Source organism: Myotis yumanensis, unplaced genomic scaffold (assembly GCF_028538775.1).
Source record: "Myotis yumanensis isolate MYYU_CA2020_CCGP unplaced genomic scaffold, mMyoYum1.0.hap1 SCAF_4, whole genome shotgun sequence".
In the NCBI taxonomy this organism is placed as follows: domain Eukaryota; kingdom Metazoa; phylum Chordata; class Mammalia; order Chiroptera; family Vespertilionidae; genus Myotis; species Myotis yumanensis.
In genome coordinates, this window is record NW_027223755.1 from 42,435,808 (window position 1) to 42,548,200 (window position 112,393).

The 112,393-nt window shown below is 37.3% G+C and overlaps 1 protein-coding gene across 1 annotated transcript; it reads right to left on the reverse strand.

The window, feature by feature from the left end:
* Positions 1-21,340: 21,340 nt before the first annotated feature.
* HOMER1 (homer scaffold protein 1) lies at positions 21,341-112,101 on the reverse strand. The gene is made up of 9 exons (XM_070412242.1): positions 111,268-112,101; positions 76,477-76,633; positions 71,470-71,601; positions 67,664-67,756; positions 61,961-62,100; positions 31,939-32,095; positions 31,120-31,230; positions 29,963-30,043; positions 21,341-24,810 (listed from the first exon to the last, which is right to left on the reverse strand). Exons 1-9 carry the CDS (start codon positions 111,270-111,272, stop codon positions 24,622-24,624), a joined length of 1,065 nt encoding a protein of 354 aa, XP_070268343.1. The 5' UTR covers positions 111,273-112,101; the 3' UTR covers positions 21,341-24,621.
* Between the last annotated feature and the right edge of the window lie 292 nt (positions 112,102-112,393).

Sequence of the window (112,393 nt, forward strand, 5' to 3'; positions counted from 1 at the left end):
GGCTTTATGCTTAAACATAGGACGAGCTTAACTGGGTCCCAGCACATACTCTTACCCAACACTGGCTTGATGAAGCACACACACAGGTCTAAGGAAGGCGTCCTTCAATAGACTGAGGTCACAGATGCTGCGAAGCCCTACTTTTTCCCCAAGTCATTTTTAAAATGATAGGCTGAACAGGATAAACTTTGGGGCTTTCCAGCTTCAGGGTTCTGTATTAAGAAGTGAGAAATTTCTCCCAGGAAGGGCCTTACTTCCATGTATTCTCTCTACAGATATATCAGCAGCTAACCAAAGGGTTTTGATTACTAGATAGTTTTTCCATAAAATGGACATGAGAGGAACGTTAGCCAGATAGAATATCACCTTCTGCCTCTTGAATTAAACTTAGATACATTAATACACTCTCAACAGTACTTCAGAAGACTCCTAGTATCTAGTTCACTCTTGTGAAAATCATGGTGCTATTGGCTTGGGACTGGTTTACTGGGTGGACTTCTCTATGGGGTTAGTCATCTTTCCTATGACATGTGAAAACCTGAAAATCTAGGCCTGACTGGAATTCCTTACTCCTGTGTGGCCTTGTTGCTTATCCTGACCTTGCTGAGTTTTTATAAGCTGGTTGAAACGTGATGAATTTGCTACAGGAAGCCCTTTGGGAGAGGCTTAAAAAATCTTTGGTGCAGCCCTAGCTGGTTTGGCTCAATGGATACAGTGTCAGCCTGCAGACTGAATGGTCCCAGGTTCCATTCCAGTCAAGGGCACATGCCCGGGTTGTGGACTCAATCCCCAGTAGGGGGCGTGTAGGAGGCAGCTGGTCAATGATTCTCTCTCATTGATATTTCTCCCTTCTCCCTTCAGTATCAATGAAATCAATAACAATATATTTTTTTAAAAATCTTTGGTGCAAAAATCCCTACATTCCATCACATTCGGACAGCTACTGATGGATAATGACGTTTAACCATATTTCCCCAGCACTATGTCCCTCTGCCCAGGGATACCCTTTCCACAAAGACCCCACAACTTTATTGCACACCAGAAACTTTGTTCTCCTTCACTGTTATTAGCATTTTCTCCAGATCTCTCCACTAATAATTGTAGTCATTCACAAGTGTTCTTGCTCATCTTTCTCCAAACCTGTTTGTCAACTGCTTAACTTCTAATAGGCTGATGACCTATTATTCTCCTGCTGAGTTCCTACAGATCCATCCTCCAATCACAGCAGCCTCCTCCTCTCACCTGCCTCCTCCATTTGCTCCTGGTGATTGCTGCGACTAACTCCATACACTCAGGCCATCAAGCTGCTTTCTGATCTCAGGTTCTTCCCTGTCACTAATTCCATAGGCCAGGCCCTGCTGTACATTCAGTAGAGTCCAGGACTTCCTGCCTCCATGCTGCCCAAGGAAAACGTGCTACGAGGCTTTCTGTGGGAGACAGGTCTCTTCCAAGCCTTGTCCCCAGGACCTCAATTCCACATGCTCATCTCATATGTCTTTCCCCTGGCACACGTGTGTGTCTAAAATGCTTCTCCTTATCTCAACACCATCAAAAGTCTATCCATTGAGTGTTAATTTGGAAAGCAGGTGGGCAATGTACTTGAAAGCAGGTGAACAATGTATCAGTAGTTCATGTGCAATTTTGTGTGTCAAAATTGTTAGTCAGAACATTGAAAGAAAGGGAATAAGAAAGTTAAGATGTGAAAGGAAAAATTATAGAATCTGATTTAATCTTCACAGTTATACAAAGATTAACCATTTGAGGTACAAGTAAAGGGGTTAGGCCCGGCCGACATGGCTCAGTGGTTGCACGTCAACCTGTGAACCAGGTCACTGGTTTGATTCCTGGTCAGGGCACATGCCCAGGTTGTTTGCTCAATCCCCCATGTGGGATGTGCAGGAGGCAGCCAATCAATGATTCTCATCATTGATGTTTCTATCTCTCCCCCTCTCCTTTCCTCTCTGAAATCAATAAAAATATATTTTTTTAAAAAAGAAAAGGGAAGGGGGTTAGATATTGTCCACGTTGACAACTCTAAGTGGCAGAGAGCTTTGCTTTAAAATCCTTCCATTACTCCCCATAGCCTCTTCACCTTCACTAATAGCTCTATGAGGTCCAACTGGTGCAGTGGTTCTCAACCTTCTGGCCCTTTTAAAACAGTTCCTCATGTTGTGACCCAACCATAAAATTATTTTCGTTGCTACTTCATAACTGTAATGTTGCTACTGTTATGAATCCTAATATAAATACCTGATATGCAGGATGGTCTTAGGTGACCCCTGTGAAAGAGTTGTTTGACCGCCAAAGGGGTCGTGACCCACAGGTTGAGAACCGCTGAACTAGTGCTCAGTGAGTGCTTTCTAATCAGTCTCACTCTCTCCCATGTCTTTAAATGACCTCTGTGTCATAACAATGCCCAATTTGATTTTTAAATTTTTTTTTCCAGCTTATACCTCTTCTCAGAACACTAGATCTCTTTTGTGTTCTGCTGCCTGGTGATCTCATCATTGGGATGCCTCATACCTATCTCAGATAGAACATATACAAAACGGTTCCCTTGATCCAATCCTTCCCAGCTTTACGCATCTTTACAGTTAATCCAATTCCGCAGCTTAGAACCTGGAAGTTATCCTTGCTGCCTTGCTCACCCTCACCCTCCACATCCAATCTTCATCTAGTCCTAGCAAGCTGAATTCCAGTTTACCTCTGACATATCCACTGCTTTCTCTGTCTCTTACTGCCCTCTGACCCAGAGCACCTTCATCACAGCTAGACTATCACACTGGTCGCTTAACTGACCTTTTTACTGCCACTCTTGTCTCCTTCCAACTTACTCTGCACCCACAGTTAAAGTAGTGGGATCATGTCTCTCTCCCTTGCATAAAGCCCTCCAGTTGCTTTCCATTGACTTAGGTTAAAAATCCCAAATCTGAATAGGCAGTTCATAAAAGAAATTCAAATGACCAATGTGCATACCGAAAAACAACAGTCTACCTCATTTGTAACAAGGAGAACATAATTTAACCAAAATAAGATACCATTACACTTTGAAGAATGGTTAAAATTGAAACGATGGACAGTTTTGAGTATTATCAAGGATTTTGAAGAAAACAGGAACTTTCATACACTAGTAGTGGTAGTATAAATGGTATAACTATTTTGGAAAATTGCTAGGCATTAGCTACAAAAGTTGGATGTATGCTTACCCTGCGACCTAGTTCAAATATGTATATACTTGAACCAGGAGACATCTGCAAGAATGCTTATAGCAGCATTCTTCATATTAGCCAACAACCAGAATACATAAATGTCCATGCACTAATAGACAGACAACTGTGGTATATTCCTAAAATGTGGTGTGTCATACAATGGAGTGCTGTAGAACACTAGAAATTAATATAGCTGCACAGTTCAGATGAGTCTCATAAAGTCGAGCAAAAGAAGCCAAAAAGAATACTATATGTTTCCAGTCATATAAAGTAAAAACAACAACAACAACAAAAAAAAAACAGCCAAAACCAAACTGTAGTGTATAGGCTATTAGTTAAGCAGTAAAACTTCTTTAAAAGCAAAGGTGTGGTTACCATAAAAATCATATGGGCTCATTTGAGGGAAAGGAGAACTTTGTGACTAAGATTCTGTGGGTCTGTCAAGCTATTGGTTGACCAGGGCGGTGATTAGATGGGGGTCCACTTTACAATAACTCGGTAAGCTTTACATTTGTTCCTGTATTTTTCTGAATAAGCAGTACATTTCATAATAAAAAAGGTTTTAAAACCCTAATATAGTGTTCTATTATAATTCTGTAAATTGCTTCTAGAATTCAAGTTGCCAAATACGTTTTATACACAAAATACTTTGCACACTTGCTCTACAAAACAATGAGGACAATGAGAAAACCAGCTCATCTCAGACTTCTCCACAGAGTTCTATGCTCCTTTTCATCGGCTGTGTGTGTACATGTGTGTGCATGTGCATTAAACTCCTCTAGGTGTTTGTTCTACTATTTAGGTTTCTTGTGAGGAAGTAGGTAGGAAAATCTTTTAAAATTTCATCAAATAAAAATATGCTACAGACAATAGGGTACTGAAGGCCTGGGGCGGAGGCGGGCTGGAGGGGGTCAATGGGGGATGAAGGGGGACATATGTAATACTTTCAACAATAAAGATTTTTAAAAAAAGATGTTACAACATAACAGTCCTAGTGGTTAAGAGCAGGGACTCTTGATATGCCTACTAGCTGTGAATGTGGACAAATTCTGTGTGCTTCCGTTTGTTCATCTGCAATATGTATGGTTTCTACTTCATAATGTTGGGTATGGGCTAAATGAATACATAAATGTTAGCTATTATTCTGAGGATAGAATACCAAAGTTCTTGACACACACACACACACACACACAAATTTCAGTAATTTGGAAGCAGGAACATCTGAATCTAGAGTAGCCGCTCCTGGACAGTCTGAAAAGGCAGCAATAATCATATACATTTCCTGTTGTAATAGAACAATTTCATTCACATGTCACAAAATGAATATTCTGCAATAAGCAACATTTTAAATTAACAGAAAACCTTTGTTGGCTCTTTGTAGGAAGAATTGGGTGCAACGGAAAAATGCAGGATTTCTATTTTCTGACTCACTTTATGTGGAGATGGGATCTTAAAGAATCTAAAAAGTAATCCAAAAATATAAATGTCAATGAACTTGCAGTTAAATATGGTGGCTTCAAACATCGATACTTCTTTCTAAAGTCCTAACATGGCAGTAAAGGAATTAAAACAGAAGAGGAGAAAACTATGGACAAGAAATGTCAGTGTTTGGAAGATGCCTGGGCCTTTAGCGGAGGGAGCTGACCTGAGTCTGCAGCAAGAAGCAAGCCAAGCCCCAAGGGGCCTCGCATTTGGAGGCACACTGTTCTTTGAAGGGTGGGGATGAGGTGTGAGTGTGAAAGGAGAGGTGGAAAGTCTCAAACAGAAGCAACTGACCTCACCCCATCTCCAGGCCCTCCTTTCCCACTGCAAGATGCTAGAGGTTCATTCTCTGGGTAAAACGAGCCAGAGATCTGGACTCGCATAGCAGGGTACAGAGGAGGGCAGATACTGCTGAACACCTGAGGATTAAGTTAAAATCCTTCAGAATCATGGAACTTCAGCTAGGCATCTCTAGCCCCCAGATAAGTCTGGAAGATGCTTCTGTAGAAATTAAAACCCCCAGAGAAAAGGCCATCATGAATGTGTGAGGAGAAATGGAGATTTACCAGATTGTAAAGTTAGTCTCCCACCCAATCATCCTATCCCCAAAGATACTAGTCAACCAGCCCCGCCTTCCTGCCCTCAGGGCTCTCAGGATCTCACGGTAGAATATGAACAGACTACTTAGAATCACAGTTTCAGAAAGTCTCCGCCTGATGGACAGACTAAAACAAACTAAAGAAGGTAACTCAGAAAACAAGACAATTAGGAGAAAAACATTAAAATTACTTTTGTCAGAAAAATAAGGTGAAATACTGCACTCATGATACAAGAATGTGTTGCAACAAAAAGGAATAGTCTGAAAACAAGGAGTGACACTTAGAAATGAGAACTGTGGCAGCTGAAGAAGACATAGAAGTAATAAATGATGATGGAAAAAATAAAATACATTTTGAAAAATTCAACTCTTAGAGCTGAATAAACCACTAAGGAGATGAACAGTAGAAAAGAGGATTGATTTGGCTCATCCAACATCTGATTGATGCCAGGAAGAAGAGAGAAGTGGAGGGGAGAACATTATTAAACAATACAAGAAACTTACTGTTCTTTTTGCCACAAATTGAGTTGCATTTCCTTTCATGTGCAATAGGAGTCTGGGAGGGACCTCTGAGGAGTGTCCCAGTCAGATAGGAACTCAAAAACGCTCCCTGGAACGGGTGACCTGAGGTACTGGGCACCTTGAAGACAGTTTTTGGCGGAGCAGTGGGGGCAGAGTCAGAGTGGAGAGGCCTGCAGAGCAAAAGGAAAATTGGGAAGAGATAATTCGTGAGTACACAATACTTTCAAAAAATTTTCCAGTGAAAAAGAAATCAACCAATAGCTCTAAGGATTAAGGGTGGGAATATTTTATAGGTAAGAAACACTAAGGCATGCTTGTGTGCTGAGGTACTGATACAAAATAGATAAAAAGTAAAAGTGACTTGAAATAACAATTGTATTATTGTTTCTTAGGTAAATAAGACCACATTTATAATTAATAAAGAGAAAATGGGGAAGAAGATTATCCAATTCAGGCATCCCAAACATCTTTGACCTCAATGATGGGAATGATTTAAATTCAAAGGAATAGAGGAGGTATATGGTTTTTCCCAAGTACCCACCTCAATTCTCCATGGTTATATAATGTACATGAAAATAGCCGTTAGAGCTATTCTGGTCATTAATGGATTTTCTAGAAAAAGTTTCTCCCACAGTATTTTCACTCCTTGTGTCACTAGTACACTGATTTGACTAGTCCACATTTAAGGTGGTACTTTTATTATCCACTTGTTCAACAAGTAATTTAACATTCCACAGGATCTACTACATACAGACAATGTGCCCTTGTGGATACACCAGTATCTGTAATTCTAGGGCATGGAAATAGGTTGCAAAGAAAAGCAAGTCTCAGCACTCACAGTGCTCAGTAGCGGACACAAGTGTTAGACCCACCTACCAGTCCCCCAATGTCTGAAACCCACCATAGCCATCAGGACAAGACCAAGTGGCACAGAAACAATCCCGATGGGAAGGGTAGGGCCTCGCCCCTGTCCATCCTCCAGGACATGCCATGGTTTGGTAGTCCAGGGGACCCCTCATGGAAGCAGAAAAGCAGCTTCAGCTTTGAGTGGTTCTAACAACCTGAAGTCACCTTCCTTAAGTTATTGTCCTAGTTACTCTGCCAGGCAATCCAACGGGCCAGGACCACTGCTAAGTTACACAGCTGTCATCTTTGTCTCCCCAAAACCACTGGTGCCAACTTCACAGTGCTGTCCGGCCACCCGTAGGAGAGAACATCACAAGCCAGGGAGCCGCTCCTGCTCAGGTGGATGTGAGATGACAAAGTGTGGTGTGAAAGTGCAAGAGCAGTGTTGGCTGAGAGTGAGCGGAGCTCCCGGCAAGACCTAATTTACTCCCTGGCAATGGCTGCTTTGCTGGAAGAGTCTGATTCTACTTCAGTCAAGAATTTGCTGTTATGAATGTTCTCTCTGTATAAAGTATCTGTTATTTCAATAGCCATCAAGGGAATGTAGACGAAGAGCGAAAGGAACAGTAATGACCAGGAAGCATTTCTGAGTCACAGAGAACGTTCCTATGCAAGAAGAAATAATTTTATTCTATTTTTGCAAATGCAAATAAGAATGGAAATTTAACATGGTCATTTTCACCATGGAATAGATTTTGTCAGTGCTGCCAAGTTCTACAATAATCCTAAATGCCTCTCATTCATTCCCGTGCTGAGGGTTGGTCCTTACATCTCCTCACAGCAGGTCAGAACTGAGAACTGCTGCCTTTCTCTCAGCTAGATTCCAACCATTTTACAGCTTTAAATTTTAAGAGCAGCAGGCTAAGAGCTTGGATTTAGGATCTGGCTTTAAGCATCTAGCGGTCTTAGGCTGCATTTTTTTCTAGAGAATTATGAGTGAGTGCCATGAAACGGAGAGACACCTGGAGGGTGGTGAGTTTTCGTTCTGCTCTGGCTGTGTGAGCTTAGGCTACTCATTTACCTTCTCTGGGCCTCAGTTTCCTCCTTTGAGAAGCTGGACAGGAGAATCTCTGAGGTCCCTTCCAATTCTCACATCCTGTGGTTCTATAATTGATGTCCACCAAAACGGGTCACTCTAGGTGGCCTATGAAAGAAGAAAGTGCCCTACAGCTTTCTAGTTTCTGAATAGAATATTCAAAAGGTAGAATGGAATCTACCCCTGAGCAGACACATGCCACCTCAGGCAGAGGGAAGGAAGAAATCTCTTTCAAGGAGCCCGACATGCCAAAAAGAGCTGCCTGCCACCACGCACTTGCCTTTGTTGCTGAACCAGCTCTCTCTCAGGAATCCACACAGGACTGGGGGGACAGCCAGGAAAGCCCAGCCAGCCTGGTTCCCTACTTAGGCCCCAAAGCAGTCCTTTGTTCTGAGGTTTACCAAAAACCAGAAGATAAATTATTTTCCTACAAATTCACACAAACCCAGAAACTAAAGCGCTTTCTAGAATACTTGGGCCCTGGCTGGGTAGTTAAGTTGGTTAGAGCATCATCCCAATACGCCAATGTTGTGGGTTTGATCCCAGTCAGGGCACATACAAGCATCAACCAATGAATGCATAAATAAGTGGAACAACAAATTATGTTTCTTCTCTCTCTCTCTCTCTCTCTCTCTCTCTCTCTCTCTCTCTCTCCCTTCCTCCCTCCCTCCCTCCCTCCCTCCCTTCCTCTCTCTCATTCAAATCAACTTAAAAAAAAAATAGTTCTCTGGTTCACCAACCTTTTTTTGGTATCATAGCCTCACAAAACTTGTCTGCTGCCCATTGTGTATTTTCTTCAAGCTTCAAATTTTACAGTCAAGAGCTTACAAACATTTTCCTTAGTAGCTTTGAGAAATTATTTACATATACTTTGTGTACAATTTGATAAATGTTGACAGTTTTGCACATGTGTGAAACTGCCATCACTCAAGTCACAGAACATTTCACCACCAAAAACTAACTCCCTTGTACCTTTTTGTGGTCCATAGACAACCACTGACCTGCTTTTTGTCACTACAATAGATTACTTTACCTTCTCTAGAATTTTACATAAGTGGCATCATACAGCATGTATTCTTGTGTCTGGCTTCTTCCATTCAATATCATGAAATTCATTCCTATTGCATGTATCAGTAGTTTGTTCCTTCTGGTTGCTTAGTAGTAGTCCATTGTATGGATGGTGTTACATTTATTCATTCATCTGTTAATGTGCATTTGAGTTATTTCCAGTTTGGGGCTATTGTGAGGACATGTTATTATTTCTTTTGAGTAAAGGAGTAGAATGTCTGGATCATATGGTAGGTGTGTGTTTAAAGAAAGTTCACAAAATGTCCAAACAGTAAATGACCACCAGGCACACCTTTGCCCTCAGATGAGAGAAGCCTTTGTTTCTTTAGAGGCACTGAATAAGTTATAGACCATTTCTCCCATTTGCAGAGGAGGAAATTGTGGCCTGGGGAGATGAAAATACCTCCACAAAAGAGCTGCAGGCATGTTAAAGGTGTTGGCAGGTCCCGTGTGTGAAGAGCCCTGCACGGCAAACGAGTATGTCAAGTGCTTCATGGAAGGACAAGAGGAGCTGCCCAACTCAGGGGCCCAGCTCACCTATGGACTGTCCTGGTCAGGAATAATCTAATCCTCACATCTGGTGGCGTACCTTCTCTACCTAGAATCCAGTGGGGAAAAATAGTTTTAGCATGACTTCTGACAAAGCCCTAGAAGCCCCTGGAACTTACCAGGCATGGGTGAAGACAGCCACTTCTCCAAGGCCAGCGTTGCCCACTCAGAGCTGGGCCACACCGCTATGGGCACACTTTACACCTTTGATAAATGCACAGCCACTAGTAATGAGCTTGGCTTGAATTCATTTAGGAGGAATCCAGTGTGGAAATATTTGTTCATGTTTTCATTCTTGTTTGCAATAAAAATGGAATAAAATCATTAAATGACCACATTGCTTCCTTAATCCAAAACATAAGCCTAACAAAATTCTGATTAAAAACAATAAATTCCATTGGCTCTCAATTGTCAATAGTATGCAGGATTCTTGGAGGGATATTTGTAAAACTATCTTAGCAATAACAGCAAATCTTATTTCAGATAGGATGGGATTTTAAGTGTTGCAGTCAAGCAGGCGTGGGGGTAAGGGGGAGAGATCAACCAAAGGACTTGTATGCATGCATATAAGCATAACCAATGGACACAGACACCAGGGGGGTGAGGGCATGAGCAGGAAGGGGGAGTGGGGGGGATAAGGACACATAGGTAATACCTTAATTAATAAAGAAAAAAAAGACCAAAAAAAGAAAATGCATATTTAAAGGGAAAAAATATGTTACTTGAAGGCACATAACCATAACTGAACAGCAAATAAAATTAGTTTCATTTCTCTCAGAAAAAAACAACTTTGAGAGTTTGTGATATGAAAAGAATATATTATTAAGCCCTTCTCTGTATGACTTTTTCTTGACACACCCAGAGAAAAAAAAATTGGAATGAAATTCAAAAATTCTTTGAACCAAATAACAAAGAGGAACAACTGGCAGCTTGCTGAAAAGCATTATATTTATCGCATTTACAAATGTGACAATTGTTTTCAAAGGCGGCCCAGGTTCTGCAGAGAAAACAAAAGCCCCCGTCATCATTGAAGTTGGTTTTATAGCCTGAAGATTAAGTTGCATCTCAAAAGCGTTTCTGTGGTTTTCATGCTTCAAACATGCTGCAGGTTTTTAAGGAACCCGTAAGTACTCTGGCTCTAGAGACACTGCCCGCTCCAGTGGGCAGCAACAACTGTCTTGGTACTCAGACAAGGTGGGACCAAAATCTTCATTTTGTTTTTTATTTTTATATTTAGAACAGCAAGTGGAAGGGAGTTCTTAACTGGAGAGTGTGTATGGCGAAGGCTAAGAAGATTCTTTACTGACACCCCTTTATTTGGTTCTGACTCCAAGAACCCCAGAATCTTCCCCGAGTAGGCCCACTAACTGCTATCAGCGTTATTGTTTAGCTTCCAAAAGGCGTCGCTGAGGTTCCTGGGTCCACATGAGCTAGCCTAACCTGGCACAAGAAGGACTGTATTAAGAGCACAGTTCAGAACTCCTCGAATCATACCCCCATTAAGTAAGATGTAGGCCTCTCAGGAATCAGGGCATTAGGTGGAGATGGGAGTACTGCATACAATCCTGTTTTTTCACCCCAAAAGTTATAGCACAGTCTTGGGATCAGATAATAATCCAGGCAACAGGAAGGACTGAATGAATGATCGTCAGCAATTCAGGAACCTTCCCCAGGTCCCCTAGAGGCTCCACCCAGCTCCAATCTTGCTACAGCCTCTTGAATAAGCAGTCAACTCCACTTTTTTCTAAATCTTTCTATGTCATTGCTGAGGGTGGGAAAGAAAACTATGCCTCTTAGAGAAAAATAGGAGCTTTCTGAGTTCAAACTGGATTCCATCCTTTGCTGGTTACATGGCATTGGGTGACCACTGGTGTCCAGCCTCTGGGTTCATCTGTGCAGTGGAGCCACCCATCACCTCGCTGGGCTGTGGTTAGGACCAAATGACGTAACATGGAGAGTGCCCAGCACATGATACCAAGTGAATAATATTTGCTTTCTCCCTCTTATAGCTACTGCTCTTTCAAATAGAATGAAATGATTAAAACTAGAATTAGAGTTTCAAGACGTCTTGGTTTGAGGAACAAATCATCAGCCAAAAGAAGGGATTGGACCTTTTCTCTTTGTTGAGACCCAAGCTAATATTTAGCGGGCAGTGGCTGAGGACCTAGGCTACATTCAGCCATCATAAACATTATTCACAGGAGAGTGTCATCCAACTTTCAGTTCAGGTTGCCCAGGGCCAACTTGGGAATTAAAGCAATGGGAATCGCTAACTTCACTCTAACCTGGCACATGGGGCTTAATGACTAATATATCAGCCAACGGAGGAGAAGGAAGATCTCCCGGGGTGTTTTGCACTCTCTGAAGGAGGCTGCGTCCGGCCTGGGCAGCAATCTTTGGCAGGGCTTGCTCTTGACAGAGTGTCTATCAATAGCTCAGTCTTTACTCTGGAGGGAAGCCTTGTATCTTCCTGGCTGGTGATGGTAAAAGTACATCATGGCACCTAACAAAATCTGCTAGTCCAAAAGATGTGACGAATGAAAGGATGCTCAAAGTTCTGAACCAAGCCCAACGCGGGGAATGTGTGGTAGTTCTGCCAGTTCTTGCTCATGATAATTCAACAGTCCAAGCAAGAAGCTTGTTATCAGTTCTGACATGGGACTTGGAAAAGAAAAAATTTATGCTAACACTTATAAGATTAGTAACCATACTTCTGACCAACATGGCCATAATTGATAAAGCTAACAGGCTAAAGAGGAACGCTTTCCTTAAATGGCCTTATAGCATTAACACTCAGATGTTTAATTTTTGTTATTGTTGTTGATATGTAGATTAGCTATTAGGAAAAAACTTCTCTGAAATAGTCACGAGAATGAACTTTGTAGCTACTCAGAGATATGGTTTTAAAACACTGAAAAATTATGAGGACATGTCCTTTAGTTTTTAATTAGCTATTCTACTTTTTTTACCAAACACAAAATATATTTGAGATAGTTTATTATAAAAATGTAAGAACCATCAGACCAATATAACAAGACCAAACTACTGATAAGAAAAAATAGGAGCAAGGAACAAATAAGGACCAAAAGGAAGAAAAAAAGAAACTATAAGAACTCTCTGAGGAACACTTTAGGCTTTAAGCCCCAAGCCTGGTCTTAGCTTCCTAGCAGCCAGGGTGATGAGGGAATGATGGATTTATGTAGTTCGTATTGCCCAGAGATAAGAAGCATTGGCCCAAAAGAAAAAATTTGTTTAGTCTTAGTCTTCGAAAACAATTTTTGAGAGACCTTTTCTTAAAAAGGGAATTGGGTAGTACAATAAAAAGAAAATTCCTATAGTACATTACCGTAACATGCAGAAGAGAATGCCCAGTGTATGTGATTGTATTAAGAGCACAGTTCAGAACTTCTCGCATCGTTCCCCTGTTAGGTATGAAGTAGGCCTTGCAGGAACATTATGGAGATAAGTAAGGCTACCCCATGTTAACATCAATTAGGTCCTGGGAGTCCGAATACCAGCAGCCTAGCAGCCCCAGGCAATCAGAATGTGGCCTCACATTTGGATGTGAAGCAGATCATTTCCTGGTTAATAGAAGATATAACAAAGAATTTTAGTTTGTAAGCCTGAACTATCCTTGGTATGGATCCTACTGATTTAGTATAAAATTAAGTGAGTTATCAATTTGATTATCTGGTGTCACCTGCTAGCTCTTCTCTAGTTCATTTTGGACCCTTCGACCTCCATTTCTCCCTGCAAACCCCTTTCAATGTCAGGGCTCCTAGGGCTTTGGTCCTGTTGTCTTCACCCTGTCTGATTTCATCTCATGGCTTCACCAACAGCCTATTTTCTGGTAACTTCCAAATCCATTTCTCTAGCCAACACTTCCTTCCCAATCTTCAGGACTCATAAGACTTCTGGAGAAGAACCTCCAACTCAACAAACAAAACTTACCTTTCTTCAGACCAAATCTGGAAACCTAGAAGTCCTCCAGCTACCAAGGCCTACGAAGTCTATTGGTGGTGGGTACATTTTTGCAGGCCACAGTTTGGGTGTGCAAAGGTTATAATTTCATTCTTCTCAATTTTGTTCTAAAACATATTCTGCATCAGAAACATTGATTTTGTCAGTTCAAGATAAACTCAGCCATTTAGGGTTTCCTGCCTCCTCTCTGGGGTTACAACTAGGTTTCATATAGCATCAGGGTACTTGGAGAGCTGGGAGAGTGGTGGGTTCTGGTTCCTTGTCCACCTCTATCAGTGCTGGCATTTGCTTCCACAACTAGGTTACCTCTGGCCCTGGCCACTGGCACCTTTCTGCACCAACATCCACTGAGCTGCCCATCTGATTTGGTCTTTGGTCCCAAGTGACTCTGTCCTAATTTACTGGCTCCTTCGTCAATTACTTCTGCGCCTGCTGGAGAGGGTCAGGCAGGGAAACATTGCAGATGCCTCCCTGTGCCACTCTGGGGTCCCAAGAAACTTGCTGGGGACTCCCTTAGCTTAGACACACCATGTCACCATTTCTCCTCAGCATCTGCTGCATCACCCTGGCCCAGGGGATACCTGGAAACTGAGGCCTGGGTGTCTTCTGCTATTCAATTCTCAATCCTGTGGGGTTCACCTATTTGTCCCTGACTTAAGGCTGGTGTGTCAGAGGGAGGGGGCAGTGCTCAGGGTTCCTTCTTAGTAACACTACCCTCTCGTCTTGTTTCCTTCATTTCCTCTTGCTTATCACACAAGAGTTGTTGTTTTAATCTGATTTGAGAGGAGAAATTCAAAAGTAGAGAATTGACTTTCTCATTACTGCACTAACAACCCAGTCCTGAGGGCCAGGGAATAGAATGCTTTGGCTGTTGTCTGAATTGGGGGTAAGGGGAAGGGAAAGGATTAATAAATGCCAGGAAAGAAACAGATTAAAAATTTTAAAATATCATCCCATCATATACCTCCTGAATATCTCTCATAATTAGTTCAGCTGTTTTCGCATCATTTTCCGTTTTTGTTTTGTTTTGTCTCTTACTTGGACTGCTACAATGAAAAAATAAGTTATCTAGAATCCTGAATCTTTTCTTGCAGAACCTTCCTTAGTTCAATCTCCACCCCCGCCCCAAAATTTTCTAAATTATAATTAATTGGTATATAATATGTAGAAGTTTAAGGTATACAATGTGCCACATATATAATTATTACCACAATAAAGTTAGTTAACACCTCCATTGACTCGAAGAGTCAAATTCATTCTTGATTCTGTGGCCAGTGATTTGCTTTTTCTAAAATGTAAATCCAATCATGTTACTTCCCTCCTCCAAGGTTCCAGAGACTTTCCACTGCCTTTAGGACGTCAGAACTGCTAAGGACATGAAACAAGGTCTCAGTCTGGAATCTGTCCACCTCATCTGCTCTGGTGCCCCAAGCTAAGCCACTGACGGTTCCATCAGGAGTTAGACTGAATTTGAGTGTATGGCTCTGTGCTCTTGTGATGCACCCTTTCCCCTCGGCTGGCTCTCTGGCCATCAGCAGAATCTTCTAAGTAGACATCTACTTAGTTTTACATCTCAGCTCAGATGTCACCTCCTCAACGGCCACTGATGGACTAACCCCTTCCTCTGTGTGGTCACTGGAAGCTATGACTCCTTTTAGCATAACACTGTCTTACTGCACATATTGAACACATGCTTTCTTCACTAGACTGTGTTCCTTGCGAGAAAGGACTATGTCTTAGATCTTTGCATTCCCAGTGTCTAGTGATATTGTGGGTGCTCACAAAATGTTTCAACTGGCAGGGGAAGACTACACTTTGGGTTTGTCTCACATACCCCTGTTGGTTCCCTGGTCATCCCGATGGCACTATCCAACAGCTGGTGGACCAAGTCACTAAGCAAGGTTAAAATTTACTTAGGGCAGCCCCTCTTTTCTAGACAGTAAGCATATTCTTTTGTTCAACACACTTATTCAACATTTTTTGTCCAAAGCATGTGCTAGGTGTTGCTTGTAGTTTCATTTATAAATATTTCCCTCAGGATCAGTTAAAACATTTTTTGAAATTTTCAGGGAAACTTAAACATCCAGAGTTTATCCTGATTTGGATTATAAGAGGCAGTGTGGGGCACTTGGTAACTGCGTATTAATCAATCCTAAACACCCCTAATATTTAATAAGTAGCTTCAAGTTCAGGAAGAAGGTGGTGGTGTAAAAGAAAAAATGAAAATATGCAAATGCTTAAACTGTGACATATCCATAAAGCGTAACCCTGAAGGAGTTAAAAAGGACGACATAGGTCTATTCGTACCAACTTGGCCATACCTTCCAAAGAAATTATGTAAAAAGTAGCAATTGTAGAACAAGACACGCCATATAAAATTTATACACTCCCTGCCCCTTCAAACAACTAAAAATATCTATCAACAAATACATTTTGTATATAAACGCATATAAAATGCTGAAAGGATACATATTAACTAGGTTATAGTAGCAATTTCTAGAAATGAAACGGATGTTAAGAGTGACTTTTGCTTTATCTGTACTGTTAAAAAACATTTGCAAAAAAGAAATCATGTAAGAACCACGTGCATAATTAAGTTTTTTCCCTAAAAAAGCAGAGTAGTGAGTTAAATATTCAAAGACAATACTATTGTAAAATGGAGAACGCTTTTTCTCATTAAGTGATAGATTGTTAAATATTGTGAGTTTAAACTTTTGTACCTGTACCTGCCTTTTTATAAAAGGCCTGCCGTTCCTAGTTGGGACACGATGGAGTGGATTAGCAGGCAGAGGACCTGTGTTCTATTCCTTGTTCTGCCTCTTACTGGGCCAATCACTTAATCTTGCTGAGTCTATGAAATCTCTAAAATGGGATGACAAATACAGTTAAGTCACGACATTGCTGTGACCTTGTGAGATGGCCATGCACCATGGACTGTGACGGTCTATGTTTACACTATTATATATAACGGGATTGTAATGCACAGAATGTACTCTAGATAAAGGCTCTGCTAAAGGAGACCAAGATTAATCACTAAGTAGAAAAATATGTACAAAGGTGGTTTAAAAATCAGTTTATTTGACAATTCACAAGTGATTTGTACGTTTTATGGATTATTTGGAGCCAAATTTGAAAACCAGTAGCTCCGTTTCTTCCTGGAATGTCTGACATGCTCTAATTCACCTAGGGAGTGCAAGTCATGTCTACTCGAGGAATTCAAGCTCATTTTAATTTTAACTTAAACTAGACATAAAAATCAAATAACAAATACAAGGAGTATTTTCTTGCTGTTGTTTGAGCTTATTTCTACCAGAGATAATTTGTATACAGTTACCTGTTTATGAATCAATATAAAAAAACGAGTAAGACAACAGAAATGTTAACCCTAAACTTTCTATGGCAATGAGAATACAAAATCACCTGGTTCTCGGGGTGAATTCAGTATCAAAGTAACACATTGGAAAAGGCACATGCAATACACTTAAGCCTCTAGAACTTGACTTTGAGGAGAGGCAGGTGAGCCACAGAAAGATAGTAAGTTCTACTAGGAAAGTATTAATTCTTCTTGTCTGTTGTCCCCCCACCCCCACAACCTTTTAGAAATGACAGCAACATGGAAGCTATTAACAGGAAAAAAAGGTAACATTTAATCAACAAGTCAATAAGAAAAATAAAGTCATTTTCATAAACATTTGAAACTGGGCTTATAGAAGACAGCAGTTACCACATGTAGACCCCACCTATGTATTTTGTTTCAGTTGCAAAGTATTGAGAAACCCTGGATTCACACTAAGAAATAGTAGCACTTCTTTAATAGCTCACCTCAAAATGCCAGGATGCTCTTCAATTTATCAGAGATGGCCTTATTCTGCATCTGCACAAAAATAGTTAACCTGGTACTGATGTTTGCTGGATTTCAATGTTTTAAAATGTTATAAATGGTGTACTGGAGTTTGTTGGTTTTGATTTTTTAAGTTAATATATATTTTAAAATTAAACTTTATTGAAGGATCTCAATAGAAAACAGTTTGAGTATCATTGCCTCAGACATGAGTTTATTTACTAGTATTATTGTGTGAAATCTGCCTGGTTTTCTGACACTCCACTCTAGGCTTCCATGAATCCCCACACTTTGGTTGTCCACTCTTCCCTCTTGGCTGTTCCTTCTGTTTCCTTGACAAGCTCTTGTCCTGTCCTGCACCTGGCCCACAGTGACATGGTCATCTTATTCTCCCCATTTCTTATGCCCTCAACTACCATTACCTATGCCGGCAACTCCCAAATACCTATCTCCCAAATAGATAGCTCATATTTCTCTTCTAAGCTCCATTTAGACTTAGATCTCAGTTGGATGTTCTATAGACATCTTAAACTCAAAACAGAACTCATCATTCATCATCCTTTGTCTCACCTCCTCTCTTGAATTTGCTCTCTCAATAAATGGGATTGTTCATCTGGTTGTCCAACTCAAGAGATCTAGGAATCACCCGCATCCTTCTTTTTCCTTGTCATCTACATTAGCCAATCAGCCCTACTAATTCCACCTTCTAAATACTCTCTGAATCCATTCCACCTTCTCCATTCCCACTGCCACTGCCATGATGGGGGATTTATTGTACTTCACGCAATACCTAGACTTATAAAACATGTTTTTGTTACATCACTTTTTTACAGGAAATCCTTAAATATCTTTGCATTTCCTTCAGAATAAAACCCACAATTTCATACAACTTAAAGTCCTTCCTGTTCTTCCCTTTGCCTACTTCTCCATTATACTCTGCAATTCTCTTTCACTTTTTCTGCTAGTTAGCTCCTACTCCTACATCAAGGCTCAGACAGGTACCATCTCTTCTGGAAAAGACTTCTCCACTCCTCTTGCCTCTGGGCTCCCTCATGTGAGTGCTCTCCTTTTCCCAGCACTTTACACTGTAAAGTACATGTGTCCTGCACTAAATTGAGCGTCTCTCTTGTTTTGATTCCAAAATAGAATAACAGGTGGGACATAACAGGTGCTCAATAAATTTTTTAGTTGCAAGAGTAAGAAGCATGACTTAGAGGCCGATGATCACTTACAGGTCTATTAACAAAGCACTAACCCCACAACTGGGACTTCCCAGTGAGACGACACCTTGCTCTATGAATCTTTTCAATTAACCCAATTCAAACCCAATCCTTTTGGTTCCTCAAAAAGTTAAAGATAGAATTAACACATTATCCTCCAACCCCACTCCTAGGTGGAAATGAAAATAGGGACTCAAACAAACACTTGTACATGAATGTTCATTGCAGAATTACTCACAATAGCCAAAAGGTAAAAATGACCCACATGTCAATTGACAGATGAATGGATAAAGCAAACATTGTCTATCTATACAATGGAATATTATTCAGCATTCAAAAGAATAAAATTCTGATATATGCCACAATATGGATGAGCCTTGAAAGCATTTTACTAAATGAAAAAACCAGACACAAAAAGACAAATATTGTATGATTCTACTTATGTGAGGCATATTACCATCCAATGAGTTACTTCTGTGGCTGATCCAATGGCTTGATCAACCTGGAGAGGCCTCAACTGCTGTGGAACCAGAACCGACCACAAACTAACTCAGTACTGACTGCTGACCTGCTATTCAGTGGAGGGGGGCGAGTTGTGCAGGTTTACAACATGTTTCACGAGGGAACTTGAGAGATGAACTGCCTTTCCAAGGCCTTTAGAAATAGTTTGATACCTAAGTTTTATAGACTGAATTCTGCATATAAAACTACTTTCCTTATATTATCTGAAGTGCTTAAATTTTAAAAATTGGGACTAAAACGTGACAGCTGCAAACAAAATATGACTTACAACTGAATGACAATAAGCATTGTCAAAATCAAAGGAAGCTAAAGGAAGAAGTTCAAGGAGTATGAACATAAAATATATAATTAAGTGCCCTAACAGGGATATTCTAGAGAGGCAAGGAAGGCAAGCTAGAGGGAAAGATTATACCAGAAATAATGAGCCTAGATTTCCACTTTCTTTAACTGGTGTACTGGATGGCCATCCCGATGATGGAGGGAACACTGGATGGCCAGCCAGATGACTTCAGGTGCAATCATTTGAGCCTCTTCCCTGCCTTCCTCCACCCCCTTCCAAAGGAACACCCCTGGATGGGCCCCCTCTATGTAGAAATGAAATGTCAAACAGTTAGTACAGTGCTTGTCGTATAGCAGATCGTCAACAAACACTCCTTTATGTTCCATTTCATACTGAAGTTGTCAGGAAAGCATTCACTTCAAGTACATGTGCTTTCTGGCCATGTTTTCTGAAACAGTCATTCTGCTTAAGGTATAACAATTAAATAGGTCATAGACAGAGGTCATAGATATATGACTGACTACATATATGCACATATAACACAGATAAAATCATGAATGTTGCTAGAAAAACTACCAACAAAAGACATTTTTCTATGCTACAAAAATGGGCTTAATTTTGCATTTATTAGGCACCCATTATCACCTTAATTTGGTGTTATTAAAAGAAAGCAGAGTAATATGTCTGTCCCTGGGTAGATCGGATGTGAAAATAACTGACAAAAGTAGGTCAGAATCCCACAGAATGGTGAGTTTGAATGTTGTCATATTAGGTTATAAATCCTGACAAGACAAATTTCAAGGTCTCTGAAAGCCTTTGAAATTCATGAGGGCAATCCCAACTCATTTATTTAAAAGCAGCAGCAGGTAGAAAATAGCACTTTTATGTGTCTCTGGCTATCCTGCCGTCCCTTAGAGAAAAACTGGTCATCATGCTCCTACTCTTCTTGCTGGCTCTGACCTCCCCCTCTTCCCACCCTGATGTACTCCTGGTATCCTCTGGAATGGGTCCTTGAAAGGAAAGAAGTGTCCTCAAAGAGACCAGCAATTCCATTAGAAGTCTATTGGGAGCTGTGGCCTTTCCCCTATTCTATCTAGTCCAGATGTAATTTCTCTCCCTGTGCCACCTGTTTTTGGTAAAAATGACTTACGTTTCTTTTTCATCTAGTGTACAAAGCAGAAATCATAAGGCAGTGAGTGCTGACTGAGTTTTTGAGGTTTTTTTTTTTCTTGGATAAAATTGGTAGCTATTTTATGAGGCAATATATAAACAAAAAAATGAAAAACATTTGCCTTGGCCGATTAGCTCAGTAGTTAGAGCATCGGCCTGCAGACCAAACAGCCCCCTGGTTTGATTCCCGGTCAAGGGCAAATACTTTGGTTGCAGGTTCCCAGCCTTGGTAGGGGCAAGTGTAGGAGGCAGCCAATCGGTGTGTCTCTCGTGTCAATATTTCTCTCTTCCTCCTCTTTCCTCCCTTACACTCTCTTTAGAAACCAATGAAAAATATGTCCTCAGGTGAGGGTTAAATAAATACATCATGTCTTTAATTCAATTAACTATGTTTCTATTTGTGTGACATCTACATATCAGATTCCCATAGAGAAAAACTGTCATAAAAATGTAAGGTCCAATTTAATGTGAATATGAGGAACATCTGCACAATTAGAGTAAGGTAAATGATGCATCTGTTGCCATTCTAAAAAGATACTTTTCTAATAATTTTCAAAATATTCTTACATAAAAATCATCTTAACAAATTATGGTATAATAGGGTACTTGAGAAAATTTTTTAAATATGTCATTTTCAACTACTACTTATCTGGAAGTTTTCTTCTTCAAGTTTTATATAATTTACTTCATGAATGATAAAAGAACAATGCTAAATATCCAGAAGACAAAAATTCATTGAAGACTATTTTATAACTTCAAGCACAGAATTTCAGGATGTTAAAATCATTTGATGTAAAATAAACAAAAGAATTTATTGAAAAACAAACAAACGCTGCCACCTAACAAATGTTCCCCCTGCCTGCCTCCCACTCCAGAACGGACAGAAATCAGGTGCGCAGGAGAGAGCAGGCGAGCTGCGTACTCCAGAGTTAAATGAAAACATGGAAGACTGTAGCACACTTGTTAAAGAATGAATTTAATTTGAACAAGGAATTTAATTCTTTAACAAACAAATGACTTTAAAAAGGTGGTACTGGTTTAATTTTGAGTGTCCCTTTTTCAAGTTCCACTTGGAGAAAAAAAAAGTGTAAGTTTTTTTCTCTACTGTAATTGCTTCCCAACAGTTCAATGACAGCAAAACATTAAATCTATGATGGTGCTGGAGTTCTTCTGTAAGGGCAGGTATGCACCTTCATGAACTTTGTAAAATCTGCAGTAAGGGAGAGAAAAGAGAGAGAGGGCAAGGGAGGAAGGGCGGAGGGAGAGGGGGGAGAGGGAGGAGGGAGAGAGAGAGAGAGAGAGAGAGACCAAAACTAATTTCCCAGGCAGGAAAATACTTACAAAACCTTTTATGTCAAAGTTAGGGTTTCACAACAGATCACACTAATGTAAAATCCAATAGCACCTGTAAGATTTAAGTAAATGCTGCCATCACTTGAACGCTTTTTAAAAAGTATCTGTAAAAGACTGAGGGGGGAAAAAGATAAAGTACATTCTCCAGAGAACAACAAATGTATTTCAAAATAAAAACTGTATTTTTGTCTTTCTTTTTCTTCAGTGTTTTTTTTGTACAAGAATTCAGTTTTCATATAATAACTTATACACAACGGGATCAACCTCGGCTCTCCTTTCTGTGTCACTTCGAGTCCACATGTTCAGGCTACAGTCCCCAACATTACTTTCTGACAAATATATTACCACAGTTTGATCTAAATATAGATACATTACATAATATTTGTCTCTGGGAAAATCAAATTTTAATATGCAAACTTTTATTTCTATAATACAGAAATGGAGAAAACTACAGTAGGCAAACAACCTAATTATGACTTGAAAATGATGACTCTAGATACTCTCCTACCATAAATCAATGTTTAAAATAGTCTTAAGATTTTTATTTATATGTGCACTTGTGTCCACCTTGTCCCATATACTGTACACGTCTAATGACAATCTGGGAATTTAAAGGTGCAGCCCTCAAGAAATTGTTAGATCACTTTAAAAAAAATTAGGCTCTATTGGACAAGGAAAAAACTCAGAAAATTTCCAATTTTAAATTTCATATAGTAGGAAAATATTAAAAATAATTTTCTGTATATACATATGGGTATATGTATATATTGAGTTACACACATCTCACATATCAATACAACTCAAGTAGAGACATTTTGATGAGTTATTTTCCCACTATATAATAACTATGTCAAAATTTAAAAATATCTTATTACATCATTAAAATAATTCACTTACCATTTCAACAGCTTACACTGTTTATTTATTTTTAACTCTTCATATCTACATTCCCTGATCCCTAGAGTTAAATCCCCTATTTAAGTCAAAATCTGGTGCTCTTTGTTACTCAGAAACTGATAGATAAAATCACATCTACTTCAAAATTCTATCAATTAAATAAAATTTTATTACCTGATTTGTCAGAGAAATATCTCAGCTCTGAGCTTGTGTACCTACATTACCTTCCCTGTAATACATAGGTGAGGAAAATACCCTAAAATAGATGGAGGTAACTCACATGATGTCATAGCACATATAATAAATGATGATTAAGTGTCTGATAAAAACTTTTCAGAGACATCTGAAAACTCACTTTAGAAACTAACTTTAGAAACAAACCATTTATTTTTCACTCTAATATAAATTAATATGTATGTATTTGCATACATACACATACATATATAAAACAAAATTGCCTATGCTGAGTAGCTGTTTGTGAGTGAAAAAATGGTTACAAATTGATTAATTAGCTTAATTTTGTTCTTAACAATTCAATCCTTTGGGGGTACAAACCAAAAGTCAGTGCACTTTGTAGACTCCTCAGAGTCAGATTCCCAAGCATACACTTTAAAAAAGAACCCTCCTCAACATCGCAGGCATTGTACAGCAAGAATACATGGACTCTGATGCAACTCCTACTCCATATGCAGACTAAACAGCACGTGCCTTACTTTTAAAATAGCTTCTTAAAAGAAATATATAAAGAAATGCATCTTTGCTAAAAGTCTTTTAAAATTACATCAAAACAACATTAAAACCTGTTCACTGAGAAGAGCCTATTGAATTGAATTCCTGTGTTGAAATGCCTAGTTAACAGTTCAGAATATTGCCTTGTGAGGTTTGACTAGAGAGATGGTTGGCGTGAAGATCCAGACAGAGTACACGGCTCAATCCCAATAGTCCTCTGATCAGCTGTTTGATGGAAATGGATCCCTTTAAAATAGCTATACACCTGAAAATGATCTATAATAAACAGTTCCCCAATAACCATAATTATTTGTAAATTGAAATGCGTTGATCATTCAGAAAAGATTTCTTGCAAAATATATAAATAAAGGTAACTGCATATTCTGTAAATATACTTAACATTGCTAGACCAGACCGTCAGTGACGGGCTGCTGCATTTCAGTACTGTGTCAAATTTATTAGAAATTTAAAAAGAAAAATTTCTGAGGGACTCAGCTGCCTTCGTTAGTTGGCTTTAAAATGTGTAATAAAATGGGAGACAGTATCTTCTCATAAATACATGGAATCAATATGGAAAAGTAAACTATACAGTGACAAGGTTAGAGAACACCAGAGTGTAGCAGAGTGGTCACTAGAGTGAAATATCTTCCCGCGTAAAAAAGGGGAAGAGCTCTATACACCCCGTCACAGCAAGCATGTTTCAATTAAAGATGCAGCTCTCTCTCACTCCTGGCAAGAATTAACTGGTAATGACACTGCTTCTCAACAGTGCAAAAATATCCTGAGAAATTATTCAGATTATAACAAAAGACAGGGCTTTCGTCACTAAGTTTTTTTGCACAAAACACAGCTTTAGATATCATAAATAAATTAAGTTAAAAAGCAGATAGCCTTCACTGTGTTGAACACAAAAGGGGGATGTGACCCAGACATTGTTAATTCTCCCATTGGCTAATATCAGGAAAAAGAAGAAAAGGATTGCATTAAGTGTCTATTTATAATTTTCTAGTTAACTATGGCCAATAATATACATGGAGGTAATTTGTAGTTCAAGTGTTTCATCTCTTTTTTCCCCAACTAGCTAAAAGCTGGATTCTAAAATTTACACTGAAATATACAATTCCAATTTTCAAAAAAATCCTCCTCCCGGAGGAGTGGTATTTAAATTTTTTGTGCAATCTTGATGCAGAGCCCAAACAGTCCTATGAAGGGAGACAGTGTATTTTTTTAATCAATTGGCACTGAAATTTCACTTTCCTTAGCTGCATTCTAGAAGCTTGGCCAAGTTATCTCGTAACTCTGTTAGTTCAAATATTTTCCCATCGAGAATGTCTAAGAGCGTCTTCAGGTTATTACGGAAAGCTTCTTGTTCGCTCTGACTTTTCTCCAGACGTTGCTCTAAGTCAGACAGTTGTCCCTCCAGGTCTTTGTTCCGAATTTCTACTTCCTTTAGAAACAAAAGTGTGACATACATACACGTCAGTTCATGATTTAGAAAACGATACGACTTTTGTTATTACCAATATTGTGGTCGCTATGAATCTCAGGTTAACACAATTTTAGGAGAGATTTCAGACTTCACCATCTGAGAAATCCATGCGGTTTCACTGACGGGTTTGTGCATGAATCCACCTACCCATCTAACAAAAATGTCCTCTGACTGCTTACTTTGTGCCAGGCAAGCCCCTGGGTACTTCAAATACCAAGACAGTACTGAAGACCCACTTAGAGAATTACCTGCATCTCATTTCTATTTCTGCTACCATGCTGTTCCTAATGCACAACTGTTAGCAATCTCTGGTGAAAGCAGGCAGAGAAAAAGAGGGAAGTTAATGTTTTCTCCTTACTGGCAATTCTGGAGAAAGACTGAGAGAAGAAAATGATTCCCTAAAATTAAGTTTTAGGATCCTCTGAATATGTTAATTATTCTCTGTTTTGCCACAGGAGCGAATGAATGCATGTGGTAGAAAATATAGTTCAATTGCTAAAAATGATAGTGAAGATATATAATAACTACATATAAGAATTATAAAGCTAATAATTCCAACATACTGGAAAACAAGGAAAGAAAAATAATCACAAAAAAGGAAGTTCATGGCAACAAAAATAATTTTTAACACATTAAATTCTGGCATACTTAGAAATTTTTACTGCTCTAAAAATGTTTCTAAATGTGACAAATATAGTAAACAATTCTATAAAATAAAATAACATAACATGAAGTTTGATTTAATTTCAGTAAAAGATAAAATTGAGAAAAAAAGCATAAAATCAACTATTATACTTTAAATAAGCATATGAGTTGCAGATAAGCAATGAATTGAAAGTTACAGCAGTCCCCTTATCTGAGAGGGGACACATTCTAAGATCCCCAGTGGATGCCTGAAACTGCAGAGTACCAAACCCTATATAGACTGTATTTTTCCCTACACATACATATCTATGATAACATTGAACTTATAAATTAGGTACAGTAAAATATTAACAATAAAATGGAATAATTATAATAACATACTGTAGTAAAAGTTATGTGAATGTGGTCTCTCTCTCAAAATATCTGATAACTGAGACAGCTACTAAGTGACGCATAGGTGGGTAGCCTTTTCAATACGGATACGCTGGACAAAGAGATGTTATGTCCTGGGGTGGGACAGAGCAGGACGGCTGAAGATTTTATCATGATGCTCAAAATGGTGTGCAATTTAAAACTTATAAATTGTTTATTTCTGGAATTTTCCATTTAATATTTTCAGACTGCAGTTGACCGCAAGTAACTGTTTTTTGTGCAATCTTGATAAAAAACAAAAAACCCTAGGTAAAGAGGGGACTACTGTATATAGCCTTTCTAGAAAGCTCACTTTACATCTGAGAGGACTGAGGTGACTGACACAATTTACATTCACGTATGCAAATTCTATGGAGTAATAAAAACATTTTGGTGTTAGTAACACAATATGAATCAGCCTCAGAAACTATATTTCAAAAACGTTAGTACATCATTTAAGTATAAATCTCTAAAAAATTCTGTCAAGTCTAAAGGATAGGGGGGGAAATTTTTAAATTACTGCAAGACAATTTGGTAAATAAAAAGAACAGTATGTGAAGCAGATCTGTATGCATGAGGACAAACACTGGGAATTAATGTACTAATAGGAAATAGGAACTACTTCAGGGCTTTGGGATTATGGGTACTTTTTTCCGAAATTTGTCTTATGATACCTGTTAAACTTTTGAGAAAAATAACTGAGAAATGGCTTGAATACATAAGAGAGTAACAGTTGATTTAGGATTCCGAACATGTAGAAATGTTCATGGGCTTTGACAGAAATAACTAAGATCAAGGCTTAAGCCAGGATGCCACAGATGCGTTGCAGCAGCCTGGGAAAATATAAAAAAGGAATTATGCAGTTATAATCACTTATAAATGACGAATTTAAAGAATCCCAACCTAATCTTAAGGTATTTACTGTGAGATGTTTACCAGGTACGTTTCTAATCTCTTTCCCTTGAATAATCCACAAGATGAAGATAAGTAAACTGAGCGCAGAATCTAAAATCAATAAAATGTTTATAAATTCAGAAGCCCTGGAGGCTCTAAACTATGAGGGAGAAAATAGACCCTGGGATCAAATCTAAAAATGCCACTCATGACTGCACAGCGTGCTCTCTTGCCTGCTTAAACAATAAGCTTAAGAGTAGAATGTTTCCAACTATAAAAATAGACGAAATGTCATTCACTAGAAAACACCCACTTCACCAGGCACCACCCAGTTTGCCCTCTAAAGCCTTCCTTTAAAATGAAAGGCTTCCTTGTTCTCTTTGCCAATCAAGGAAACATCCAAACATTTTCAATGGAAGCAAGCAAAACACAAAATTCTCTCAACTATTAAAACGGTATTGTTCTCTCTCAAAGGAGTCTCACACTCTAAGCCATTTTTCTGATTGGAGGAATTTTACTAGGCAGATAACAAAAGGGATCCAATACAATGCTGACGGTGCTGGTCTATTCTGAGGCAGAGAATGTGATCCTAGGGCAAGAATAGACAACCAGTGGACGGGGCCAACAGGAGCCCATTAGAGCCCTGGATGGTGGCACTTCTCATTCTTTCACCTCCTGTACATATTTTCCAATCCTCTTTTTTCTTTCTGTATTGTCCCTCCTAACTCATTCTTCTGTTTATTATCATTCTTGTCCTACTATTTTCCCCTTCTCCTTTACTGATATGTAAGCATGTTACCGGACACCCAGAGGCCTGGTTCAGTCCTTATAAAGAAAGCACTGCAGCCGTAACTGGTTTGGCTCAGTGGATAGAGTGCCGGCCTGCGGACTGAAAGGTCCCAGGTTCGATTCTGGTCAAGGGCATGTACCTTGGTTGCAGGCACATCCCCAGTAGGGGGTGTGCAGGAGGCAGCTGATCGATATTTCTCTCTCATCGATGTTTCTAACTCTCTATCTCTCTCCTTTCCTCTGTGTGAAAAATCAATAAAATATATTTTTAAAAAAAGAGAGAGAAAGCACTGCAGGCTAGAAATTTGCTAACTCCCTTTCCAGTGCTTTACAGTCAATAACTAAAAGTATCAATCCTAGTTGGCAGAAGGTCAAGCTCTGTATTTGTTAGTTTGATAAGTACTTTTGATATTCAGTGAAATAATAGGTAAAAATTGATATTCACAATTCCAGGTGCCAACTGTAATTATTCAATTACTGATCAATCAATGATGAAATACATTTAGCAATTTAATATGAATAAATTACCTCTTAGTTTCTCGGGATAATGTAAATGTACATATAACTAAAAATTTTTTTTAAAGAATTCTTAGGAATGATTGGACACTTGCTGCCTGAAGCAGTGTGGTCATGAAGAAAGAAGAGAAATTTTGAAATCAAAACAAATCTAGGCCTCACTCCTTTCTAGCTAGATGCTTGACTGAACTTGCTAACACCTCTGAGCTGCTGCCTCCTCTTTGGAAGTGGGATACAACACCTGTTACTGTGAGAATCAGAGCCAATGTATATAAGTGCTTAGCATACGCCTGAATTATAGCCAATATTGAAAAAATGGTAGCCAAAGTTGAAACAGGCAACAAAACTAGGCTGCATTTCCCCCATATTTTCCCAGCCCTGATTGCAGGCTTCATATTTTAGTTCTACACCAGGATGTCTCAACCTTGGCATAGTGACATTTTGGACTGGATGACTCCATGTTCTGCAGCATCCTTGGCTTTGACCTATGAGCTAGCAGTAGCACCACCCTACTTGTGAACATAAAAAATGTCTCCACGCATTGTTAAATGTCCCCTGGGGAACAAAACTGTACCCAGTTGAAAACCACTGATTTACACAGATGATTAAAATGTAGAAACATTTTGTAGAGCAAATCAAAACAAGTGACCTCATTTTTTCCCAGGCCACTGAAAATCAGTGATAGGAGGGGGAAAGGGAAATATTTCATTTCATGTAAAGAACCTGTTTTCTTTATGAAGGCTCTCTACTGTCAGAGAATGTGACTGTCTCCATTTACATACAGGTTGAACAAGTTAGCCTATGCAAGCCTCTGTTTCTTCATTGACTCACAGAGAATAAATACATAACATAAGTGAAGTGCTTAGTGCAGTGTGTCCAGTACATAGTAAATATTCAATTAACTGCTGGTCATTCTGATTATAATCTAGGTACTCTTTCCAATCCTGGGCTTTCAGGTCCCACTTATCACCTCTTATCCAAAATTCCTCACTCTATACATGCATTTATTTCTACTGCAAACCATAAAGTGGTCCTAACCCCTCTTGAGGTAGTCATGGGGGTTTAATCAAAGTTTCTGAGTTTTCAGGAGGAGACTGTGGTAATGAGTTTAAAAAAATCCTCCTAACGATGGTTCGCTACCACTGACACCTAATAGGTGTATATAAATTGGAAGCATAGTATTCATGTAGAAAAAAGTGAGTAAAATTAATTAGACTGAAAAAATAAGAAGAGCACTGACTGGGTTTCCACAACTCCTGCTTTAATTCATATATTAATTCAATGTAAAAAATGAGCAGAATTTCTAAACTGAATGAAAACCATTTGAGAAGTTTTCTTTAAACTCAAAGTATTTTTAGGTTAAAAGTCAAAATTTCTTTTTTTTTTTTTAATATATTTTATTGATTTTTTACAGAGAGGAAGGGAGAGGGAAAGAGAGTCAGAAACATCGATGAGAGAGAAACATCGACAAGCTGCCTCCTGCACACCCTCCACTGGGGATGTGCTTGCAACCAAGGTACATGCCCTTGACCGGAATCGAACCTGGGACCCTTGAGTCCGCAGGCTGATGCTCTATCCACTGAGCCAAACCCGTCAGGGCTAAAAGTCCAAATTTCTAAAATAATTTACTAAAGATAATTTACAAATGACTGCCTATGATGACTATAAGCTACCTAAATGAAATTATCAACTACTTTTTGAAAAAATATAAGCTTAGGCATGAATCAGAAGTCCTGGAAAAGAAAAATGACCAAGAATCTACAAAATGGAGTTTCAGAAAAAAAGTCATTACTATGTGACAGAATGACTGATGCCTCCCTATGCAGACATGAATAAACATTTTATTAGAGCTTACCTGCAGTTTCTGAGTCAGAGAGTCCCTCTGTTCTTGGAGTTCTCTGGCATTATCAATTTCTTGTTTTAATCTTTCTATTTCCTAGAAAATGTAGAGCAATGTCTTTAACAACAACATTTAAGTGATATCAAGGAAAAGAGAAGGCACCATTTCCCCCTGAAATTACTGTCCTAGTTCTTTAAGACAATGATTTAAAGAACATTGACTTTAAATTCCTTAAAAAAGGTGAAAGGATTAAAAAAAAAGAAATTAACTCATAGACAGACAACAGTATGGTGATTACCAGAGGGAAACAGAGATGGGGGGAGGTAGGAGAGAGTAAAGGAGGGACAAATGTATGGAAAGAGACTTGATTTGGGATGGTGAACCATATACAGATGATATGTAATAGAATTGTATCCCTGAAACCTATATAATTGTATTAACTAATGGCACCCCAGTAACTTCAATAAAAAAATAAAGAGCATTCCTTTATACTGACTTTTAGAGAGGTGAATTCAACTTTAAATATATTTTTTTATTTATTTCAGAGAGGAAGGGAGAGGGACAGAGAGATAGAATTATTGATCGGCTGCCTCCTGCATGCCTTACACTGGGGATTGAGCCTGCAACCTGGGCACATGCCCCGACTGGGAATCGAACTGTAACCTCCTGGTTCATAGGTCGATGCTCAACCTCTGAGTCACTCCGGCCAGGCTGAATTCATCTTTATAGGCATGTTGTCTTGTGCAGAATAATCTTAAGAAGCAAGCAACAAGTCTAACGATGGCTTTGGTGTATACCACTGCTCAGAAACAGTCTGAACATTTTAAGGTTGTTTCAAGTTTTGAATTCTTCCCTGGGATATTAAATCGAACTGAAAACCAGAGAAAGCAACAGCTTATAAAATATAACTTCTAATAGTTTCCTGTTGGTCATATGGATACAACTCTCAGACAGAGAGTTGCATAATTGGTATGCAACAAGCAGTATCTCAGTCTGATTGCCTCACCGTAGTTCATAACAACAGAAACAAGGATGGAGAAAATATGAACAAGGTTAATATCACTCAAGAAAATTTCACGCTAATAAAACCCACACAGCCTTACCTTATTCCATCAAGTACATAGACTCTAATATTTTAGCTAGATTACAGATGAGCAAAAAGTAGAAAGTACCTCTTCCTTTTCTTTCAGTGTTTCTTCCAGTTCTTGTATTGTCTGATTTAATTCTGTCTTATGGGTATGCACTGCATTTGCTTGACTACTAACACATTCAAGCTCAGTCACCTAAAATTAAATGAGAACTCAGGTTAAATTATGTGAAAATTTCAAAGAGTTTATTACTGAAGAGATAACAGGCCCTTAATAGGTGAATAATGAATTTTGAATCAATATATGAAAATTAATTTTGAGCAATATTAAGATGGAAGAATAAATAGAAAAGATTCTTTAAAGATGTGGATTTAGGACAAAAAAGAGCAAAGGAAATAACTATTTACATGGGTTGGTCAGGAAAAGGACAGGAAAACTTAAGTGATTAATGATAGTAGAAAATTCCTTTAAAAACTTCTCATAACATTCAAAATCAGATATAGTCATCTGCCCTCCCTGTAGCTTTCAAATTTAATTGAAATTTGGCCTTGCAGAAGTGAGAAATTTTTCTAATACGTTCCCAAAATGTAAGAGAATCTGGAAGAAAAAATATGCTTAAAATACAACTTAAATATTTGATACTAGAATGTCTACATATTAATAGTTTCTCTTATGGCAAAAGATAGTTCTTCGGTCAATAGGTTGACTGAGAGCCCAAACACAACATAACTTTTAATGAACACTTGCTATTTTTTGAGAGAACGGATACAATACAACCCATATATGCTCTGAGAACCAATGAAAATCTCCAAACGATGTCCCTGCGCTGAATCTACATGTAAATTTCCTCTGATCAAGGAAATCTGCTGGCCATAAATTCCATGGACAGCAGCCTGTACTTGCCCGCTTGTGCAGACGTTCTGCTTCCTCTTGATATGCAGCAAGTTGCTGTTTCCATTGTTTCACATTGGCAGTAGACTCCAACAGGGCTGCAGTGAGTTTGGCATTATTTCCTTTGAGGGTAGCCAGTTCAGCCTCCCAATGTTTGCTGATTGCTGAACTGAAATAAAAACACATAAAACAACTCTATCCATTATACTGAATATTATTACATTGAAAGGACAGAAGTACTCAGGTCAATCATTTAGTTCATAGTTCATGAATGTTTCAAAGACAATCCAAGAAGAATAAAAATACAAGTATTTCACTGAAATGCTCCTAGTAAAGAAAACTAGCAAATGAGGAAATATAAAAAGTGCCAAAGTAGTAGGCTTAATGTGGAAAAGTTCTACTCACTATGACAGATAAAGATATCTATAGAAGAGTCTCCACCCATTCTTTCTTTTTTTAAAAAAAATTTATTTTTATTGATTTCAGAGAGGAAAGAAGAGGGAGAGAAAGAGAAATATCAACGATGAGAGAGAATCATCAGTTGGCTGCCTCCTGCATGCCCCCTACTGGGGACCAGCCCAAAACCTGGGCATGTGCCCTGACTACTAACACACCAGCTGGGCTCTACCCATTCTCTTTTGAAGAATAAACATTATATCCTGAAAAATATCTATAAAGAAAACCTAATGTACTATATTTTTAAGAGCATCATAGCCTGAAGTACAATTTTATTCCTTCATATAAAACATATGAGGATGCCCTAGCCAATTTGGCTCAGTGGATAGAGCGTCAGCCTGTGGACTGAAGGGTCCCAGGTTCGACTCTGGTCAAGGGCACATGCCCCAGTTGCGGGCTCAATCCCCAGTGGGAGGCATGAAGGAGGCAGCCGATTGATGATTCTCTCTCATCATTGATATATCTCTCTCCCTTCCTCTCTAAAGTCAATAAAAATATATTAAAAGAACAACAACAACCCCCCCCCCCCCCAAAAAAAAAAATATGAGGATGCTTCAATGTTTTAATAAGGTTTGGGACATGTAATAGAGTATTCAAAATATTGGTGATTTATTTCATCTTGTTCAGAATTTTTAAATGTCCTAAATATTTTTTTAAAATGCTGAAATAAAAAGATTTCAGGTCATATGACAGACTAGACCTAGAAACTAATGATTTAATTTCTGATAGAATTCCCCTGTCATTGATAGAACAGAACTTAAAGCAATCACCTTTCCCCCCATTTAATGTTCTACTTGATAAGTTACCCATAGTATTTTAATCAAGACAATTTTCTATTACAAAGACAATTCTACTAGTTAGGAAGATCCCTTTTTTAATAATTCCTTTCTTACACTTTATAATGAAGAAAGTATTGCCTCCTTTCTCATTATTGAACATTTTGTTCCTATTAGTGAAGTTCTACTAACCTCATTCCATTAACTAACTAGTAATGATAATAGCTTTCCTTAATCCACATTTGATGTTTGATGTTATTTGCATCACAAAACAAATATTTTGATGGACTGATATTTTATAACATTAATATATTAGATAAAAGATAGCATAATTTCTACCATCAAGATTCCTAAAGCTCATCATGAATAATTAGACATATCAGCATTATGAGATCATTTCTGTGAAATTCTTGCCAAAAACTCATAACTCTCATCCCAATTATGAGAAAACATCCTATAAACCCAAAGTGGGAGACATTCTACAAATTAACTGATTGGTGCTCTTCAAAAGTGTCAAGAAGAGATAAGACTGGAAAAAAATGGAGAAGACTAAGAAGAAATAAGTAAATGCAATGTGAGATCCTGGTTAGGTCCTAGAACATAAAAAGGGACATTGGTGAAAATTGGTATCTGCAGTTTAGTTAGAAGTATTGTATCAATGTCAATTTCCTGGTTTTGAGAATTATGATTATGAAAGATTTTAACATTAATGAAATCTAAGTGAGAGGCATACGGGAAATCTCTCTACAGTTTTACAACTTTCATATGTCTAAAATTAATTTAAAATAGAAAACTAAAAATGTTTCTAAAGGGTCCTGAAAATTTTTCATCAAAACATGAAAGAACAGAATCAAACAATTAGTTAAGCTATTAATTTAACAACCCATTTTTCTCCTTAAAAAGAAAGTTCTTTCTGATTCTTCTTTTGTGGAATGATTTTCCAGATTCAGATTTTCTGAGCAAAGTGTACATTTATTCACCTTCTCTAACTGAATTATAGATTTTTTTTAAAACCACCTACCAATTGTTCCACTACAGAGATGAGTTTTATTTAAATGGGTTTTTCAAAACTCATAAAATTGTACAGAAGGGAAAGTTTTACTATTTATAAATTATACTTCAATTAAAACTTTATTATCACACTGCCAAAAGAAAAAATAAAAGCTTTCTAAGCACTCCTAGATATTCTTCCTGTGACTGTAGCATTACAAATAATAAGAGTTGGAAAGTCTTCTTAGATGGGTAGAATGGTCTCTAAGCTGCTCCATTCATGTCTGTATTTATTGGCATGGGAAGAGACTGAGTGGGCAGGAAACAGAACAGCTGTGATATAAAGAGAGTCCAAAATAAAAAGGAAGGAGGTGAGGGCATCTGGAGATGTTGATAAAAAGGAGATTGGAGAAGTAGGATTATAGAGGCAGAGATACTCAAGGGAAAGGAATAGACAGCTGTAATTAAAATTAGTTTGGGGTCTGGCCAGTGTGGCTCAAGGGTTGAGTGTTGACCTCTGAACCAGGAGGTCATGGTTCCATTCCTGGTCAGGGCACATGCTTTCCAACAGGGGGCATGCAGGAGGCAACCCATCAATGATTCTCTCTCATCACTTATGTTTCTATCTCTCTTTCCCTTCCTCTCTGAAACACACACACACACACACACACACACACACACACACACACACACTTAAAAATTGGCTTGGGTAAGGAAAAAACTGAAATGATGCCTCTGGAACAGGATAGAAAAAGATGAACATATAAAGTCTTGATATACCATAATTTCTTTACTTCATAGCCATGAACATGTCTTGAGTCTCTAATGTATTAAGTAGTGAGATTTGGCCACAGATAGTAAGTTCAATGAATTCCCACTAACTCTTTTCTTCCTTTACTCTGCAGAGTTCCAAAATACTGCTGATTGCACTTAAGAAAATAAATATTGAGGCAAATTATTTTATCAAATACTTGCATGCATATTGCACAAGACTACAATAACAATCTAAGACCTAATAGTCCTGAAATGAGTAGTACTAGAGACCAGTTCAATGCTAAGTTTGTGTGTTTCTGCATTTTCATATACTTGGTTCCAACGTTAATAAAGATATGTTCTTAAGGCCATTTTGTAATATCAACCAAAAACTGCATCTTTGTTGGTAAATTTGAATCTTTCAGGACATTCTTGCTTCTTCTACTTTAGGAGTGGCTTCATTAATAATCCATCTTTCTAGAGCACAATGTGAAATACAATTTAGAAAATAAAATCTTTTTTATTCTTTTAATTTGCCCTGTTTTCTCTGGAGAGCTTCCTCGTATATTCTTTTCACCATCCAGTATATATTAGAATACCCTATATAATATCAACTTACAATGAATTCCAAAGAGTATCCTGCAGGAGTTCTACATGTGAGCTATTTGTTATCTCAGATGTGTTCAGCTCTAATATATAATTTTAAATACTTGGCACACTTTTGCAATTTTGAGAAACAATGTTCCTTTCTTCTATCTACAACTCCTCCCCCTTTAGACTCATATTTACCAGTAATTAATACATTGGGATTAATTCTGATACCAAAACTTTAAGTTAGCATCTTACATTTCAGAAATATTGTTTAAAAAATTGAGGTTCTCTGACAGCTAACTTGGTCTTTTTTTACAGGTACACTTTTGACAGTTTCACACTGAATAAACTGCTCACAAAGAAACACCTAAATTGTTCATCTGGAGACACCAGTGAGTCAGAAGAGATTTCGAAATACCACTATGACCTCATGTCTGAGTGCTGGAATAAGGACAAAATAATTCTTTATTCCCATGACTGGTAAAGTTTCCCTTCAAACATGACCGGCTAGTTTCCTGCTGGCACTTCCGATCTAGAAGTCAGGGAAGGAGTTCAGAACATTCCAAAAACATCATTTGAAAGGTTCCTTAAGCTGGAATTTTACCATTTTCCTTTATCTAAAGTCAAAGTTCTACAAGAAAGCAGTCAACTTAATTAAATTAGTTATACTTCAAAAGTATCATCTAACAAATAGGTAATCTATCTAACAAAATAAGAGTCTAGTGCATGAGCAACACACTTATTTAACCTGCGGAGTAAACCCTGTGAGTCCACGGTCAGCAATAGGATTTAAGAAAACTGCCTCTCCTCCATGCCTGCAGGGGCCAGGATCCACCATCAGTCTCTCGAAGGGCAGCGCCTTGCATGTGCTTCTTAAGCATGTTAATTACGTAGAATTGTGAAAAATACCCAGATAAGATTTTAAAAGAGGATTTAAAAATAGACTGCAACAGGCTCACTTTTCGACATTATTCTCAGTGTGAATGGTGAGGTCACTCCCTAACTATGCAAATAAGACTGACTCAAGCCCTTCACAATCCTGACTGGTCTCAGGATTGGCCTAGTGGTCTCTCTTCACTGCCCGTCCATACCTGTGAAGGCAAAAGCAGCCAACATGGATGTCAATGCACCTGTGCGCCACTTTCTGGGCCACGTGCTCTCATGTCGGCGTGTTGGCGCCAACCTAGTTCCATTTAGAAACTAATGCTTCCTTCAATAATTTAGGGTCCAAATTTGTTTCTTAATACAATTTAAGTTATCCTTTTAAATGAAAACGAAGTAAGTTTGCACTGTTTATAATCAGGTGGTGTTGTTTTCATCAAAAGGACTTCAGTGAGTAGGGATTTAAGGTCCTGCCATGCAGAGAGCCTCGTATATGAAAGGCTTTTTCTACTAGATGTAGCTGAAAGCTCTAATTTGCCTAAATGCTTAATAGGGTGTCTCTCAAAGCCTCCTGTAATTGTGGCAACTCCTTTGGTTACTTCCTTATCCTCGAGGTCCTTTAATCGGGTGTTCCCAGTGTTCTGTTCCTTATCGTCCTGTTGGTACCTGCTTCTTCTGACCCATGCTTTCAACGTATGCCTGGGTAATCCCCCGAGTCTGACATTCCAGCTCAAATTCCTTCCCTGCCTCACAATCCATCATCTTTGCACATAGCCTGCCATCCAGAAACTAATGGCTACAGGTAAACAGATAAAGATATATTTGCTGATACTTTTAAAGACAGTCCCTGTAGTAAACTGGAAATAACTTGGTCATATTCTGGAAAACATAGCGTTCAGAATTTTAGAATTAAGCATTAAAGCTTTTAACAAACTGGCTTGGAAGAAAATCTCAGACAAGAGGGAGGTAGTTTTTAAAGAAACACTGTATCACCAGTTATTGATATCCATGATACTGGGTTGAAAAACATGGACATAAACTATAATAAACAATGAACCAGAAGAGTTAGACTCTGAATATTATCAAATTATAGGGACATCTTAAACCACTTATCTTACATATATTACCCATGTACAAAAGTAGTTACAGAGACACATTGCCACCAAAAGCCAAATAAAGAGTTATAGTCAGTTTAATTGACAATATTTTCTTGGTAGCATGTCAAATAATGGTGTCTTATCATCAAAGCATCTGAACTTAGATAAAATGCAGAATTTTACTTATTTCTGATAAAGAAAATGAAACACCATTGACTTTTTGGAGGAAGTTATAAAATTAATCTGAAACAAATTACTTCAAAATGTAATAATGCATGTGTTTATCAGTCTATAAGTAGAAATTTCTAAGTTGTGAAGAATATTGTTAAATGTACACATTAAACAAGAACCATTGTGAAACAGTGGTTAAAAGTATAGGTTCATTCAGGTACAACTACAACTGGTAGAATGTTATATGTCCATTATATGCCAACTTTTAATTAAAGCATAGACTCAGAAGTCTGTTGACTTGGTTCAAACTGTGGCTCCAGCCATTTGCTAGTTATGGGACCCTAGGCATGTTATCTAACCTCATGAGGTCTGTTTCCCCATCTGTAAAATTAGGATTAATATTAACTATCCTCATTGGGTGACTCTGAGGAATAAACAGCCCATATAAAAGTACCCTTGAAGAAAGCACATAATACACACTCAATTGTTAGTATCTTCCAAATGCACAAGCAATAAAGAATCTTGAAAGAATCTTTAGTGAGCTATGAAAAAGCTAAAAAGATTTAATATTCAATATTTTAAGGGAGATATTTTTGATTAATGATGTACACAACTTAAATCAAATGTAATTTAAATCATATCCACATCAGGTGTGCACTTAATAAATTCTGTCGTTTTCCTTAGGTACTACAGATGTATTATCTATATACACTGAGTGGCCATATTATTATGACTGGCCAGATTATTATGACCACCTCATCAGTACAATGAAGTGAATTAGTTATGCAAATAATAATAATAATAAAACCTTGAGAGTATTTGCTTAGGAAGTTTTCAATATTCAGTATTTTTGGAAGTGTCAATGAAGTACTGATGGGGTGGTCATAATAATCTGGCCACTCAGTGTATATAAAATCCTAATATGCAAATAGACCAAACGGTAGAACAACCGAACAATTGTTCGCCATGATGTGCGCTGACCAGCAGGGGGCGCATGCAAACCATGGCGGGCATCGGCCACAGTAGGATGGTGGCGCAGATGAGCGGAGGCGCCAGACCAAGGCAGGCCGCCGGTCGCTGTCATTGGGGTGAGCCTCTGGTGGTAACTGAAAATTCTTTGCTCCCGCGCACCACCTTCCTGCCGGCCCGCTTGCACTCACTGCTGGTGCTGGCTCCAATCACTTCATGCCATCAGCGGGTGCGAACGGGGCCAGTGCCATCAGAGCGTGGGAGTGGCAGTGGTGGGAACGGGGCTGCTGGCAAACAGGGGCCTGGGGGTCATGGTGGAAGGGGCAGGGGTGCAGAGGATGAGCCAAGACCTGCCCCTGTGCCCACCACAGCCTTGTGGCCCAAAGTTCCTTTCAAGATGCACAAATTCGTGCAGAGTGCCCCTAGTTTATAATAAGTTTACACCTTTGGTGTAGGCCTCAGAATAAATTTAACCAGTTAATGGAGTGAGAAAATAAATGAACAGAAATGATTCTCATAAAGTGGTGAGGTTGATTTCTGATTGTGAGCGAAGAGAAGGGAAGGTGAAATCTGGATCTAAACGACATTACGTTTACCACATAAAAACATTCTGCACTTCAGGCAGTTTCCCATTTGATTTTAGAGGGCACAAAAAGTCTAGTTTTACCTCCATTTTTTATTCACTAAAATGGAGGTACCCACAAACTCACTAAAAAGAGGCCCTTAGAAACTATTCCCCGGCTGCCATCACTGCTCCCAGCAGTAACAGAAGCATCTCTACATGCTAGAGTAGCTCTCACAGGAGACGGCTGGGTATTCCAACATCCCCTAACATCCACCAACTGCCTGCCTGGCACAGTGCCTTCTGTGGTCTTTGCCATGTGCCTTAAAGTAGCAGTCAGTCTCCAAGGAAAGGCGATAAAAGATGAAGAAACCACAGGAGGTCCCAATTTCACTTCTACTTTTTACTCTCACTGCAGGTGCCCCCTACCCACGATGATCTAAAACGTATAAAGAGATTTCCTTTTAAAATTTAAAGTAGCCTATTCTAAGGTAGGAGGTGTGGGTACCAACTTGTTGCTCAAAAGATATTTACTTGTGAAAGGCTCAAGCTACTTTACAGGCATTTTAAATATTTTAATGTTAACCATACTTTCCCTGCATCAGGGTTGGGTATAGAATCTAAGGAAAGGGAGTAAAAAGCTATTCAGTGCTAGTTCATAAGTGATAAAAAATTTATTCAAGGTAATATTGTGTGTTATGCATCTACTACCTTCATACAAGTCAATATTTGTGTTGTTTTCCCTTTTATAAAAAACTAGTCAGTAACTAAAAACTTTCTTTGGCCATATATTCAGAGCATGATGTTAGATTATCCTATTGGAGAAAAGTCTTTGGGAAAATAGCCTACATAAGTGAAGAATTATGTTTCTCTAATCTCTTATAAGTATACATCTATCCTGTGCAAAGAGTGAGATCAATTAATTTTAAGACTGTCCTGTATTTATAGGATAACAGTATTATAAGCATTATACTGTATTCAAGACAGAAATGAATATCTTTATCTGTCCATCCATAATTTGATTTAATTTTGGAAGCTAAGGTGCCTCTGTTTCAAAGTAGGTCACTTAACGAAAATCCATCCTAAAAATTGATTAGCACAATATTTAGTATTATTGGGGAAAACATTATAAATAAAATAATAGAATTCACTCTCAATACTGACAGAATATAAAATGCTATCAACAGAGATTTTGATAAAGCTAAAATTGGATGGAAATATATGAATAATTTTACAGTAAAATCTGTTTTCCAATTTCCTGTCATGAAAATTTTCCATTCTTTTAGAAACCAGTTGTAATCAATAATTTGATTGATCAGTTTGATACTCAGAATTTTGTTTAAATTTGTTTTTAAAGAGAAGGCCAGAGTCAAAAGACATACCTTCAAATTATTTAAATGTTTAGAATGAACAATATTCTACTTGCAACAATTACTGTCCGTTAGTTGTGGCGATCATCATCACCCCCTTCATTTATTTAATGTATACATGATCTTCGTAAGAAATATGCAAAAGTAAGGGCCTGATCAAAATGAACTCTAAGGAGGGGGAGGTGCAAAGTGAATACAGCTCAGCATTAAAAATAGCTTAGTCCACTACTGATGGAAGCCAAACTCTGTTACAACTCTGAGGACCAACCAAGGTGATGAAGACTGGCTGTACTCCAACTCCAGGTTAGTTCAGCAAGAGTCACCACTTACGCTACAGAATATGACACAACTGAAATCTATCAGCAGGTTATTCGCTTTGTGTTTTTTTCTGGTAATGCTGGAAGACTTGAGCATGGCCATCCCATAAACTTCCGTTCCCTTGGTCTAACACCCTCTTTTGTAATCTGTGACTTTGAAAGAGTTTTTCTCTTTGTGAAGCTACCACATACGATATCAAGACCAGTAACGTGGGCTTCATTTATACCGAGCTTAAGCAACTGAATTAACTGTCCCAGACTATTAAACCCAAATGCTGCACTGGAGGGGACTTCCTGTCTTCCATACAATAGCAACAAAGCTAGGACTTGAACCAAGATGCCTGCCTTAAGGTTTTTTCCAACTAAACTATAATGTCTTTTTTCATATGGGCTTGCAATGACTGACGACTTTTTCCCTCACCTTACAACTAGTTAATAATCTCCATGATTAGACTGATTTATAGAAAACTAATAGATCATGTTTACTGCAACATTATTCATTATAGCCAATATATAGAAACAAGCTAAGTGTCTGTCAACAGATGAATGGGTAAAGATGGAATATGATTCATAAACAATGGAATATGATTCAGCCATGAGCAAGAACATCCTGCCACTGGTGACAACACGGATGGGCATTGAGGGCATTACGCTAAGTGAAATAAGTCAGACAGAGAAAGACAAATACTGTATGCAATCACTTATGTGTGGAGTCTAAAAAAGCCAGGTGCAGAGAAACTGAGACTACAAGGGCAATTACTAGGGGTGAGAGGGTTGGGGAAAAGGAATCGAGATGTTGGTCAAAGAGTACACACTTTTAGCTATTAGGTGAATAAGGTCTGGGGATCTAATGTATAGCACAGTGATTATAGTTAACAATACTTGAAAGTTGCTAAGAGAGTAGATCTTAAATGTTCTGACCACACAGAAGAAATGGTAATTATGTGACCTGATCTAGGTGTTGATTAAGGCTATGGTGATAATCATTTTATAATATTTAAGTGTACCAAATCAACACATTTTACACCTTAAACTTACAGAATATTCTATACCAATTATATCTCAGTAAAGCTGGGGAAAAAGACAGGTGAAACTATATATATATATATGGCTAATATGCAAAGTGTCCCCTTGGGAGTTCGACCGGGAGACCAGGAGTTCGATTGCTCGCTATTACGTGTGCTGACCACCAGGGGGCAGTGTGGAACATGGCAGGCAGGCGACCAGCTGCAGTGGGGCGCTGAGGGAGCGAGGGAAGGAGGAGGCAGGGAGGCAGAGAGGCGGAGAACTTGATCAGCCCTGATTGGCGGCCAGGCCTAGGGACCCTACCTGTGCACGATTTCGTGCACTAGGCCTCTAGAATGTAAATATAGATCTGGAAAGCTAAAGCTAGTTTCCATGCTCAGTTTCTTCAAGAATTATATTAAAATGACATGATCTATGGCAACCACTTTCATAAGCAATTTAAAAATGTTAATTTCTTAAGATAGTTAAATTAATTTTTCATATGCATTTGTTGTAAAAGGGAATAGAGAAATTTAAAAGAAAAACATTTTAGATTCCATTTACTGATACCACTTAACACTATATTCTAAAATGATCAAACAGATAGTGCCAGTGATATTCTAGATTTATAACACAGTCATAAGTATCTCTTCTTTAATATTTTTAGCAATTGAGAACCATATGACAAATTCTATAAAATTTGGGCATTTATATATTTTGGCTCTTGGGTTCTATTTGGAGAAGATAGACAAAATTAAGGAAGTTTAAGTTCATTTTGTTATCAATGGATTAAGATGTGCATTGTTAGGCTCTGCCCAGTAGCTCAATTGATTTGAACATCACTATGATATACCAAAGTTGTGGGTTCAATCCCCAGTCAGGGCACATATAAGAATCAACTAATGGACAGAACCGGTTTGGCTCAGTGGATAGAGCGTCGGCCTGCGGACTCAAGGGTCCCAGGTTCGATTCCGGTCAAGGGCATGTACCTTGGTTGTGGGCACATCCCCAGTGGGGGGCGTGCAGGAGGCAGCTGATCAATGTTTCTCTCTCATCGATGTTTCTGGCTCTCTATCTCTCTCCCTTTCTCTCTGTAAAAAATCAATAAAATATATTTAAAAAAAAAAAAAAAAGAATCAACTAATGGATGCATAAATAATAATCAGAAATCAATGCCCCCCCACTTTCTCTCTCTCTCTCTCTCTCTCTCTCAAATCAGTAAATAATTTTTTAAAAGACTTGCATTTCTAATACATTAAGTAATGTGACACTAGTATTTTGATGGTTATTAGAAATTTATGTAATTTCTGAACTTAATTCAGCAATGAATGATAAATTAATAGTATTTATTGCCTTTTATGTGTTTAGTATTTGGGGGCATATGTACATGACATTTTTCTCATCCTCAAAGGAATTTCTACCTTAACTGTAAAAAAAAATCTGACATATAAGAAACAGTGGACCAGTCACATGATTCACAAATATTTATTATCACCTACTATGTATCAAGTACTCTACCAGACAATGTGAATTCAAGGATGAAATAAATATGGCTATTGCTCAAAAGCCATACAAAGTAGAGGATAGAAATATCTTTAACCTTTCTTATTCCCTTGCTCTCAAAGCTACACAATGAACAGTTCTCTCATTTCTTCCATCCTTATTTTTCTCTGTAGATTTTTTCACTGTCACTACCATGACCTCAGATGAAGACACTAAACACCTAATTGTGTCAAGGCCAAAGCAGATGCTCCTCCCTCTGTCTGGACCGCTCCTTCCCCACTCTCCCGGGGCTGCTTCTATTCTCAAGGATGAGTGATGTGTGACTCCTCAAGGCCTACTCTTCTATCCAGCCATACCACTGTCCCACTACCTGCCCTCTCCCTCTCTTTTTGATCTCTACTTTCATGACACTATTCATAACAGTAATTATACAGGTATTTGTTTAATTAGTTTTTTTGTTCCCCACTTAAGTTTAAACGCCATGAGAACAGAGATGTTTTTCTTGTTTGCTGATGTACCCATAATGCCTGACACTTAAATATGTCAAAAGAATGTAAAAGGAAGTATGGGGCTCTTTGGGGCTTCTGAAGCACCCCAGGAATCACTACCTCTCATCATCACAGATCACTGTCATACTGCTTATGTAGTCTACAATCTCACAAAGCTCCTCGAGGGCAATCTTACTCATTTTTTCCCAAACAGACATGCCAGATGAATGACTTTGAATAAATGAGTATTAAGATGGACCTACATGTGGATAATTGCCAGTAACAGCTGGTCATGCCGAGTTAGACCACTGATTGCTTTTGTGTGTGGCTCATGGAGATGTTACATATACAACTTGTTAGTTAAATGACTTCCAAGCCATATGATTATACACAGACATATGCATACATATAAAAACACTCCACAAGGATAATTGTGCTTCCTGTTCTCTAGACATGGTTTTCAGTTTAACATCTGGTTGAAATCATTGGTTTACGGTTTTAAACTCTTTACCTTCAAATAAAATTTAGCACCTACTTTTTGAACCATTCAGGGCCTATTAACCATCTTTTTGCAAAATACTTGTGAAGCTATTTGAAAGTTTCAACTTGCTGCTCCCAAGGAATGACTTTTGCTGAGGCCCCCTCTAGAGGCCGCTAAGCTGCCTTAGCTTACATGCACATCTGAGAACTCTTAGGACAAGTGTTCTAGATGTTTGCTCATGCCATGATGGTCTGGAAACATTAAAGTTAGCTCTAAGCAGAAATAAAACCATTAGCTAGCTACTTAGAAAATACCCAGATTGTATTCTTAAGCCAAGAAAGCATAGTATAAGTTTACTCACACAAATTACTCAACCTAAGATCCCCTAATAGTTTTCCTTTGCTTGCAGCTATATAATAAAAAATACTAGGACTACACATACACAAGTGTACACACTGAACTCTGTTAAGATATTTGCCAAAAAAGGATATTTGACAATGTAAATAACTATAAAATCAACATGACCATGTTGACTTAACCTAAATACATAATACATTCTTAAATGAATTAAATGCCTACAGACCTAATACTTATTCATGAACTTTAACTGCACATTTAAAGATTCATAACCTATTTTTGTGCCAAATAATAAATGAATTTTGTTAGCTATCATTTCTTTCAAGTTTGGTCTCCATACAGAGACTTAAAATTTTCTTTATGATAAATTAGGGGAAGATACAAGCAGAGAATCAAAGGATTAGAGTCAAATTCTAATTCTGGTATCTATAGATTTTTGAAAGATTCCCTAATCTCCTTTCACCTCAGATTTTCGCCCTGAGAAATAGGGAAATTATATCTGTTCTGCTTCTCATAAGACAATTATAAAACAAAATGAGTAGAGATAAAACAATAAAAAATTATAAAAACATAGGTTTAGGTATAAACCCATCTACACCTAATCTTTAATGGTTGACTTCCATGTACACCATGCCACCTAATCTTTAGATGTACTAAGGACAGTGCACCTAGCCAAGCATTCAGAATTCTAAACTGAAATGAATGGACAGTTATAAGATGATCTCTAGAGGGGAAAGAAATGAAAAAGAACAAAAATGCTATTTCTCTCAGTCAGTATCACTGAACTTTAGTGAGTTAAAGGCAAGGAGTATCCTTCCCTGGTCTTACAGGGCATAATGCTTCCTTCCTATAATTAGTCTACAATTGGTGTTAGACTGTGAGGTGTCACTCACAGGTGAGACATCAACACCACCATTCCAAGTGCTAACTGCCTACACTATTATTTCCCAGACATAGCCATATATTACTTATTAAGTTGTAATATCTTACTTTCCCCCAAAACAGTATGTCAGACTTCACCATTTTCCATTGTTTCAATAACAGCTACTGGACAGAGCAAGTTTCTTTCAGTTTGCTGTTTTATTTCATACTGTTAAACTCCATTCCCAAGTATAAAAGATTTACGAAGTTTAGAAAATTTAATATTCATTATGGGTTTCCATCTGTAAGTTTAGCTATTAGAGAGCAGTATAATTCAGAAATTTATCCATTACAATAATCCATTCAAGGACATTATGATGTTATGCTACCTCCTATGTTAGTGCCCTCATTTCAAATGAATCTATCGTTGAAAAGTAAGAACTGGTGGATCACATACTAGTATTTTGAATCCACAGTGCCATCTGGAAGGAATTTAAATTATGTGTGCACAGGACACAATACTTCTTGCTCCTAATGTGCTATGTAAAGAGGTAGCTAATTTGACTTAGGTAATAGATTCTTTTATGTAGTACAGTAACATATTGATGTTTTTAAGGATTATAAAATCAGCACTAAACCTCACGCCCAGCCACAGAAGACTACAAGAGGACATCTCATTCATCCCTGGACTACAGAGATGACCATGTTAAGATAATCAAGAGAAAGGGCCTTAGAAATCATTATTCACTCCCCTCTTTTACATAATAGATGAGGAAACCAGTTCAGAGAGATGAAGTGATTTGCCTAAATGAACGCTATAGGTGGCACAATCAAAAGAACCCAAGTTCACCCGCTTTATTTTTGAGAGGGATATAATGGTAAGAATGTGTTTCATTTTTTAGAGATCAACAAAGTGATCACAAAACCACTATATTATACACATTTCCTCCCAGGAAATTATCCTCTCTAGAATTAAATCAGACTCAGGATGCATTCTATGAACTGTTACTCCCACAATAAAATGAGCACTGATACAAGATAGCCCTTGTAAGTTTTAAAGATCAGAAAAGTAATACTATTAAGGTAATGACTAATACTGTTATATTTCTTCATTATTTCTGAGGCATATGTTCATCAACTTTAACATTTGCTTTCTATGACAGATTGATTAGAAGAACACATATATTAAACTAGATATAATCATATTTCAGAGAAAACGTACTCTTACTCTAGTATTAGTAATAACTTCTCAGTATTAGATTCCACTTTGGTGTTTAAAAAACAGTAGGGGCAATAGAAACCAGGTTCAGAAATAATTTTCAAAGAAGCTTCATTTTATTCATGGTTATACATAAAATTGATCAATAATTTCTTAATTTTTCTCAAACTAGCTCAAACTACATAGTGTTTTTCTCATTATTATGAGGTTAGAATTTTCAAAATATTATTCTTGCTGTGTATTCAAAGATATGAGCATTAAACTGGATAAAGAATAATATACTATGGACCAATTTACATCATTCATATCAGTAGTAGATGTGAATGTATACATAAAATGCTGCAATATGGGCAAATTATGAAACTATTGAAAAAGAGCAAATACAAGGACAAACTGAGTTAGCCAAAGAAAGGCTCCTTCTGTAGTTCCCACCGCTACACAAGTTAAATAAGTGAGTGGATTTTGTGAATGTATATGACAGTATGGAGCAGTAGGACCTCTAGTGCAGTGAAGTATACAAGGTTCATCTAAAGCTATTTATTTTTTAAAATGAAGGATATAAAAAAAATTTTGATTTCAAGTGCTTTCTTGATCCCAACACACTTAACCTAGCACTATGCCCATTATCATTTTTATAGTGTATAGAATGTTATAAAACAAACATTTAAATGATATGGTAAATAAGAATACATTTTCTAAATTATTTGTTTACAAATACCAGATTATAAGCCCAAACCCTTAAATTCACACTGAATTGATTTGCCTTTTGATACTGTTACACAGTAAGAACAAAGCAGTAGAAAACAGACATCTGACTGCAATTTTAAAGTCTCACTGTGGAAGCCATTATCTGTTCACATACTATATCTAAGCTCTGACTTGCAAAAACCAAATTGATTGATTTATGTGAAAATCAAAATGCTATACAATTACTTCCCATCCTAAGTTGTAAAAATAAAATTGTACAAATAAAAGCAAATTCTGCAGGCTATCAAGAATTTTCTATGCATGAATTTTAACTCATATTTAAAATTTTTTTTCATTTATTTAGTATATGCAGATTTTCTTTCTGACTCATCAAATCTCTATTCCTACAGGAGCCCTGTTTTTAATTAAAACATTACTAAGATTTCACTTCTACCTAATAACAGAGTTTTACTGTTTTTAATTGTCTGAATTCTGGTCATCTCTACACAAGCTTGAACCTCATTTCAAGATTTTCATTTTATTTCCTTAAATTATATCTATTTCATTGTGTTTTTCATTTTTTTTAATTCATTTGAAATTGATGAGTTGAGTTACCTTTTATCTAAGAGAAATGAATAATCAAATCTCAACTAAATAAAAGGGGAAACCAGACACTTTTACTTTAGCACTTGTTTAATTATAACTGTATAAAAGCTTAGTTGAAAAAAATCAGTGCAACATTTCATGCAGTAAAATTATTTACAAGGATGTTCATTAATAATTCAAATATAACTCCATTATCTTATTTCCATTTCAATATACCTGATATCCATTCATAGCCATAGGAAAGCACTTGCAAATTTTAAAAGCAACAAAATCTTATGATTATAGATACTATCAACAAGGAGACAGTCAAGAGTTATCAACACTACACTCTTAGAAACATTAAAATTTGCCTCACAACAACCCTGTGAGGTGGGGAGTGAAGTGTTCTCATATGACAACCAAAGAAACGAGGATCAGATTACATGTAGGAAAATGGCTACATTAAGTTTTAAAAGAAATGGCATCTATGAACCAGTTCTACTTTGAAGTCCAGGAAAATTATGTTGCTTAGTTTTTTCACTATCTTTATCAGGAATAATAGCTATTTTGATTTTCAAAAAACAAAAAATGTTCTTCATCAAGGGCTTTTGAGTCTTCTGAAAATTAAGTGGAGCAAATATAATAATAGTATTTTCCCAAAAAACACATGATGCCATGCCAAGTCATTTTTTTTCTTCCAAAATATCGTAAATGGAAATATCTTAAATGCCATGTAGGCATACACAGCAATTCACAAGGTTAAGTGTCTTCTTTAAAAGTATTATTACTTCTTTTGACTCTTCAAAGTTAAAACTGTGATGATTGTGTCTTTTAAAATTGTCTTATTTCTTCCATGTTAGTTTCTCTCTCTATCTTGGTCAGGGACTACTTATATGGTTTCAATTAGAATAAACTTCAGATCCTCTTCTTCCATGGGAAATGGTGACTCCAATAAGTTCCGAAACTAAAGGTGATCACAGAAGTCATCTACCAAGGAAAATTGGTTGTCTCCGTAGTAGGAAAAAAGTCCAATTGGAGAAACGATCTTTTCTGACTTTCAAAAAACAAAAACAAAAAAACTATCCAGTAGGTATCAGAATGTAAGGAAATAAGGAGTCCAGCTTTTCCATTAAAAACAAAAATACTAATGGGAAAAACACAAAAAAAACTAGGAATGTAGTGGAACTTCTTCAACCTGATAAAGAGCATCTAAAAAAAAAAAACACCCCATAGCTAATATCATACCTAATGGTAGAAGACTGAAAGTGTTCCCCTAAAATAAGGAACAAGACATGGACGTTCACTCTTGTCATTTCTATTCTGCAGGGTACTGGAAGTTCTAGGTAGGGCAACCAGTCAAGAAAATGAAATAAATGACATCAAGAATGGAAAGGAAGAAGTAAAATTATCTCTATTTGCAGATGACATGGTTTTGTATATAGAAAATCCTAAGGAAGCTACTAAAAACTATTAAAACTAATAAATTAGATTGTTAAGAAAATAATTCCACTAATAATAGCAGCAAAAAGAATAAAATACATGGGAATAAATTTAACAAAAGAAGTACAAAACTTATACTCTGAAAGCTAAAAAAATTTTTTGAAAGAAATTAAAGAGCTAAATAAATAAGAAATCATCCCATGTTTATAGACTGATAGACTTAACATTGTTAAGATGGCTAGCCATCCAAATTGTTCTATAGATTGAACACAATTCCTCTCAGAATCCTACCTGGCTTCTTTGCAGATAATCACAAGCTGGTCCTAAAATTCACATGGAAATTCTAGGGACTCAGAATAGTCAAAACAATCTTGAAAAGGAAGAATAAAGTTGGAAGACTCACATTCCCAATTTTAAAACTTACTGCAAAGCTACAATAATAGAGGCAGTATGGTACTGGCAAAAGGATAGATAGATGAATGGGATAGAACTGAGAATTCAGAAATAAACCCTCACATTTATGGTCTGATAATATTTTTCAAGGATGCCAAGACAACTCAATAGGAAAAGAATAGTCTTTTCAACAAATGGTGCTGGGACAACTGGATATCCACATGCAAAAGAAGGAAGTTGGGCCTCACATTATATAGAAAAGTTCATTCAAAATGAACCAGATCTAATTGTAAGAGTTAAAACTATAAAACTCTTAGAGAAAAACATAAGTATAAGCCTTAATGACTGTGGATTAGGCAATGGTTTCTTAGATATGACACCAAAAGCACGAGCAACAAAGAAAAAAATAGAAAAATGGGACTTAAATAAAATTCAAAACATTTGTATTGCAAGAACATCATCAAGAAGGTGAAAAGACAATCCACAGAACTGGAGAAAATATCTGCCAATCATTTATCTCGTAAGGAGCTAATATCCAGAATATATAAAGAATTACAGCCCTAACCGGTTTGGCTCAGTGGATAGAGCATTGGCCTAAGGACTCAAGGGTCCCAGGTTCTATTCTGGTCAAGGGCATGTACCTTGGTTGCGGGCACATCCCCAGTAGGGAGTGTGCAGGAGGCAGCTGATCCGATGTTTCTCTCTCATTGATGTTTCTAACTCTATCCCTCTCCCTTCCTCTCTGTAAAAATCAATAAAATATATTTTTAAAAAAAGAATTACAACTCAACAACAAAGAAACAAACAGCCCAATTAAAAATGAGCTTTCTCCAAAGATTTACAAGTGGCCAATAAATACATGAAAAAATGCTCAACAACATTAGCCATCAGGGAAATACAAATCAAAACCACAGAGATATCACTTCCCACCCACTAGGATGGCTATAATAAAAAAGACAATACCAAGGGCTGATAATGTAGAGAAACTGGAACCTTATACAGCTGGTGGGAATATAAAATAGTGCAGCTGCTGTGCAAATGTAGAACTACCACACGTGCCAGCAATTCCACTTGTAGGTATACATCCAGAGAATTGAAAACGTATGTCCACATAAAAACTTGTACACAATGTTCATAGCAGCATTATTCATAACAATGGTGGAACTTAAAAAGTGGACACAGACTAAATGTCTATCAACTGATGAGTGGATTAGTACAAGGTGGTATATCCACACAATGGACTACTATTCGGCAATAAAAGGAAATGAAATATTTACAAATTCTACAACATGAGTAAACCTTGAAAAACATGCTAAGTGAAAGAATCCAGTCATAAAAGTTCACATATTGTATGATTCCATTGATAAGAATGTCCAGATTTGGCAACTCTATAGAGATAGAAAGTAGATCCTGGAGTGTGTGAAGGAGAAAAGGAAAGTGATTGCTAATGGGTACAGGGTTTTGGGGGAGGTGATAAAAATGTTTTAAAATGGATTGTGGTGATGGTTGCACAATTCTGTGAATATACTGAAAACCACTTAATTGTACACTTTAAATAGATGAATTGTTTAGATGTGAATTACATTTCAATAAAAATGTTATTAAAATATTAATGTGTGCCGAAACCGGTTTGGCTCAGTGGATAGAGCGTCGGCCTGCGGACTGAAGGGTCCCAGGTTCGATTCCGGTCAAGGGCATGTGCCTGGGTTGCGGGCACATCCCCCGTGGGAGATGTGCAGGAGGCAGCTGGTCGATGTTTCTCTCTCATCGATGTTTCTAACTCTCTATCTCTCTCCCTTCCTCTCTGTAAAAAATCAATAAAATATATTTTAAAAAAATAAATAAATAAAAATAAAATAAAATAAAATATTAATGTGACTATTAACTGCTAAGTGGTTCCTGTTAAAATTTAAAAAGTAAACTAAATACTCTTAATATTGGTATCTTTGTTAGTCCTGCTTGGTATATGATATAATTTTTATGCTAATGATCAAGTTGCACTAACTTATTTAACCCTTCCTATTATCTCACAGTAAAAATACATATATTTATTCACTCAACAAATTTATTCATTAAACTATATGGGATATCAAGAAATGTAACTCAACCAGGCTTAGTCCAGAAACTAAGAATCTAATGGGGGAGTTTAGCAAGTTATAGTAAATGTGTGTTGAACAGTGATAAAAATCAAGATGAGAAGTATCTGAAATGTGATACAGAAAACATTTCTGGAGTTTAGTAGAAAAACAGCTGCCTCAACCAGCATGGACCCTGATGATCAATGACTCTGGAGACCTACGTCTCTCATCTAATCTAGCTATTAGCAAATAGTGATACTAAATGCCTCTTCCATGGACTTGCTTCCACTTCTGTAAAATAAAGTGGCCAGACTATGTCATAGCAAAAGTTCCTTCTATCTTCATAGTTCTAATATAAATGCTTAGACTTCATTTTTGGCCAGAGTAAGAAAATTAACTATTTTGTCTATAGTGGATATACGGCCAAGCTAAACTGTCAATGGAAAATGGCAAACTGATAGATAATAAGAGTAAATTATACATTTACTTTAACTGTTTAGTCATATCTACATTTTCCACACCCTACAAGGAAGCTGGTCCAAGGAGCATGACAATTTTCAATACATTTCAGTGAATTAACTGTCAGTTATTTTCATGTGAATATGGGGGGGAGAGGAGGGTCCTAATATATGGTGACAAGAGCAGATTTGACTTTGGGTGGTGGGCACACAGTGCAATATACAGATCTTGTAACATGGAAACTCACACCTGAAACCTATATGATCATGTCGACTGATGTCACCCCAATAAAATTAATTTTAAAAAATAAAACAATTCTCAATTTAAAAAAATTCATTGTCCTTAATTTCACTTGTTTATAATAAACTAGAGGCCCGGTGCACAAAAATTTGTGCACTCGGGGGGGAGGGGGGGTCCCTCAGCCCAGCCTGTGCCCTCTCGCAGTCTGGGACCCCTTGGGAGATAACGACCTGCTGGCTTAGGCCCGCTCCGGGTGGCAGAGGGCAGGCCCAATCCCTAGATGCAGCCCCTGGTCGGGCTCAGAGCAGGGCTGATTGGGGAGTTTGGGCGCCGCCCCCTGTCATGCACAGAGCAGGGCGGATTGGAAGGTTGCGATGCCACCCTCAGTCACGCTCAGCGTAGGGCCGATTGGGGGGTTGGGGCACCGCCCCTGTCACACTCAAGGCAGGGTCGATGGGGAGGTTGCGGCACCACCCCTTGTCACGCACAGAGCAGGGCCAATCAGGGGGTTGGGGAGCTCCCCCCTGTCACGCACAGAGCAGGGCCCAGCAGGGGGTTGGGGAGCTCCCCCCTGTCACTCACAGAGTAGGGCCGATAGGGGAGTTGGGGCACCGCTCCCCATCACACACAGAGCAGGCCGGATCAGGGGGTTGGGGCGCTGCACCCTGTCACACTCAGGGCAGGGCCAATGGGGAGGTTATGGCTCTACCCCGTCACACATAGAGCAGGGCCCGTTGGGGGAGGGGGGGCGGGTTGGGGCGCCTCACCCTGTCACACACAGAGCAGGGCCGATCAGGGGGTTGGGGCGCTGCACCCTATCACACATAGAGCCGCAGGGCGATCAGGGGGTTGGAGAGCTCCCCCCTATCAGGCACAGAGCAGGGCTGATCAGGGGGTTGGGGTGCCTTCCCCTGTCAGGAACAGAGCAGGGCAGATAGGGAGGTTGTGGACCCGCCCCCTGTCACACACAGAGCCGCAGGGCAATCAGGGGGTTTGGGCGCTGCCCCCTGTCACGCTGATCCCGGTGCCAGGAGGCCTCGAGGCTCCGCTGATCCCGGCGCTGGGAGGCATATTACCCTTTTACTATATAGGATAGAGGCCTGGTGCACGGGTGGGGGCCGGCTGGTTTGCCCTGAAGGGTGTCCTGGATCAGGGTGGGGGTCCCCACTGGGGTGCCTGGCCAACCTGGATGAGGGGATGATGGCTGTTTGCAGCTGGTCACACCCCCTTCAGGGTGGGGGTCCCCATTGGGGTGCCTGGCCAGTCTGGGTGAGGGGCTGAGGGCTGTTTTCAGGCTGGCAGGTGACTGAAGCTCCCAACCACTCCTTTTTTTCTTTTTTTTTAATTCTGGGCCAGCATAGCTCTGAGGCTTGGCTCCAACTCTTAGGCCTCGGCTGCTGAAAGCAGGTATCTGGTTTGTTTGGGTTCTATAATCGAAACACTGTTTCAACTCCAGCTCTGAAATCCTGGCTGGCTGAAAGCAGGTTTCTGGGGTTTTGTTTAGCTTCTATATTTGTACCAATGTTTCAAACTTCAAGCTCAGAGGCCGGCAGCGGCAGGCGGGGAACGCTGGAGTCCTCCGTCACTGAAGCAAGCAAGCCTCATGTTTGCTTCAAGCTGCCTGGCTGCCGGCCGTCATCTTGGCTGGCAGTTAATTTGCATATTGCCCTGATTAGCCAATGGGAAGGATAGCGGAGGTACGGCTAATTACCACGTTTCTCTTTTATTAGATAGGATACCTGTGTTGACCTTTATAAGAGGTGAAATTTTTAAAAACACATTTTAGCAATAATTAGTTTAAAAACAAAGAATATAAATATTGTCTAATTCCACAGAAAATATACCATTAAATGACTTTGCACTGTATTTTAAATGAGAAAAATTATTCTCAAGAAAAAAATAAAAATTATTCTATTAAGAAAAATGCACATTTTAGCATCTTTCACATTATTTAAGTACTTAGCATTGTTTATTAACACATTATCTTTAAAATTTCTTTGTACAAACTAGGAAGTTTTCAAGAAAATTAGTTAAATTCTTCAGTTTGATAACAATGACTGATTTTCAAGGAATATAGCTAGTTTTATATCTTAGTTTCAAGGTCTTATGAATCCATGGGTGTAACTTTAGCTTACAGTACCAAGGACATTCAGAACATATACTCAATTTCTGTCAAGTAAATTGTTTCATTCATGTGTTTATTGAATGTCTACCATGGATACACCAGGGATACAAATGAATAAAACACAATCCTTGCCCCAGAAGAACCTGAGAAGTTAATGTTAACCTCCATATGTCAGTTTGAAGGTAACAGGGATTTAACAGAAGAGGGAACATAATTCAGTCTGACAGCATGAAAGAAGGCTTGCCAGAGAAGGTGATGCTGGAACTTATAGAATATATACATTGGGTTGACCAGTTGGTAGTCAAGTTAGAGGCAGAGGTCAGGTGGGAGGATGTATGGAGTGTGTGTGTCTCATGTGTATATGCAGCCATTGCAAAGAAAAGGAAGAACATTCCAAAAACAAGGAAGCAGAGACTTGCATGCAAGCAACAGCATGGTTGCTTGGTTATATGTGGAGGAGTACAAGCAATTCAGAGTAATTGCTGCAGAAGCACAGATGATGAGGCTGGGGAGGCCTCCTCTGATGACCATGGACTGGTCCACATACACCATGCCACTGAAATATTTTAAGAAGGAAAATGACATGGTCGGGTTTCTGTGTTTGAGAGAGTAACACCTGTCAGAGTAATATGTCAGCAAAGAGAAAATATCCAGTATTCCAAATCTGCAAGTCATATCTTCCCAAATACCTCCACCAGGAATTTATAAGGATATTATCAGCTAGAAATCCTTACCCTGAGCTAAACCATATATAAATCACAGATTCCATTTGAAAGTCTAAACTGGAAACCAGATGGGTCATCTAGTCCCAATCCCTCTGTATTTTAACATCGATTTTTTAGAAAAAATTTGTTGTTGACATTATTACAAATGTTTCCCATTTCACCTTCCCTTGTGCTCCCCGTCACCCTGCCCCCACCCCACACTATTATCTGTGTCCATGGGTTATGTATGTATGCATATATATGTTCTTTGGTTAATCTCTTTCCGTTCCCTCAACCCCCCTTCCCTCTGAGATCTGTCACTCTGTTCTATGCACTGACCTATTTTGTTCATCAGTTTATTTTATTCATTCGATTCCACATATAAGTGAGATCCTGTGATATTTGTCTTTAACTGGCTTATTGTGCTTAGCCTAAGACCTTTAATATCGTTAAATGAACCTCACCCATTCTACTTTACCACAGACCTCACAATTCCTTACTGTCATATTCACCACAAATTTCACACGTTTAAGTGGCCTGCTTGTCCTCTATGTTTACTTGTCCCTTACTATTCTAGTAAGAGGAAAGATGGAAAGCCAAATTCAAAGGAAGAACATTTTCCCTAAGTCTGAGAACAGAGCTGTCCATGTTCCAAACCTCCCTTCCACTGGAATCCCCACGATGGTCTTCTAAGAGCAAAATTGAAGAAAAAAAATGAATTTTTAAATGCCCTCTACAGGGAAGAAGTCACAAATAACCTCTTGTGAATGACTCCAGCTGGTCATCTTGAAAACAGAAGTTGACAATCACAAGGGGATAGACTGGTGAACATTCTTTGTCATTAATTCTTTGCCAACAATGTTCATGCCAAGAAGAAGGAGAAAGGACTAATCTCTATTGAAGGTGGTTAGTAATGTCTTTATATCAAATGAATAGTATTTTTCTTCTTGCAAATAACCTATATCTATAATAATAAAAGCATAATATGCAAATCGACCAAATGGCCGAACAGCAGAACGACCTTCTGGACAAAGCCAGGACTGCAAGAGGCCTACTCTTGCACTAATTTCGTGCATCGGGCCTCCAGTTAAGTTATAATGCATGAAAAAAAGCTTCAGCAATTTTTTATGCTTTCTTCAAAATCTTTTCAGACATCAGATGAGAATAAAGGTTAGTTCTTTAAAAATTCAAGATAGGAAATTTATACTTCTCTAGAAAACTAATAAACATTCTTGGTCACTAAACTATATTTTTTATTGCATCTTGTTTAAAAATGTACAAATTGCTTTTCACTTCCTAGAGAATGTATAAGTGTATATGTTACCAAATTACTAGAGCACTTTCTTATAAAGTGTTATCTGTTCACAATGATGATACAGGAAACTCTGACATCTCCAAATGGTTGTGTTACAATCCCTCACAAACTATCTTGGCCTTTAAATTAACTCTTAAAAACCTAATCTAATTCCTGAGGGTTAGGGGTGGATGGTACTTAAGTCCATTGGAACTGCAACAATAAGAGGAATCCTACAACTTGTAGTTTTCATCTGCAACTGTATCAATGACAAAGTGCTTCTTGTGATATCAGTCCCAGCTTTACACACAAAAGTTATCTGCCAAAATCATTCCTATTGTATTTCATATCTATAATCGTACAAGTTTTCTTCACTATTCATAAAAAAGAGAGACAAATGGCAGAGCTGTTGAGAGTATAGTTCCCCAGAGCTCTTCACAGTCATTCACTTTTTTCCTCTTTGTATCATCTTTGAAGTACAAACTGCATTTGATTCAAGATAAAGCACTTTTTAAAATTTTAACATGTAACTAAATGACATGTAAAATTTCCAATGAAATTTAGTTTTTGAAACTGTAAAAGGATCCCTAAATCAGTTTTAAAATAGTAGCTTTCCAAAATTCTGATAATGAAAAAATCTAAAAATACAAATGGAATGAACCCAGCCAGATTTCATAAATTTTAGTAATTTGTAGTTATGCTGATTTAAAGAAAAATCAATATATTAAAAAGTAATGTTTCTGCATACATCCTTTAATAAATACTTTTTGGAAACACGTAGTGGCAGAAAAATCTCTTAAACACAATAGACGATACATGCAATACCCCCAAAATGCATAAACTCTAGCAGCACCAAGAGACTCTATCATCTAAACATTACAAGAATTAAAATATAATCAGTGCTTAAAATAGCCCATTTTTTCATTCATATAATCAAACTATTATTAAAATTTATCAGTACAAAAATAGTTTCACAAGCTACTAATGTCTATATATCTGTTCAGAATGCTCAAATATGTAACAGCAGTTATTTGTCATATTTATCATATATTACTGTATCTCTGAGGGTCATAAATTTATAATACACAAAATTAATAGTTTTAGTTTTCAATACTATATTTCAGTATTATATTCTAACAGCATGAGGATGCTATAAAATTAACTATTTCCAAGAGAATTTTAAATAGCTTTAAATCTTAAAAACAAAAAATCTTAGAATTTATTATTATTAAGAAATAACAAATAAATTTCAAAATTCCACAGAGTTGATGCTATGAAGCAAATAACACTCCCTGGAATAAAAGAACAAAACCTTCCCCATATGTATATGCTAGTCTGTTAGTATATAGCTACTTTATTTAGTATATAGCTAACCTAAGACTACTGTCTCAAATGATATCCTGAACATTCAAGTGAGCCACAGTGTATACCTGCACAGTCTCAAAAGGATATTATCATTTAGTTTAAAAAGTAATTTTTAAGAAAAAAATGCCATTTAGATATAATTTAATATCATTTCCCATAAGAAATTAGTAAGCGTTTTCATCCTCATGATCTACCTCTTTTTCACATCCTTAAACTTTAAAAGCACTTAAATAGATATTAATTTATTGAAACTTATTCAACGAGAATGTGTTTGCATAGTTTATGGCAAGGACATAAAACAGTACTATAGCACTTGACTGAGGAGTATTGAGCAGCCCATTCATTTTAAAATTTAGTTATGATGTATAATAAAAATATAAGAAATGAATAATTCAAGTAACCCTATAATGCCACTGAGTTAGAAAATAAAAAGTTGTATTAGCTTCATAAATAACTTTTATAAAAGTTCAAAAGTAATTTTAAAGAAGTATTTGTGGATGAAATTATATGTCTGAGATTTGCCTTAAAAATAATGGCAGAAGTGGAAGAGTCTGTAGGGGTAGAAATGAAACAAGAATGACCATTTTTTCATAACTGTTAAGACTAGGTGATGTATGTGTTCATGGGAGTTCATAACAGTATTCTCTCTTTCATATAATTTTGAAAATTTGTATAGATTTAAAGAGTAACAAAAATGTTTGCTTATATCTTAAATCTAAGTGGTATTTTTTTGAAAATACACAAAGCTAACAGAGTTTGTAAAGAACAAACTATAATTACATTACTAAAATGTTCAGGACCAAATGAAAATCAGGGTCTTCTTTTGATATGTTAACTCGTGAATTAATGAGATTAAGGCATCAATTCTGAATTCTAAGAAGAGCAGAAATTGGCTAGCTAAGTAGCTATTACTATAATCAACTCTTAATTAACTTGACTGACTAGATCACTGTTCTCTATATCCTTCCTTTAAAAACAAAAACAAACAATAGAGATTTTAGCATTATGCTCCCTATTTATTAGTAAAATAGTATCAACCAGAACAGAAAAATGTTGGCAAAATATTTTTTTGCTATTCATTCTTTTCTGTTAAAATAAGTACGTACTGAGTAGGGAATATAGTCAATAATATTTTAATAACTATATATGGTATCAGATGGGTACTAGAGTTATGGGGAAATCACTTGTTATATAAATGTCTAATCACTATGTTGTACACCTGAAACTAATATAATATTGAATGTCAACTATAATTAAAAAATAAAAGGAAAACTTTTAATGTACTAAGGAAGAAAGACAAAATGGTCTAAATAAGCCTTAAAACAGATTTTAATTATCTTCCAGTGATCTTTTCTCTACACAGGATAATAGGAACAGTTAATCAGCACACATATAAATATGTACATTACTGAAACAAAATTTCTACTCTCTTTTTTTTTTTAATCCTCACCCGAGGACATGCTTAGAGAGAGGAAGGGGGAAGGGGAGAGAAGGGGAGGGCGGGGGAAGAGAGAGAGACAGAGAGAGACATCGACTGATCGTCCTCTGCATGAGCACTAATAGGGAATCGAACTGCAACCCATGAGCATGTTCCAACCGGGAATCGAACGGGCAGCCCTTTGGTGCACTGGATATCGCTCAACCAACAAAGCCACTCCAGCTGAGCTAAAGTTTCTACTCTTAATGTGAGCTTTACTCTGATGTTTCCTATTTGGCTTTATTATATTTCATTTCTCAGAATGCCATGAATAACCTAAATTAATTTTAAATTACCACAGTTTGAAAAATCCTAGATTATATAATCTCTGAGGTCTCTCCTAACTGATATTTTGGGATTCTAACATTAACTACAATATACATCATCTTTTGTCTCCGGTAGAAATCAAAACAAGGTCAGAGAATAAGTCTAAAATCCTATAGCTAAAATGTTTTTACAATAATAAGAAAACTATAAGATTATGTAATGCTTTTAACACAATTAAAAGCTTAAATTGACCTGTTAAGTTTTACTCTCAGAACTCAAATATCTCCAGGGCTAATCACCTGATTACCAATCCCAGTTAGAAACTCCAAATACCAAGGATTAGCAAAACAATAAACATTCAGAAAACTTTGGGTGGATAAAGTAAACTAGAAATAGCATTTACAGATATTAAATAAAGAAATTCTATTTCTAAATGCTACACTATTCAATGCACATGACTTGATTGTTGCAAAGAAATCAAGTTTATGATTATACTCAGTGTAGTGAAGTCTATTAAATGGATATATTAAATATAATTTAACAGGAAAGGACATTTCCTCCCTCAACATAAGTATTTTTAAAAATTGCATACTAATCACATTGATCTTTAATTGTAATTGCATATTTTAAAAACCTGAATGTTTTACAAATCACAGTCTTCAGATCAGAACTAAAATTTTTCATGTGTTCAGTTGTTTTTACAGCTATAGAAAAGAGAACATACTTAATCTGCAATAGTAAAGCATGATCCCCATGATAATTCCAAGATATGTCTGTTTGTGCAAATTAGCATTTTTTGGAAATAAATTAGAATAGCCTCACTGTCAAATAGTTTCTATCCATTCATTCCTTTAAAAAAAACCTTACCTAATTTCTTCTTCCTGAGCCTGACCGTGAAGTCCCTCAATGCTAGTCTCTAATACAGTGGTTCTCAACCTGTGGGTCGCGGCCCCTTTGATGGTCGAAGGACCCTTTCACAGGGGTTGCCTAAGACCATCCTGCATATCAGATATTTACATTACAATTCATAACAGAAGCAACATTACAGTTATGAAGTAGCAACGAAAATAATTTTATGGTTGGGTCACAACAGGAGGAACTGTATTTAAAGGGGCAGAAGGTTGAGAACCACTGCAATATGTTCAGTCCTATGCCCCTAATATCCAACAAGTTCAGTCAAAATTAAAGGTTCTCATAAAAAAGAGTTTGGAATATCTCACTTCACAATTCTTCTGAATATGCTAAAGAACTTGATTTTTTAAAAATTGGTCCAAAAAGAGATGCACAACAAAGGAAAATTGTTTTCTTAATTTCAATGAAAACTACCCAGTAAAAAATTGCCAAAGAAGAGTAAAAATGAACTTTAAGACATCGACTGATAGGTATCTGTTTACATGTGCAATAATGCAGTTTCATAGACCTCCTTACATTCCCAAAATCCCACAATGCGGCCCATAATTAATGTGACTGATTTGGAACACATGTAGGATAAACTGTACCTGCTTAACGTATATCAAATTCTTTTTTAAAATTCAGAAGCATGTGAAGATTTACTTTCTGTTAGTTGGTGTACAAAAATAATTCTCACATTAACAGGTTTATTCTAGACGTTACCGCAATAACTTGCTTCCTTCTGTGAAATCATACCGTGAGATCACCTCTAAGACTATGGTAAGCTTAAGTTCAGAGTAGAAATTATTTTTAAAAAATTACAACCCTCAAGAACATATATGACAATGGAAACCAGATTAACACAGGGAGCCTTTCAGCGACTGTGTTAGAAAATAAGAAGAGACTTACAATAATACATATGCTTTTTCACTGAAAAATGATTTGTACTGTTATTAGCTCAGTAGCCCTTTTTTTATATACAGATAAAGGAAATATTCATTCCTGCCCATCCAGGCAACTATAAATTATTAAAATCTTTCTGAGGTTAACAGAAACAGTTAAAAACATCTGACCTGAAATTTTCACTCAGGGTTATAACTTTGCAAGATTCATCGGAAACCCAAATAACTTTCCATGTTTACATATTTTACTGAATCATGATGGTTGAATTGAATTTGTACCTATGTGAAAATGGCAATGCATTCTGAGTCGGTTCAGCCCTTGACTCTGAGTTCTGGGTGACATCAGGTGTTCTTTCGTCATCTGTCCCATTGATACTTTCTGGTGTTAAAGGAGACTGAAGATCCCCGCCTGCTGATTCCTTAAAAACAAAGGGATAAAAAAAGTGTTATACTTCTACTAAAAGACACAAGATCATCTTCAAGTTAAAACTGACTCTGATGTATGCTTACTTATGAACTATATTTCAATTAAAAATTTAAATCAGACTTTAAAATGAAATTTGAAGTGGAAATGATTTTTTAAAGCAAAGCGACTCACAATAAAACTATCTGAAACCCTAACACAATTTAGAATATAGTTGTAAAGAACTGAAACACTTGGGGCTTACATAAGCAACTAATTAGTTAGAATAAAAGATGTTCAACGAATTGCTTGAGAAGAAAGAGAAGATGGCACAAAAATGCAAGAAGATGTGAGGTTTTATTTGGGAGGGTACGACAGAAAAGTGGAGAGAGAAATCTTCAGAAGTTTTAACTTTTTTACTTACCCTACTTTTCAATTCTTGGAATTATTTAGAAAAACAGTCAGAAATACCTCTATAACATGCATAATGATGTCAGTGTATTTCAGCTTTTCTTGACTCCTACTCAAAATGGAATTATTTTTCTTCACAAAATTTCCTCTTATATCTACTTTTAATTGATCAGCCTATCAAGGTAAATTTAATGTATCCCTTAGGAAAATAAATGGAATTTAAAATGAAGCTCAAGCTGACACTTATTCTTGCATCTGCCATGATCAAATTATCCAAATTTGATATCAGAAATCAGAATGAGGGGGTCATTTGATAAACTGTTAACCAGGTGAGGTTCTAGCATGAGATACTGAAAGAGCAGCTTGGTGGACCCCTTGTTATTGCTGGGAAATAGAACTTCACACCTGAAATATTAGGCTATTGTTAGGGAAGAAAATGAAAATATCACTAGTGAACTGGTTAGGTATGGTCATAATTTATCAACTTAGAATACAAGATTTCCTAAGATAAAATCAAGGATAATATGTGTAATACAGGGAAATGCTTCTAATTAGGAAAAAAACATAGAAGAATATAAGGAGATAGCCTATGTTATGATAATTTATATACTTTACATGAAAAATCTTGCACATGAAGTGCTGGGAAGAAATATGGAAAATATTGATGTGGTGAGACTTTTTTTTTGAGGGGGCTTATGGTTTTACACCACCGAATGCATTTTATTTCACACTTAAATATAATTTAGCTAATAGTACCACAATGCTATAAATTATATAAGCTATCAAAGATCAAAAGATGACTCTCTTGATTCCACATTATCACTTAATTATTTTTTAAATATTAATGGAACCTCTATTTCAACCTTTAATTTCACTCATTAAATCTTTCTCCTGAATCCTCTTTGTTTCCACTAACAGTCAATGCATGGATAAAGTTCATAAGATAATGTGCAACATAAAATTGTTTACAACAAAGTCAAATCATACTAAGGGAATAATGGGAACACTATCCAAAGTGACTCCTTCCAAGTCAATTATGGACAATATCATAAAGATGACAGAAAAATATACTAATAGCACATTCAGATTTCTTTGCAAGTGCCAAGGGTTAGCTCTATTTTGAGAAAAAATATTCAGAAAATTGCAGGCAATTAATTATTGGTATAATTTATGTAAGAAAGACAACCTGGAATTCCAATCAATTCATATTCAAAGAAAAGACTTCACCTCTAAATCAAAATATGGGTGAGTAAATAAACATAATAATATTGAATTTTAATTTATAAATTTTAAAGAATCTTTTAAAAATTCTTCACATTCACTGACTTCTTAGATTAACTCATCAACTACTAGTTTTGATTCCAACCAAAGAGAGCTTGTGCTGTATCCCCTCCTGTCCTCTCAACCTAACCCACTTTCCACCTGCTCTTCAACCTCAAGACTAACAATCTTTGGTTTTATTTCTCTCCAGACATCATAAAGCCAATCATGTTAATTACACTCTCGCTAGCATCATCCCAATTTTCAGGTTTCCTTTACCTTTTATAACATCTATGTTGTCAATTTTAATTTCATATAAAATGAACCATCATTCCCTATTCTTATGTGCCCAAGCTACCGAGAGCTATGAGAGAAAATATACTGTTAAATATGCTGATTGGTGCCATAAAGATAATTTTGAGCTCTGACTTTAATTATGCTCTAGAAGTGCCGAGTAATCTTTACCTACTCGGTTTGACTCTTTTTTCTTTACCTAACAGCTGTTCCAAACCTCTGTTCAAGCCTTCTCTCTTTTTAGTTGTCCTTCCTCTTTCACAGAGAAACTAGAAATAAATTGGCATAGGCTTCCTCAATCTCCCTCTTATCTGTATCTGAATCCATTTTTATTCTTCCTTCCTGTCTCAGATAGAGTGGCTAATTTGTTTCCATCCTCCCCCCCTCACAACAGTACCTTCTGCATAATGCTCCATCTATGATCCCTTCCTTCTATTCTTCTCTTTCTCCTTCCTGACTCAATTTAAAAGTCTTAGACAAATGACAGCTAAATTGTTTTTCTAGACTCCACTGAAGAAAAACTTTGATAATATCTGATTATATAAACCTTTTATCTTTAATGCATATTCTGAGAAAAATACCTAACAAGTTAACTGGAATACAGTATTTTTACTATGAACCATATAAAATATTTCAGGAATAGAACCAATCATAACTCTTGATTTGATATAAAATTAACTGTTTATAAGATTTCCATGGAAACATAAGAACATAAGATCTTCCATAGAGGAAAATGTTCTAAGTTAATGTCTATTATTTAAAGAGTGATATGAGCCAGGACCGGTTTGGCTCAGTGGATAGAGCGTCAGCCTGCGGACTGAAAGGTCCCGGGTTCGATTCCGGTCAAGGGCATGTACCTGGGTTGCGGGCACATCCCCCGTGGGAGATGTGCAGGAGGCAGCTAGTCGATGTTTCTCTCCCATCGATGTTTCTAACTATCTATCTCTCTCCCTTCCTCTCTGTAAAAAATCAATAAAATATATTTAAAAAATAAAAAATAAAGAGTGATATGAAAGAAACTAACAATATGTAATTCAACCTATTCCTAAAGATGCAACCTTGATCAAGAAAACATTAAGATTATTGGTAATACTTTCAACAATAAAGAATCATTTAAAAAAAAGGTTATCTGACATGATCGCACTCGGGAGTCTAAGAATGGGGAAGTGAATAACTTTGCTCTAAATGCCAGACTGCTTTCAGAGAGGTGGGATGGTTTGTCCATGGCACTGCTTCTCATAGTGTGGTCCCCAGACTGACAGCATCAGCATCTCTGGAAACTTGTTAGAAATGCACATTCCTGGGCCCCATCTCAGCCTCACCAAATCAGACTTCTTCCGGTGGGAACCAGCAACTTGTGTTTTAACAGCTCTTCCAGGGGATTCTGATGCAGGCTTTATTCAATTAAGGAATTTGTGTTTTTCTAAATAACTGTTATGTGCCAGATCCTATGTTGAGGTTTTACATCATTATCTTCACCATAGCAACCACATCACCAACAACAGCTGTTGACATTAAGCATTTACTATATGCCAAGCACTTTGTACTCCTCATTCAATTCTCACAAAACCCTATAAGAAGATAACTCTTCTTATTCCCATTTTATAGATTTTTAAAAAATAGTAACTTGCTTAAATCAGAAAACCAGATTCAAAAACAGTCTCTATTGCCATGATCGTATGACACTGGCATAATGTCATCCTATATAATAAAAGGCTAATACGCAAATTGTCCCCTCAACCGGGAGTTCGACTGGGAGTTCAACCCAGAGTTCGACCAGGGGGTGGGGCCGGCCGGCCAACCACCCGAGGGCCCTCCCCCTGGCCGGCCTGGCCCCAATCGGAGCCGGCCATCCAGACCCCACCCGTACATGAATTCATGCATTGGGCCTCTAGTCTGTTATATTAACGTTGCCATTATCATACTTGTTCCTCCCAACCATCCTATAAAGCAAGTAATGAAATATTCATGTTACAGATATATAAGCAATTTTAGCAAGATCACACAGTGACAGAAAAAGGATTTATGACTAAGCCTGTCAGACTTGAACACCCATACTCTGAACCACTTGTTTATCCCTCCTCAAACAAAAACAAAAGCTATGCCTAAGAGTTTATTATTATTAATTATCCCATATAACCTTCTGATCCTTTTGCTAAATTCATGAGTCATATTCAATTCTCCAGGCAGAGCGTTAATTTAGCAAGTTGGGTTAAACCACTGAGAACCAAGCTCTGTTCTCTAGCTGAATAGGATCGGAGTAGCCAGCGTTCAAACACTGCAAACTAAAACTAATATTAATGACACCTGTAATGGACTGTCACAAAAAGGGGAGAAAAGAGAAGTGAAAAGAAATACTTTTTCTTTTCTTTTTTTTTTTTTCACTATTTCTCTAGCTTCAATTAACAATCAAACTTCAAATATTTTGAAAAGATTAATTGGTGTCAATATATTTTGGCTCTCAAATACTGATGAGCTTATGGTATGTCTTGGATATATCCCTTCAATGAATGTAAAGGCTTAAAGACACTCCTTCCACCAAGGAGGAGCAGGTATCTTAGCAACCTGTAGTAGTTCATGGCCAATTAAACAAAAGCAAGTTATGATTGGAGAAACAGAAACTAAGTACAAAGGCAAAATGTAATCTTTTACAGTATCATTGGAATCATTTGAGTATTCTCTTACACTACAATCATTCACCGAGTAACTGACGTTCCCAGCACGTATTGGTACTAAATTTTAAACAGGCTTTTATGCTTAAAAGTATCACTATACCATCAGAGCACTCAGGGAAGATAGATTCAAAGGAAATTTCAAAATTATCATTCATGTTATTCCTGGTCAGTGTTAGTACAGAGATAGTATAATGAAGCTTCAATCCAGAGTAAACCCTTAGACTGTGAGGAAATATGTACTTTAAGCATACTTAAGAGAGCTTTCCTTTCCTTTAAAAAAAAATACACACCCAAAACTCTTTACACCAGTAGGGTTTGCCAAATAGAGTTTGGTGCCAGGTTGGGGAAGAAAGTGAATAGTGAAAGTTTTCTAAAATGTTCCAATCGTTTGGCTAGTCACTAAATTCCAAGGCAATTTCTATTTACTTCCTCAAGGAAGTTTTATGTAAATCTGCTACTAATGACATCATTCCAGAGAAACAATTGTACATCTGATCTTCATAAAACTCCCAAGGAAACTTCAAAAATAGTTACTAAAGAGAAAAAGCACAAAACTGAACTCTACTCCTGTTTTCCTGAGCCTCCCCCGTCTTTGTCTCCTCTAGTAGCTGCACCTCAGTGACTAGCACAGAACACAAACAATAGATCGGTCTATGCTCTATATGTACGATTGTTTTTTAAGTTGTATCCACATTTTAAAAATCTGCGTTTTAATTGCTAAGCTAATCCCTCCCCATCCCCAGATTCTTGTAGACACTGGCATATAGGACAAACACCTTTCTTTCTTGACTAGTACAGATGAACTAAAGGGTACATTTCTGTGTTCAATTTGAAAATTATCTTAATTTTGCCATTATGTTCTTAAGTTTGACTCTGGCATGAAGGATATCATCTAAAATGAACAAGGCTCATAAATAAGAATGGAAATTAAATACCCACCTGTGAAGGTGTACTGGTAAGTTCCATCTTTTCTTGTGATTTCTCCTTTGCTAGTCGAGCAGCTTCTTTAAATTCCTGAAACTTTTCTGCAAACTGAATGTATAAAGACTATATACATTAACCAAATAAAAATAAGTTGCAATGCTCACTTTTACCTTAATTTTCTTTTATCGTTTCTATAACTGACTCTTATGCATGCAACCTACCCCTCAAATCAATTATAAGTATAATATGAAAATGACAAAAAAAGAAACCAAATACTAAAACATATGTATACTGCAAAGTACATTGACAAATCTCATTCAAAAACATCATAACATAACTAAGTTAGAATCTGGTGTCAGCTAGCTTACCTAAGTCCTTCCTTGGTTTTTCATATATACTTTACTAAAACGGGCAGGGGTTGGGGGGGGGGGGGTACACATCAGGAGAGGAATCAGTAAAGATGGGCATACCATGTTTGTTTATCATGGAAAAAAGGGAATCTCTTAAGTATCAACTCCTAAACATCTCAGTATCTGGAGCATGCTCTTAACTTTTACTATAATATAAACTCTTGTATTTTATTTTCAACAATACAAACAGCAACATTTACTATTACCACTAACTGACATTAATAAAACTTCATTTCTAAAGACTCCTAAACAGCCAATGTACAGCAGCAGAAGGAATAATATGTCTCCAAAAGGTCTTTCAGATTGGTAACAATTTAAAAAATTACTGTACATAAAATGCTAATTCTTAGGAACTCACAGAAATCTATAAACGTCACAGCCACAAATACTACCTTATCTATGTGTTGGAAGTAGATACTAGTTTACCACTATTCTCAGGGAGAGTAAGTTATGGTTACAAAATAACCAAATTTAAAAACCTAAAATTTCTTTTTCTTGGCCGGGTGGCCTGGTTGGAGCATCGTCCCGTACAACAAAAGGTTTCAGGTTCGATTCCCAATCAGGGCACATACCTAGGTTGCTGGTTCAATTCCCAGTCGGGTGCGTATAGGAGACAACCAAACACTCTCTCTCTCTCTCTCTCTCTCTCTCTCTCTCTTTCTAATAAATAAAAAGCATGTCCTGTGAGGACTAAAAAACAACAACAACAAAAAAAGCCCTAAAATCTCTATGCAATTTAAACCACTTGGTTAAAGTTGGTAATAAAAATATGAAATGATCGTTCTCTCCTCAAACCCCATAAGCCAACCCTGATTTCATTTCTGTCTTGGGAAGGAAAGCTTTGGTAGGAAAGGCTCATGATACTCTGATGTGCCTTTGGGAGATAGAGGAGGATCAAAATTAGAGTTGTCATTGCAACTTTTCCTTCTTGCTTTAAATCTTTCACCCCCTCCTACAACTTGTAGATCTGGGAAGTGAATCTCTATACTATACTTTAGTTCCTGTGCTAATTAAACAGAACATCTCCTTACAGAAAAAAAAAAAAAACACAAAAAAACACAAAACTGAATACAAAGCTTGAAAGGTCTTATTCATGTTGGTGGAATTAATTAACCATAATTAATTTCTCTTTATGTAATCTGTAGTACAGAAAGCTTTTCTTACACTCATTTAGCATTCCAAAGTAGTTAATGTTTAAAACCCTTCTCAACTTCACAAAGACCTATGCTATTGCTAATTTTTAAAGACTTAAGTTTCCATGATAACAAAATACAACACAGGAAGCACTAAAGCATAGCTGTAACTTTTCTCATACATCAACCTTAACGAACCATCCTGTTCTAATACTGCCACTCTCCCTTACTTTGAGAGGCCTCTGTCTATAATTGCCTTCAGGGGCTTCTCCAACCCCTTGCATTCATTTATATATTTTAATGATAAAACAAGTCAGAATATTTATGTTTGCTTCATTTATATAAAATATTATACACTCCGTTGGGTCCTTTACAGTCTATAAAGCATCCACATTAGACTTCAAGGCTAGTCTCTTCAGAATGCTTTGTTCCAAAGCATTCTGAAGAGATTAACTGTAAACTCTTGGAGCCAAATCTAGTGAATAAAAACCTGGACTTGGCTCTGAGAGCTAATAGGTTGTTTCCTGATAGTCAACCCACATGCAAAATACTAGAATTCACTACTGGTAAGGTTGGTCAAAAATATATTCTTAATTTAAGAAAGGAAAATAAAATTCTTGAAATATTAAAGCCATTCCCAGAAAAGAAGATCAAATGAGAGGAGACAGTATAATTGAACAGAATTTAATAAACGATTCCTTTATTACATTAGCTACTTTCCCACTAACCTGAAAGACACAATGAAAAACTTAATATATGGTCAAAATTACTTAAGCTCAAAAATCATTTCATGCAAGTTTAGTGAAGATATTAAGCCACATTTTAGTTCCTGTGCTAACCAAAAATTCAGCAAGTGGAATATAATTATAGTTTTATTTTATTCTTGCTATAGTCTGTAATGAATGGTTCCAAAAGAAAAGTTCTAAGGTTCTGAGTAATGGCAAAAGTATTAGAATAAACGTATTATTTCCTAAGGGAATTATTTATGGAGGGACAATGCTCAGCCAGATACCTGTGTCCCTGTTATGTTGAAATACTTTGAATCTAAACTCATACCTCTACTACAGTTCAAGTAATGTATTTAGAGAATTAGATGGGTGTAAGAGAAATCAAAGCAGGTAACTTGGTTGTTTTAATTATCCTATAAAGAATGTCTTATAATTACCAAGGCAAAAGTTAAAATAGTCTAAAAATTGAGCTTCAAACTGCAATTTATGAAAAAGATAACATTTGAAAACAAGTGTTAAGGGATGTTTACAACTAAAACAAAAGGAAACAAAGTAGCTTATTTCATACTTATTCCTTACATACTCTTTCCATGTGACATCCACTGAACTATCTAATAGTAACCTCAAGTCAATAAATATTCACAAAAAGTGTAAGACTTTTAAAAAGAATCTGAATGACCCAAACTATTTGAAGTCTCAAGCCATGAGATCCTGTGTATACTAAAACACATGTAAAATGTTTCAAATGTAGGGTTGTCCTAACTGAATGCTTCAGAGAAGTTTTCAGCATAAATCTTTGGGTCTGGTGAGCGTAAAATTTGAAGAGCAAAAGTGAGTAATACTCATTTTCTTCATCATCTTAGGGAGATAGTTTCCTCTTTTCCTTACACACTCTTTCCATGCGACAGCCACAGACTCAAGGTGTGAAGACTGCTCGACTTGGCTTATAGGCAGGACAACTGTTTTGTTTCCTGGTGATGGTCTGTATTATATTGGCTTTTCTGGCCACAGTACTTCACTCAGTTAGTATTTCCCAAGAACTCCTCATAGTATCTATGGGGTCTCTGTATTGCATCAGAGAGCTCAGAATAATTCTGACCCAGACAATGCACAACTTTCCCTAAACATAGTGATTTATGTGTGTCTGCTGTCACGTCAGAAAGTTGAAATATATACCATTATCAGCTTGAGTTTTCACAACTCATAAGAGCTTGGTGTCTACCTATCTTGCAGACCATCTCCAACTAAGGATGTAAAGTCATGAGCAAAGTCCATTCTGAAGTGGTGATTCACATGTTTTATTTCCTATCATACACACAGTTAACTATGCAAAGCCTTCTCAATCAGCGGTGACTATTTTTAATGTGTGCAATGAATTTTCCAATTGACAATAGAATCCAATGATCTCTTCCTGCTTTAAAATTACAACAGTTCTGAGAATATTAAACAAATTTCTCCTATATATTTTACACTCTCCATTTGCTACTATATATTTAAGATATCTGACCCGAAGACGAAGATTTCCACTGAGATCTGAGGAATTAACTTACTTTTGAAAGATGATGCTCAGAAGAGAATCCCAGTCCATAAACAGTGTTTGCCCGGCTATCGGCCCACTGGCCAAACTTCTGAGATGTTTTCGTAAATGTCATGTTTGGGGTGATGGTGCTATTAATTATTGCCTGAAAAATAAAGCAAGTATGAGTAACCTGCCCAAAATTAGCAAAGAGACATTTAAACACAGAATTATTTCGTTACATAAAAACTTAGGATTCTTAATGAGCCAGTACATTAAATATACAGTATAGTTACAGAAATAGTTTATATTATTGCAAGTGACAGAGTGGAAATAAGGTAACTACTAGAACTATAAATATAATGGCAATCTATCAAAAATTTCAATACCTTACAGTCAAAATAAGTTTTCTTATGATGCAAAAAAATTTTAAAGAGCTTTTAGTGTAATTAATTTCTTCCCTTTGAACATTTAGGGTCAATATCTATTAATTTTGTTTTAATTTTATTTAACATCTATTAATTTTGGTGATAGTCACTAAAAGCAAGTAAGTTTTAATAGTTATTTCTTGAAAATAGTTAGCTCCCACTCTCCAAAAAATCTTACAAAAATGAATACATCAATAGGACAAATTTTCTATTTGTACACAAATTTTCTAAAATGCATAATCAACAATTTTCCAAAACCTGACTTACCTGAAATATATCATGATAAAGAAAAGACTTTCAATCATTTAGCATTTTTCCTTTACTCAAGGGAAAAACAAACCCCTAAATACATACTTTATTTCTTTTCTGGTAAAGTGGTATAAATTCATAATCTTGAGAATCACTATCATTTCTGTTTAACACATAGTTTCTTAGAAAACTAGTATTTTAGTATGTTATTAAATATTAACTTTGGTGATCACTAAAATTATAACATATTAACTTAAATTCATTTCCTCTGTCAGTACTGTAAAAGTATAGAACCCATTTTATTTAAGTTTAATGCCCTCCAAAAATTGAGATTACAAAGTGATTCAATAATAATAAAAATGCACATGTGATCACATTCGTAAGTGGTTTTCTGGAAAATTATTAAATATGGAATGAAAATCAAGCATTTTTAGAACAAAGCTAAATGTTTACCATGTGAACAACTGTATAATGTAAATATTTATGAGCTAAGCAGGTACTGGTGAAGTTACAATAATGAATGTATGACACCTGCCTGCTAAAGAAGACAGTAGAAGAGAGAGTGGTCCCTTGCTTCCTCTTATAGACAGTAAATGTGTTACCTGTTGTTATATGGAGCCCTTGTCCTTGATTAAGCTTTTTTGTTTACCTCTTACAAAATTTATATACTCATATACCTCCTTACTCTTCAATTCAAAAGATGCTTTTCCTAGCATGTCATTTTAGATCCTGTAAAATGTGGCTAATAACTGCACTAATTTGAGAGATTGTCATCAAATGGAAAGACTGAATGGAAAATAATATACAGTAGTCCCCCTGTATCCAGTTTCAGTTACCTGTGAACAACAGAAGACTGAAATATTATATGGAAAATTCCCAGAAATAAACAATTCATAAGTTTAAGTTGCATGCTGTTCTGAGTTGTATGATGAAATCTCTCACTGTCCTGTCTTGCCTTTGAATCATGCCTCCTGAGTCATGCCTTTGTCCAGCATTAGCCACACTACCTGCCCATAGTCACTCAGTACCTGTCTAGGTTATCAGGCTGACTGTCGAATGTCACACTGTGTTCAAGTGACCTTTATCACTTAATAATGGCCCCAAAGCACAAGAGTAGTGACACTGGCAATTTGAATATACCAAAGAAAAAGTATGTTTGTACAGGAAAAAATTCAGTTCTATCTGCACTTTCAGGCACCCACTCACAGTCTTGGAAGTATTTCCTGTGGGTAAGGGGCATCTACTGTATTAATTTGCTAAGGAATCATTTGGTTATTCAACTATTTTATTGAGTACCTATTAATGTCAAGCACAATTCTATAAACTTGAGATACAACAAGAGGCAATATGATTGTGGATCACATTCTAGAACAAAAAGCATCAGTCAATGACCACGTAAATAAATAGCTGACCAATTTTCGGTGAGTGGTGAGTGCTTATGAAGACCATAAGACCAGGATATGATAGAGACTGAAAGGCTAGACAGCCAGGACTGTCAGGCACTACTTTAGATCCCCTGGTCCTGGAGTATTCCCCGAGGAAGGCACATTTGTGTTTTCAAGAAGAGAAGGGCATTTAACATGTTACCCTAATGAACTCAGAAAGTGAGATGGCGATAGGGGTTACAGGCAGCTGAGGAAACCCACCCATGTGCTGCTGGTACTGACCTTCAGTTTTAACTATTTCAAATGAACTTTTTTCTACTTTTCAGTTTAAGAGTTCCATTTTAATCCTCATTCTGAACATTTCCTTAAAAATATATTTTATTAGACTTCCTTGAATAGAATGCTACAATGAATCCATTTAAAAGAAAAAAAATTAGCTCTATAAAATAAACATGTCTCTCAATCCCAAAGTTCTTGTCCTTTCAAGGAGAAGAATTAGAAATGCTGTGTTCTTACAGATCATGTAGTCCCTGATCCTGGCCCCTGGCCACGCTGATGCCTCTGCACACTGTATATGCACAGTAAAAGCACATTCTCTAGCCAGGGCACCCAAGGCCTTCTCAACTGCTCATGCTGTGCAGAAACAGAAGTGAGGGAGGTAAGAAAAACACTCATTTAGCTGCATCAAATAAACCAGTAGTGCTTATAAAAAACAAACAAAAAAACAAAAAAAACCCTGACAACTCCTGCAGGGAACTGCAGTGGTTAACGGCATCAGCTTAGAAAGGTAACTAGAAAGTAGAAAATGTGATAGAAAAATGTAATTGCTACAGAGGGTAGATTTTATTAAAAGAAACGAAACAAAAACTTTTTCATAAGAGTTTTTTAAGAGCCTAAAAATTACAAGCTGCAAAGTACACTCAAAAATAAAAATGCCAGAAGCAATAGTTCATATTGCTTCAGAAGGAAGACACACGAGGATTACTTAAACACATAGTACATGAGACTACTTCAGTTGAACTTTATTTTTTATACCATTTAACTCTCCTGTCTAATAAAATGACATTTTATCTGTGGTTTGGGCCAAGAGAGAAACACACATTATAGAGAACTAAAGATTCGAATCAGGGAAAAGAAATAAATTAACATTCTAGAGTCTAAATTAATAATAATTAATATCTGTTAATTTCACTAAATACTTATAAAATATGACAAAATTGTTCTTCATTAAAAAAAACAAAACACTTTCAGACTTGTATGCATGCATATAAGCACAACCAACAGACGCAAGACACTGGGGGCACAGGGGAGAGGGGGGACGAGGGCAAATGCTGGGGGATAGGGGAGGCCGGGGGGAGGTCAGTGGGGGGGAAAAAAAGGAGACATATGTACTACTATTTGTAATACCTTAAACAATAAAATTAAATTTTAAAAAACCTTCACAAAAATTAACTATTTCAATTTCCCAAGTCCTTTAAATCCTCCAAATGAAAATGAAAATAGGATCAATTATTCAAATAAATACAAGTTAGTCACTTGTGAACCGAAGTACAAATAGCCCCTGGGTACTATAATCTAGTTAATGAGACAAGAAATGAGCACACAGAAAAGACTGAAGTTTGAGCATTAAATTAGATTTTTCTTTTATTCCCCCAAACCACTAAGTACTACATAATTAATAGCTTAATAATATTAATAATGGCAACAGTAACAGTTGTGTTTGTATAGGGATTACTATACACCCTTGGAGGGCTTTTGCCTAAATGTATTTCATCTTCACAACAATCCCACGATATGATGACGTAGACAACTTACTAATTCTTTTTTACAGATGAGAAAACAGAGGCACTAAGATATTAAATATCTTGCTCTAGGCCAAATGGCTTATAAGTAGTAGAGCAAAAATTCAGACCAGACAGTCTGGCTATATAGTCTGTGTCCTTAACCCCTAAACTAAATTGCTAAAATTTCTGAGAATAGAAAGGCCTCATGGCTTCATGAACGCTTGAAGAAAAAGAACGGAGCCCTCATTCTACACACTTTACATCCAGAATACGATGCTTGGCATTTCTTTATCTTCATGTGTTGTTCAAAATTCACTGATGAAAAAGTGGTATCCACCTAAGTGTTTTTGCAGATATTAACTCATTTAATCCTTACAATTTCAAGCACTGAGGTGAGAACAATGAAGCGCAGAGAGGTAATCTGCCCAAAGTCAAAATCTTAGTAGATGGTATAGTTGAGACGTGAAATCAGGTAGTCTATGCTCTTAAATATTAGACTATCTGCCTCTCCTAAAAATAAAAATGTAGGAACTGTCCATATGCTTCTTCCTGAATGAGGGATGCTCAGAATAAACTTTAATATTGATATTGACAGACTTCATATAATTTAGGGATTTTGAACAGCATACTAACCTATAAGAGTAGAAATTGCATCCACCCTATTCAACACTATATTTGCAGCCCCTAGCAAAATGCCTGACATATAACAGATAATCAATGAATATTTCCCAAATAAAACTGACCTCAGATTTGTAGAATATTTTGACATGTAATTTAGTATATAAGGTGATTAATCCAAATAATTTAGTGGACAAAAAATGTCGCTACCTTAAAAATGACCAATGTTGGCCCAGCCAACGTGGCTCAGTGGTTGAGCATCAACCTATGAATCAGGAGGTCAAGGTTTGATTCCTGGTCAGGGCACATGCACAGGTTTCAGATTCAATCCGCAGTGTGGGGCATGCAGGAGACAGCCGATCAATGATTCTCTCTCATCATTGATGTTTCTATCTCTCTCTCCCTCTCCCTTCCTCTCTGAAATCAATTTTAAAAAGTATTTTTTAAAAATGATCAATTTTGTTTTTTAAAGTTTTAAAATCTCTCAATATTTTAATAAAGATAAAATCCTCTAAAACTGAGATGTTATACTGTATAAAGCAAAATAGCAAGATTATTTAAAATAAATGTAACTTACCTTTGAGCCATCTAAACTGATTATCCTATAGACATTTCTTGTGCTGTCATAGAAATAAGACACAGTAACTGCGTGCTTGCTGGTGGGTACCCAGTTCTTCTTTGTGTTTGGGTCAATCTGGAAGACATGAGCGCGAGTGCTGAAGATGGGTTGTTCCCTGTGGGGGAGAAAATAAAATGACACTCTGAAACCATCCAATTTTATTCCACTGGACAACAGAACATGAAAACTATGAGGATGACCCCACTTAACCAAAAACTCCCCACATCCTGAAAACAAGAGAAGCTTTCAAATTTGAATATTCTAAGTATTCAATCAGAAGCTTCTTTAAAACAATGACAGTCAATCCTCATTATTGAAGATTCTGTACTTGCAAATTTGCCTACTCAACAAAATGTATTTGTAACCCCAAAAGCAATGCCTGAGGTCCTTTCTTGGTCTTCTGCAGTGGAAAAATGTGCATCTTTGGAAAAGCATGTTTCTATCTGACGCTGATCAAGGCAATACTCAGCCCTGCTGTTTCAGCTCTCATACCATAATCAAGTGTCCTTTTTGTGTGATCTATTTAGCACCGGGTATTCTGCATTTTTGTGCTTTCTGTTGGTGCATTCCCTGTTTAAAATGGCCCCCCAAGCATAGTGCTGAAGTGCTATCTGTTCCTGGGGCAAGAGGCTGTGATGTGCCCTATGGAGTAAACATATGTTAGATAAGCTTTCTCAGGCATAAGTTACAGTGCTAATGGCCTTGAGTTCAATGCTAATGAATCAAAAATATATATTAAATAAAGTATCTTTAAACAGAAACACATAAAACAAACTTGTGTATTGATGGGTTGATGAAAATGTTATGACAGAGGCTCACAGGGACCCTATATTGCCCCTAGGAGCAATGGGTCAAAATTCACAACTTGAGTGTTTGTGGAGCCTTTGTAAGAACATAACTACAGTGGGGCCTTGACTTACGAGTTTAATTCGTTCCGTGACGGAGCTCGTAACTCAAATTACTCATATGTCAAATCAAAAGTGAACAAGTGAGACACGTGATACTGGGCTGATGTTGTGGCGTTCACTGTGGCGTTCACTAGTGGTGGGGTATCTGAAGCTGGCTCGTAACTCGAATTTTAGCTCGCAACTCAAAGCAAAAAATCGGCTGAGAGACGGCTCGTATCTCAAAAAACTCGTTAGTCTGGACATTCGTAAGTCAAGGCCCCACTGTATTGTGAATAATGAGAACTGACTATGCCTTGTTAAAATATACATCTTCTACCTGACCCTCACTAGGTTAAAGGTTGTTACCCATTTAAAACTATATTATTCTGGTAATAGGTAAATAACTTGCTGAGAAAGTTTACATCAGTATAATGTCTATATTGAAAAGTATATGGATCAGATCCTCATCAGATCCTCATCACATCCTCATCAGATCCTCATCAGCTCCTCATCAGCTCCTAACCAGAACTCCGACCAGAACTTTGGCTGGAGATCCTGGCTAGAGGTCCTGACTAGGCTGCTGATCAACTGAAGGCTGTCTTCATGTCATTCCTTCTTCGTCGACTCTGTCCACACCTTTGGGGACCCTTGGACCCGCTGGGATTGGACCCCAGCAGTTAAAGTGGCCTGAAAGGACTAAGGCAGTGGTCGGCAAACTCATTAGTCAACAGAGCCAAATATCAACAGTATAACGACTGGGAGACCAAGATGGCGGCGTAGGTAAACACCGGAGACCGCTGCTGCAAACAACCATTTCAAAAATACAACTAAAAGACTGAACGGACATCACCCAGAACCACAGGAAGGCTGGCTGAAGAGAGACTCTACAACTAGAAGGAAAGAGAACAGCAAATCGAGGCTCAGAGGCGGCGCAGTGTGGAAAATACAAAGGTACCGAGGTGCGCGCGCAAAGCGGGCTGGTGGCTGAGGGCGCGGTTGTCGTTTTCTGTTGGGAGTGAGTCTCAGACTCTGGGCTCCAGATCCGGGCGAGTCTCTAGGGACCCAGACTCAAACGGGAGAAGCGGGATTATCCGGCATCAGTTGGAACCTGAGGGCAGCTTTCTCTCCGAAGTTTGCAGCGGCTGCCGGGGTTCTGAGAAGCAGAGCCTCTGGGAACGGGACTGAGAGTGGCCATAACTGCTCCCTCCGCCCGCCCTGTTGATCCCGCCCCGCCCAAACCCTGCGCACAGCCATTTGCCGATCGCCTCAGGCAAAGGCTGGATTAGCGCCTCCCCAGAAGGCAGACATTTTCCATACAGCTGATTCCTATAGCCAGTCGGCCTGGTGGTCAAACCCCTCTAGTGTTAACTACAACAATTAAGGCTTGGCTAGAACAAGACTGCGCACAGAGACCACAAGGGGGTGCACCAAAAAAGCATAAAAGATGCGGAGACAAAAAAACATGACAGAAATGGAGGATATGGAGCTAAGAATCGCAATTTTGAGGGCTTGCCATAAATTTGTGCAGAACCTCACGAAAACTAATGAGACCCTCGATGCTACGATAAAGAAATTAGAAAGTAAGCATACACAGACTGAAATAAAGAATATTATACCCAATAGCAGACCAGAGGAGCACAATAATCAAACAAAAGATTCGACAAAAAACACCCAATTGGAAAAGCAAAATGAAAAAAGAATCCGAAAGTGTGAAGATAGTGTAAGGAGCCTCTGGGACAGCTTTAAGCGGTCTAATATCAGAATTATTGGAGTGCCAGAAGATGAGAGACAGCAAGATATTGAAAACCTATTTCAAGAAATAATGGCAGAAAACTTCCCCCATCTGGAGAAAGAAATGGACTTACAGGTCCAAGAAGCGCAGAGAACCCCAAACAAAAGGAATCCAAAGAGGACCACACCAAGACACATCATCATTAAAATGCCAAGAGCAAAAGACAAAGAGAAAATCTTAAAAGCAGCAAGAGAAAGAGGCTCAATTACCTACAAGGGAATACCCATACGACTGTCAGCTGATTTCTCAACAGAAACTTTGCAGGCCAGAAGGGAATGGCAAGAAATATTCAAAGTGCTGAATACCAAGAACCTACAACCAAGATTACTTTATCCAGCAAAGCTATCATTCAGAATTGAAGGTCAGATAAAGAGCTTCACAGATAAGGAAAAGCTAAAGGAGTTCATCACCGCCAAACCAGTATTATATGAAATGCTGAAAGGTATCCTTTAAGAAGAGGAAGAAGAAGAAAAAGGTAAAGATACAAATTATGAACAACAAACATGCATCTATCAACAAATGAATCTAAGAATCAAGTGAATAAATAACCTGATGTACAGAATGAACTGGTGATTATAATAGAATCAGGAACATAGAAAGGGAATAGAATGACTATTCTTGGGGGGAAAAGGGGTGTGGGAGATGCGGGAAGTGACTGGACAAAAATCATGCACCTATGGATGAACACAGTGGGTGGGGAGTGAGGGTGGAGGGTGGGGTGGGAGCTGGAAGGAAGGGAGTTATGGGGGGAAAAAAGAGGAACAAATGTAATAATCTGAACAATAAAGATTTAATTAAAAAAAAAAAAAGTAAAAAAAAAAAAAAAAAAAAAGAAAAGTATATGAAAAACTAAGTGGCTCACCACAACAGTATCTTTTAATTAGATCAAGTAGTGCCTTAAAGATGTACAAGAGATTTTAAAAATTATAACTTCAAGAACCAAAACTATTAAAACATTAAAATATTTAAAAATATATTCAAAATATGATGATTACAGATTTTTTACAGTCTGAGATTGTCTGTATATAATAGAAGCATTATAATGCAAAATTTTTCAAGTTTGGAATAAAATTTCTTTTGAAAACAGCAGCTATGAGACATTTCTTTGTCCCCTCCCTCCCCCACCCCACCCCCAAAAATAACACAACACCTTTCTTTCCTAAAGCAGATTAAGGTCCTAAAGAGAAGTTTAACTGGTATTTTTTAATAGTTAAAGTTAAAAGTTTTAATTTTAAAGAAAGGAGAGTATGGAAAAAAGAAATTAGAAGACAAGCAGGACAAATATGGGTCCTTGACAAAACGGCTCTTCAGATAAATAAAGGGCAGTGTGTCACGTGTCCCCTACAATCTCCTTCTGTCCTTGGAGAGCAGGTGTGAAAGGAGGGACTTCCCTGTAGGTCACCTGGCTCTTCCCAGTTTTGTTTCTGGAAACCTCTATAACAACTTTTCTTATTTAGACTATCTCTTTTGAAAGGAAGTGATATATTTTATGCCACTCCCTAAAAAGTGACAGAAAGTCATCATTTCTGGCTTAACTGCCATCATATATGGATTTCTTCAATAAATAAACTTTAACAATCTTGCACTGTGACAGAATAAAGAATTCTTCTGAATTGGGAGGTCTTATTCATTCCCTTTCCCCATCCTTAACTTTCAGTAAGGCTGTGCTACACTTGAGTTATCTTCCCAAAGCACTGCAGCCTCTAGTTTTCATTTTTTGCCTTTTAATTAAAGTCCCCAGTATAAATGTACTTGGTTGGACTGAGTGTGACTAATTCCAATTCACATAATCTACTCACACAAAACTGTCTGTATTAAGGTATGTAAGGAAGAGAATGGAACACTCTAGTTTTTACCGACTTGATTTAAAAAAATTATTTTTTATTTAACCGGGGTAAATTTCTAAATAGTGCATGCTAGTAATTATAGAAATGTGCTGTTTTCAAAAGAAATTTTACTCCAAACTTGAAAAAAAGTATATTTTCTAAAAAACTAAAGTAGTTGTTAACACAATGATATTGCTTTTGCACTCAACAAATTTTTATTCAATGCAAATGCAATGTTTTGAGTTCAATGAAAAAAATTCCCACATCACATTAATTCACTCAATTTAATTAATCTGCACTATTAATCCACACAGTTTAATTCTCTTCTAAATAAAAATCTTTAGAGTAAACTACTATTTTACAAGCAAATGACATTTGATATCAATGAAATATATTGCTTTCTTCAATTCTCTCTGAATGGCTGATTTCTTAAAGAAAGTTATAGTACAAGATTTCTGTAGCCAAAAGCCTACCAAGTTTAAATGATAAAAACTAAAAATAATAATAATAATTTGACAGGGGACAGAATTCCTATAAGTAATGAGGATGTTACTGTATCACTTAGGGCATATTAATAAATGATGCAAACTTTCATTGACTATCTAGTACATGCAAAAAACTGAGAGATGGTCCCCACCCTTAAAAAATTCAATTTGGTGAGGGAAGATAGATATGTTTAGAAATAAAATGCTCTTTCCCATGATATTCTCTTAAAGTGACTCAGGGCTACCATGGAGAAATTGATGCCTAGGTAGTGTTTGAAACAGTATGGCACAGTGGTAAGAAGGCTCAGCACATTGGCCTGTGTAGCAAAAACTGTAGTGATTATGAGTGACTTTGAGAAATAAGGCTAAATATAAAGAGAAGCCAGCTCACAAGGGTCCTGGCTGGAGGCTACTGAAAGATGTAAATACAGAACAGCTTTGCCTTTTAGAAAGATAAATTTGGCATCACTGAAGAGGGTGAGTTGGGAAGAAAGAACATCAGAGAAAAGCAGGCTAGTCAAAACCATACAAAAAACAGGAGGTAGGAGTGGGATGAAGACATGAGGAAGGATTCAAGGTAAATTTAGAAAGTAGAATCAATAAGGTTAAGTAACAGATTAGACATGGGCAATGGTTCTCAAGTAGGGGTGATTTGTTCCTCAAGGGACATTTCAAAACATCTGGAGACATTTTTGGTTGGCCCAACTGAGGGAGATTATTATTAGTGCCTAAGGGGGAGAAGCCAGGGCTGGTTGCTAAACATCTACAATGCACAGGACAGCCCCACACAACAAAAAAGTATCCAGCCAAAAATGCCAATAGTGCCAGGGCTGAGAAATCCTAACACAGGAGATGAAGGAAGGATCTGAGACTCTCTCTCTCCTGGGTTTCTGGCTTGGGTGACTGAAAAGAAGACAATGTCACTGGCCAGGATGGGAAACAAAGTAAAGCCTGGGACTGGCAGGACAGCAGGGAGAGGATGAGCTCAGTTTTTACTAAGTTCAGGGCCCTTGCATGTAAAACTGTCAGCACAGGAACTTAAAAATATTAGGCTGGGGCTCAGCAGAGAAAACCAAGCTGGAGTGAAAAGTGTGGGGAATCATCAAGAGATCTTATCATGGCCTTGGCCAGCTGGCTCAGTTGGTTAGAGCGCACGGTATAAAAGTGTTCTATTACTCATACAGAGGAATAAAGGGAAAGTAGGAGAGAAGCACAAATCCAAACATGCCTAACTGCAGGCCTGGAAGTGCTGAAGATACATTCACCTCCTGGTGAAAACACCTCCCCTTCCTGAGCCGTAAGCACACAGGAAGTAAGAGAAAAAACATTTTATCTTCAGCTTGGTTTTTAGACTTTGACGTGGCAAGAGAGGGTGGACAATACCTGTTGAGGCCAAAAGGACACGAGCAAGGATAAGACAAGGAGTGGACAGACACTAATGACCATGTAACTTCAGACGGAATGCCTGAGGAATGTGAGGGCACAGCAAGTCTTCAGACAAGCTGAAGCTCAAGCACTAAAGTTTCTTCAAAAGAATTGTGCTGTGCAAATTAATAATATAAATTGTAGTTCCACTGATTATCGGGGAACCAGTTTAACTGCCCCCTGCCCAGCCCTCCAATGCAAAGATTGTGACTGCATGTTACTATGTATTCCTACTACCATGTTATATGATTAACAGCTGTTTGCTTATACATTTAGCTTTTTTTAAACACATGCTTACTTTAAGAAAGCAAAGATTATTCTAATGGCTACCCAACACATAGTTGTACTGCAAGAACTCCATCTAGTGATGAACCAAAAACATAACAGGCATATGTTTTTTAAAACTCCCGTATATAGAAAGACGAAATTGTGATGTTGCTATAACAGAGGTATACAGACATAAAATGTGACACTACCAACTGCAAAATGTCTTTTCTGGAAGTATTTTTTAAAATTGTATGATCCGAACTCCTTCATCTTTTATTTGGTTAGATGCACATTCAAATGAAAGACTTAGAAAATAATTGTCTGCATCACAACTGAGCATAAAAAATATTTTCAGTGAAAAAAAGTAAAGGGATTAAGAAGTAAAAATTGTCTGTTATAAAACAGTCACAGGGATGTAAAGTACAGCATAAGGAATATAATCAATAATATTGTAATAACTGTATGGTGTTAGGTGGGTACAAGCCTCACACAGGGGACCACTTCATAAATATCTGAGCACTATGCTGCACACCTGAACTAATGTAATATTGAATGTCAACTGTAATTTAAAAATTTAAATAAAGAAATACTTTCATGACATCAAGTTGTTAATTGGCATATCTGAAGAAAATATCAAATAAATTAAAATTTTGCATTTGGAATTTAAGATTATCTATAATAATAAAAGCATAATATGCTAATTAGACCAGACAGCTGAATGACCTTCCAGACAACCTTCCGGGTGAAGCCGAGGCTGCGAGGGCCAAGGCAAGCTGCTGCAGCTGTGAGGGCTTAGCCCCTTGCATGAATTTCGTGCATCGGGCCTCTAGTTAAATTATAAAACTATACTTAAACATAAGAATACTGTTTATATTCCTTATATACTATCCCTTATTTTAAAAGTAATTTTTACTCATCACAGTTCTTTCATTAGGTCAAAGAAATTCCAATACTTATTTACCTTGGGCACTTTAATAAGTAGCTACATTTAAAAGATCAGGTATATGCAGAAATTCATTGTAAAGAGCAAGCAAATTCACTCAATATATACATTTAAACAACATCTTCAATGCTGAAGAACCTGGCTTGCTATTTATTAAATAACTGCCAAGTGACATTACCTCTGTCCCTCCTCCCCATTTAAAACCCTATCCATTCCAGATAAAATACTGGGTGTTTTAAAATATATCAACACCCATGTCTGGTAACTCAGTTACATTTAAAATTAGTATTGTAGCCCTGGCCGGGTGGCTCAGTTGATTGGAGCATAGTCTCATTCAGCAAAAGATTTCTGGTTCGATCCCCAGTCAAGGCACATATCTAGGTTTTGGGTTTGATCCTCAGCCGGTGTGCATACGGGAAGCAACCAACTGATATTTCTCACATCGATATTTCTCTCTCTCTCTTTCTCTCTCTCACTTTCTCTCTCAAATCAATGGGGGGAAATAAAATTAGTATTGTATTTTCAATTCTATTAGCCTTTACATATTCTCTTCCCAAACAATTTCCACTAAATAAAGTTAAATTCCAAAAACTGACAATATACACTTGGGAAATCTAAGGAAAATAGTTTTTGTTAATGAGAATTCTTATTAATATATGTAACACTTTTCTAAAAATCTAAAATAAGTAATTTTCTAGTAGACATTCAATTCCTAAAATTTTTTAAATGAATTAAATGTTACAAGATTATTTAAGTTCTAATACCAATAATACTTCAAGGAACAATAATATTCTTAGGTACCATTTTTTCCTTTATACCTACTACAAGCTAACCAAGTAGAAACTCAATCCATATAGTATCTGAACACATATATAGTCTTAAACAAATAAACCCAGGACCGATGAGAAAGACCTGAAGGTACTTGGGCAAAATGTTAACATTTGCTACATTTCCATAGTGGTTGCATGGATATTATATTATTCCCTGTGTTATCCTGAATACTTTTAAATGCTCAAAACAACAAAACATCACACCATTTCTCTAAAATTCTTGTTGACAGTGTGAAATTTGAACAATCAGCCACATTTTATTCTATGTGTATGTAGATCATTTATTTTAACTGCTGTGCCAAAGTCCATACAATGATTAGAACTGCACTATCCAATATGATATCTACTAGCCACATGACCACTGGACATTTGCAGTATGGCTAGTGCAAGAAAGTGAATTAGCTTAAATTTTATTTGATGCCCCAGTCAGTTATTGAAATAGTTTTAAGCACGTATGGAAAAACTTGGGTATATGAATCTACTGTTTCAAGTGTAAATTTTATGAAATTCAAATCCAGACCAAGTATTTCCAACAAAAATTTTAGCATCCAAACTGATATGTGCTCTAAGCACAATAAAAATGGATTTCAAAGGCTGAATATAAAAAATATAAAATATCTCAATGACTTTTATATTAATCAAATGTTAAAAATATATTGGATAAACTATCAAAATATATTGATTTCACCTTTTAAAACTAAAAGCAAAGTTAATATTGCATTATTCACATTGTATTTCAAGTGGAAAATACTAGACTATTTTAGGTAGCCATTTCCTTACTGCTAGACGTACATGTTGTTCAATGTTTGCAATATTACAAATAAATGCCCCTGTATGTTTACTTGGGGACACATGCAAGAGATAGGCTAGAAGCTGAATTCCTGGTCACAGGGTATGCACAATAGAATATTTCCAAATTACTCTTCACAGCACATGCACCAATTTATACTCTTAATAGTCTTGTATTATTTCCTTCCAACACTTGGTAATGTCCAAGTAACATCTTTAATTTGTGCCAGGTTGATGGGCATGAAATGTTATTTCATTGTTGCTTTAATTGCATATCTCTTGATTACTAGTAAGGCTGAGGAGCTCTTCATGCATTTCTGGGCCATTTGAGCCCAATAGATTTCTACACTTATTTCTGAGCATGTTTAAAACCTTATTTTAGCTCCAAAGAGTGAAAACACCAGAATCCAAAATCCAGCACTCAATCCATATGCATGGGAACATCTCATATACACATTCTAAATACAGGTACAAACTTAATTAAGGTAAATAACCACTAAAGTATAGAAAGGCAGTTATTTTCCTAAATCTGATAACATTTAATGTTTAAAAATCAATATAGTACAGATACAGCACATATATTCTGCTCTTTTTCAAAGATAAATTACGGTTCTTTGGCAGTTTTTATTTTTATTTAACAAATTGTTTCTAACATTCCTCAAAATTTTTCCATTATGGAGGGGTGAGTGGAGGAGTGGTAAACACTTATCAGACTTTTAACTTACTCATTTAAAGTTTTCCTGGTTTAGCATCAAAAATAATTTAAACAAAACATACTTAATGTTCAACTAGAGGTCAAAAGTAACAAAACAGTTCTGTCAGATAGCTTAAACTCCTGGGTGTTTTTCATATAGTAAACACCACCACTCCATTCCCACTCTATTTCTCTATGCAATTTTCATTTCAACATCCCTCAGATTTGGTTTTCTCTGGTCACAGTTAATGATTCTATCTGGTTAACCTTTCTGAGTGGTCCTCAAGTAGTTTAGCTATAAGTCTAGCAATGAACAGCATCTGGATTTTTCTAGCTTTCATGTTATTTGTTCTATTGAAAAAGGACTATATTAAATATAACTGAATGTGATTTCTGTTTTCCCTTCTTGTTAGCTTTTCAGGTAACACAAATTATAGACACAATTCTTTGTAGGATGCTGTGTCCCAACTCGGGGTTTTGCAAATATAATTTCTGTAATGATAGAGAGTTTTTGCTCAAATGCATTAGATCTACTTCATAATAGTGGTGTTGATAATTCAGTCATGGTATCGTAGAAGCCCAAATAAATGTGTTTTCTGACTGTGAAGGTATTTAATTTTTTTAACTGAACAAAAATTTGATACAGGAATACAATAAGCTAGGTTTGGGACCTTTCCCTATTTAGCTTTTCTGAAAATGAATTATAGTGGAGTTAAGGGCAATTTGACTTCTGAGGTACCTGAAAGAGGTAATCACTATAGATAAAAGAACAACTAATAAGATGAATTACAGCAGTGTTTTTCAAACAGTGGGTCACAACTCAGAGGATTATGGTCAATTTAATAGCTAACAATGGGCATTTAGAAAGTGAACAAGAATGTAAAATAATCACAGTACATCACACTTGGTAAGGTTATATGTATTGTCCCATGAAACTTTTTTTAAACTTAAAATACATTTTATTATTAAGGTCTAGCACCTGGACAAAATTCAGATCTTGTGTGTTGAATAAGAAACTATATTTTATTCCCTTTTTTCCTGATCTAATCAGGTGCTTTTATAATTATTAAACTTTGGGTATACACATATAAAAAGTTACTCAAAGTTCATTGTTCATAAGCTCATGGATATTCAGGATCAAGGTAAGTGATGCTTTAACTGGTACTAGATGAAAAATATACTCCAGCATAGATGTTCCATGAAACTTTTGACTGCATATTCATATATGCTTGCCACAATGGAAGATGCATTTTTTACTGTGGGTCGTGGGCAAAACATTTAAAAATTTGGACATACAAAATGCTTTTATTCAATGCTCATAAAAACCCTGTGAAGCAGGTACCCATTTCATCAAACAAAAATATAGGTCCTGAGTGACATATCCTAAGTCACGCAGCTAGCAAATGATATGAATAAGCATATTTCAAATGGAAATGGCATTCAACCTCACTAGAAATAAAAACACTGCAAATTAAAACTGAGCAATCATTTTTTCATCTGTCAAAATAGGAGACCTTTTTTTAATGAAAAAAATCCAAAGTTAGTGAGAGTTTAAGGAAACCTGACACTTCCAAAAGCAGTTGGAAATATAAATTAGTAAAGTCTTTCTGGAAAACACTTTGATAATGAATATTAATCAAAAGCCTTTAAATTTTTGTGCATATTCTTTGACATAGTAATTCCATTCGAGGAGCTTACCTTAAGGATATAATCATGGGTATGCAGAGATTTAGCAACCAAAGACTGTGAATTAAAATGTCTAATAATGTAAGATCAAATAAATTATGGCATATCATATAATGGAATCCTACATAGTCATTAAAAAACAGAGTTGCAGAATATTCAGTATCATAAAATGTCCAATATAATAAACAAAAATCATTTACAAAACAGTGAATGCAATATAATTTGTTTTTTTAATGTATTTATATGCATATAAAAATATACTTGGAGGGGACATTTATATTCAGCCCTTGTCCTGCCTCCCCTTCTCTCAACACAGAAACCAGAGTGATCCTTCTAAAAACCCAAGTTAGCATTCAAATATTCAGGAATAAAAAGGTGGATGGTCAGGATACAGCAAATGTAGATGGCTACTGAAGTGGGCGAGATGATAGTGATACAGGAGAATTGTACTTTCTACTTCTTTATATGTCCGGAAAATTTCATATTATAGGGTTTAAAAGTAATAAAACCTAAATCAGGTGGGTCATTCCTCAAAACCCTCCAATGGCTTCCCGTCTCATAGTAAAAGCCACGGTCCTTAAAATTAAGTCCAAAGTCTTCTACCAGTGTTCCTCCACCCTGGCTGCATCAGAAACAACCAGCCTCTTTCCCTACCATCAGTGGTCTGGTGGGCAGCCAAGCTCCCAAGGTGATTCTCATGTGTAGCCAGGAGAAAATCACTATAGGATATGCTCCTGTTCCCTTTCCAGCCTCACCTGCCCCGTACTGTCTTTAGCTCCAGCCACACTACCACTCCTGGTGTTTTTCAAACATGCCAAGCTCCCCCCACCTCAGGGCTTTTTGCCTTAAGTAATTTTCCCCTCAGATCTGCCTAGTATCTTCCTTTGCCTCCTCCAGGTGTTTGTTCAAATGTTACCTTCTCAGTGACACCATTCCTGGCTGCTCTAAAATTTGCAGCCCTTCCCTCTCTTCTCTCAGGATTCTATTATTTCCCTTCTTTCACTCTTCCCCATGGCACTTATCATTAGCTGACACACCATGTATTTTATTTATTTTCCCTCTCCCTCACCTAACGTACTATCTCCTCAAGGGCAAGGATCTTGTCTTTTTATAATCATTTCTGTGTTCCCAGCAATGCAATGTCACTCCAATAAATTTTTTTTTTTTAAATTGAGACCTTCCTATTCTAAATGCATTCACTCTTTTCTACTACTGAGGTACTCTAGCAAAAGTATCAAAAGTATTTGTTTAAGGAAGCTGTTAACTATTCTAAATTCTCTAATACTAAAGCTTCCTCTCATGTTATTTCAATTCCCGAGAAGAAAGCCTTCAATGAATTAAGACTTAAAGTTCTCCTGTGAATCTTTAAACATATTGATAAAAGAAACTCCCCATATTATTCAGTATCTCGTATGACACTGTTAGGAAAAAACTGTCCGCTTGCAAGTACTATATCCAAACAAGACAACTCATCACACTTCTCCCTCACTTGCCTACCCATGTTGTTTTCGACTCCAGTAATGATCTCACTTCAGGTGCCTGCTACATCTATTCATCTGTTTCTTTACAACACTGTACTTTTAAATGTCCCGCTTTACCTTGTTCCTGATTTAACAAATTACTGGAAATTCTCTGTAGAAACTGAAAGATTACAGTTCCTAATATAATAAAAACTAAATAGCTTAAACACTACTTATTGAATTTAAAAATAGTACTAGTAACAGAAGAAAGTTGATTATTTTTAACCTTTTGCAGTTGGGATGATCTGGTTATCTCAACTGTTTCTCTTTTAAAAATTAAGCACAGCCCTAACCAGTTTGGCTCAGTGGATAGAGCATCGGCCTGTGGACTCAAGGGTCCTGGGTTCGATTCCGGTCAAGGGCATGTACCTTGGTTGCCGGCACATCCCCAGTGGGGAGTGTGCAGGAGGCAGCTGATCGATGTTTCTAACTCTCTATCCCTCTCCCTTCCTCTCTGTAAAAAATCAATAAAATATACTTTTAAAAAAATTAACAAGCACACAAATTAACAACTTTCATAATTTATGTCAAAGGAGGGAAGCCCCAGATTGGATAATTCAAACTGAGAAATTCAAATGTGCCACTCTTAAGTCTGAGAACAAAAGCCTACACTTACAAAACAGTATGTGGTCAATTCTTTGGTTATAATTAATATTTTTTGAGAGCTTACTAAATGGCCAGGCACTGTTATAAGCATTATGTTATATTATATTAATTAATCCTCTCAACCTTTGTGAGGGAGTTACTATTATCCCTCTTTTGGAGATGAGAACCCTGAGGCATAGAGAAGGTATATAATTTGCTTAAGGTGACACATGGTAGAGCCAGCATCCGAACACTGTCAGAGCCCATACCTTTATCCTATTCTGAATCCGTGAATGGGAAAATAATTATTTTGTCATATAAACCTGGTTCACTTCTGTAACCAAACTCTCACCTGGCCCTTGTCTGGAATTTTGTGGACAGACGTGGGATAATACAGCCACACAACTATGATTACTATGCATGTTAAGTACTGTTAAGAGTACTTAAGTATTTTCATAAAATGTATGTATGTACACCGGTACCACTTATTCTTTTACCTGTATTTTGAAAACAATTTATTCTATAACACTTCATTGAAATGATATTGTGGTTTAGGAAAATCCAAAAACTTATTTTTAGTTATGTCAATTTTGGTTATTGAGCTTTCCTTCTGTAAGGGAAGATAACTTTGATCTGTATTTTGATAGAATGACTCCACCACTATACAGAATAAGATAATAACAACAATAATAAAGTGTTAGCCTGTGTGAAAGCACAGGTCTTGGGGACTAGGAGTTATCAATCCCAAAGTATCTCGTATCTCATATTCATACACAGGCTACACTTAATTAACTATCTTAATGTCCTTGTCTACTAGTCCTATCATCTATGCCACTTCTGGGTCTGTTTCTATTGATGGATTTTTCTGCTCATTATGGGTTGTATTTTACTTCTCTGAATGTTAGATAAGCATATTAAGGGGAGACTTTAAGATATATAAAAGGCCTAAATCAATGTTCTAGAAATGAAAAATAAACTAGATGAAATTAACAGCAAATTAGACAATGCAGAAGAATAGAAAACTAGTTAACTTGAGTACATATAAACTACTCAAAATAAAGCAGAGAAAGAAACTTAAATAATAAAGAGTATCAATATGATTATTAAGGAACAACTTCAAGTAATCTATTACTAGTATACATGCAACTGAAGTCCTCAAAGATGGGAGGGATGAAAAATATTTGAAGAAATTATGGTTGAAATAATTCCCATATAAATAAAACCCAAAGAAATAATTCCCAAGAAGCTCAACAAATCCAAAGCTATAGCAATGGACATCATTATTCAATCGCTTTAAATCAATAATGAAGAGAAAATCCAAACACCCCCGTCAAAAGGCAGAGACTGTCAGATTGGCCTATACAGCAACACCCAACTATATGATGCTTGTAAGAGTCATTTAAAATATAAAGACACACATGGGTTAAGAGTAAGAAGCCAGAAAAGATATACCTTGCAAACACCAAGCATAAGGTCTATTCCTAACCCCCGACTGCAAGCTCCATGAGGTTAGGAGCTATATGCACTTTGTTCACCTTGTGTCTCCAAAACCCAACAAGGAGGTAGGCAGTATTTATTAAGTAACAAATGCCTTCAGAATTTGTGGAAACTTCTACCGCACATTACTAGTCCCGGGCTACAATATGTAACACATCAACAGCTGTTCTTGTTGCTGTTAACTGTACCCTACTTCCAAAAGCCTATTCTTTTCTTCCTACCGGTCTCCAGGGGTTAAGAAACCTGATGACCAATCTTGTTAGATCTCTGCCAAAAGAACAAGAACCCTTTTCTAAGTGAGGGTCTGGTTAGCATTCCTTGAGTAAAGTACATCTATTTGGCTGCTCCCTGAGAGTATGGAATATTTCTTAGGCTACCATGCTTCTTTGTCAGATCAGCTAGAAGACTCTTGCCATGAACTGGATACTAGAAAAATAGGGAAACAGAAAATGGATTTGTGGTTTGGGACTTTAAAAGTAAAGCAAGAGCCCTGGCTGGTTTGGCTCAGTGGATAGAGCATCAGCCTGAGGACTGAAGGGTCCCAGCTTCGATTCTAGTTGGGGGCACATGCCCAGGTTGCAGGCTCGATCCCCATTAGGGGACGTGCAGGAGACAGCCGATTGGTGGTTCTCTCTCATCACTGATGTTTCTTTCTTTCTCTCTCTCTCTTCTCTCTCTCTTCTCTCTCTCTCTCTCTCTCCCCCCCTCCTCTCTGAAATCAATAAAAATATAATTTTTTTAAAAAGTAAAACAAGAATAAGAATTCAGCCATTTGAACTGCTTATTCCCCCCACCTTCTCTCATCCACAAAATTTATCCATACATGTTTCTCCTCTCTACCCCATCCTCACTAATCAGTGGGACATGAAATATGAGGAGTTAAAGGACTGACTCCTGGTATTTCTGTTCCTTTCTCCCTACAAAGTTTGGAATATGCTTTCCCTAGTGAAAATGTGATACATGTTGTTTATATTTGTAAGTTACCATTAACACATTTTAACACTTCAACAGCTTCTATGCAAGGTACTAGCCTTCAGGGACTTAAAGAGATAATTACAAATTGTGAACAGTGTTGCCAAGGAAAATAAAGTGCTAGAGAAAGAGAGTGCACAATGGAAATGGAGGAAGAGGAACCTAATTTAGATTGGATGGTTAGCTGAAGAGTGGGAACCAGGGAGATAATAGAGTTTCAGGCTCAGACAACAACCAGCATGTATGCGGCAAAATGCATTTTCCAAAGGTGGCTGCAGCAATACCTGCTGTCCCTCTTCTAGAACCTTGCCATTCTCCTGTCAGGAGACAAAGTCGATGTCCAGTCCCCTAAAACTTGAAAGGACCTTCATGATTGCCTGGACCAAAATAATAAGGCAAAAGTGATGCTGTGTGATTTTTGAGACTAGGTTGTAACAGCCATTCATCTTCAGCTTGGTTCACTTGCTCACTCACTCTTAGAACCCAGCCACCATGCTGTGAGGAAAGCCAAGCAGCCTACGGAGAAGCACCAAGACCCCAGCCCCGGCTGACCTCTCTTGAGCCAACACTATCTTGCCAACCACGTGAATGACCCATTTAAAAGTAGTTCCTGCAGCTCCCAGTGAAGCCACCCCGGCCAATGCCATAGAAATGAGCCGCCCCCATCAAGCCCTGCCCAAGTTGCAAACTTGTGCGATAAATGATTACTGTTGCTTTAAACCACTAAAGTTTGGGTGGTTTGTTATGTAGCAAGAGATAATCAGAACAATGGGCAACGATCTTGAGGCTGGCAAGAACTTGGCAGTTCCAGAAACCGAAAAGTACAGTACGGCTGGAATACAGAGATAAAAAACAGACATCACCAACACCAGCACCGACAGCCAGCATTTGGTATTTATTATGTTATACAGGAATTGTTCTAAGGGATTTGTATGTATTATTTGATCATAACAATCCTATTGGTAGATACCCTTAAGACACTGATTTTAAATATAGGAAGACTGAGGCACAGAACAGTGAAACGACACTCAGGCAGTCTAGTGCAAGAGCCCATATACTACGAATAATGCCGTACTTCCTCGCAAAGAACAGAGTGGCACATAATGAGGTTTACAAAGGTAGATCAAGCCCAGGTTATGCAGATTTTTATAGACCATGGATGGAAGTTTAGGTATAGTTTATAAATAATGGGACACTACTGAAGCCTTTTAAGCAGGCTAGTTTGTGACTCAATTTATATTTAAAAGATCATTCTGGCTGCTTGCAAATAAAAATTAGAAGAAAGGCAATAACATTTGACAGCTAGGTATTCCTCAAGAATTAAATTAGGAATAACTAAAATATAATGGTTTCATTGAAGGAATATAATGGATGGATCAAGCTGATAACACTGAGCCAAGCCCCATGAACAAGTTTAACATACAAAAAGAGAAATGTGAGGACATTTTTATGTGCCTTCTAGTGTAATGCTATAGACAGGAAATATACCACCCACCATTCTTGGGGGAGGGAGGGAGAGATTCAAACCAGAGTGCAATCAAGCCTAGATCTAACTACCAGTTTACCATTTATCAAGAGTAAGAAAGATAGGATAAACTAAAGTTGCAAAACTTTGTCCAAAATAGTAACAATATGACTTCTCAGTAGGAATCAGAGGAATGTCCAAGTGCTTACACCAATCAATTCACTTCTGTGACATTCCCAGGTATAAGCGAAGAAAAATATATTAAAGAACCCCACTAGCCCGGCTGGCGTGGCTTAGCGGTTGAGCATTGACCTATGAACCACGAGGTCGCGGTTCGATTCCCGGTCAGGGCACATGCCCAGGTTGCAGGCTCAGCCCCCAGTGTGGGGCATGCAGGAAGCAGCTGATTAATGATTCTCTTTCGATGCAAATCAAAACAACAATGAGGTACCATCTCACACCTGTCAGAATGGCCATCATCAACAAATCAACAAACGACAAGTGCTGGAGAGGATGTGGAGAAAAAGGAACACTTGTGCACTGCTGGTGGGAATGCAGACTGGTGCAGCCACTATGGAAGGCAGTATGGAGGTTCCTCAAAAAATTGGAAATGGAACTCCCATTTGACCCTGTGATCCCACTTCTAGGAATATATCCCAAGAAACCAGAAACACCAATCAGAAAGGATATATGCACCCAGATGTTCATAGCAGCACAATTCACCATAGCTAAGATCTGGAAACAGCCTAAGTGCCCATCAGTAGATGAATGGATTAGAAAACTGTGGTACATCTACACGATGGAATACTATGCTGCTGTTAAAAAGAAGGAACTCCTACCATTTGCAACATCATGGATGGAACTGGAGAGCATTATGCTAAGTGAAACAAGCCAGTCAATGAAGGAAAAATACCACATGATCTCACTCATTCATGGATAATAAAGACCATTACAAACTTTTGAACAATAATAGATACAGAGGCAGAGCTGCCTCAAACTGATTGTCAAACTGCAGTGGGAAGGCCAGAGAGAGTTGGGGGGCAGGGGGGAGGGGAGTAAGAGATCAACCGAAGGACTTGTATGCATGCATATAAGCATAACTAATGGACATAAGACACTGGGGGGTAAGGGAGGGTAGGGGTTTGTCAAGGGCGGGGGGGAAAAAAGGACACTTATGTAATACCCTTTGTAATACTTTAAGCGAAAAATAAAAAAATAAAAAAAAAATTAAAAAAAAAAATGATTCTCTTTCATCATTGATGTTTCGATCTCTCTCTCTCCCTTTCCCTTCCTCTCTGAAATCAATAAAAATATATTTTTTAAAAAACTAAAAAAAAAAAACAAAACCCCACTACACTCTGGTTCCCCATGAGAGCATGTGTGTTTGTGCGGTATGAGCACAGGACATAAGCAGAGATGAGAAGATAAATATTAAATGTTGTCCCAGACCTCAGGAGAACTCTAAGACTTTCCACAGGACTAGGTTTTAGGATGTTTTCCACAGAAGAGATATCAAGTCTTTAAAAAAGTTGGTGATATTCTGGCAAACATAATACAAGGTTGGTTTCCCAAGATAACAATGTTCCCTACAGAAGGAAAAGTGCAATTGAGTGGGGAGTGGTATTTAAAATAACTGAATAGAACATTACCTCTTTCACGCTTTATTTTAGCAGAATGGAGACCGTGAAAACCCTTCTAACACACAGTTCTCTGCTTCTCAGGCATAGTAGTAACCTAGATTTAGATTGCTTCAACAATAAGAGCACTAAACTTGGGGCTTTCACCTCAGTTGGGCCCCCCAAGCTCCTGGTTGTTCATCGTCAGCAATCTCTCCCACTCTTCACCATTCTTCCCTATGCTCTGCCCAACCTTCATTCTCTATACTCTCAGCAGATGGCCTTGTCTTTTATCATTTTCTAGAATATATATGCTTCTTGGTTCACAGATGTGTCTCTCACACTTAGAACAGAGCTTGACACACAGTAGGTACTTAATAAATACTTGTTAAATAAATCAAGGAATGAATTGAGGAAATGAAGTCTCCTAGGCTTCTGCTCTTTAACCACAAACTTGAGACATGCCTCCTACTTAAGGTTAACTACTCCCCCTGTGCTCCAGATTGCATTCCCTCCCACCTCTTTCCTCAGTAATTATCCCTATTGCATTTTCTCCCATCTCTTTCCAAATAATTCTTCTTCTTCACTGTAATTTTAAATACCCCTAAGCTATGGAGTCCTTTCTCAGGACTGAAAAAGAATGCTCAATCCGATTTTGAAAACAAACCCAAAAGAACTCCCCAAACTCTAGAGTTTGTTGAAGCTACACTCTATTTCAAAGTCTTAAAGGAGAAGTCTACGCTTCAGGTCTCTGGTTCCTTCTCCTTCATCAGCACCATCACCCCATGGCCATTGGGCTTCCATCCTGGCTGATCAAACTTCTAAAGGTAAGGTTAAAGGACCACTATTTACCCAAATGAATAGGTATTTTTTGCTACATTTGATCCTGGCAACTCAATTTTTGAAACTCCCTTTCTTGACTGTTCTCTCACTGTTTTAGCCTGACAGCTCTCTTAGCTCCTTCCCTACCCCTTAAATGACTATTCCCCCAGAGAGATCTGCTCTGTTCTTTTCTATAAATACCCCAAATGAGCTCATCCACATTCACAGTTTCAGCCAATACTTATATATTCTAATGATTCCCAAAACTCTAGCCTCAGCCCAGTTTTCCTCCCCTGAATAACAGACATTCTCATGTGAATAGCCATACTTCAACTTTTATTCAATTTGTCATGTCATTCCACTGCAAACTTGCTTCTCTTCTCCTGATTGCCTATTTCAACTAATGGCTAACCAAGCCAATCTACTTACCCCTCTACAGCTATATAATTCACTGTCAACTCCTGTAGATAATATTTAGGGCTCTTTTAAATTCAGCCCCTTTTCTACTCTATCTTAATTCAAGCCATTATTCTTGACTAAATTGCTGCAATTAACCAATTACACAATTAAATTTTAGGGTCTCCAAGACCCCCACCAGTTTTACACACACAAACACCCCTCCCACAAGTCCAAAATTTCCTCCATTTTGCAGCCTCAGTAGTTAATTAAAACACAAGCAATGGTCCTAAAGTGGGGTACAGGAAGAAGATAGGTTTTTCCTCTTTCACATCTATTTTTATGTATATTTTATTACATATATATATATGTGGTAGGACATGTAACTTATAAATATACATATATGAAGGAGTTTGCTCAAAATCTTTCATTGATGTGGGTACCACATGAAAAATATGGGGAGCCCACTAACCTAGAGGGAAAGTACAATCCTTAATAGACACACAGTCATCCTATCTGGTCTGGGACTGACTTTCTTGTCAAATCTACTTGTATACTCTAAACAAGTTATGTCCAACTACCTTAACTTTCTAACTAGCAAACGTCACCTTTGAAGCTTTACCTATGACAGCCCTCTGCCTGAAATGCCCTAACAAGCCCTTCCCACATTTTCCCTCTCTCCACTGCCCTTGGCACCCCATCAATTCTTATTTGTTCTTTAAGGCTTAGAACAAACACTGGCTACATGAAGCTTTCTCTGATTTTCCCAGATGGAGGTGGGCACTTCCTTCTCTGTGCTTCCAAACACAATGTGCATCTCTATTACAGCGCTTAAATCACAGTAATGTAATTTCTTGTTTACATGGCTGTCTACTCATCTTTGTATTGGCAGTGCCTAGCATGACTCATGACACAAATTAAGTGCTTAATGTTTGTTGCAAGTGCTCAAGAGGCACAGTGTTAGGGGATAAACTATAGCAACACCTTAGTTACCAACACAGTTGAGAGAGTTAAATGCTCTGTTTTGCTGAGGTTTGGAATGATGATCAATTTTAACTTTTTAATTTTTAGATGTGCTTATATCATGCATTGAGTTTTCAGGTGTTGTAAGAGGGAGAGATTTTTTTTTAGAAAGCCAACACTTTATCATTCACTAAATTCTAATCAGTTAACTGTCAACAGTGCCAACACATTCTGAAAGATACCCTATATAAATTCAAATGCTAAGCCTCAGTGATTTTGGTCAAACATGGAAAATTAATTACACACATTTATCTTCCTTTTCTGAAATTCCACCAAAATGAAAGTGAAGAGGAAAAGAAGATATAAACTGATAACACCAAAAATACTAATGCACTAGTGTCACTTACAATTTTAATGCAGTTTTGAAAAAAGGAATAATACCTAGAAAAAAAGGGGGGGGGGTAGTATTTGCCTTGGCAAAACCAAGGAAAGTGTCAAGTACCTGCAAAGAGGGAATTATAAGTGAACAACTTGCTGGCCAGCATTTAAAGGCAAAGGGAAGGCAGGAGATGGTATGAGGTTTGGGGCTAAAATTGGAGAGTTGATTGAAAGTTTAAATAACAGAGCAGTGAGAATCCTCTTCCCCTCCTCACCCTTCATAGTGAAGCAGCTACCTTTTCCATCAGCAGAAGACAACAAGAGTGAGGCCTAAAATAGGAGCACTGAGAGAAAGGGTGCAAAACAAACCATGCCCCTCAAAAACCCTCCCCTTCATTGTTTTCACATTACAGCAGGTAATATATCCCCAGGTATATAATGAAGGAATATACTTACCTTGCTCTCAGAATGCCAAGAGGTGTGTATATATTGAAAGAGTTCTCTAGAGAAATTGAACAGTCTCAGAAAAAAGACAGAAAACTCAGAGAAAAGATCTCTACTTACTGACACCTGGGGACCACCCAAGGAAAAAAGTCAGTTCACCACCTAAATGATGCCTACTAGTGATAAGCCTCAATGAGTCACAAAAAGTCACAGCTTTTCAGTATCTCACTCTCGTACATAGCTGAGGATCACGAGACATTCCAGGAATGTTTCCAACATGAAAGAAGAAATTAAACAAACAAAAGAGGAACACAAAAGAAAGACAATGCAGGGAATAGAAAACCAAACCTCAAAAACACTATAAATGTCCTCCAATAAATGAGATATTGAGAGAGAGGACTTGGAAATTAAAAGTTACGTGAAAATTTAGAACACCATCGAAATATTAGAAAATGAAGTCAAGAAAATTTCCTTAGAAGGCAGGATAATAGAAAAAAAATGGTAGATGAGACAAAAAGGTCCACCATCCAACTAACAGTTGATAAAGTGAAGAGAGAAAATATATAATATTCGTTAAAAATAGAAGAAAAGCTCCCAAACTTTAAGGAGCTGACAAATTGAAAGGACCCAGCAGTGACCAAAAGAACAAATGATTTTAAAAAAAAGCAAAACATAAAACCAAATAAACCTGACACCATATCATCATAAAATTTTTGAACAGCAGAGAAAAAAAAGAAAATTCTAAAACCTTCCAAAGTGGGGGAAAGTCATACATGAAGGAACTGGAATCAGAAACAAGCAGCCTTCCACAGGAACCCTGGAACTAGAATACAATAGATCAGTATCTTCAAAATAGAGAAAATTATTTCCTGTCTAGAGATCTAGATTCAATTAAGAAAGGGTGGAGGGAGGGAACACACTTTCACATATACTATGCTTCAAAAAAGTTATCTCCTACCTAGTCATTTTCAGGGCACTATAGGAAAATAAGCTTCAGACAAACCAAAAAAAAAAAAAACAACAACAAAAACACAGTGTCCAGGAAACAGGAGAGACAATGTCCCTTCCCACAAAAAAAAATAAGGGAAGGTCTAGTATGAGGACTACACAGAATGCCGAAAGAGTAATCAATCCATATTGGAGCAGGAGTATAGAGAGCTATAGATTTTTAAAAGTTAAAAAAAAACAAAAAACAAAATGGAAATATTGGTATTCGCACATTTAGAAAATATCCATAGTTATTTGATATAATACAGAAGCTAGAATTATAAAATGGCCCCCAATTACCGCCACCTGTTGGACACTTTCTACACAGAACTCTCCCCTCGAGTGTTGAATGTTGTTGTAAGGGTTGAAAAAGATGGAATAACACAGGAGATTAGGTCACAAACATATTGACCTTCAGTTAATCAAAAGGGAGGTTACTGAATGGCTCATACTTCAGTATCTCACTCTTGTTGAGGATCAGCTCCTTCTTTAGAAGGTGGAGCACCGTGAGGGGCTCCTCCTTCTGGCCTTAAAGACACAGCCTCTGGATTTAAAGCTGCAAGGAACTAAATTCAGCCAACAATCACACGAGCTTTGAAGACACCGATCCACTAGAAGAGACTAGTCCTAGCTCTCCTACCTTGACTGCAGACTTGTGAAACCCTAAGCAAAAGATCCAGTTAAGGTACCCAGACTCCTAACTCACAGAAATGGGTGTTGTTTTAAGCCTCTAAAATTGTATTCATTTGTCATCCAACAATAGAGAACCAATACGATATATAGCATGTGAACAAACTAAGCAGAATGAATAACTTAGAAGGAAACCCTACTTCCTCCAAAAGCATAAAACTTCAGGAGTCAAAGCAGTATCAGACCATTTTTAAAAATAATACATTTAGAAATTCCAGAAAGCAGAAGTCACTCTGAATAAGAAATGAGTATAACTGGTAAGTACTGCTGAAAGTAATCAGGTTTAAAGAGATAAAGATCAGTTTCAAGTTGTCCTGGATCTTTTACCTTATAAAAAATAGATACGAGGCTCAAATCAGGGTTTTTCTCCTTGGCTCAAAATTCTAATTTTTGCACATTGCAAACAGGTGGAAAGCTTCAGGAATATTGAAGGTTTTCAACAAAGTTTCTCACTTGTGTAAGCTTCATTTATCAAATGCAATGACTCTTGGTCCTTGGACCAGCAGCATCAGCATTACTGGAACTTTGTTAAAACAACAAATTCGTGAGACCCCTTCCACTGAATGAAAAGCTCAGGGTAAAGCCCAGTAAACTGTGCTTTTAACAAGCCCTCTAGGTGATTGTGATTCAGGTTCAAAATTGTTCGGGTTCTTAATCTAATGTTAAGTTCTGCCACTATGCTGCTATGCTCTGGTCTCCCTGCCTTAGTCAAGAGTTTAAGAATTTCCAAACTTACTGCATCAGGTCTAGATTAGAATATCACAGTCACTAGCACATAGTAGGAGCTCAAAAAAAGTTTGCTAAATAATTAAGACATTAGGCTTCAGATGTGTTTCTTTCACCAGGTTTTTAGAACACATTGGATATAAATGCCTTTAGGCAGGTCACATTCTCTTCACTTTCCCACAGTCTGCACCAATCCCTATTGCCTTCTACTGATATGTTCACACATTTTTCTGCTCAGCCAATGACAGTGTCAGAGTTTAGGGCCTCTGGGGAATAGGATTCAGAAAAAAGAATAATTTTAAATCTGTATACAATATGGTCCAAACTTTTCTCATGAATTCTAGGGACTTAAGTAACTTACAGCTATCTCATGATGATACAGAAATTGTACAATATGCTACAACTGGTCCTTCCACTGTGGGTCTCTTGATCCAATGTTAAGTCCTAGGAAAAGTGTTACAAGAAAACATTTCAAGCTTCCTTTTTCTGGTCTGAAGTCTTCAGAGATGTAGGCCCTGCCTACTTAAGTATTCCATTGGCTCATGTGCCTAATAACTATAAGCGCAGTTAACAGAGCTCTAATGGAAATTACAATTTAATATCAACTTTAGAAACTCTATACCAAACACATGTAATAACTTCAAATCATTTATGAGAAAGACTTCAATGTACTCAAAACGTAATGCATTGAGCAGAGATTTAATTACACTGAAATCAGAATGCAGTTTCTTTCAGAACCATCTAAAAGGAAAAAAAGATATATGTAATTAATTCACCACTAAGATACTAAGATTGCACTAAATTAGAATGTTTTTAACTATGAGGGGTTAGAAGCCCTTCTCTATATGAATCTATATATGTGAGCATCCATTTCGGATCCCCTGATCTAACGGTAAGAGCCCTGAGGAGCGAGCATGTGCTCTGCCATTTCACAGTTGCAGAACCTCCCATAAATCAGTTTCCCTGTCTCCTTTCCATGAAAAGCGGAGATTAGTACTAATACTCTGAAAACTGACAGCAGAACTACTCCTTACACTTAAATAAGAAACCAATTTTGCTATCATTAGAGTAGCTATTTCTTTAGCCAGTTTTAAAAGAAAAATGAAATAAAATTTGAGATAAGCAAGCTAAAACTGATACAAACACATAAGTATCTATATACAGGAACAGTGACTGATCCTGATAACTTTGCACTGTAGATATTAGCATTTTTTAAATACCCCTCACCCTTAAAATCCAAGAAAAGTTCTAATACTTAATATAGTCATCATAGAAAAACAAAAAATTACAGACTCAAAAAGTAAAATTTCACACTCTTACCTCCCAGAAATAAATATGGTAGCACTTTATGAAATGTCCTTCAAATCTTTCTATGCATAGACAGAATGCATTTTACATAGTTGAGGTAGTAGAGAATATACAATTTTGCATTCTGGTTTCTAACTGACCATTGCACCATCTGTGAAAACATTCTTCAGGCTAGCTTTCTACCATATGAATAGCCTATAGTTTAGCTACCCATAGATCATATAGTAATTACTCAGAATATACTAATATACCACCTAACAAAACTAAATAGCAATGCTGTCATTAATGTATTATTTCCCGCTTAGAAACATAGGTAGAGCAATAAATATCAACTTAGCATTAATAAAATACATGAAACAATAAAAACAGACGACTATAATTCTATATATTATCAGTGGAATAAGGAAAAAAGGCAGTCTGCAAGATTTAGAACTATTTTTTTTTAACTCAGCAGAGCCTCAAGACAGATGAGTTTAAGGGTGACTTGGGAGTCTTCTCATTCAGCCGAATGTATAAAGATCCATGGCAATGCTGAGTAAATAAGAGCAGGTAGAATCCTCATTCTGTAAGCATCTTGGGAGCTGGCAGGTTGATTGAGCAAAGCACATGAATTTTAATGTTAAAAGTCATGTAACAGAAATTCAAAACAACAGAGTAGGACAGAAAATGGCAGTTTTACAAAAGAATAAGCAAAAAGAAAGCTCAAAAAGGCAAAGGAATAGGCTAAGCACACTAAAATGTTATAGTAGGTTCAAAATAATTGTCCTATATAAGTTTAGAAATGTACAGACTTACTTTCCATAAAGAAAGAATGACTGACAGAAATTTTCTAATGAGTACTTTGAGCTCTTTGATAGTCAAATCCACTTAAGATAATTTCCTAGAGACTGTTATTAAAAGCCTAATGGGGGGAAAACTGAAAGTAACTAGGGCAGAAAATTCTAACTCACAAAAAAAGCCTTATTAAGAATAACCCTCTTAAACTTACTTAAATGTAACAGAAGGGAGACAATAATTACTAAGTTTAAGATTGAGGTGTACATAAATGAAAAGGTGGAAGGATCCAACAATTTACCTAGAAAAATTATCAGAAAAATAGTTGGTACGACCTACTGTATATCCAGTTGCTAGGAATCAGGATTTTCTAGATACTAAAAATGGGGTCTAATTTCCCAGATCCCTTCAACCTACACTGCATGTGCGTGCTATACTATGAACTAAGTGTTTAGGAAATGTAATGTATAGTATCCATATAAACCTGTACCAGAGCTGTCTCTCTCAGTTCATTTCTATTAAGGCTCTTCCACTAAAAACAGGGACAAATGAGGAGCAAGCCCTTCTATGAGGTGAGCTGGGGTGGAGGTGTGGGGGTGAGAGGGGGAATTAAGGACATTGTTCTACAGCTCTCTAGACTCTGAGGCATGTGAACCCATGGATCCAGATGTGCCAATAGACATGACGTAACAAACATGACTTAAAATGACCTTATAAAGTAATGAAAGCTGCTTTGATATCTGTGGTTCCTCAGCACAGTGTTTTGTTTGTTTGAGTTTAATTTCTATCTAACTCTTGTTTGGTGATTTTACAAAAACTGCTCTGCCTTCAGGAACTGGTTGTCAATGCCTCTCAAAGATAACATGGAAATGTTTCATGTTTTATGAAAGAACGTTAAAAGAAAATGTCCATAAGCAAAGCTATTTTTTTAAAGCTAATGTTAGGTGTTAAGGTGATTTTTTAAAAAGAAAAAGTGCAAAGGTAAATTGTACTATGAAGAGAAAATATTGATTAGATTGCTAAGTTCTTTCCTTTTCTTTTCTTTTTTATTTCTTTTCTTTTTCCTTTTCTTTTCTACAAGAAAGAAAACACTAACTTCTTTGCCTTCCTCCAGTAGTCTACCTTAAAAGGGAAAAGTCTTTTTTGATTTCTAGGACTAAATCTCTCTCTCGCTTATTCCATGAACACAATCAACCTTATAAACTACAGGGTCACTTTACTGGGTAAGCCACAGATTTTAAGGCATTACAAAACAAACAAGAAATTGCTCATTTCATTCAAATAAACATATCCTAACTAGCTGAGAAATAAAGCTATTTAAAATGTCTCATATCAGTCATTTAAAAATTATATCAGGAAACATTAAATAGTTGTAATTCATTTTCCCTACTCTTCTGTCCAGTGACTTGGAATAATTCTAAATAACGAAAATAAGTATTTCAGCTAAACACCAGAGGTCTGGGGGAAAAAAATTCATGTGGCAGTAGGAAGGTTGGACCTTTTGAGATCTAACCACCTTTTTTCATCTGAGACATTCACTTAAAACTAATCTGAGTTTACAAACTATGTATAAAGATAGTTTCCTTTGTCAATCCCTTAACTGCCATGAATAACAACATTTCAGGTAATTAGCCTAAATCAACTTCTATGATTCTCTAATCCCCCAAAAATAAATCACACTAATCAGATTTATATTATGACTTCATTTCAAAATTATTGAATAAATTATAGTACTGAACCAAAATTGAGATTCCCCTAAACACACCCTTTATATATTTATATTTTGAAAGGATATTTTTGTATACACTTGTTTGCTCATGATAGGTCTGCAAGTTTGTTGTGAAAGTTTAATTTCTATTTGAGAAGCAGGAAATCAAAATAAAGAAAAAAATTACAAGTGAAAGGAAAAAAATAGGATCAATAGGATGTTTTTAAAAGAGATTAATGTCTACACAATATGACTAATCAAAATGACATAATATACCTTGCTTTCAAGAATTACACAATCACATCCTAATGTGCTTCTCATAATCACTATTTCATTCTTATAAAAAACTCAGGCCAGAGCCAAAAACATCATGTACTGTATCTATTGTCTCCCAAATGATCCCAGCTCTAATAGTATTTGCTCCTCCCAAAAGTTAATTTACACAGATTCTTAATGTAATCAACATTGATTAGTTTATACAGTCTTACTAATAGCTTTACACAAATACTCAAGTACCATAATCTTGATACTCCTCCTCTCATTCAATTTGTATCCTGCTGAATATGAAAAACTAACCAAAAAGTTTTTATTTTCATTTTAAAAACTCTAGAATCAAATCCAGTTTTTAAAAAAGACATCATAAAATATCTTTATAAATTTAAATGATAATATTCCTGCAACTTGGCATGATAACACAACTTGCTACCTCATATAGAGATCATATTACCTGTCAGTGGAGAGTGGATGGCCTACCCATCCCTTCACCACCAGATTTGGAAAAGAAAATTTCTCCCTCTCCTTCAATTTCTTTTGGAGGGGATGGTGGGAAGGAGGGCTCAGACGAATACTGCTAATCCCAACATTGAAGCAAACAGAAGCTGGGAAGTAAGGAGAAAATTACAGGAGCAAAGTCAGGTAGGCAGAAGTTTGAGGGTGGGAGTGGGCTTACATTTTTTCCACTACCTGTAAGTGGGTAAGTGCATTGTAGCCAGCAAAAAAGCCCTGAGCGTCCTTTGCTATTATCCCTGCCTATATCACCAGGACAAGAAAAAAGAGGGTGAACTCACAAGGACAAAAGGAAATAAAAGCAAGAAGAAGCAGTTTAAAAGTCCTCACTATATAAAACAATAGGTCATAGACACAAATAGGCTGCAGATTTGGGGAAAAGGACATTTGCAAAGAGCAAAGGTCACCTTGTCCACATATGTTACCTCAAAAAAAAACTTAAAAACAAAAAAAGAGTTATTTCAAAATTTCATTGAGTGGGGTGGACTCAATTATTCACTAACATATTCAAAAATAAACCTATTCTCATGAAAGTTCTCATCACACAAAAAACTTTGTCACTGTGTAAGGTGATGAATGTTAATTAGACTTACTATGGTAATTACTTCACAATATATACATGTGTCAAATCATTAATGTTGTGTACCTTAAGGTAATATAATGCTATATCAATCATATTTCAATAAAATGGGGGGCCTAGTCTCAAAATATGCAAACTCTTCTACTCTTCTTATGGTTGATATCTTCCTGATATATGATGATAGATATAAAATTATAATGCTATTAGAGGCCCGGTGCACGACATTCATGCACGGGGGGACAGGGTCCCTCAGCCCAGCCTGTGCCTTCTTGCAGTCCAGAACATGAGGAGCAGGCCTAAGCCGGCAGGCAGACATCCCCTCAAGGTGTCCTGAGCGCTGCGGCGGAGGCAGGAGAGGCTCCCGCCACCGCCACTGTGCTCACCAGCAGTGAGCACAGCTTCTGGCTGACGGTCTCCCCCTGTAGGAGTGCACTGACCACCAGGGGGCAGCTACTGTGTTGAGCGTCTGCCCCTGGGGGTCAGTGCTCATCATAGCAACTCGCTGTTCCACAGTTCAGTTGATTTGCATATTATGGTTTTATTATATAGGATGTTAGTCACAGGACAAATAACATTTCAGCTTACAAGGCAAATATTACTGGCTTCTCCAAGTACCCTTTATTTACTTGCTTGGTAGAATTTTTTAAATATCCTCACTCTTACTTTCCATGTGTTTGTATGCGAGCTAGAAAGTCCCTTTTAAAGGACTTGCAAGTCCTTTAAAGTCCCAAATTCACTGTCTCATAGCTCATCTGAGTAAGCAGCTCTGCTAGGAACATACCATGCCATGTCCTACATTTTTACCTCTGAACAATAAATGCCCTAATCCTAAAAACGTACTGTTCAACCACACACAACTCATCACCATCCTTCCTTCCCTCTACCATGGAATTTTCCAGGGCCTGCCCAGCTATCCACTTCCCCTTCCTAGCCAGGGTTCATTGCTCTGGCTTGGTCTTTCCCCAGGACACAACATATAAAACCAAATTCTAAATGGTTTTTAAAACTTTTCTCACCTTATTTCCCTGACCCTTCATGGAACTACTCTAAAACTCTTTAGCGGAGTTCCCAACGTCAAGAGCAGTGTTTTCAAATTACCAGTTGCTACCATCAATTTATTGAGTCCCAAATGTCATTTTTTTTTCTTAAAAATAGAATAAAAAATACCAGAATGCATCACACAAAGTGTATTATTTCACAACATTTTATCATTTCTATATGTGTGCACTAGATTTTGAGATAAAACTGTGTATCTTACTATATTGGACCATTGCCCCCAAAAGCTTGAAAAATACCTGCTTTTGTTTGGTCTAGAAGGCCCTCTAACCTGGCCCCTGCATAAGGCTCTAGGTCTAGCTCTTGCTACACCCTAAAAAGCCAAGTTCATCATGCCAAACTTTTGTAGCACCGTGTCTTAGTGCTGTCAGTCACACTATTCCCTCTGCCTTGAATGCCCTCCCATTTGTCTATAAGGCCCCCTGTACTCATCTTTCATTATTTACTACATGTTACCTCTTCCACAAACACGTTATCTTTCCCTTGGCAGCTAATGACACATACACTTTGTACCTCTATGAGGAATTATAACCTATATTATAGCCTCTTAGACATTTCACTGTCCTTTTTAATTTTAGGCTTGACTGTCTTCCCAACTTCTAAACTATAGACTCCCTGAGGGAAGGAATACATTTTACTAGTCTCTGTATCAGCAGCACTGAGCCACTGTACATGCCATAGGATAGGAGTTCAAAATTGGCAAAATGAACAAATAAAAAATTAGGGACTTGCATCTAACTTCTCCGATGTTAGAAATGACTGCCTTTGCAACAACGCATGTTCATATTGCAGTGCTGGATCAAGATTTCCTCATTTTTGCTACAATAGCTCCCAAAGAGCAGCACCCAGTAGCCTAAGGCAGAAAGAGGAGGTGTCAGCTTCCTCGCTCAGCAAAGGAACTCAGTTCAGGTTGCAATGCAGCAGCACCCACTTCCATGCTTCAGGAGGTTATCTAGGGAAAGGCGGACAAGAGGGTTTCCAGAGGTTCTCACAGGCAGGTGAGATAAATCAGAAACAGCATTATCAGACCTCCTTAGCAGGGAGAATCACGTTTTATAAATAACACTTAGTGGAGGGTGGGAGAGGGAGAATTCTCTATTCCCATATTGATGGCACTAAATCGCCAATATGAGCTAAGCAAAACAAAAGGTAGCATGAAGTAACTCATTGAAGTTACTTGGTTTCTGTTACCTACTGTAATAGTTCTGAAATAGCTACTGACTCACCACTCTCATTATGAGACTACTTGGAAAACCGGGGTCATACCTAACAGGGGCTCCTCACCCAGGCTTCGAAGCTTTTTGTAGGCTTTATCTTACATACATGAATGCTGTAATTCTGGGAGGTCTGGTACACCTATTTCACAAGCCACTACTTCAACTGTCTTCAGTGTAATTAAAAACAGTGCAGGCAGCATCCAAGATACTTTGACAGACTCTGCCAACTGTCAGTTTCAGCTGTTCTTTTCTGTTTCCACCATAGTTCATAAACTACTATTACATGAGCCATGTTTGTTTCTGCCTAAACTAATCATTTTCCTTAAAAATAATTCCTTTTGCTTAAAGTTTGCCCCAGACTTGCAATTTTATCCATAATTAAGGCAAAGATAAATTATTATTATAACCTAACAAAAATATATTCATAAAATGTGAAACCTCACCCATTATATTAAATTTTAGATATCTGTTAGAGAAAGGTAATTCAGGATTGCCTGGGTAAAACTTAAAGAACCATGTAAAGTTCTGTTTCCTTTTGCTTTAAATAGGTGCTGAAGACTGTGCTTATTCTACACTTATTAGGTATAAACACCCACCAAGTATAGGAGCTTCTACAAATGCCTTCTCTGTATGTTCTTCTACTTTCACTTACCCATCTTCTCTTGACAACTCTGCTTAAGTAAGTGTATTAGTAAGAAAGAGTAATAGACCCAAATATAGACTTTCAGAAAAATAATGATATAAATATTCCTTTTCATCTCCAGTCCACCTTTAAGATTTTATTAAGAAAAGGACAAACAAATAAGTTCATAAATAAATTTAATTACACTGAAGTATCTAACGTGTATGCTATGCGTGGGGGCTTATTTCCACATATTAAACCCTAGTCCCCTTAGTATTAAGTTCATACCAACCTTCCCTTGGTAAAATGAAGAGCACTGATGCAGATTAAATGACTTTCCCCCATGATGCTACTACTCACCATCTATTCTAGAGAGAATGCAGTCTTCAGCATGAAAAAATGCCACTTGATTATTTTTCCCTCTGACATGTTTTAAACAGAGAAGTGTAGAATATCAAGAGAAGCCATATTTCCAAGGTTTTAAGTAGTATTTTTCAGTATTTTCTCTTATTAAAATTGGTGCAATTCATCCAAAACATTTTTCAAATGTCATTATTTACATACTTAAAAATTGCTTAGAGAGAACAATCTCTCCATCTGAAAGATTTACTATAAGAAACCAACTAGTAATCATCAAAACAGAAAGGAAAAAAAATTCACTTTCATAGACTACACATTTTTTTAAAACTCATCGAAGTTCTTCATTTTACAGATTAGAAAACAGTTCATACAGGTTAAGTAATTTGCCTCAGATCACAAAGCACTAGAAATAGAATGAGGTATTTTAATTGCTCTAAATCATGCAAGTTAAATATGTTCTCATCCACTGTCATTTAAATTTTAAAATTATCACTCTTTCTCATTAATTCCTGAGGAAGGACTCCTACAATATATGTTCTACATTTTCAAACTTGTTCAAGTTAATACACTTCAAATTCTAACTCCAACAAAAAAGGTAGTATCTAAGAACTTTCCTCCAAAAGTTTCAAGAAAGTAAGTTTAGGTGTGCACATCCCTAAAATGTCGCAATGAATTTCAAAGTATATCCTTTTGATTGCTATCCCCTGAGTACATTTTAGATGTTTGTTCAACCACCACAAAAAAAAAAAAAAAGAGAGAGGGAGAAAATTCTAGAAGTTTCTCTTTGACAAACAGCATCAACAATCTGTGAATGAAATGCTTAGATCACTATTCCATTAATATTTAATGGATTTCTGGCTTAAATTAGGAAGTCACTAGCATTTTATCAATTTACTGCATGAAGAGTTAATAAAAGGTTGGAAAATGCACTCTTAGTTGACTTTGGATCTGAAAGAAGGTGATCTGACATTGTCAACACAAACTGAAGACTTGAGCTTAAAAGCAAACAACAGAAGAAATGAACAAGTTCCTTCAATAAAAAGCTCTTTTCTATTCAAGCTCTGATCTCTTACCAAGTGCATTGGCACCGTGGAGACCCCATCAGTAAGGCTTTCGGATTTTCATTTCAATGCTCCAATAAATCAATTCTGTACATTTTAACTTTGGGTACTCAAGGGCAAAGCAGAGGGCACAGTGTGGGTAACAATTTACATTGGATCATTTTCAAGGACTGTAGTCTAACCACTCATTACAATTGTTTCTTTGTGCAACTGATTATTCTCAAAGTACTGGGAGAATGCAGTACCGTACTTCTCTGAAAGATAACGGCAACAAAACCCAAGACATGATTTTGATTACAAACTGATGAGGCAGTTTGACCAGTAAAGTGCAGTGTATGTTGTCTTCTTAAATATTACTAACGTATGTTTCTTAATTATGACCTCAGGTGTCACTGTACAAAGAAACAAGAATATCTTGTTAAAAGGTTCACACACCTATATTTTTAAAGTATGGCCAGTTTAGCAAGGTGGCAAATTTGTTTGAAAACATGAAACACAGACAATCGCCACCATAGCTCAATCACACACACACACACACACACACACACACACACACACAGGTTCAAAGCTGTGTTAAACACAAAATCCTTACCCCATTTTGCCCAATGAAAACTTGCTCTGAAGTTTCTGCTCTTAGGCTACGGAATAACTTCCAGAGGAATTTCTCCGTCTGCTATTTCGCAGTTGCTTTTCCACCCCCCGAGGTCCTTTTCTGGAGGTATTTCAGTAATGCTGACAATTCAATTAGTTCCCTTGTATAAAATGATTTCTCTCTCAGAAATACCAAAACGTTCACACAGAGGTGGCATTTGCTTATTAGAGTTAAAATGCTGCGCGGAGGAGACAGCGGTCAACTCTATTCCACAAAATGAGTCTACGTGTTGGAAAACGCAGAATCCAGCTTCACAGAGTCCCAGGAAAAATGACTTGGGTGGTCATTTCGCTCAGGTCCTCCGCCACTCTCGGAGAGGCAGGTAACTCGGTCTTTTCGGTGCTACTAAGGCTGCGGGTTCAAATTTCTCCACCACCCCAGGTCCCGGGGGGTGGAGCGTGCAACCCAATGCGACGTGCACTTTAGAGAGAGCCCTACGAGAAAATAAAAAATCCTAAAAGCAGCAATGCCGCTGCTTCCCTGCACTCACATTAGAAAAAGGCTATATAGAAAAATCTCCTCGAGGTGCAAACCCGGCAGCTCGCGACGTGCACAACACTCCACATTGGAATCTGTCTTTTATATATATTTTTTCTCCCTCCTAAGACTCGGAGCCGAGAAGAGGCGGGGAGGAGGCAGAGAAGGCTGGGCAGGATCGATTCATTCTCCCGAGAATAAACGGAGCCATTTCCAGGCTGGCAGCAAGCTGGGGGCGCAGCGGGTGCCGGAGAGCAGGGGGAGGGGGCCGATCCCACCTCCCTCAGCCCCTTCCCGCCCCCCGCCGCCGAGCACAATGGAGCCCGGCTTCCGCCCGGCCCTTCATTCGCGGCTGCCCACTCTTCCCTCCTCGCCCGACCACAGCAGGTCCGCGGCTCCCGTCGGCGGAGAATGAATGAATCAGAGAGCCTAGCCCCACGCCGCCCGGGTACCCGGCCCCCAGCGCCGGGGCGGGCCGAGCGGTGGTGGACGGCGCTGAAGGGTCCACCGGCGCCCGCCCGAGCGCAGGCGGGCGGCTAATTCCGCGTCGGGGGGCGGGGAGCGGGACTCGAAGCCGCCGGAGAGCCGC

Bases quoted from the DNA above. Each gene is read 5' to 3' on its own strand.
- HOMER1 (XM_070412242.1), bottom strand. The intron at 71,602-76,476 runs GTAAGTTACATT...TTTATTTTTCAG, and splicing joins TCAGTTTAGATGGCTCAAAG to GCAATAATTAATAGCACCAT. The intron at 30,044-31,119 runs GTACTTTCTACT...TACATTTTCTAG, and splicing joins CACTGAAAGAAAAGGAAGAG to GAAATAGAAAGATTAAAACA.